General features: G+C 43.2%; 5 protein-coding genes and 10 non-coding genes across 21 annotated transcripts; 11 read left to right on the top strand and 4 right to left on the bottom strand.

Moving 5' to 3' along the window:
* The first annotated feature begins 3,049 nt into the window (after nucleotides 1–3,049).
* On the top strand, nucleotides 3,050–3,139 carry trnar-ucu. Its single transcript is given in 2 exon segments — nucleotides 3,050–3,086; nucleotides 3,104–3,139. It is a non-coding gene; the product is annotated as a tRNA-Arg (tRNA).
* A 7,714-nt stretch (nucleotides 3,140–10,853) lies between these two features.
* On the top strand, nucleotides 10,854–10,939 carry trnar-ucu. Its single transcript is given in 2 exon segments — nucleotides 10,854–10,890; nucleotides 10,904–10,939. It is a non-coding gene; the product is annotated as a tRNA-Arg (tRNA).
* An 8,702-nt stretch (nucleotides 10,940–19,641) lies between these two features.
* On the top strand, nucleotides 19,642–19,727 carry trnar-ucu. Its single transcript is given in 2 exon segments — nucleotides 19,642–19,678; nucleotides 19,692–19,727. It is a non-coding gene; the product is annotated as a tRNA-Arg (tRNA).
* Nucleotides 19,728–20,861: 1,134 nt separating this feature from the next.
* trnar-ucu lies at nucleotides 20,862–20,947 on the top strand. Its single transcript is given in 2 exon segments — nucleotides 20,862–20,898; nucleotides 20,912–20,947. It is a non-coding gene; the product is annotated as a tRNA-Arg (tRNA).
* Nucleotides 20,948–22,293: 1,346 nt separating this feature from the next.
* trnar-ucu lies at nucleotides 22,294–22,379 on the top strand. The gene is given in 2 exon segments: nucleotides 22,294–22,330; nucleotides 22,344–22,379. It is a non-coding gene; the product is annotated as a tRNA-Arg (tRNA).
* A 1,203-nt stretch (nucleotides 22,380–23,582) lies between these two features.
* Nucleotides 23,583–23,668, top strand: trnar-ucu. Its single transcript is given in 2 exon segments — nucleotides 23,583–23,619; nucleotides 23,633–23,668. It is a non-coding gene; the product is annotated as a tRNA-Arg (tRNA).
* A 1,353-nt stretch (nucleotides 23,669–25,021) lies between these two features.
* Nucleotides 25,022–25,107, top strand: trnar-ucu. Its single transcript is given in 2 exon segments — nucleotides 25,022–25,058; nucleotides 25,072–25,107. It is a non-coding gene; the product is annotated as a tRNA-Arg (tRNA).
* A 1,221-nt stretch (nucleotides 25,108–26,328) lies between these two features.
* trnar-ucu lies at nucleotides 26,329–26,414 on the top strand. Its single transcript is given in 2 exon segments — nucleotides 26,329–26,365; nucleotides 26,379–26,414. It is a non-coding gene; the product is annotated as a tRNA-Arg (tRNA).
* Nucleotides 26,415–27,635: 1,221 nt separating this feature from the next.
* trnar-ucu lies at nucleotides 27,636–27,721 on the top strand. Its single transcript is given in 2 exon segments — nucleotides 27,636–27,672; nucleotides 27,686–27,721. It is a non-coding gene; the product is annotated as a tRNA-Arg (tRNA).
* Nucleotides 27,722–32,164: 4,443 nt separating this feature from the next.
* trnar-ucu lies at nucleotides 32,165–32,250 on the bottom strand. Its single transcript is given in 2 exon segments — nucleotides 32,165–32,200; nucleotides 32,214–32,250. It is a non-coding gene; the product is annotated as a tRNA-Arg (tRNA).
* A 4,789-nt stretch (nucleotides 32,251–37,039) lies between these two features.
* Nucleotides 37,040–41,698, bottom strand: invs (inversin). The gene has a single exon (XM_002939590.5). The coding sequence runs from the start codon at nucleotides 41,501–41,503 to the stop codon at nucleotides 38,489–38,491; it is 3,015 nt and encodes a 1,004-aa protein (XP_002939636.1). The 5' UTR covers nucleotides 41,504–41,698; the 3' UTR covers nucleotides 37,040–38,488.
* Nucleotides 41,699–41,760: 62 nt separating this feature from the next.
* On the top strand, nucleotides 41,761–50,724 carry sephs3 (selenophosphate synthetase 3). The gene is given in 8 exon segments (NM_001079427.3): nucleotides 41,761–42,057; nucleotides 44,582–44,685; nucleotides 48,063–48,170; nucleotides 48,316–48,470; nucleotides 49,122–49,212; nucleotides 49,296–49,395; nucleotides 49,673–49,885; nucleotides 50,036–50,724. Coding segments are annotated over 8 exon segments (1,263 nt in total). The 5' UTR covers nucleotides 41,761–41,789; the 3' UTR covers nucleotides 50,260–50,724.
* A 1,002-nt stretch (nucleotides 50,725–51,726) lies between these two features.
* ikbkg (inhibitor of nuclear factor kappa B kinase subunit gamma) lies at nucleotides 51,727–65,313 on the bottom strand. 6 transcript variants are annotated; one of them, XM_012960605.3, is made up of 14 exons: nucleotides 65,113–65,311; nucleotides 60,574–60,786; nucleotides 58,917–59,215; nucleotides 57,828–57,941; nucleotides 57,524–57,585; nucleotides 57,389–57,442; nucleotides 56,773–56,896; nucleotides 56,073–56,191; nucleotides 55,331–55,471; nucleotides 54,007–54,103; nucleotides 52,955–53,104; nucleotides 52,751–52,869; nucleotides 52,611–52,672; nucleotides 51,727–52,533 (listed from the first exon to the last, which is right to left on the bottom strand). In XM_012960605.3, exons 2-14 carry the CDS (start codon nucleotides 60,752–60,754, stop codon nucleotides 52,394–52,396), a joined length of 1,662 nt encoding a protein of 553 aa, XP_012816059.1. In that variant the 5' UTR covers nucleotides 60,755–60,786; nucleotides 65,113–65,311; the 3' UTR covers nucleotides 51,727–52,393.
* A 105-nt stretch (nucleotides 65,314–65,418) lies between these two features.
* On the top strand, nucleotides 65,419–94,405 carry g6pd (glucose-6-phosphate dehydrogenase). 2 transcript variants are annotated; one of them, XM_012961198.3, is made up of 13 exons: nucleotides 65,419–65,515; nucleotides 71,729–71,865; nucleotides 84,704–84,741; nucleotides 87,422–87,530; nucleotides 87,926–88,143; nucleotides 90,088–90,246; nucleotides 90,361–90,486; nucleotides 90,578–90,671; nucleotides 91,285–91,471; nucleotides 91,928–92,163; nucleotides 92,295–92,371; nucleotides 92,570–92,662; nucleotides 93,386–93,823. In XM_012961198.3, exons 1-13 carry the CDS (start codon nucleotides 65,494–65,496, stop codon nucleotides 93,474–93,476), a joined length of 1,587 nt encoding a protein of 528 aa, XP_012816652.1. In that variant the 5' UTR covers nucleotides 65,419–65,493; the 3' UTR covers nucleotides 93,477–93,823.
* An 891-nt stretch (nucleotides 94,406–95,296) lies between these two features.
* Nucleotides 95,297–114,156, bottom strand: LOC779592 (ceramide kinase). Its single transcript, XM_002939597.5, has 13 exons — nucleotides 113,729–114,156; nucleotides 110,900–111,001; nucleotides 105,961–106,083; nucleotides 104,576–104,704; nucleotides 104,423–104,486; nucleotides 104,077–104,222; nucleotides 103,015–103,089; nucleotides 102,746–102,898; nucleotides 102,274–102,379; nucleotides 101,920–101,981; nucleotides 100,574–100,782; nucleotides 99,749–99,933; nucleotides 95,297–99,095 (listed from the first exon to the last, which is right to left on the bottom strand). The coding sequence occupies exons 1-13, from the start codon at nucleotides 113,847–113,849 to the stop codon at nucleotides 99,032–99,034; spliced, it is 1,539 nt and encodes a 512-aa protein (XP_002939643.1). The 5' UTR covers nucleotides 113,850–114,156; the 3' UTR covers nucleotides 95,297–99,031.
* Between the last annotated feature and the right edge of the window lie 4,218 nt (nucleotides 114,157–118,374).

The following is a 118,374-nucleotide window of genomic DNA, read 5'->3' as shown; positions in this document are numbered from 1 at the left end:
AATGTCTTCAGCTATCTGGTTGTTAGGGTCAATTTACCCTAGCAACCCGTCAGTGGTGAGAATGAGAATGCAAACATAAGGAATAAAAATAAATAGTAGTAAAATTGTAACCGCATTTTCTGTGCCACTTTCTACCAGCACACTTTACAGCAGCGGTTCTCAAGCTGTGGATCGGGACCCCTTTGGGGGTCAATTGACCCTTTCCCAGGGGTCACCTAAGACCATCGGAAAATACATATTTCTGATGGTTTTAGGAATAATTTTATGGTTGGGGGTCACCACAATATGAGGACTGTATTAAAGGCATACCGCCCAACTGTCCCGGTTTTGGTAGCGCATCCCGCTGTCCCGGATAGTTCCATGAATGTCCTGCATTTCCGTAATGCGGGACATTCATGGTACTATCCCTGACAGCGGGATGCGCTGGCTGTAGTCAGGCGTTCGGTTACTCTTCTTCGGTGGCTCCTCTTTATATGCGGCTCCTTGTTCGGCGGAGCCAGGCCTTTTTATAAGGTTGCGCCCGTGCGTATTGACGTCATGCACGCACGGGCGCAACCTTATAAAAGGGCCTGTCGCTGCCGAACAAGGAACCGCATATAGAGAGGAGACGCTGAAGAAGCAGCAGCCAGCAGCATCATCATCATGTATGCAGGCTCTGTTAATTGGGGGGGACACTGTGTGGGTTGGACACTGTGTGGGGGGGCTACTGTGTATGGGGGGGCTAATGTGTATGGGGGATACTGTGCGGGGGGGCTACTGTGTATGGGGGGGCTACTCTGTATGGGGGCACCTGTGTATGGGGGGGCTACTGTGTATGGGGGGCTCCTGTGTATGGGGGGGCACATGTGTATGGGGGGTACTGTGTATGGGGGGCAAAGCTGATACATAGTTATAACTCATGTATAACTGACTGCCTTCTCTCTATATTTGTATTTTAATGTAGGAGTTGCTATATTGTTTTCCTTAGGTAGTACAGTATGAGGGTATAGCACATTTGCGCCTGATCCCGCCATTACATCTATATAAAAAGAGTATTTTTTTAAAAATGGGGTGTGGTAATTGGGGCGTGGCCACAAAAGTGGGCGTGGTCACAAAATTTGGCGCACTGCGCGCGCCAAATCTTTTTATCCCTCTTTTCAGTTTTCAAATGTTGGGAGGTATGTTAAAGGGGAAGGTTGAGAACCACTGCTTTACAGCTAACCCTGGCCATAATTTAAACCCTGTAGGTGGATTTGGAGCAAATGCCCCCCTTAATCGGCATTGATTGCAGAAAAGAGAGGTAACCCCCCCCCCCCTTCAGCTGTGCTGGCAAATTAAGCTGCAAGTTGCAACAGGCTTGGTCTGGGGTTGGTTTACAGTGTTTGCTTTCTATCTTTCTAGTCACTCACAAAGCTTCCACCCTAGGTACAGGCATTTTAGGTGCAGCTGATGAGGAAGTGAAGTAACTGCAACTTTACTTCCTGCTGTTCTGATTGTCATGATGTCTGTCCAAACAAATGGAGCAATAGGAAGCCATGCCCTTGTATAATGCCTCATAAGCCCTACGTCTGCTCAGTTTACAATCTGGTTAGTGTACCATGTCAGCCCATGTATTGCTGCCTTTACACCAGGTAATTGAAGTGCAGGTTTTTGGAAAACCCCTAATAACTGCTTTATTCCCTTATAACACACAAGAGCCATGATATCCTGTTAATCCTATTCTTATAAAAGATGCTAAAATCTTGTAGGTGATCTAAATATCACACTCTGGCTTTAGGCTGGCTCTTGGCTGGTTTGCATGTGTCCCTGGTGTAAAGACCAAAGAAGATCACCCAGTGGTTCTCTTACAGATGAACCAAATTGGGGATTGTGCACCTAAAGTGGGTGCCTCTTAATATACTAACATTTTGGAGTTTGAGTTATTTATAAAATAGGTGGGAATGTGTGTGTGGGTAGTGAAGCAGTGCAGGTGCATGGCTCTGTGGTGCAATGAATAGTACATTGGTCTACTGGTTGACAAAGCCATGTTTCTTCAAAGGTTGTGTGTTTAAGTTCCACCAGATTCGGCTTTTTAGTATCTGGTAGAACTAATGCCCAACTTGGCAATCATTTATCCATATGTAAACCCCTTCCTGAGCCATTTGACAGGAGCGCACCATACATAGATTGCCAAGACTAAAAAGCATCCCAACTGATATTCTGGCTAGATTTGTGTATGTTATCCCTGACAGGCTTCCAGCTAGGGTGGCCGCCTCTGCCGGGCAGAGGGAGGAGGGAGGGCATTGACATCACAAGGGTTGGGCTATGACAATTGCCCAATCGCCGCGTTGATGTTAAGGAGTCCTGCCCGGTTTTTCTAATTTGGGAAACCGGGCACAAGGTTTTGACCCGCGCAGCCCTTTCAAAAACTGGGCAGGTGGCAACCCTACTTGCAGCTTTCCCCCACTTATTGCGGCTCTACTTTCCTCTGTGTATGGGCCCCTTTTCGTTAGTTATCAACCTGTGTTTTTAGTTGGCTGGTTTCAGTGAAGAGTTGAGTGAATCTTGCTAACTTGCTATACATTCCACAAACTGGGTGCAAACTGCCACCTCTTTAGCTTTATATGTGGTTAACCAACTGTGCTCATTATCTGCTTTGTTTAAAGGAGAAGAAAAGTTATAATTACTGATTATTAGCACTTATACGATGCCCCAGGCCAGTGCTTCTGTCTGCTAAAACTGCATCAGCCAGGGGTACTTCTGTAGGAGAACCATGAAGCGATCATCTTCATTCAACGGGCCCGGGCCTGGGCCTGGGCCTGTCCATGCTCAGTAGAGAGAAGAGGGCGGGGTTTGGCTGTATGTGTAGCTTTTCATTTTAATGCACTTGTCCCCCAGCGTGAAGAAAAACATAGCTGTGTGGTGTTCATACAGATGCGCAAGATTGGGGATTGTCTGCTCAAACTGGGTGGCACTTACTGACAATTGAAATTCAAGTTCTCTATTTTGTGAAAAATATTTGTATGTTAAAGTCCAATGTATTGTACAATCTCATAGTATGTGTGAGCGTAATGGTTGCTTGCAGGTGTCTGGCTCTGTGGCGCAATGGATAGCGCATTGGACTTCTAGTCGATCAAGATAAGATATTCAAAGGTTGTGGGTTCGAGTCCCACCAGAGTCAGGTTTTGATATTTCTGAAGTTCACTGGTCCTTAGGAAGCCCTTTCCAGAGCCATGTGACATGTATGCAGCAGTGCTAGTTTCACTGGTGCACTTTTTAGGGGGAAAAAAAATGAACCAGTCAAGGGAAATTTCTATAGCAGCATCTTGCTGCCATCTATTTAGGATTTTCACGTGACCTTGGCTAAGACATACAGTATATATCCCACTCCAGATACCTTGTGCAATGGTTATATACTAGACTTCAATAGAATGGAAAGTTCCACCAGCACACCCTTACCTCCTCCAATGTTTAGTACTTGGTGCATGGCCCAGAGAGTTGGCGCTCCCAACAAAGTCCATTAAGAAATTTTAGCCAGCACAACAAGTATGGTGCAAGCGGGGCTTAGCCCCCGCACATTCATTCAAGATAGCAATGTTTCGGGGGCGTACCCCTTCGTCAGGCATCGATGCCCGATGAAGGGGTACGCCCCCGAAACGTTGCTTTCTTGAATAAACACGCAGGCCGCTTGCACCATACTTATTGTGCTGGCTAAAATTTCTTATATACTAGACTTCCCAGATGAGATCTTATGGGATACAGGATAAATTTGCGTAAAAAAATTTGCGTCATAGAGCAAATACAAATTAACCCTCTGACGTGCTTCAATTTTAGACAATAATTAGTGGACACCACACCTAAAAAACTTCACAATATAGTCCACTCCAATGTGCTTATCAACTAAGTTTTCCTCCAAATAAAGTGAATTTGCATATTAATACTCTCAAATAATTTAATTGACTGTATCCTTAACCAATTGTGCATCTACTTACAGACCAAACTTTGGAGCGTTCAGCAAGATCTTTTGGGTAGAACTAAAACTCCCTGCTTCTCTGTCCTTACTTATTCCTGCTGCTGGACACATACACAACGGACATGTGTAAAATCCTAAACGTCATTCTAAAACCAATGATAAATTACACTCAAAAACAGCAAAAGTTTGCACACTCCCCTTGGTGTCTCTCTCCACCACTGACAAGTTTCGCTGACTGTCTTCCTCTGAGCGATGACATCCCTTCCCTTAGTCCATGTATATATTCTGTGTATTAGTAGCCATCGCCAGTGTGTCTGTGGCAGAGTTGTCAGACCATTTCACTTCAGGATGCAAGGCTTCCTATGGTTGTGGGTTTGATTCCTACCCAAGTCTTTGTGATCTGAGCAGTAGGTTTGAGTCCCCCCAGAGTCAGACTCTGGCCATGTTGTCTGGTTAGGCTAATACCATGCATAGCTTGTTCCATGCTTTCGGGTGCAGGCACAAGGTTGGGGGATTTTAAATTAGTGGGGCAAGTGTTTTTTGGCTTGCAGGGAATACACTAGGTACACACAAGGTAGGAGGATTTTACAGTAGCAGGGCGTAGCCCCGGGCCAGGAAAACTGCAGTAAAAAATTGGGGATTGTGCACCTTAAGTGGGTGCCACTTAGCATGCTAACATGTTGGAGCTCGAATTCTCTATTTATAAAAAAATGATTGTAGGTCGAATCCTGCGGGGGGTTATGGGGGCACGGTGGGGGACAGAGCAGGCGGGGGCACCCCCCAGTCCAACCCTGCCAGAACAAACCCCGCCCAGGTTCACTTTCCGCAGGCAGCATAGGGCAGGCAGAGTATGGCACACACAGGCAGCATAGGACAGGCAGAGTATGGCACACACAGGAAGCATAGGGCAGGCAGAATATGGCATTAACAGACAGCATAGGACAGGCAGATTATTGCACACATAGGCAGGGTAGGGCAGGGAGAGAATGGGGAGCAACACAAGGATGGAAAAAGTTCCTGGGGTGTGAATAAGAGCTATATTTGGTTCACTTTCCGCAGGCAGCATAGGACAGGCAGAGTATGGCACACACAGGAAGCATAGGGCAGGCAGAATATGGCATTAACAGACAGCATAGGGCAGACAGAGTATGGCACACCCAGGCAGCATAGGGCAGGCAGAGTATGGCACACCCAGGCAGCATAGGGCAGGCAGAGTATGGCACACACAGACAGAATAGGACAGGCAGATTATTGCACACATAGGCAGGGTAGGGCAGGGAGAGAATGGGGAGCAACACAAGGATGGAAAAAGTTCCTGGGGTGTGAATAAGAGCTATATTTGGTAGCCCTGTGTGGACTGGCAGCCTATAAAAGACTGTTTGGCTTTACACTGGGTTTTATGCAATGAACACTTGTCTCCAATCCAGAAATTCAAAAATGAGCACCTACTTTGAGGCCAATGGGAGCAACATCCAAGGGGCTGGGGAGCAACATGTTGCTCACAAACCACTGGTTGAAAAGCAAATTTATCATCACTGGGTGGTGTCAAATGTAGGGTACTCCCCCATGATAATAATCACTTACCTGGTACTGTGGCCTGTAGCTCCTGCTTAAACGGCTCCATCCCAGGGTACTTCTGTAAGAGCGCCACGGAGTGATCTTCTTCTTCATTCTTTGAAGGCCCTGGGCCAGCACATGTGCAATAGAGTAAAAAAGCTGGGGTTTTGCTTTGAGATCAGCTTGTCACTTTGCATGTGAGCCCTGAATGAAATCCAAAGAAGATTGCTCTGTGGTTCTTCACTCCCCCTTAGTGCGGCCTGCTTTTCTCTATGGATGGGCCTCTTTTTCCTAGTGTTCAGCTTGTATTCTGTGTTCTTAGGTGTCCAGTTTCAGTCAGGGGTTTTGTAAATCTGCGTACAAACTGGCAGAATTATCTCTCTTTAGCTTTATATGTTGCCGAATTTATTTTCAGTATGTATCTAGTTCAGTGCTGTCCAACTTCTACGGTGCCGAGGGCCGGAATTTCTCTAGCATACATGGTGGAGGGCCGCTAATGGAAGCCAGTTTTGACCACTCTCCTTTTTGAAACCACACCCACTTCAAACCACACCTATTTTATCACAATGGTGGTAGCACAGCAAAATCCCAAATGCTTGGTCCTTACTGTGGGGATATCAACCATCATTCATATGTGAAAGAATTATGTCATATTAAGATATACCCTTAAATTCCATATGCCTCCTCCTCCCCTGTGGATAGCAGAGTAACCCCCAGTACATAATTACACACCTTAGGGACCATTTAATGGCTATTTCCAACTGCTAACAAACTCCCACAACAAACCCCTGCCAGGTTCACCTCCCACAAGCAGCATAGGGCAAGCAGAGTATGGCACACACAGGCAGCACTCTGCCTGTCCTATGCTCTCTGTGTGTGCCATACTCTGCCTGTCCTACCCTGCCTGTGTGTGCCATACTCTGCCTTCTCTATGCTGCCTCTGTGTGCCATACTCTGCCTGCCCTACCCTGACTGTGTGTGCCATACTCTGCCTGCCCTACCCTTCCTGTGTGTGCCATACCCTCCCTGACCTATGCTGCCTGTGTGTGCCATACTCTACCTGCCCTATGCTGGCTGTATGTGCCATACTCTGCCTACAGTACCTATGTCTGAGGTGTGAAGAAGTGAACAATGGGAGTGATTACAGTCTGAGCCTGAGGTGTGAACACTGCAGGGGGTGAACAATGCAGGTATTAAAAGGTGTGAAAAACACAGGGGATTACATTTTTTTTTTTTTTTTTAAAGTATTTTTATTGATTTTGTTTTTTAACTAGAAAGGTTAGAAAGAGATAGGGAAGAGGGGAGGGAAAGGGAGCTGGACGGTCATTTCCTTCATTCCGCGGTTGTTGCTGTGGATTTGAGCCATGGGGACCAGACGCCTTCGAACTTGTTTATGCAGCCTCTGGCCAAGTAGGTGAGTTTGTACAACTGTAGCTGCGAGTTAATCAAGGCAATCCACTTGGCAAGTGTTGGTGGGGTTGCGCCCATCCAGTACATGGCTATGGTCTTTTTGGCATAGAAGAAAAGCAGTCTCATGAGGCATCTAGTATATGTTCTGGGCACCAGGGAGTCAAGTAAGCCTAGTAGGCATGTAGTTGGGTTATAGACTTGAGGGAGTGACAATTCTGTAGCCATAAAGTGTACAATTTGTCTCCAGAATTTCTGCGTATCAGGGCAGTCCCATATCAGGTGGAAGAAGTTAGCGGAGGGGGCCTTGCATCTCAAACAAGTGGGAGAGGCAAGTCTTCCAATGGTGTACAATTTATAGGGTGTAAAGTACGTTTGGTGAATAATTTTGAATTGTATGAGCTTGTCCCTAACACTCACTAGGGGTTGGTATAGGTTATCAATGATTTCGTCCCAGTCATCTGGGTCTAGGCGAATACCGCTTGATTCCCATTTATATTTTACTCTGGGCCGTGGGTCATACCTCTTGGATATCAGGTGTTTGTATGTGCTGGAAAGGAGTTTTCGTCTGGATGGTTGGGTTATTAATTCTTCCAGATCAGTGTGTTGTATTTGTGGCGGTGGTGTTGGGAATTGGGCTAAGCAAAGGTGTGAAATTTGGACATATCTGAATTCTGACAGGTCGGGTCGGGAGATAATTTGGCGTAATTGGAGTAAGGTGTTTAGGGCTCCGTTTGTATACAAGTGGTCTATACGTTTGAGTCCCAGTTTGGCCCAGGTTTCTGCTTCTGGGAAAGTTGCAAAGTGTTTGAGGTTGGTGTTGCCCCATATTGGTGCATCAGGGGATAGTAGCCCTGCTGCATTGGTGAGATGTGTCATGCTGTCCCACGCTCTTTTTGTGGCATCCAGGACAGGCGGTAAAGGGCTAATGTCTTTTCGGGTTCTATAGAGGGCGTTGTGTAGACTTTCAATGGAGGTGAAGTAAAGGGCTTCTAATAGTGATGCTGGGTTTTCGGTATCAAATGTTTTCCAATTGGCCACGTGGAAGGATTGGGAAGCTAAGTAGTATAGTTCGTAGTTGGGGGATGTTAGACCTAGTTGGTCTATGGGGGCGCTAAGTGTTGCTCTGGAAAGGGTAGGGGTTTTGTTTCCCCAGATGAATTCGGATTGTGTCCGGTCAATGTCTTGTAGGGCTTTCTTGGGTATGTGGGTGGGAGTATTACTGAAGATGTATAGATACTTTGGGAGAAAAATCATTTTACATATATTGATTCTTCCAATTAGTGTTAAAGGTAGTTTTGTCCAGAATTTAAGGGTGTCTTTAAATCGGTTATGGAGTGGATGGAGGTTATCTTGCAAGAAAAGGTTTGGGTCTTTATTAATATGTATACCTAGATATTTAAAGGAATTTGCGATTTTGAGGGTACATTCTGGTTCTGTCATTTGTGGTGTTTGTCCATCCAAGGGGAAGATTATGGATTTTTCAAAGTTAATTTGTAGCCCAGAGAATCTGCCAAAGCGTTTGACTATTTGGATCGCTGATGTGAATGAGTTGTGGGGTTCAGCAAGGTATAATAGTGTGTCATCCGCGTATAGTGAGATTTTTTCTTCAATTGTTTTATATACGAGGCCTTTGACTTGCTGGGAGTGCCTGATTGCAATTGCCATGGGTTCGATGGCGAGTGCGAAAAGGAGTGGGGAAAGGGGGCATCCCTGGCGGGTGCCTCGGGTGAGTGAGATTGTGGGGGATAGGATTCTGTTTACCCTGATAGTGGCTTTGGGTTCTTTGTACATAAGTTTAATCCATTTAATGAAGGTTGGGCCGAAGCTCATTCTAGCAAGGACTTCCCAAAGGTATGGCCACTCTATGGAGTCAAACGCCTTGGCAGTATCTAGGGACACCACCAATCTGGAACCCGGGTTCTCATGTGTGATTTGTAAGTTAAGAAAGAGTCTTCTAAGGTTGAAGCTGGTAGATTTGGATGGCATAAATCCTGTCTGGTCAGGTTCAACTAGAGTGGATATCACTTTTATGAGTCGTTTGGCTAAAATTTTGGCAAGGATTTTTATCTCCATATTGAGTAGGGATATTGGTCTGTATGAGGAGCAGAGTGTGGGGTCCTTTCCAGGCTTGGGTATGACTACTATGGTTGCATCATAGAATGATTTAGGGAGCGAGAAACTCTCAAGGGAGAACATTAGTGTTTCGTGCAGTTTAGGGACTATTTCCTTAACGTGTGCACGATACCATTCTATTATGAAACCGTCGGGTCCTGGGGATTTTCCTGGTGGAAGAGATAGTATGGCTTCTGCTATTTCAAATTGAGTGATCGGAGAATCAACATATTTTGTTTGTTGTCGTGCGAGTGCTGGTAGAGGGAGTGTGCTAAGGTAGTCATGGAGTTCTTGGTTAGAGTATTGTGCAGTCGATGTGTATAGTGAAGTGTAGTATTTACTAAACTCTGTGGCTATGTCAGTTGGTGAGATAAAGGTTTCTCCTGTGTTGGATATTATTTTGGGGACTGCTGTAGTGCTCTCTGGTGTTTTAGCTAGAAAAGCTAGGGGTTTGCCATTTTTGTCTCCATAGGCAAAGGTAGTGGCTGTGGCGTGTAACAGTTGTTTTTTAGTTAGTTCAAGTCGGTGTAGGTTGAGGTGTCTGAGGGCAGCGGCGAAGTCTCTGTAATTGTGTGGTGTAGGATCTGCTGTAAATATGGCTTCTGCGTTGTTTGTGGCTGTTTCAAGAGCTTGGAGGGTATCTTTTGTGTTGGATCGTGCTTTGGCGATAGCTGCTATCAAAGTCCCTCTAGCCACTGCCTTGAAGGCTTCCCATTCTATCTGAGGGGATACTGTAGGGGATTACATTTTTAAACAATACAGAGGGATTACAGCCTGAATCTGAGGTGAGAACCATGCAGGGGGCCAGTTAATCTCAGTACTGATACCATTTAATGCTTACTCAAAGGTAAGCCATCAAAGCAGCCAGACAGGTGGGGGGGTCACACAGATTGGGGTCGCGGGCCGCCAGTTGGACAGCACTGATCTAGTTCAACAATATTTGTAGCTGAAATGTTGCTATGACATTTTGTCATAGTATACTAAAAGCCAGTGGCGGTCTTGTGGCACTGTCGTTAGAGCGCTTCCTTTCAAGCTGTGAGTCTTTCTATGGTTGTGGGCTTGATTCCTACCCAAGTCTTTGTGCCCCTCTGTTCTGTTAAAGCCTGCTGTTAGACTCAGTGATCAAAGCATTCAGTTTGTACATTTGAGTCCCCCCCAGAGTCAAACTCTGACCATGTTGTCTGTTTAGGCTAATACCACACATAGCTTATTCTATGCTTTCAGGTGCAGGCACAAGGTAGCAGGACGTAACAGTAGTGGGGCAAGCGTTTTTCGGCTTGCAGGGAATACACTCTATGTGGCATTAGCCTTAGGCTAACTACATGTGCATGCAGTTTTAAGGAAAAAGAAGAAGAAAAGTTATAATCATTGGTTATGGTTCCCCCCCCCCCGTGCAGTTTGGAGGAAAAAGGAGAAGAAAAGTTATAATCACTGGTTATTATTCCCCCCCCCCCCCGTATTATAATCACTCAACTGATACTGTGAGCTGTAGCTCCTGTTGGCTAAAACAGCACCGGCCCAGGGTACTTCCAGGAGTGATCATTTTCTTACAATTTTTTTATTCTTTGTTTGCCCCAGTCCAGGAAACGTGCAGTAGAGTGGAAAAGCTGGGCTTTTGTTTTTAAATCGACTTTTCGTTTACTGAGAATGTGCCCCCTGTGTGAAGAACTAAGAATATTGCTCTGTGGTGCTCCTACAGATGTACAAAATTGGGGATTGTGCACCTAAAGTGGTAACATGTTGGATCTAGAGTTTTCTTTTTATAAAAAAAATATTGCAAGTCGAATTGCAATTTACTGTACAGTCTCACAGTATGTGTGGGTAGCATGTAATACAGGTGTCTGGCTCTGTGGCGCAATGGATAGCGCATTGGACTTCTAGATGAGGAAAGGTATTCAAAGGTTGTGGGTTCGAGTCCCACCAGAGTCGGCTTTTGTATGCAGGATAAAGTTCTTCTTGTTAATCATTGGTCTATATGTGAGCCCCTTTCTAAATCATTTCACAGGAGTGTATCACTGATATTTTCATTGGTGGGATACAAACTAAAAAGTATAGCGTTGTCTTGCCGCCACCAATTCTAGATTTTCCAGGTGTCCTTGGCTAATACTTACACTCTTGTCTGTGGGTTATAGGAAAAGTGGAAATATTTGCTCTGTTCCACATGCTTGAGTTTAAGTGTGCCGAGGGATTCCTTGGAAGGGAAAGAAAGATGGCAGCAAGGTGCTGCTATGGAAAAACTGATCAGTACAGGGAGCGCATTTGGTCTGCAAATGCGCTCCCTGTACTAAAAGAGACACATTTCCAGTTTAAAAAATGGAAATTCAGCTCTTAAGCGCATAGTAACTAGTTAAAAACTAGTCTGTTTGATCATCGGTGCATCAGCAGGGCCCCCCATCTGTGTTATAGGTAGGCATTTTGGGCGGGGGTAGGGAGGTGCTGCTACAATTGGGGACTGTGTTCAACTGCTAATGCTTTTTTTATCTAAACTCTGTGCCACATGGCAGATGGAATTACACTACAACACTACTCAGTTGTACTGTCCTTCTATACAGGGGCGCTTCTGCCATGAGGCGAGTTGAGAAACTCGCCTCAGGCGGCAGAAGCGCCCCAGTTACCAGGGGCGGCAAAAAGCCGCTCCTGGTAACTTTAAGAGACGAATTTCCGCGACAAATCTACCTGTTTGCGGGCGACTAATCTCCCCGAGTTGCCATCAGTTGCCATCCCACCGGCAAAAATGTAAGCCGGTGGGATGGCACACGCGGCGCCGCGATTTTGCCTCGCGAGGCAACTTCGGCGATTAGCTGAAATCGCCTGCGCAGCATGTACCATCCCACCGGCGACTTACATGTTTGCCAGTGGGATGGTAGTTCGGGGAGATTAGTCGCCCGTGACAAGGGAGATTTGTCACAGGCGACTAATCTCCCTGTGTGCCAGAGCCCTTATAGCAGTAGCCGGTAAGCTCTGTGGGCAGGGAGGCTGTTTAAATAGGCTTTTACGGTCCCAAACTAGGTACCACCTAGCATGAGGTACCAGTGAAATGTACTGGACGGTCTCACAGTGTGTATGGTTACAACTCACTTGTGGGCATGTGGCACAATGGATGGCACATTGATCAAGTTAAGTTATTTAAAGGTTGTGTGTTTGAGTTCCACCAGCGTTGGCTTTTAAATGCCTGGTACAGATTAAGCCCATCTTGTTGCTGTTGGCCCATATGTAAGTCCCTTCCAGAGCCATTTTATAGATAGATTTCCCAAACTAAAAAGCATTTCCAACTGATATCTTGACTAGACTCCTATATGATGTCTCTGACAGGGCTCCCACTTTTCTTTCCTTGTTGTGGTCCTGCTTTCCTCTGTGGTGGCCTAATTGGCTCTATGTTTTCTCTAATTGGCCTCTTTTTTACAAGTGTTCAGCTACTATTCTGTGTTCTTAGTTGGTGGGATTCAGTCATAAACTAAAGGTGGCCATACACGGGCCGACTATAGCTGCCGATATCGGTCCCTTGGACCGATTCGGCAGCTAATCGGCCCGTGTATGGGGAGAGCAGATCGGCCTGGCCGACCGATATCTGGCCTGAAATTGGCCAGATCTCGATCGGCCAGGTTAGAAAATCTGGTCGGATCGGGGACCGCATCGGCTCGTTGATGCGGTCCCTGATCCGACTGCCCCATTGCCGCCCACATAATCCGATCGTCTGGCCCCAGGGCCAAACGATCGGATTATTATTTTTTTTACCTAAATGGTCCCCGATATCGCCCACCCGTAGGTGGGGATATCGGGGGAAGATCCGCTCGCTTGGCGACATCGCCAAGCGAGCGGATCTGCTCGTGTATGGCCACCTTAAGGCTGTGAGTTTGATTGAAGACATTCTTTGTATCTAGCCATGCTTGTTTAATTGATCAGTATATTAGATAAAGTTAGAACAAGTTAAGCTAAATGTACCACATGATTTGGTTGTTTAAAGGCATTCTGTCATGATTTTTATGGTGTACTTTTTTTCTAAATGTCACTGTTTACATAGCAAATAATTCACCATTTACATTTTTTTATTCTTAAACCAGCAAATGTATTTTTGTTGGTTGTAATATTAGTGTGTAGGCACCATCTCTTGTGCCAGAGCTTGAGCTTTCAGAAGGAGCCAGTGCTACACATTAGAACTGCTTTCAGGTAACCTATTGTTTTTCCCAAGCCAAACTTGGATTTCTTACTATTGAGCGCTATTCTGATCTACCACTTTTAGCAATACAGATTTCAATGCAGGATTGTATTGTAAAAGCTCTATTAACTGGTGCGTTTTGAAAAAAAACATGTTTTCCCATGACAGCAAAGTTTCTGATCCGGCTATGTGTTGCAATGGCTAGTGTATTGGGCTTCTAGTTGATGATTGCAACACCTTCACATTTTGTGGGTTCGATTTACGCCAGAGTTAGTGTTTACAGCACAATCAATAGATCTTTGAGTTATAGAAGTAAATGTGGCCATACACAAGCAGATTTAAGCTGCTGATTTGAGTCCATTATATCGATTCGGCAGGTTATCTGCTCATGTAAGTTGGGTGACTGTATCGGGAAAAGGGTATTTGGCGAGCAAATCTTATAATGTATGGCCACCTTTAGATAGTTGAACCCAGCTGAGTGGATCTTTGTTTATGTTGGTCAGTTAAACTAACTACACATGCATCAACATTTCAATAATTTGTTGAAACTGGGAGCCTTATAATGTATTTATTGAATTTTCTAAAAAGGAGAAAATGTACGTAGTTAGTCACAGTTATTCTATTACAATGTTTCAAATTATGTAGATAGTTATAGAGACAAATAGATTGCAGAAATATAATTTAAATATAGTCATCAAACATATATAAACAGTCTAACAAAGTGACTCACATTGGGCCGAGCCCTGTTTCATAATCAGGAGAGATGAGTGTATGTTGATAACAACCTGGTTATTCTTTAACTTCTGTGGGGTTCAGTTTGTTGTGATCTCATATCTTGTAAAGGGTTCTGCATATAATTTTATGTTTTCATAATAGGCTGATTGTTCTGTAGAAGTTCTGTGTCATAACACGTGGTATTGTGTAGGGAATATATTGTTATATGTCTGATGTGCCTGGGAAGGGAAGTAATATAAACTGACCAGTGTGAAAAGAATTTAGTTGTGGTTTGATCCCTATGTTCCATTATCTCCAACCAATCCATATAAAAGATATAATGTAGTTTTTGCTTAGCCAGGTCTATGGTGGTTATTCTGGTATAAGCCAAAGATGTAGAATTGTCTTGCGTTTGGCTGCAGCTAATCGTTCTGCTAGGGCTAGTGGGGTGGGTCGGTGTAGTTTGTTAAAAAGGGCCCATTCAAAAGATAGGTGTACTGATTTGCCTGTTAAGTAAAGGCCCCCATACACGGGCCGACTGTAGCTGCCGATATCGGTCCCTTGGACCGATTCGGCAGCTAATCGGCCCGTGTATGGGGAGAGCAGAGCGGCCTGGCCGACCGATATCTGGCCTGAAATTGGCCAGATCTCGATCGGCCAGGTTAGAAAATCCGGTCGGATCGGGGACCGCATCGGCTCGTTGATGCGGTCCCCGATCCGACTGCCCCATTGCCACCCACATAATCCGATCGTTTGGCCCTAGGGCCAAACGATCGGATTATTTTTTTTTTTACCTAAATGCTCCCCGATATCGCCCACCCATAGGTGGATCTGCTCGTGTATGGCCACCTTAAGTCTAGTAAGTACTAATTTGTGTCCAGAAACTTGTCTCTGAACTTGTACCTTTTGGCACATTCAGAGCCAGTGCTCTAAGTCTGCACCTGGGGTGTAGAAGCGTAAACAATTACAGGTATGGGACCCCTTATCCGGAAACCCGTTATCCAGAAAGCTCCGAATTACAGAAAGCCTGTCTCCCATAGACTCCATTATAAGCAAATAATTCAGAATTTTAAAACTGATTTCCTTTCTCTCTGTAGTAATAAGACAGTACCTTGTAATTGATTTCAACTAAGATATACTGTACATAATCCTTATTGGATGCAAACCAATCCTGTTGGGTTTAATAAATGTTTTATTGATTTTTTAGTAGACTTAAGGTATGGAGATCCAAATTACGGAAAGACCCCTTATCCGGAATACACTTGGTCCCGAGCATTCTGGATAACGGGTCCTATACCTGTACTAGTGGAGAAGGATACATGAAGGATTAAGTTGTTTAGACCAATTAGCAAGGTGGGGTTACCAATCCACAATTAGTATATTGAATAGATGGGAGATAATTTTAATTTTTGTCAGATCGAATGCCATACCTTGTATGTATGTGTAAATAAAGGATGTTCTCGCATTTTAGGTGAGATCTTCATAAAAGGTATATGGAGGAGATTGTTTCTGGATAGTCTGGCTGCTGGGAATTGATCAGTTGTGGTGTATATGTCATTATGCCATAACCAGCCTCCTATGTATCTAGTGAGAGCCGCTTCATTATATTCATTAAGTAAACCTATCACTTTCGATTGTTGTCATTTGATAAAGCCAAATATATGATTTACTTGTATAAGGTCTGATCAGATATGGTAACATTTGAAGGACGTATAGCAATTTAGGTAAAAAAATGTATAGGTCCAAGGTTTGTAAAGAATCTATTTTGTGCCTCAGATTCAGTTTGTATAGATCTGTATGTTGTTTTGGAATTTTGATGCCTAGAAATTTTATATAAGCGTGGACCATTCTGTTTTAAGGATCTGATTAAGAAGTAATGCTTCTGATTTCTCTAAATTTATACAGAATCTTTTTTATAGCACTAAATCTATTTTATTATTTGTAGTAAGGTTGGGATATCTTGTTAGGGGTTATTATTAAACAGCATGATGTTGTCTGCGAATGCTACAAGTTTTTGAAGTGTTTGGCCTATTTGAATGCCAGAAAACTGTGGATGGGACAAAATGTTTCGGATAAGACGATCTATGGTTGGCATCTTTCTTCCAATTCCTAGGCATCCTATGCATAGGCCTATTTGCAAGACTGGACATTTCTACTCTCTTGCAAATGCTCGGGTCCAAGTGTGCCAATGGATGCCTGGAAAGGGTAAGAAAGATGGCAGCAAGGTGCTGCTATTGAAACTCTTAACCTGATTTCACCACGACCTGTGTTCGTTTTCCTCAATGCATAGCTGGTCTCCTGAGTTCTTTGTAGACAATTTTGGGGGTGCTAATGAAATTGCTAATGAAATTGGGGATTGTGCATGCAAACTAATTGGGGAGTTCTCTGTTTTATGAAAGGTTACTTCTAGGTGAAAGTGTAATGTTCTATATAATCTCACAGTGTGTGTGTGGGTACTGGTGCATTTTGTGTCTTATAGGTGGAAGTGTGAGGTAATTAACGGTCTCACAGTGCATGTGTGGGTACAGGTCACTTGTCGGTGTGTAGCTTGACCTATATAGCTCTGTAGCACAATGGATAGTGCGTTGGACTTCTAGTTAGGTAGTCTGAGGTATTCAAAGGCTCTGGTTTTGAGTCCCACCAGAGTCAGGTTTTGAAAGTCTGGTGTAGATAAAGCCTAACTTCAGCATTAGTTATAGATTCAATAACATTCAGGCATAGTACTGTCCACCTCTCAGATCACTGCATGCATCAATAGCTAATGTATAAGACTTCAAGGCTGTGAGTCTAGCTATACTGATACAGCCTGCTTATATTACACTTCAATATAGGTAGAGCATGTTATACAAATGTGTATGGGTTTGGAGTTAGTCCCTTCTCATGTCTTCTTGTTATAGCAACTGTACCAAATGATTTGGCAGGATAATAAAGTTAGGCACTGCCCTCCTGCTGTTTGATAAAAGTTCACCGGCCCAGGGTACTTCTGCAGGAGCACCATGGAGGGATCATCTTCTTTCATTTCTTCATCCTTCGATGGCCCCGGCCCAGGACACGTGCAGAAGATTTCAGCTTTTCACTTAACTGTGCCCTTAGTGTGAAGAACAAAGAAATTGAAGAAGATCCACTCTGTGGTGCTCCTACACATATACCAAATAGGGGATTGCATGCCCAAACTGGGTGCCACTTAGTATACTAAGTATACTAATACTTGTAGGTAAAAGTGTGATGTAATTTGCGGGTTGATGTTATATGCATATGGCTGGAACAATGGATAATGCATTTGACTTCTAGTTGATAGTGATAAGGAGTTCAAAGGTTGTGGGTTTCTGTCCCACCAAAGTCAGCTCTTGAATGCTAGGCGCAGATAAAGACCCCACTTATTAATCTATATGTGAGCCCTCGTCATGAGCTATTTGACATGAGTGCACCATTGATAATTGTCCCCCCACCACTCTGGGGGGGTGGGGGGATAAATAGTGAAAGGTTCCATAGCTTTGTCCTGCTGGTATCATTCTTAGATGTTCCAAGCGTCGTTGGCTAAAATTGATTTTGAGAAAGTTGATTTTTTCTTTATTCCACATATTTGAGCTTAAGTATGTAGAGGGATGCTGGTAAGGTAAGATGGATGGCAGAAACATGCTGCTATTGAAACTTTTTCTAAAAGTGAGAAAAAAAACATAATTCACTGGTGACTAATATTATGCCACACCCCTGTGAATAAGAGTTTTGTAGCAGTAGTAGGTACAGGTAAAATCATTGAGGTGCCTAAGAACTTTTAGCTATGATAATGTTGCCTGGCTAAGTTAGCTATACATGCACAGATTTTGTGCACAATTTTATTGGTTTAAACACGATCTGTTTGTGTGTTTTCCTCTGTGTATGGGACTCTTTTACCTAGTGATCATCTTGTATTCTGTGTTCTTAGCTGCCAGTTTCAATCAGGCATAGTGGTAACTCTCTATACTTTACCCAAACTGTTATCTCAATTTAACATTATATGTTGCCCAATTTATTTTCAGTATTTGGTTCAACAATATTATCTGAAATGTTGCTATAACATTTGGTCATAGTGTACTAGCTGCTAATGCCGGCCTTTCTCTGGCGCTATTGTTAGAGCACGTCTCTTCAAGATACAAAACTTCCTAAGGTTGTTAGTTTGTCTTCCAGGCAAGGCAGGTTTCTGTTAGGATCAGTGCATTAGACTTTAATGTAGTTTGAGCAAGTTATACAAACGTGGGTTTCAATCCCACAAGATTTATAAATCTCTATTTATAAAAAAATGCTTTTAGGTAGACTTGTGATTAACGTTAGGGCTCACAGTGTGTGTAGGTACAAATGCATGCATGTGTCTGGCTCTGTGGCGCAATGGATAGCGCATTGGACTTCTAGTTGATGCAAGATATTCAAAGGTTGTGGGTTCGAGTCCCTCCAGAGTCGGCTTTTAAATGTCTGGTGCAGGTTAAGGCCAACAGGTCTATACAGGGGTGTGTTTGATTCCCACCAGAGTTGGGTTTGCCTTAGTTGTAGATGAAATGTTGCAATAACTTTCAGGCATGATGCTGTCCACCTCACAGGTCACTCCATGCCTCAATAGCTAATGTGTAAGACTTTAAGGCTGTGAGTCTAGTTATACTGATACAGCCTACTTACGTTACACTTCAATATAGACAGAGCCAATCACAGCCCTTATTTGTAACTTTTTTCATGATGAGTCACACAAGCATGAAAAAAGTTCCAAATAAGGGCTTTGATTGGCTGTGTGATAGCCCCATGTGGACAGCTGGCCTGCAGGAGGCTCTGCTTGTGCTGTGATTGGTTATGTGATAGCCCCATGTGGACTGCTGGCCTGCAGGAGGCTCTGCTTGTGCTGTGATTGGCTATTTGGTAGCCCCGTGTGGACTACTGGCCTGCAGGAGGCTTTGCTTGGAGTAAAACTGTGTCTCTGTGCCTCCAAAACTTGCCTCCAAGCCAGAAATTCAAAAATGGGCACCTACTTTGAGGTTACTGAGAGCAACATCAAAGGGGGTGGTGAGCAACATGCTGCTAACGAGCCACTGGTTGGGGATCACTGAGCTAAGGTATTCAAAAGTTTTCGTTTGGAGTCCCAGAAGAGTTTTTAAATGCCACATGCAGATAAAGCCCAACTTCCCGAGCCATATCACAGGAGCGCTCCATAGATAGAGTCCCAAATTGAAAAAGCATTCCAACTGATTATACTTGTGTAAGACGTCCCTGAAAGGGCTCCCACTTTTTCTCCATTATTGCGGTTCTGTTTTCCTCTGTGTATGGGACTCTTTTACCTAGTGATCATCTTGTATTCTGTGTTCTTACTGCCGGTTCCAATCAGGCATAGTGTGAATCTTGGTAACTCTCTATACTTTACCCAAACTGTTATCTCTATTTAACATTATATGTTGCCCAATTTATTTTCAGTATTGTATTTGGTTCAACAATATTATCTGAAATGTTGCTATAACATTTGGTCATAGTGTGCCGGCCTTTCTGTGGCGCAATTGTTAGAGCACGTCTCTTCAAGATACAAAACTTCCTATGATTGTTAGTTTGTCTTCCAGGCAAGGCAGGTTTCTGTTAGGATCAGTGCATTAGACTTTAATGTAGTTTGAGCAAGTTATACAAACTTGTGGGTTTGAATCCCACAAGATTTATAAATTTTCTTTTATAAAAAAAATGCTTTTAGGTAGACTTGTGATTTATGTTACGGTCTCACAGTGTGTGTAGGTACAAAAGCATGTGTGTGTCTGGCTCTGTGGCGCAATGGATAGCGCATTGGACTTCTAGTTGATAAAAGATATTCAAAGGTTGTGGGTTCGAGTCCCACCAGAGTCGGCTTTTGAATGCCTGGTGCAGATAAAGGCCAACAGGTCTATACAGGGGTGGGTTCGATTCCCACCGGAGTCGGGTTTAGCATTAGTTGTAGATGAAATGTTGCAATAACATTCAGGCATGGTGCTATCCACCTCACAGGTCACTTCATGCCTCAATAGCTAATGTGTAAGACTTCAAGGATGTGAGTCTAGCTATACTGATACAGCCTACTTACATTACACTTCAATATAGATAGAGCCAATCACAGCCCTTATTTGGAACTTTTTTCATGATGAGTCACACAAGCATGAAAAAAGTTCCAAATAAGGGCTGCGATTGGCTGTTTGGTAGCCCCATGTGGACTGCTGGCCTGCAGGAGGCTCTGCTTGGAGTAAAACTGTGCCTCTGTGCCTCCAAAACTTGCCTCCAAGCCAGAAATTCAAAAATGGGCACCTACTTTGAGGTTACTGGAAGCAACATCAAAAGGGTGGTGGAGTCCCAGAAGAGTTTTTCAATGCCACATGCAGATAAAGCCCAACTTCTCAAGCCATATCACAGGAGCGCTCCATAGATAGAGTCCCAAATTGAAAAAGCATTCCAACTGATTATACTTGTGTAAGACGTCCCTGAAAGGGCTCCCACTTTTTCTCCATTATTGCGGTTCTGTTTTCCTCTGTGTATGGGACTCTTTTACTTAGTGATCATCTTGTCTTCTGTGTTCTTAGCTGCCCAGTTTCAATCAGGCATAGTGGTAACTCTCTATACTTTACCCAAACTGTTATCTCAATTTAACATTATATGTTGCCCAATTTATTTTCAGTATTTGGTTCAACAATATTATCTGAAATGTTGCTATAACATTTGGTCATAGTGTACTAGCTGCTAATGCCGGCCTTTCTCTGGCGCAATTGTTAGAGCACGTCTCTTCAAGATACAAAACTTCCTAAGGTTGTTAGTTTGTCTTCCAGGCAAGGCAGTTTTCTGTTAGGATCAGAGCATTAGACTTTAATGTAGTTTGAGCAAGTTATACAAACTTGTGGTTTGAATCCCACAAGATTTATAAATTTCTATTTATAAAAAAAATGCTTTTTGGTAGACTTGTGATTTATGTTACGGTCTCACAGTGTGTGTAGGTACAAAAGCATGTGTGTGTCTGGCTCTGTGGCGCAATGGATAGCGCATTGGACTTCTAGTTGATGTAAGATATTCAAAGGTTGTGGGTTCGAGTCCCACCAGAGTCAGCTTTTGAATGCCTGGTGCAGATAAAGGCCAACAGGTATATACAGGGGTCGGTTCAATTCCCACCACAGTCGGGTTTAGCATTAGTTGTAGATGAAATGTTGAAGTAACATTCAGGCATGGTGCTGTCTACTTCACAGGTCACTCCATGCCTCAATAGCTAATGTGTAAGACTTCAAGGCTGTGAGTCTAGCTATACTGATACAGCCTACTTACATTACACTTCAATATAGACAGAGCCAATCACAGCCCTTATTTGGAACTTTTTTCATGATGAGCCACACAAGCATGATAAAAGTTCCAAATAAGGGCTGTGATTGGCTTTGTGATAGCCCCATGTGGACAGCTGGCCTGCAGGAGGCTCTGCTTGTGCTGTGATTGGCTATTTGGTAGCCCCATGTGGACTGCTGGCCTGCAGGAGGCTCTGCTTGTGCTGTGATTGGCTATTTGGTAGCCCCATGTGGACTGCTGGCCTGCAGGAGGCTCTGCTTGGAGTAAAACTGTGTCTCTCTGCCTCCAAACCTTGCCTCCAAGCCAGAAATTCAAAAATGGGCACCTACCTTGAGGTTACTGGGATCAACATCAAAGGGGGTGGTGAGCAACATGCTGCTAACGAGCCACTGGTTGGGGGTCACTGAGCTAAGGTATTCAAAGGTTTTCGTTTGGAGTCCCAGAAGAGTTTTTAAATGCCACATGCAGATAAAGCCCAACTTCCCGAGCCATATCACAGGAGCGCTCCATAGATAGAGTCCCAAATTGAAAAAGCATTCCAACTGATTATACTTGTGTAAGACGTCCCTGAAAGGGCTCCCACTTTTTCTCCATTATTGCGGTTCTGTTTTCCTCTATGTATGGGACTCTATTACCTAGTGATCATCTTGTCTTCTGTGTTCTTAGCTGCCGGTTTCAATCAGGCATAGTGTGAATCTTGGTAACTCTCTATACTTTACCCAAACTGTTATCTCTATTTAACTTTATATATTGCCCAATTTATTTTCAGTATTTGGTTCAACAATATTATCTGAAATGTTGCTATAACATTTGGTCATAGTGTACTAGCTGCTAACGCCGGCCTTTCTCTGGCGCAATTGTTAGAGCACGTCTCTTCAAGATACAAAACTTCCTAAGGTTGTTAGTTTGTCTTCCAGGCAAGGCAGTCTCTATGGCAGGTTTCTGTTAGAATAAGTGCATTAGACTTTAATGAATTTTGAGCAAGTTATACAAACTTGTGGGTTTGAATCCCACAAGATTTATAAATTTCTATTTATAAAAAAAATGCTTTTTGGTAGACTTGTGATTTATGTTACGGTCTCACAGTGTGTATAGGTACAAAAGCATGTGTGTGTCTGGCTCTGTGGCGCAATGGATAGCGCATTGGACTTCTAGTTGATGCAAGATATTCAAAGGTTGTGGGTTCGAGTCCCACCAGAGTCGGCTTTTGAATGTCTGGTGCAGATAAAGGCCAACAGGTCTATACAGGGGTGGGTTTGATTCCCACCAGAGTCGGGTTTAGCATTAGTTGTAGATGAAATGTGGAAGTAACATTCAGGCATGGTGCTATCCACCTCACAGGTCACTCCATACCTCAATAGCTAATGTGTAAGACTTCAAGGCTGTGAGTCTAGCTATGCTGATACAGCCTACTTACATTACACTTCAATATAGATAGAGCCAATCACAGCCCTTATTTGGAACTTTTTTCATGATGAGTCACACAAGCATGAAAAAAGTTCCAAATAAGGGCTGTGATTGGCTATTTGGTAGCCCCATGTGGACTGCTGGCCTGCAGGAGGCTCTGCTTGGAGTAAAACTGTGTCTCTCTGCCTCCAAAACTTGCCTCCAAGCCAGAAATTCAAAAATGGGCACCTACTTTGAGGTTACTGGGAGCAACATCAAAGGGGGTGGTGAGCAACATGCTGCTAACGAGCCACTAGTTGGGGATCACTGAGCTAAGGTATTCAAAGGTTTTCCTTTGGAGTCCCAGAAGAGTTTTTAAATGCCACATGCAGATAAAGCCCAACTTCCCGAGCCATATCACAGGAGCGCTCCATAGATAGAGTCCCAAATTGAAAAAGCATTCCAACTGATTAGACTTGTGTAAGACGTCCCTGAAAGGGCTCCCACTTTTTCTCCATTATTGCGGTTCTGTTTTCCTCTATGTATGGGACTCTTTTACCTAGTGATCATCTTGTATTCTGTGTTCTTAGCTGCCCAGTTTCAATCAGGCATAGTGGTAACTCTGTATACTTTACCCAAACTGTTATTTCAATTTAACATTATATGTTGCCCAATTTATTTTCAGTATTTGGTTCAACAATATTATCTGAAATGTTGCTATAACATTTGGTCATAGTGTACTAGCTGCTAACGCCGGCCTTTCTCTGGCGCAATTGTTAGAGCACGTCTCTTCAAGATACAAAACTTCCTATGGTTGTTAGTTTGTCTTCCAGGCAAGGCAGTTTTCTGTTAGGATCAGAGCATTAGACTTTAATGTAGTTTGAGCAAGTTATACAAACTTGTGGTTTGAATCCCACAAGATTTATAAATTTCTATTTATAAAAAAAATGCTTTTTGGTAGACTTGTGATTTATGTTACGGTCTCACAGTGTGTGTAGGTACAAAAGCATGTGTTTGTCTGGCTCTGTGGCGCAATGGATAGCGCATTGGACTTCTAGTTGATGTAGGATATTCAAAGGTTGTGGGTTCGAGTCCCACCAGAGTCGGCTTTTGAATGCCTGGTGCAGATAAAGGCCAACAGGTCTATACAGGGGTCGGTTCAATTCCCACCACAGTCGGGTTTAGCATTAGTTGTAGATGAAATGTTGAAGTAACATTCAGGCATGATGCTGTCTACTTCACAGGTCACTTCATGCCTCAATAGCTAATGTGTAAGACTTCAAGGCTGTGAGTCTAGCTATACTGAAACAGCCTACTTACATTACACTTCAATATAGACAGAGCCAATCACAGCCCTTATTTGGAACTTTTTTCATGATGAGCCACACAAGCATGATAAAAGTTCCAAATAAGGGCTGTGATTGGCTATGTGATAGCCCCATGTGGACAGCTGGCCTGCAGGAGGCTCAGCTTGAGCTGTGATTGGCTATTTGGTAGCCCCATGTGGACTGCTGGCCTGCAGGAGGCTCTGCTTGTGCTGTGATTGGCTATTTGGTAGCCCCATGTGGACTGCTGGCCTGCAGGAGGCTCTGCTTGGAGTAAAACTGTGTCTCTCTGCCTCCAAACCTTGCCTCCAAGCCAGAAATTCAAAAATGGGCACCTACCTTGAGGTTACTGGGATCAACATCAAAGGGGGTGGTGAGCAACATGCTGCTAACGAGCCACTGGTTGGGGGTCACTGAGCTAAGGTATTCAAAGGTTTTCGTTTGGAGTCCCAGAAGAGTTTTTAAATGCCACATGCAGATAAAGCCCAACTTCCCGAGCCATATCACAGGAGCGCTCCATAGATAGAGTCCCAAATTGAAAAAGCATTCCAACTGATTATACTTGTGTAAGACGTCCCTGAAAGGGCTCCCACTTTTTCTCCATTATTGCGGTTCTGTTTTCCTCTATGTATGGGACTCTTTTACCTAGTGATCATCTTGTCTTCTGTGATCATCTTGTATTCTGTGTTCTTAGCTGCCCAGTTTCAATCAGGCATAGTGTGAATCTTGGTAACTCTCTATACTTTACCCAAACTGTTATCTCTATTTAACATTATATGTTGCCCAATTTATTTTCAGTATTTGGTTCAACAATATTATCTGAAATGTTGCTATAACATTTGGTCATAGTGTACTAGCTGCTAATGCCGGCCTTTCTGTGGCGCTATTGTTAGAGCACGTCTCTTCAAGATACAAAACTTCCTATGGTTGTTAGTTTGTTTTCCAGGCAAGGCAGTTTTCTGTTAGAATAAGTGCATTAGACTTTAATGTAGTTTGAGCAAGTTATATAAACTTGTGGGTTTGAATCCCACAAGATTTATAAATTTCTATTTATAAAAAAAATGCTTTTTGGTAGACTTGTGATTTATGTTACGGTCTCACAGTGTGTGTAGGTACAAAAGCATGTGTGTGTCTGGCTCTGTGGCGCAATGGATAGCGCATTGGACTTCTAGTTGATGTAAAATATTCAAAGGTTGTGGGTTCGAGTCCCACCAGAGTCGGCTTTTGAATGCCTGGTGCAGGTAAAGGCCAACAGGTCTATACAGGGGTGGGTTCGATTCCCACCGGAGTCGGGTTTAGCATTAGTTGTAGATGAAATGTTGCAATAACATTCAGGCATGGTGCTATCCACCTCACAGGTCACTCCATGCCTCAATAGCTAATGTGTAAGACTTCAAGGCTGTGAGTCTAGCTATACTGATACAGCCTACTTACATTACACTTCAATATAGATAGAGCCAATCACAGCCCTTATTTGGAACTTTTTTCATGATGAGTCACACAAGCATGAAAAAAGTTCCAAATAAGGGCTGTACTTGGCTATTTGGTAGCCCCATGTGGACTGCTGGCCTGCAGGAGGCTCTGCTTGGAGTAAAACTGTGTCTCTGTGCCTCCAAAACTTGCCTCCAAGCCAGAAATTCAAAAATGGGCACCTACTTTGAGGCTACTGGGAGCAACATCAAAGGGGGTGGTGAGCAAAATGCTGCTAATGAGCCACTGGTTGGGGATCACTGAGCTAAGGTATTCAAAGGTTGTTGTTTTCAGTCCCAGAAGAGTTTTTAAATGCCACATGCAGATAAAGCCCAACTTCCCGAGCCATATCACAGGAGCGCTCCATAGATAGAGTCCCAAATTGAAAAAGCATTCCAACTGATTATACTTGTGTAAGACGTCCCTGAAAGGGCTCCCACTTTTTCTCCATTATTGCGGTTCTGTTTTCCTCTATGTATGGGACTCTTTTAGTTAGTGATCATCTTGTATTCTGTGATCATCTTGTATTCTGTGTTCTTAGTTGCCCAGTTTCAATCAGGCATAGTGGTAACTCTGTATACTTTACCCAAACTGTTATTTCAATTTAACATTATATGTTGCCCAATTTATTTTCAGTATTTGGTTCAACAATATTATCTGAAATGTTGCTATAACATTTGGTCATAGTGTACTAGCTGCTAATGCCGGTCATTCTGTGACGCTATTGTTAGAGCACATCTCTTCAAGATGCAAAACTTCCTATGGTTGTTAGTTTGTTTTCCAGGCAAGGCAGTTTTCTGTTAGAATAAGTGCATTAGACTTTAATGTAGTTTGAGCAAGTTATATAAACTTGTGGGTTTGAATCCCACAAGATTTATAAATTTCTATTTATAAAAAAAATGCTTTTTGGTAGACTTGTGATTTATGTTACGGTCTCCAGTGTGTGTAGGTACAAAAGCATGTGTGTGGCTGGCTCTGTGGCGCAATGGATAGCGCATTGGACTTCTAGTTGATGTAAGATATTCAAAGGTTGTGGGTTCGAGTCCCACCAGAGTCGGCTTTTGAATGCCTGGTGCAGGTAAAGGCCAACAGGTCTATACAGGGGTGGGTTCGATTCCCACCGGAGTCGGGTTTAGCATTAGTTGTAGATGAAATGTTGCAATAACATTCAGGCATGGTGCTATCCACCTCACAGGTCACTCCATGCCTCAATAGCTAATGTGTAAGACTTCAAGGCTGTGAGTCTAGCTATACTGATACAGCCTACTTACATTACACTTCAATATAGATAGAGCCAATCACAGCCCTTATTTGGAACTTTTTTCATGATGAGTCACACAAGCATGAAAAAAGTTCCAAATAAGGGCTGTAATTGGCTATTTGGTAGCCCCATGTGGACTGCTGGCCTGCAGGAGGCTCTGCTTGGAGTAAAACTGTGTCTCTGTGCCTCCAAAACTTGCCTCCAAGCCAGAAATTCAAAAATGGGCACCTACTTTGAGGCTACTGGGAGCAACATCAAAGGGGGTGGTGAGCAAAATGCTGCTAATGAGCCACTGGTTGGGGATCACTGAGCTAAGGTATTCAAAGGTTGTTGTTTTCAGTCCCAGAAGAGTTTTTAAATGCCACATGCAGATAAAGCCCAACTTCCCGAGCCATATCACAGGAGCGCTCCATAGATAGTGTCCCAAATTGAAAAAGCATTCCAACTGATTATACTTGTGTAAGACGTCCCTGAAAGGGCTCCCACTTTTTCTCCATTATTGCAGTTCTGTTTTCCTCTATGTATGGGACTCTTTTAGTTAGTGATCATCTTGTCTTCTGTGATCATCTTGTATTCTGTGTTCTTAGTTGCCCAGTTTCAATCAGGCATAGTGGTAACTCTGTATACTTTACCCAAACTGTTATTTCAATTTAACATTATATGTTGCCCAATTTATTTTCAGTATTTGGTTCAACAATATTATCTGAAATGTTGCTATAACATTTGGTCATAGTGTACTAGCTGCTAATGCCGGCCATTCTGTGGCGCTATTGTTGGAGCACGTCTCTTCAAGATACAAAACTTCCTATGGTTGTTAGTGTGTCTTCCAGGCAAGGCAGTTTTCTGTTAGAATAAGTGCATTAGACTTTAATGTAGTTTGAGCAAGTTATATAAACTTGTGGGTTTGAATCCCACAATATTTATAAATTTCTATTTATAAAAAAATGCTTTTAGGTAGACTTGTGATTTACGTTACGGTCTCACAGTGTGTGTAGGTACAAAAGCAAGTGAGTGTCTGGCTCTGTGGCGCAATGGATAGCGCATTGGACTTCTAGTTGATACAAGATATTCAAAGGTTGTGGGTTCGAGTCCCACCAGAGTCGGCTTTTGAATGTCTGGTACAGATAAAGGCCGGCGGGTCTGTACAGGGGTCGGTTCAATTCCCACCAGAGTCGGCTTTAGCATTAGTTGTAGATGAAATGTTGAAGTAACATTCAGGCATGGTGCTGTCCACCTCACAGGTTACTCCATGCCTCAATAGCTAATGTGTAAGACTTCAAGGCTGTGAGTCTAGCTATACTGATACAGCCTACTTACATTACACTTTAATATAGATAGAGCCAATCACAGCCCTTATTTGGAACTTTATCATGATGAGCCACACAAGCATGAAAAAAGTTCCAAATAAGGGCTGTGATTGGCTATGTGATAGCCCCATGTGAACAGCTGGCCTGCAGGAGGCTCTGCTTGGAGTAAAACTGTGTCTCTGTGCCTCCAAAACTTGCCTCCAAGCCAGAAATTCAAAAATGGTCACCTACTTTGAGGTTACTGGAAGCAACATCAAAAGGGGTGGTGAGCAACATGCTGCTAACGAGCCACTGGTTGGGGATCACTGAGCTATGTTATTCAAAGGTTGTACATGTGTGTATCTGGCTCTGTGGCGCAATGGATAGCGCATTGGACTTCTAGTTGATTCAAGATATTTAAAGGTTGTGGGTTCGAGTCCCACCAGAGTCGGCTTTTCAATGCCTGGTACAGATAAAGGCCAACAGGTCTATACAGGGGTGGGTTTGATTCCCACCAGAGTCGGGTTTAGCATTAGTTGTAGATGAAATGTTGCAATAACATTCAGGCATGGTGCTATCCACCTCACAGGTCACTCCATGCCTCAATAGCTAATGTGTAAGACTTCAAGGCTTTGAGTCTAGCTATACTGATACAGAATGCTTAAATTACACTTCAATATAGATAGACCCAATCACAGCCCTTATTTGAAACTTTTTCCTGCCACACAAGCATGAAAAAAGTTCCAAATAAGGGCTGCGATTGGCTATGTGATAGCTCCATGTGGACTGCTGGCCTGCAGGAGGCTCTGCTTGGAGTAAAACTGTGTCTCTGTGCCTCCAAAACTTGCCTCCAAGCCAGAAATTAAAAAATGGGCACCTACTTTGAGGTTACTGGGAGCAACATCAAAAGGGGTGGTGAGCAACATGCTGCTAACGAGCCACTGGTTGCGGATCACTGAGCTAAGGTATTCAAAGGTTTTCAGTCCCGGAAGAGTTTTTAAATGCCACATGCAGATAAAGCCCAACTTCCCAAGTCCCAAATTGAAAAAGCATTCCAACTGATTATACTTGTGTAAGACGTCCCTGAAAGGGCTCCCACTTTTTCTCCATTATTGCGGTTCTGTTTTCCTCTATGTATGGGACTCTATTACCTAGTGATGATCTTGTCTTCTGTGTTCTTAGCTGCCGGTTTCAATCAGGCATAGTGTGAATCTTGGTAACTCTCTATGACCAAGAGAGTGTTTTTAGTTGGCTGTTTTCATTCAGGAAAATCTTGATAACTCGCTACACATTGGCCAAACTGAGAGCAAACTGACAGAATTATCTATTAGCTTTATAAGTTTCCCAATTTATTGCTATTGTTGCTATAACATTAAGTCATACTGAACTGCCCTGCACTGCTGAGTTCTCTGTGGTGCAATAGGTCAGGGTCGCCATCAGTGGGGGGAGAGAGGGTACAATTGTACTGGGCCCCGTGAAATCTTAAAAGGGGGCCAGGTCACGTCAGGAAAGTTACGCAAATTCTGTAAGTTATGCCGAAACAATTTTAGTAACTTCCGCATAAACTGCTTAGAAAGCTAGACTTGAGTAGCTTATATAGCAAGCAAAAGACAAGGCAGAGAAGCTTTACAAGGACAAATGCCACTGACCCCTAATGAATTAAACTTAAGGTAAATTCCATTGCCCCCAATGAACTGACTGACTTATTAGTACTTTCATTTTAACTGTTTGTATGTATTGCTTATTATGGAGTAACATCAGCTGTTTATATTGAGATCTATTTACTGAATTATATCAGTGTCTTCTACATGAACTTTCCAGCAGGGGAATGACTTGTTATTGGGCCCCACAGCAACATAATTAGGTCCCTACATTTAATCCTTCACAATCATGGGGGTTGTTTAATGCCTTCCTGTGATTTTACCTTTCCCTTAAGATTTAGTTGCCCTATAATAATTATCTATATTGTCATATTGCTTTCCTGTGCTTAAGACTTTGCTGGCTCTGTGGCACAATGGAGAGTGTGTTGGCCTTAAAGCAAGGTGTTCAAAGATTGTGGGCTTGAGTCCCACCAACAGAAAATTCTAACCAGTTATACAGCTTAAAATGCAACCCCAGCTCTCTCCTGAATTGGAAAATCCTCTTAATAATTCTGCACAAGTTTTCCGTGGGTTCCAGTTGTTGAACCATCCTGATGTGGGCAGTTGTTGAACCATCCTGATGTGTTGCACTTGCTGGTGGCCTTGCTTTACTAATAAAAAAGCAATGTGTAGCTCTGGAATAGGTGTTATATGTAGGGTTCATTTAAATATGTTTTATGCTAGGGCTGGAAATGTAGAGCCATAATAGCCATTGGCTTGGGGTAGTTTCTCCAGGGTGGGCTGCTGCCATCTTTACCCAGACATCCCCTGTGCCTTTTCAGACTTGGCACATACATAGTACAGAACTCATGGGAAAAGTTATGTGCAAGGGATGCCTGGAGCGCTGGGTAGAAGATGGCAGAGGCCCAACCTGGAAAAATCTACCCCAGGCTGAGCACCACCCAAACTTGTTCTTTTAAGAAGAACAAAACCCCACACTTAACCAACAAAGTGCTCCCTTTCCCAAACCACTGCAAACTTGCTCCCCAAAACAGCCCGGCGCCCCTGCACCAGTCAGTTCCTCTGGGATTGGTGGCTGCTTCATTTCTGCTCCTGCTCTATGTGGCAGATTGCTGAGCCGGATCATGCACACTGGAACACTCCAGCACCAAACCAACATCCTGGAGCCAGGAAATGGAAGTGAATCCGCTGGACACGGTGGCAAAAAATACCATGGTGTAACTATGCCTCAGGAAGACTAGAATGGGGGTGCTGAGTTACAATGGTTAAGAAGGGGCCCTATGTTGGCTCTGTAAGATCAAAATGTAGGTGTTTAACTGCACAGCCTTTCTGCTCCCAATCACGATGCATCAGTCCCCAAAGGCTCACCGCCTGGCCTTTTGGTATATTGTAAAGCAGTGCACCCCAACCAGTGGCTCGGGGGCAACATGTTGCTCACCAACCCCTTGGATGTTGCTCTCAGTGTCCCCAAACCAGGTAGTTATTTTTGAATTCCTGGCTTGGTGGCAAGTTTAGGTTGAATAAAAACAAGATTTACTACCAAATAAAGCCCCCTGTAAGCTGATGCATAGAGGCCCCTAATAGCCAATCTTAGCCCTTATTTGGCTCCTCCAAAAACTTTTATGGTGCTTGTGTTGCTCTCCAAGTCTTTTTACATTTGACTGTGGCTCTCGAGGAAGAAAGGTTGGGGATCCCTGTTGTAAAGGAAGAGGAGAGCACCTTCATGCAGATTCACTGCTTCAAAAATATTTTTATTTCAAGCCACTGCTCACAACATGTTTCGGGTTGCATAGTGCCCAGTTCTCCCAATTCCTACTGCCAATAACCATGAGCAGGATAAGTGAAGGGGCGCTGTGCTTTCCATTTATGTGGAAAAATACATACACATATGTATATAATGGTTATGCTACGTGTATCTGGAATGTTTAATGGCTGTTGTCAATTAGGGGTTTGCAAGTTGTAGTTCAACAAGAGCTGCAGGTTTGCATCTCTGATTTATGTAATCACTTTCTCAGTTTAGGGTCTCCTGATCTCAAACCAACAACATTTGCATTCCAGGGACCTTCACCTGCATATTCACTACAGAAAGAGAAAAGTGTGATTTGCAAAGCATAAAAGGACTGAGACTGGGTTTTGAAATGATTAAGGAGTTTTGAGGTGGGTCAGGGGGGTGATCACTCCTTTAAAGGTTTTTTGGGTTTTCATTGGTGACCCATGCTACTTGTTATGAGGGCCCACCACCCAGGGAACCCTGGTTAACAGCCCGGTAATTTGGCCCTGCTAACTTAGTAATATAGGGGCCCATGCATTTACTTTATCATTAGAAATCGAATTTGGGTATTAGTTACTCTTTGAATTTTGTGTCAGACAAAACCATGACACAAACAAAACTGCTGCAGAACTAGTTAGGTGCTTCCTTGTTCAAGATCCTAAAAGTTACATGTTGAGGCAAACTTTCCCTTTAAATAAGCCAGAATATTTTCCAAGTGCGTGTCTTGTTCCACATGTTTTCCCTGGTAAGTAGGATGATTGCCATGCACAACTGCTCGGGGAAATGACGCGGAATCAGCAACTGTTTGTTGAACTCACAATCACAGCACACTCTCTAAATTGCTTATGCAACTTTATAAACAGTTATTTGCAAACCCCTTTCAAAACGCGACTCTGGTGGGACTCGAACCCACAACCTTTGAATTCCTTCATTCATCTAGAAGTCCAATGCGCTATCCATTGCGCCACAGAGCCAGCTGGCTTTTGCTCTGTATTACAGCAGTCAGACTCTGTTCTGTAGTCGTGTCGTGCACTCTGCCGACTTCCCTAAATCCCACGTTATTTATTTCCCCAGCAGAGAGCACTTATTTGTCACTAGTTACTTGCAATAAAAAATGTACTTTTATTACATTTTTTATGTAGTCTTAATAACGCACTATACAATGCCCAGTTATCTCTCTGTAGCTTTATATTAGTGATATACGAGGTGGACAATACCGGTGATGTTGCTCATTGCAGCCAATCAGATGCTCTGCTTTGGTTTTCTAACTTTTGAAATCTAATTTCTGATTGGTTGCCCTGGGCAATATCACTGGTAATGCTTCCACTTTTTATACAGCATAATATATATACCCCTAAGATGCAAGGCTTTCTAAGATTGTGAGTCCGAATCCTACCCAAGGTAAACTTTGTATCTAGCCATGATGGTACACTTGGTTATTAGGCTCAATGATCAGCACATTAGAACAAATTGCACAGTTGTGGGCTAGATTCTGTTGTCTTTGGTGCTCCTACTTATTGGTGATTGGGTGCCACTTAGCTTACTTACGTTTTGTAGCTTAAATTCTTTATGTCATAAAGAAATACTTGTAAGGGTAAGTGTGATGTACTGTATAATCTCAGAGTGTGTTTTTCCATGCTAGTGACTGGCTCTGTGGCGCAATGGATAGCGCATTGGACTTCTAGTTGATCTTACTAAGTTATTCAAAGGTTGTGGTTTCGAATCCCACCAGAGTCAGCTTTTAAATGCTTTGCGCAGATAAAGTCCAACTTGTGAGTCATTGTTCTATATGTGATCCTCTTCCTGAGCCATTTGATAGTGTCACTGGGCAGTTACAAAGTGAGAGTCTTTTTCTGTGCTTCTGACCCTTCCAGTAAAAATGAACCAGCCCGGGGAAATTAATAAAGAAGCGTCTTGCCGCCATCTTATTTAGATTTTCCAGATGGTGCTGCTGTAACAGCAACTTTACTGGGATATGAATTTTTTCCCCAGAAAGCAGTAATGGCCTATGGAATAAACTTATGAATTCAGGTCAATGGGTTTTGATACATCTTGTCCTTTAAAAATAGCGATTTTCTGGTCGTCTGGCTCTATGGCGCGGTGGGTTGCATCTTGGGCTGCTAGGACATGCTATTCAATAGTTGAGAGTTCAAGTCCCACCAAGGTCTTCTTTAAAAACAGTAACCTTAGGTGACACATGCAATTTGGCCAGTTCAGATTGGTTCATATATGACCCTCCTTCTTGAGCTGTTTGATAACTCACTATACATTGCCCAGTGAGGAGCACCAGCCTGGGTACAGTTTGAAATGCAACCCCGGACGTCCCCTGAACTGGAAAATCCTGCTGGGCAAGGGCCACATCAAGATGGGAATTGATGCCCTCCTCATAATTCTGCACAAGGTTCCAGTTGTTGAACCAGCCTGATATGGGCAACGTTGCACTTGATGGCCTTGCTTTACTGATAGCAAGCAATGTGCCGCTCTGGAATTTGTGTTATATGTAGGGTTCCTATAACTATGTTTTATGCGAGAGATGGAAATGTAGATTCACAATAGCCATTGGCTTTGGGTAGTTTCTCCAGGGTGGGCTGCTGCCATCTTCCCAGACATTCCCTGTGCCTTTTTGGACTTGGCACAGAACTCATGGGAAAATTTATGTGGAAATAATGCCTAAGAAGCTGGGTAGAAGATGGCGGTGACCCCACCCCCCGAAGAAAGCTTTCACAGGCCTGGCACCACCTGGTAGCCATTTGATTTCTGTTCCCTTGCTCTTTGAGGCAGATTTGTGAGCCAATTCAAATGCCCTGGAACACACAGTGCTAAATCTGCATCTAATGGTAACCAGAGCCAGGGAACAGAAGTGAATCGGCTGAACGCAGTAGCCAAAAATGCTATAGCGTAACTCTGTTTCAGGAAGACTAGAAAGGTATAAAATTACATTTTTTTATTTGTAAAAATGTATTTTTTACACCAAAACTACTGTGAATAATATATTTATTTAGGGACACATAATCCCGTCTATTTTCCAAATAATGGGATTTAGGGAAGTCAGCAGAATGCAGTCATAACATGACTACAGAACAGAGTCTGACTGCTTTTAGTACAACACAGAAGCAGGCTCTGTGGCACAATGGATAGCACCTTGGGTTTCTTACTAAACGATGGTATTCAAAGGTTGTGGGTTTGAGCCTCACTGGAGTCCTGTTTTGAAAAGGGACTACTAAAATTAGCCCTGTTGCTTCAGCCATTTAGAGAGTTCAACAAACAGTTGCCGAGTTCGGGTCATTTCACTGACCAGTCGTGCGAAGCAATCGTCCCACTCACCGGGGAGAATATGAGGAACAAGAGACGCACTCGCTGGAACGTATTCTGGCTTATTTAAATGAAAAGTTTTCTTAGCATGTAACTTTTAGGATCTTATGTCTTGTCTGACATAAAATTCAAAGAGTAAGTAAAACCCAAAATAGAATTCTAATGATAGGGGAAATGCATACAGGGCTGCTACCAGTAATCATGGGCCCCCATATTACTAATTTATTATTAGATTGCACTTAACCTGGGTTTTCAGGGTGGTGGGCCCTCATAACAAGTAGCATCCCCTTCAAAGGTGTGCCCAGACCTACCTACACCACTCCATAATCATGCCAAAACCATGCCCATTCCCACACACACCCCACCCCTTTCACCATCTGCAAATCAAACATTTCTGTAGTGAATATGAAGGTGAAGCCCCCGGAAAGAACATGTTACTGGCATGTTTGGAGAAGAGAACAAGAGACCCCAATTTTTTCATGTAAATGGAAAGCACAGCGCACATGCTCTCTTGCTCATGGTTTTTGGCAGTAGGAAACTTTGTGGGAGGGCAGAATTTAGGGGGGCTACACTTCTCTGCTACCTCTGCTTAGAGCTGCTGTATTAAGGAAAAAGTAGGCAAGGGTAAAGGGGTGCTTTTATATATATATATATATACTGTATATATATATATATTATAATATATATCTTATATATATATATATATATATAATCTGTATCTCTGTGACTGCGCTCTGTCACATGTTCATGTGCATATGAGATAGAACAAAAGAGATGTTGTGTAAATGATTACTCTAGTGCACAATATTTATTTCCCAAATAACAATATTTTAATATTTTCCTTTTCCATAATTATCTGTATACCGCTGCCACCTAGTGGAAAATTCACCCAGTGGCAATATAGAAGCTGTTAGTGCAAGGTTATTCAAGGGCACTATAGACTTGGCAGTCCACAAAATATTGCAATTCGTGTGGCTGCGCGAGATTTTGTGGGATGAAAAGAAATAAAATAAAAAATCCGAATCCGTAGCTTTATGGCATATCTCTGTACAGGCTATGAGCAAATTTAGGGGCTGTTCCTGCTGAATTGTGCTTAGTACTTCCATCTTACTGTTTCCATCAGACAAACTGACAATAAAAAGTGAATGGAAAAATCAGATTTTATTTGTGGGGGTGAAACTGGAGTTCTGCGGATCCCAATTTTAGTCCATTTTCCAGAACATATTAAATAACCTTTTCTCTGCAACGAGCAAGTCTAGGTGGTTCCAGTGTGGAGCTGTACAGCTGCATCTCTCCATAGTCCCACAAGCCTCTGGGGCAGCTCCTGCACAAAACTGCTTTGGAGAATGGCACCTCAACAACAACCTCGACAATTTGGCAGCTCCTGTTTATATGTATGAATGTAAAAATAAAGATGCAAAGAACAGAAAGTTCTGATGATACAATAAGCTGCAGCACTAGGGTCCAAGGTTCAATCCTCCCACATTCCAAAACATACAGGTAGGTTTGGGGCCACCATTAGTAATCATACTATTTAGTTAACAGGGCGTAAACCATGTAAATTTAGGGGCCCAATGATCTTGCTGTGAGGCCCAATAATTAGTCAGTAATAGATCATAAAAATAGCAAAAATAATTAATGTGCTAACAAGTCAGTATTTTAATTGGGGGTCAGTAGAATTATATTAAGTCATGTAAGTTTCTTTAAAACATAACATTAATTTTTAATAAGTTGCGTAAATTGCGTAAGCGTAGGGGCCTAATAAAGTTGTTGTGCAGCCCAATAATCAGTGATTCCCCACCTGGAAGTTCATGTTGGAGTTGCTGATATAAATCAGTAAATACATCTCAATATAAACAGCTGATGTTACTCCATAATAAGCAGTTCATATAAATAGTTAAAATGAATAATTAATGTGCTCATTGGTGATCAGTGGACTTTGTCCCTGCAAAGCTTCGCTGCATTTTGCTTGATATGCAAGTTCCTTAAGTTTCTAGGCAAGTTATGTGGTTTTCTAGGCAGTTTTTGCGGAAGTTACATAAATTGCGTAGGATTTAGTGTAACTTTATATATAAGTTACAGGAGTGGGCCAAGCCAACCGGGGGCCCTAGGCCACCTCGCCCCTGCACTTTCCCTCCCCCTCGCGTGTCCTTTGGTGGCGTGCATATGCAGTTCATCAAATGCACACGGGGGGGGGGCTGGGTGCGCTGGGTCATCACCCCCACCACGTAAGCGGCGGGGGCAATGACAAAGGAGCGCGGACTAGGGGTAGGCAGGAGAGGCTCCTGCCTGGTGCCCCCCAATCGTTGCGCCCTAGGCAGCTGCCTCTTTTGCCTACCCCTAGTTCCGGCCCTGCCTGGCACAGCTGTGCCTCTCTTTCTGATGGCAGCCCTGGAACCATTCATTAACGTACTAAGTGCATATGTTTTCAACATGAGTCATTTATCAGGCTGATTTTTAAAGGCAAACTTCAACATATATAATACAATACAATTCTTGACATTCTGTATATACTGTACATTGGCTATATACATGTAAACAGATTATATAATACTGAACATATAGTATAGATATAGGTTTAATATAAATATAAATGTGAAATTGTGGCTGTCAAAATGTGAGACCTCTCTCTCTAAAGGTAAATAGATTTTTAGACTCTGAAAAGCTCCCAGTTCCAAAGTGTGGTTGATGCAGCATGTAAGGCTAATGTGCCACGGAGCGAGTTAGTTGCCCGCAATGCTCTCCTACTACCGTGGGTGACTCCACCGGCGACTTCTGTTATTGCTGGTGGAAAGGCATTTTAGAACGGTTAAAGGCCCAAGTATCGCTTCTCCTTTACAAAAACATGCAAAGTTGCCTGCAGGAGATATTTCGTGGTAGCAGAGATCTATCGCAGGCAACTAACTCACTCTGAGGGACATTAGCCTAAACCTACCTGCTTTGGGGGCAATCTGTGTTCTTAAGTAACAAAAGGATGCGGTGTCCAACCAGAATCTGCTGACCTGCATGTAAATTGCTGTAAGATACTATCAGACAATAGTAGGCTACCTTTGAAGGAGAAGGAAAAGTCGAATCAGTGAGGGAAGCCAAAATCTTAGGCACCCCCCAGTGACTGTAATTACTTACCCCATACCCCGGGCTGGTGCTCCTGTTAGGTGAAAACTTCCCCAGCCTGGGGATCTGCCAGTGAGCTCTTCTTCCTGCTTTTTCTTTGCTCGCTACCCTGAGGCCAATGCATACCCAGTGAAGTGGCTTTTCACTCTACTGTGTGGGCATAAAAAGGAGTGGTGCTCACTGGAGGAACCCCAGGCCGCCGTAGTTTTCTGCTAACAGGAGCAGTGGCTGGGGTATCAGATAAGTGAATACAATCACTGGGGTTGCCTAACTTTGCCCAACACAGTGATTGTGACTTTACTTCTCATTTAAACGCAGCCTTCAAAATGCCCGCAAATTGTCCCATGTACCATTGCCCTCTGCATCAGACACAGATGGCAAGTTTTGTACTCTGGCTACATCTGGCACAGTCTATTGCTTAGGTTATAGGATTTGCTGCCACGATTTGGAATGTGGAAACCCATCTGGGGCTGAAAGCAGCCTTGGGTGTGTACCTCTTGGCAACTGAGGGACTAAAATACGAGGCCACGTGTTTAGATTAATATTAAGGCACAGCGGTGTCAACATTTTACTGTGGCTATGGTGAGGTTAGCTAAGTGGCCAACCTCCTCAAGGATAACACTGTCTTCCTGATTGCCTTCTAAAACATGATGAAAAGAAAAGGAGCAGGAGTGCATTCATAGACAAGATTTGCCCTGGCAAGAAGATATTGTTTTAACAGAGTGAGACCAAAGGAGTAAACTTTGCCTACATCACAACACCAAATAGAGCAAATGTTCGTATCATTTAAACCATGGCTGAAGGATTGCTCTGTGCATGGCCATGTCTTGTTGTCCGATAGCTTTTACTAATCCAGTAAGTTCTCCATGCCTTCTGAATGACAGTGGCTGCATGGTTTTTGCGCTGAAAGAGCTGCTTCCTAGCTTTTTCCCTCTCCACCAGTTGTAGTCTTGCCTCTAAGGGGATGAGCTCAATATCTACATTTTGCCAGTTAGAAGTCAAATTCCCTTCCCTTAAAATGACCATAGGCGATAAGGGTTTTATGGATTCCCCAAATCCAACATAACTAGCCATAGAGTCTAAATATTTACTGTCACTGGTTGTTTGCCTGGTGTGCCTAGACATGGAGGATTTTAAGGCAGATGAACTCTGATATGCCATTCCTGGAGGCTTATGTGTTTCTGTTAAAGGTCTCTGTTCTTTTTTGGCAGAGCTACTTTTTTTTTCTCGACATACTCTGCTTGGGGTTTCACAGGGTTCGGGTGAAGTAATGCAGTCCGCCCTTCCTTGGATAACAACCCTTGATTCTTTTTCACTCTGTGACAATCTTACACCTTCGCTACAAGCTCCAGTTTTAGAGGTACCTGTGGCTATTCTTCTGCCTTTCTTTGTTCCTTTTTTCTTCCGTTCCTCCTCTGTTTGGATCACGGAGTTTGAAGTTTCTCTTTCACTGACACACAGCCTATTATCACTAGACTCTCTCTGTCTGTGACTTCCCTTTCTTTCTTCTCTGTGTGATTTTTTTCTGCTCTCCTTTTGGATGAGGTCCTCAATTCTGTGGACAACAACATCTGGAGATTCCATACGATGTCTGGAGATTCTCCTATTTTGCGTATGTTTATGGCTGGGGTTATCATCCCAATTCATCTCTATAGGTGTTTCATTTCCCAGTGATGATGACTGTGCATTAGATGTTCCACTGGGACTTATTCTTGTTTGTACGCTATTTATATTTTCATTTTCTGGGGGAGAGCTTTGTACACAAGCTGTTCTTCTTTGGTTCTTTCCAGTGGGTTTACTGTTCTGTTCTAAGTGTTTTAAATGCTTAGGTTCTATATTTTTATTGTCCACTTGGTGATCACATTCTCTATCCTCTGAGTTTCCAACTGCTTCACCATGCCATTCATGCACAATCTCATTTGTAATTTGTTGATTTGATTTATTTTGCCTCTCCATAAGATTTTCATCTCTTTGCTTGCACTCAGTTTGTCCCACTCGCACTTTATGCCTGTTATCACCCTCCCTTTTTTTGGCTGCTGCACCCTTCCTTAATTGCTCATGCTTCATTAACAGGTTCTTCCTTTCCTGAAAGGCCCTCCGTACTTTATGGCCTTTGTATACTGCCTGAATTTTGGACGCTGCAATGTCCTGAATGGCAGCGATAGAAAGGGCACCGTGTTCTAACATGAACTGTATCACTTCTTGGTGTCCACCAAGTAAAGCATAGTCTAGGGGTGTATATCTTTCTTCTGTGTTTTCCATTTGATTAGGAAAAGCACTGTAGCCTAGAAGAAGCTTTACAGCATCCAAATAGCCATTATTACATGACCAGTGCAAAGCTGTGCGGCCATTTTTGTCTTGGATGTTGGGATCCGCCTTGTTTTCCATTAGGACCTCCATACAGCCTATATAGCCACCATAAGCTGCACACTGCAAGGGTGTCCTGCCTTCATAGTCTTGAGCATCTGGGTTTATATTGTTTTCTATTAAAATTTGGCAGACATTAGCATTTCCTCCTAATGCTGCCCAATGGAGAGGAGAGCGCCCATCTTTGTCTACAAGGTGCACTTTTGCACCGCCTTTAACAAGGGTAGCGATCACCTCTCTGTGGCCCATTTCACAAGCTCTAAACAGTGGTGTATGTTTCATGACATCCACAGCATCAACTTGAGCTCCATTTTCTAGCAGAATGCGAACAGTGGTTATCTGCCCAGATAATGAGGCTGCATGCAGGGCAGTTCCTCCATATTTATCTGTTCTGTTGACCTCTAATTCATGGTCTAGCTCTAACATAGTTCTCACTACTTCATCACTGCCTTTGCCAGCAGCCCACATAAATGCAGTTCTACCTTCCAAATCCGCCTCATCCCTCACGGAAGGGTGAGATAACAGCACTCGTACTGTGTCTGGGCAATTTCCCTGAGCAGCATAATGCAGAGGAGTTGCGCCCTGGCTGTCAGAAGGAATATTAGGGGAGTTATTTCTTTCAAGAAGTAGGTGGGCGATGGGAGTGTGGCCTAGCAGTGCTGCCCAGTGTAAGGGAGTACGAAAGAGGTTATCATATGGCGCTACATTGCAACCCCTATAGGAAGTCAGAAGACGTACTACTTCTTGGTTACCATCTCCCACAGCAAGATGAAGAGGTGTGCGGCCTTCATAGTCCTGCCAGTTGAGGAGGGATTCCGTAGGGGCTGCTTCAAGCAAACAACGCACAGTTAAAGCTGCTTCTGGATCTTTGTGACCTGCTGCCCAATGAAGAGGAATCTTTCCTTCTGTGTCAGGAATGCCAATATTGGACCCGTGGCGCACTAACAGGCGGACATGTCGTGGCCTGTTGTAATAGGCACTCCAGTGAAGGGCTGTCTGTTTCCGCTGATCCTGAGCATCAACCTGACCAGGTGGCGTGTATTTTAGCAGCAGAGCCAGACATCTTGTATCTTGGTGGCGGGTAGAAAGATGCACCGCTGTAATATCACGCAAATCACGATGGGTGCAGTCAGCCTTTCGGGACAGAAGGAGCTTTAGCAAGCGATGGTTGCCAGTCTGGGCAGCTAGATGTAGCGCCGTCCTTCCACTCCTATCAGAGCGGTTTACTTGCGCGCCATGTTTGAGCAGGGCTTCCGCGCAGTTCCTCCTGTCGCCCAGGACACTGTACATCAAAGGTGTTCTTCCCAACTGGTCCTCTTGGTCAATAAGTTCTGGACTAGAACCAATAAGTTTCAACAATGTCGCCTTGTCCCCTGTCACAGCAGCTGCTTGCACAGGGGAGGCCAGGGAGGAACCCTGGGGTGGGTTACTCATAATAGAACTAGAACACTGCCCCAGAGTCTCTATGGTAAGTCCCAATCCTCGGAGTCTCTACAAGAACAGCCGCCAGGGCTTACTAAGTCTTTATGGTAGTGCGAGAAGACCTACCCGCTCTACTTTGATCGTTTCTATGGCAACGGGCGGTCTGTTCCCCAGCTCCCTTCTAGGATTCCCAGCTTGCGCATGCGCTCCTGAAACAGAGCGGCGGTAATCTCGCGAGAAGAGGCTGGGCTACTTTACACAGTGAGTCCGGAAGTCTCCTCACAGTCAATGTGTTGTCATGGCGGCGCCTGGAGCTTCGCATCTGTCCGCGGCATGTCCATTCTTCCCTGGTTACCGACCCTTCGACCCCGTGTCTGTGGGATTGGAAGCTAGCTTCCGCCTCACCTCCTTTTCGGACCTGAAGGGATGAGGCTGCAAAGTCCCGCGGGAGACACTGCTCAGGCTCCTGACGGGACTTACGGAGGAGGAGGCGGCGGTGTCCGGGGGTGCCATTCGGGACCCGGATGTGCCTTGTGCAGGACAGGACGGGGGACAGAACCGGCTAGGTAAGGCATGTTGCTATGTACTCCGTACCGGGGTTACCCCCTGCTGTTCCTATTGTGTTTCCTTCACTTCAGTAGGGGCTTCCTGCCAAAATACTATTTTCCACTAGAAATAAAATCTCGTTCTAAGCCATTTCCCATTATTCGTTCATAATGCCTATGGCCTTGTGTGTGTAACTGCTGTTCCTTGCGCCGCTGCGTCTGACTCTGGAACAAGTGCGACTCAGTCCAGCTGTGCAACAGACTTGGAGGAGAACTGACTGCCGCTCCAGTCTTGCCAAAGGGTAAATGACATTAACCCAGTGATCCCCAACCAGTGTGAGTAACATGTTGCTCCCCAACCCCTTGGATGTTGCTCCCAGTGGCCTCAAAGCAGGTGCTAATTTTTTTAATACTTGGTTGGAGGCAAGTTTTGGTTGCATAAAACCCAGTGTAATTGCCAAACAGAGCCTTCTGTAGGCTGCCAGTCCACATAGGGGCTACCAAATAGCCAATCATAGCCCTTATTTGGCACCCCAGGTACCTTTTTCATGCTTGTGTTGCTCCCCAACTCTTTTTAAATTCAGATGTTGCTCAAGAGTAAAAAAGGTTGGGGATCCCTGCATTAACCCATAGCTCTAAAACCATTGAAGAGGTGGAACTAATGGGTATTTGTAAGTGTTCTAGAGTGACTTTTTCCTTTCATTAGGTGCACATTCCCTGTATACGATCACAGTGGGGCTAAAGGTGGCCACACACGTTGCGATCTGGCGATGTTTCGGTCGCACGAAACATCGTCAGATCCGCCACACACCGTCAGGGCTGAAACAGTAGATAAGGAGGTAGAAACAATAGGATTTCTACCTCCTTCTGCCAATTCAGCCCTGACAGCAGATTTTGCTCAGGCGCCTTCAATGGCGCCCAATCAAAATTTTCTGACCTGGCAGATCTGCTAGTCGACTGATATCAGCAGCTTCCTGCAATACCGGTCGACTCACCGACTTGCCATACACGCACCAATATTATCGGTGCGTGTATGGCCAGCTTTAAGGTCCCCATACACTATAAGATCCGCTTGCTTGGCGATATCGGGTAGCAAGTTGCTTTTTATAAAAAATAATGGGCCAAACGATCGGATTACAGTTGCGGCCATGGGGCAGTCGGTTCGGGGACCGCATCAACGAGCCGATGCGGTTCCCGATCCGACTGGATTTTCTAACCTGGCCGATCGATATCTGGCCAATTTCAGGCCAGATATCTGTGGGCCAGGCCGCTCGTTTCTGCCCATACAGGGCCGATTAGCTGCCGAATCGGTCCAAGGGACCGATATCGGCAGCTTCTATCGGCCCGTGTATGGGGGCCTTTAGAGAATCTCAATTAAGACTTGTCTGATGTACAACATCTGCACTTGATCTGCACTGTACATGAAGGCTCCAGGATTTTCCTTGCTCTTGGCATGTAAAGGGGTTGTTCACCTTTAAATTAACTAGAGAGTGTTATTCTTAGACAATTTGCAGTTGGTCTTCATTTTTTATTTGCAGGTTTTGAGTTATTTAGCTTTTTGTTCAGCAGCTCTCCAGTTTGGAATTTCAGCAGCATACTGGTTGCTAGGGTCCAATTTAATCTAGCAACTAGGCAGTAGTTCAAAGAGAGAGCGTAATATAAATTGAGGAGGGCCTAAATAGAAAGATAAGTAATAAGCGTTACAAAAATAAAACTGGAGCCTCATAGAGCAATCGTTTTTAGCAATAGTAGTTTAGCAGCCAGATCCCTTTAACAAGCTGTGCTGCTCTGTGGAGCCCCCCAGAGGCTGCACATCACATTGCGTCAGCAGTGCTGATGTAAGATGAGATCAGCAAATCCTCTGCAAAGCAGAGAAATCCTCTCAATCCATGCACATGCTTCCTGAGTCAGTGAGTAGGGCCTAAACACAGCCCTGCATATTTTAAAAAAGATTAGATACTGAAAATACAATAGGTGCTTAGTGATAAACAGCGGCCATACGTCACCTGCGGCCCCACCTATCTATAGGATCAACACCTTTCTTATACAGAATAGTATCGCTTCTGTTTAAAGTACAATAAGAATTTATATTTAATATTTTCACTTATTTGGTGCTGCCTGCTCTGTAATCCAAATTAAATGATTACAATCGTTCTGCATCAGAATAATATTCAGCCCTAGAGCTTCCGTCTCTGACAGATGAACTTCATTTTCTGCTTGATGATTTCCAACAATCCCTAAGCTTAGCTTCACAACAGCAGTCCAAAGCACAATGAGCATGTGCAGTGCCACTGCCACTCAAAAGATGGCCTAACAGAATCCAAGTGGACAATATTAAAGGTCTGGATCATTACTGATAGATGGCTTATTCATTTAAGGCTTTAGTACTCCTGTAAAGAGAACAGGGAGGGGCATATTGTGTCTGTGAATGGTTTGGATGTGGAAGTGTTGGCTATATGGGTATATACTGCATATGAGGTGCATCTCTAGGTGTCTACACTATTCTGTTGCCCGCCAAGCTTCATCTCTAGTTTGCATCTTGCAGGTATTGGGTTGGACTCCTGCGTGATCCCACTCCGGCACAGAGGACTTTCCCTGGTTCAGACCACTGATTTTTTTTATCCATCTGTTGAGGATCCTTACATGCAGGTGAGCAGGCACCACATACACAGTGTAGTTTCTGTTGCTTGTCGTACATTTGCATATGACTGTGTATGGCATCAAAGCTGCAACTCCTTAGCAAGGGGAGGAGTGATCCCCCTTTATATTGCCCCATGTCCTCTGTCCCCATAGCATTGTGCAAGCCTTGTGCAAGTGCTGAGTCACTGTGCCCGTCCCTAGTGTGCCCTTTTTAACTTACAGAGAAATTGGACCCATGGCACTTAAAAACCTCATTAATCACCATGTTGGTTAAGAAGGACGCTAATAATTAGCCTAGCTTGATAAAGGTTCACATTAACCATTGCACTGCCATCAGGTTGCTATCCACAATTTTTGTAGGACTGTAGAACAGAAGCATCATCCCTGTTTAAAAAAAAAAAAACAAACTTGGTTTATATTTCCTGCATTTTTAATCCATGTAGGCAGTTTTCTGTTACTAAATAGAGCCAGTTTTGGTTAAAGGATTTATTTTCATAAATAAATATGTAGTGCTGCAAAGTTGTCATTTTGCTTAATTATAAACAAACAAGTGCAGAGTACAAAAGTCGGTTTTCAGTTTTTTATTTATTTTTCTCCCCTACAATTCCAGTGTAATTAGTCACAAGGGGAAAATGTACTAGGAGGGATGCAGCGAATCCACTATTTTAGGATCTGGCCAAACCCCAATTCCTTTGGATTTGGCCAAATATTGCGCTGAATCATAATTTGCGTATGGAAATTAGAATAAGGAAGAGTGAAAGACAATTGCCCGCAGTGAAAAATTTTCGACTTCTGTGTTTGTGACAGTTGCAGGTTTTAAAGGTTTTAGTTTAGCCAGAGGCCAAATCCTGGATTTGGTGCATCTCTAGATGCCAGTATTACCCTGTGAAGTATGTCCCACTGGAATTTGGGGCGATTTATTCAGGTTGATGTGGGAGCCCCGGAGCTACCACTAAAGGTAGCATTAGCTCCAGGTTTCCCTTGTGGCACTAGGCGCCCTGCACTCCGTTCAGAACAGGAGGTGGGATACAGGACTGGAATGGGATTCCAAGTACACAGAGGCCCAAACAGCCCCCCCACCAGCCCAATAAATAATGACTGTCTATGGCATCGTACAGCAGCCCCTCTGGCATTTTTCAGAACCCACAGATTGCCAGTCTGAACCTTGTGGGATAAACTGAACAGTGCCATATTCAGTGCCTTTTAATGAAAAAATTGGCACAGTGACTGGGCAGATTTGCACCTCCTCAACTGTTCCTTGTAAATTACTTTTAGAATCTAAAACCACTTTTTCGTGACTGCTTTGCTATAAAAATAGCTAGCCCTTCATCTATATCTCTTTTTATAAAATGTCTGTTCTGAGCCCAGATGTGCCCAAAGGCAGTGAAAACTATGGCTAATAACCGCAGCAGGATTGGTCATTGTGTGTACCTGTGACCTACTATTTGTTATTGTGCGCACACAACCTGAGGGCTATTCTTCATATATTTGCATCTGTCTTTTAACTGCAATAAAACTTTGACCTTGAAAAAAGTATTTCCAATAGTTCTGTTCTACTTCTACATGCAAAATATCTCCCCCAAAATAGCTATACCTTACTTAATATTATTGGGGTTATGTAATAAAAGGCACTAAGTTTGCCTAGGAGCAGTAACCCATAGCAACCAATCAGCAGGAAGCCTTTACTGGTCACCTGTTTAAAAACAAACCTCTGGTTATATGGGGCGGGGGGGTTATGTTTGTAGGCAAATATACAAACTTGAATTTTTCATGATCGTCTCCCTGTAAATAGTATGTGAATAAGATTTGCATTTTCCTAGTGCATATCTACCCACAAGCTTGTAGCCACAGATCCTCACACTTGTAGTTCAGCAACAGAGTGAGCTTTTCCTGTTGCCCATCCCAACCCAGTACAGAACATTTCTCTGCAGTAATGAGAACTCTACCCAATCTCCTGATTAATTCTCTAGGTTGCATTTGCGTTTTGTTCAGATGTTTTCTCAGACACCTCAAACTTATCCTCAGGGTAAACAGAAGTAGTGTTGGGTTACCATCTGCCTTGTGGCGCTGCAGTCCTGGGTTCGATTCCAGCGTGTGTGTGTGATAGGGACTTTAGACTGTAGGCTCCACTGGAGCAGGGACAGATGTAAATGAAGTATAATCAATGTAAAGCTCTGTGTTAAAGGAGATGTTCACTTTTGAGTTCACTTTTAGTATGATTTAGAGCAGTGACCCCAACCAGTGGCTTGTGAGCAACGTTGCTCACCACAACTTTTGATGTTGCTCCCAGTGGCCCCAAAGTAGGTGCCATTTTTAAATATCTGGCTTGGAGACAAGTTTTGGAAGCACAGAGACATTGTTTTACTCCAAGCAGAGCCTCCTGCAGGCCAGCAGTCCACATGGGGCCACCGAACAGCCAATCACGGCCCTTATTTGGCATCCCCATAGAACTTTTGTTTTTGCTTGTGTGGTTCACCAACACTTTTTCCAATTTGCCTTTATAACAAAGGGAGTGCTTTTAGAGAGTGACTGATATATGAATAGTACAGGGGCTTAATAGAAAGTAGGGCTGGGCGATATACCGTTTAATACCGAATACCGGTATTTTTTTTTTTAAACTATATTCATTTTTCAGATACCGCAATACCGGGGTGTCAGGGTACTCACGCGTGCGGCCCGGTCTCGCGCGCCTCCTTGTGTGCGCGCGCCTCCTTGTGTGCGCGCGCGGGACGGTGCACGTGCGTCAAAGTGCACGTACATGTCAAAGCGTGCACGTCCGTGACGCTCTGCCGGCGCATGCGTGGGGGGTATTTAAAGCTATCAAATGCCTCCTCCTGTGCTATGTTGTCTGCGGCCTTGCCTGGGAAACTAAGCCTGCCTGATTTACCTTACGACTTTCTGTTGCCGATCCTTCGCTTGCCTGACTCTGATTTTCAATACTGCAGTAATTATTCTCTAATTTATTAGGAAATGGGGTTAACACCTAATCATGCATGGAAAAAAAAATACCGTCAAATACCGTGACACCGATATAATTTTGAAAAATACCGTGATATAAATTTTTGGTCATACCGCCCAGCTCTAATAGAAAGATACAATAAAATTGTAGCCTCACAGAGCTATAGTTTTTGGTAGATGGGTCAATGACCCCCATTTGAAAGCTGAAAAGAGGCAGAAGAAGGCAAATAATTCAAAAACTAAAAAAGATGAAAAAATGAAGACCAGTTTGATAAGAATTGGCTATTCTGTAACCTATTAAACGTTAACTTAAAGGTGAACCACCCTTTTAATGTGTCTTCTGGATGGCAACAACCCAGTCCGTGGCTGTTTACATGCAATAATTTGCAAGTGCATACATTTTATACAGGTGTCTTTGTTCCTCGTAGGGCCGCATAGCCTGTGCCAACGTGCTGAGTGACTTGTATGCCATGGGAATCACCGAGTGTGACAACATGCTTATGCTGCTGAGTGTCAGCCAAAAGATGACCGAAGAGGTGAGTCCTTTGGGGGGGTCCTTTTAATTGCTCGGCAGTGACATTGTCAACCATGACGCGTCTTGCTGATCCAGTCAATGGCAGCAAAGGAGTGCCGATAAACTGTAATGCTTCGTCTCTCTGTTTCTGTCCTTGTGTACGCCAGGAGCGTGAGAAAGTGACCCCGTTGATGATAAAGGGGTTTCGTGATGCAGCAGAAGAGGGCGGCACATCTGTGACAGGGGGACAAACCGTGGTCAACCCGTGGATTATCATTGGAGGGGTGGCTACTGTTGTTTGCCAAGCAAATGAATTCATCATGTGAGTTATAATGCTTTTCCCAAAATGCAATAAAAGGTACTAACTTTGCCCAGTAGCAGTAGCCTATAGCAACCTGTAAGATGTTTGCTTTTAAACAGGTTACTTGTAAATTCTACTTGTTGATTGGTTGCTATGGGTTACTGCTCCTAAACAAACTTATTGAATTTTATTACATAATCCACTATATGTTCTAACCCTGTATTTCTATTCATAGCCTAGTGTGGCCAGTATGAATAAATAGGACAGTAGCCATAGACTGAAGTCTTGTAACACAGGCACAGAGCTAATTGCTACAGTTACTGGAAAGAGCATTTTAGCCACACAGGCATTTTGGGCTATTTCAACCTTACCCCCCTGACACGTGCATTCAGATTGGGACATAACATTGCACCTTGCGCTTCCAGTGCAGCCTTCAGAGAGCAGTGACTGCTGTGTGTGTCTGTACAGCTGACCAGCAGGGCAAAAGGCTAACCCCCCCGTAATAAAAGGTACTATATTTGCCCAGGAGCAGTAACCCATAGCAACTAATAAGCTGTTTTCTTTTAAACAGGTAACATAGTAAATGCTTATTGTTTGCTATGGGTTACTGCTCCTGGGCAAACTTAATGTCATTTATTACATAACTCCATAAAAGCCTTGTCTGGTCCTCAGGCCTCAGAATGCCGTCGCAGGAGATGTACTCGTTCTCACCAAGCCCTTAGGGACACAAGTCGCTGTCAATGCACACCAGTGGTTGGACAATGTAAGTGTTGATTCTTAACCCGGGGAAGAGATTTAAATGTCGGGGTGCCTTGTTTTACTCTGTTGTACTGTTGCTCCATGCAGCCAGAGCGATGGAATAAGATACGTTTGGTTGTGAGCAGAGAGGATGTGGAGTTGGCATATCAGGAAGCCATGTTCAATATGGCTACGCTAAACCGCACAGGTAAGACCAAATATAAAGTACAGGAGCTTTCTCTAAAAGGGGTAGTTCACATTTAGAATTACTGTTTAGTTCAGTAGTTCTCCAGTTTGGTATTTCAGCAGCCATCTAGTTGCTAGGGTCTTTCCCTAGGATATTCTATAACATACTAAAAGTTAGCAGTTAAAGGGGTGGTTAATCGGAATGGGCAAAAAATGTGCCGCATGACCTGCTCATCCCTAGTGGTTAACCTTTAACTTATGTAGGCTCCTAACTCTGTATACCCCTCACTCCACTCCAGCTGCAGCTCTGATGCACACCTTTAATGCTCACGCTGCCACAGACGTAACAGGCTTTGGGATTTTGGGTCACGCTCAGAACCTGGCCCAAGAACAACACAACGAGGTCAGCTTTGTGATCCACAACTTGCCTATCATTGCCAAGATGGCCGCTATCACTAAGGCATGTGGGAACCGTTTTGGACTACTGCAAGGGACATCGCCAGAAACATCAGGTAGAATTCCATTCAGCTGGCTGAAAGCCAATCTATGTTGCTTGGGGGTTCCTGTATTAGTAAGAGAACTATGTTGCTAGGGAAGTAAACTTGCTAAGAGATGGCCTACTCACCCTGTTTTATACCACTAATGCTATAATGTATGAACAGGTGGTCTATTGATCTGCCTCCCGCGGGAACAGGCAGCTCGCTTCTGTGCTGAAATCAAGTCCCCCAAGCACGGAGAGGGCCACCAAGCATGGATTATCGGCATAGTGGAGAAGGGCAACCGGTCAGCCCGCATCATTGAAAAGCCACGGATAATCGAGGTTACGCCAAGGGGAGCTGCTTCTAGCGATAACAGCAGCATGACCAGCTTAGATGGACCATGTTAGAAAAGACAGACCAGTGCCTGAAACATGACTTGAAGACTTACATATGGGGCAGCCGGTGCTGTGGGGCCCCAGAAGTAGATTATTTTATTTCAAATTGGGTTGGAAATTTGAATCAAATGGCTCTATTGCCTAATCATTGTTTTACTGACATGATGGGGATTGAAGACTTTTTTTTTTTTTTCTTAATAGAAAGTCCGTGGGGCAATGGACCTTTCTTTATCACCTCCACCCTTGGGCCAGAACTGAGCAGCTGGATCCTTGGAATTCTGGAGGTATAGGGTAGTAAGAGGGCAATTTGTATTCGCTCCTCCTTCTGTCTATGATGCTGCTTCCTGTTAAACCCTACAGGGCTGGAAGTGGTGGAAACAAAGTGAGAAAGGGGGATGTCTGAATGTGGCCACTGTACAACCTGGCGTTAAGACTTTCCTAAAGCATTCAATAAACCTCATGTTTGTTAGAAAACAATGTACCAATCATGTGTTTTGTCCCAGGTAGAATCTGCTAACAAACTGGTATTTTGGGGTTCATTGTCCTTTTAACTGCCAAGATAAGGAATTTTGTAACAGCACCACCTGGTCCTTTCCTGTAATTGTAGTAAAGAGAGATACACCTTCAGAAGAAGTCCATACCTCCCAGCATCTGAAAAATGTAAAGAGACAAAAAGAAGTGGAGTGCCCAGTATATTGAAAATTTTTGCAACCTGCCCATTTTTGCAACCACACCCCTTTAAATAGCACTCCTATTGTACAAAATTAGGCAGGTTGTTTACACATTTCTGGGGGTTTTGGGGTCTTGTTTTATGTGTTATCACAGTTTTGTTAAAAAAATGTGAAATTGTGGAAGTGCAGGTGTTGCCTTTTAAGTATCCTGGGCTCTCTGCCAAAAGCTACTTATCTAATTAAGTTTGAGAAACTTTGTATCTTTTTTGGCATTGCAGGAGATCAATGGGAAACGAGGGACTTTTTAATAAGAATCTGGGACTGCGGGATGAGCTGTTAAGATCAGGACTGTCCCTGGGAAAATTGGGACAGGTGGGAGGTATGTAAGTGTTCTGATGCTGCTGTGCTCAGGGGCTTCTGATCTCTTTCCTGGGCAGAGCAACATCAGAAAACATCTGTTTCTTTGGAAGGTTTATCTCTAGGACTGTACAATTACAGGAACTGACCAGCAGGTGGTGCTGTTTCTGGCAGTTCATAAAAATTTTAAAATAGCTCAAACTGAATACATATTAATGTTAAATACCAAAAGTGCTTAAAAAACGCCCTACCTACATTTATTTTAATGTTTATTTATCCTTTGATGGCTTTCCTAGAGCTTACCAGTAACACTTCAGGAGCCTTGATCATGCAAGGTTGAAACTGCAAGTCACCTTCCCAAAGGCTGAAGTAAACAAAGCAAAGATTTTACAAACTAAAATGTATTCTAGCTGTTGACCCTTCAAATCATGGGAAACATCGGTTCTGGAACTTTGAGAAACAGGAAGCACTGTCCAGTTACAGTTATTCAGATTTATTGTTTATAAAAAAGGACATTGGCTGAAGACTTTGTCTTCTCTAACATTAGCAGCACTGAAATGATATTTACAATAAAAGGCACAATAATATCGGTGTTACTAACAACGTGACACTTCAATGCAGACAGTGCAAAAGAGCATATGTTTTGGGCTGACGGCGAAAAATGGTCAAGATGGTTTGCTTTTGGTTCTGCTAGACCGATCAACCAACTTCAGAACTACTGGATCAACTTGTTAAGAGATTAGCAGAGAGAAATGAATGAGCTGGTTTGACCAACTTGTTGATGAGAGGGGGCAATATATTTAAACATTAATTGCTCACGTCACACCATAAAAGGCAAAAAATTACACCAAGGAAGAAAAACCATGGCATGCCGTGGGCTTTTATCTCTCCAATCTTGTTCTCCTGCAGTGGCCAATCCCTGACCTAGAAAAATCAATTATATACAGAAGCAACCTTTTAATTGCTTGTTCTTACAAGTGGTTAATATAACAGATGTCAGTAGGATTCTGTTTTCATTTACAACAGAGTGGGAGACAAATAGCACAAAGAATAGTATCAACCAAAATGTACTCCCCCAAGAATCTTAGGGTCTATGTGCAGTCCACAGTTTTCACAAGTTACTGTATACAATCCATAACGTGTATCTGTAGGGTGTCCATATCTGGTGCTTTATAAAAGCACTTGGGGCAGCTGAAGTCTGGCGGTTCGACCTCCGGTTGGAAAGGCATTGCGGGCTGAAGGGGGTACAGGGATGGGCCTAGAGAAACACAGCATGTTAGCAGTCATTGGACTGTGGGCAGGGAGTATACAGTGTTGCCAGTTTGCAAGACTTACCATGGGGCAAGGTGGGGCGAAGGGTATCAGAGTGCCTGTTCCTCATCTCATCAATCATTGCCCTGGCACACAAACACCAGTTAGAGAATAAAAAAAAAAAATAAAGACCCCCCACATTGGCCTTGTCATAAGCCACATACCTATTGCTCAGCCTCTCTTGCAGTAGAACATTCAGTTGTTCCTGCAACCTCTCCTTCTCTGCATGCAGCTCCTCGCGTGCTTTTCGCTCTGCCAGAAAGTCAGCCCGGTATATCTCCACCTATTTTGGGACACAGCACCCCTTAGCAGTGTCTCGATACATCAATTTGCCAGAAGCATGGTCTCCCCATGTGTATAATTCTCACCTGTGCTTTCAGCACTGGCACAGTGTCTAATTCAGTCCTCTGTTTCTCTGCCTCATCCTTTAATTTATCAATCAGTGCTTGTTTGGCAACCAGAGCTTCCTCTGCCTCTTGCAGCTGCTGCTTCAGCTCCTGGATCTGCAGGTCCACCCCCTGCAGATAAAGGGCAACTGTCACTGATGCATCCAAACTATGGTGAATGCTTACAAGAATGTGATTCAGGCTACCATTTAGTATGTTATACAATGGCCTATTCTTAACTTTTCAATTGGCCGTCTTTTTTTTTTTTTTTAGTTTTTGAACAGTCTTCCTCTTCTGACTACTTCCAGCTTTCAAATAGGAAGGGGAGTCAATGACCCCAACAGCCAAACAATATTGCTCTGCAAAGCTATAATTGTCTTTTTTTTTTTACTTTTTATTTCTAATTAGGCCCTCCACTATTCATTAAACCACTGCCTGGTTGCTAGATTAAATTGGGCCCTAGCAACCAGACAGCTGCTGAAATTCCAGAGCTGCTGTACAAAAAGCTAAATAATTCAAACAATGCAAATAATAAAAAAAAGGCCAATTGCAAAACATCTCAGTATAGCACCCTTACATCATACTAAGTTAATTTTAAGGAGAACAACACCTTTAATTGTTCTGAGTTATTAACCATTGACTACAGTTAGTTATAATTCCCCTTTAAGATCTGCTGTTTTAATTTCCTTTGCATTCTTTACACCATGAGCTGCTGCTGGGCTCATAGGGGTTTTGTGACACATAGCAGAACTTTACTCAGTAACATTAAGTTACCTGGGGATTGGTTTACACATATAGCAGAAGCAGAGACCCATACAGCCCCCTACAGGTTCAATGAATATTGACTGCCTGAGGCTTCTTCCAGCAGAAATTTTCCATCTCTTGTGTACCTAAATATTTCCTTCTCCAGGCAAGAATCTGTCTATGGAGTATAACTAGTGGCAATGATGGTTATATGGTAGTATCTAAGTAATAACCTCTATTAACTTTTTCAGTCTATGCATGGTGCTAGCCAGGCCTGCAGTGCAACCTACCTTGGTGTGCTTGGCTTGCTGCATGCTGACCTTGATATGTGTGTCATATTCCTGGAAGAGCGTGTGATATGCAACCTGAAGCTGTGCCAGTTTCCTCCTGTTGGGAGAGTAAAGTTAGGAGGATGCCCACCCACCCAGGCAGCTGCTGAGCAGCCAAATGAAACAAACTAGGTTGGCCTCTAAGTTCCCAGCATGCTTATAATGGGGCCAGCTTATAACTAAACCAGCTCCTAGGCATAACTAGGCCAGCTTGTGATAGCAGTATCCTTTGAACCAGGCCAGGCAAAATCCTCTGTGCACCCATATCTAAGCCAGATTATGACTACTGAGCGCTTAGGAGGATCGCTCACTCGCAGGTACTCCAGTTCAGTGCAGTTTTCTGCTAAAAGCGCATCGGCCAGGCATATCAGGTAAGTGATTACAATCATTTTTGAAAGAAAAACAGCCCCCTATGAAGCAGTCTACAGTTGGCCTTAGAAGAGGGATAAATTCTTAAACCTGACTCAAACAGCAACTGGACCAATCCCCGTCTACTTTTAGTACTATACTTTTAGTATATTATAGAAAGGCCTATTCATTAGCCAAAAAACAACTACTCTGTGAGACTACAATTTTATTATTTTTTTACTTTTTATTACTTATCTTTCTATGTAGACCCTCTATCATATTCATGCCTTCCTTTCAAACCACTGCCTGGTTGCTAGGTTAAATTTGACCCTAGCAACCAGAAAGCGGCTGAACAAAAGGTGTTAATTCAAAAACTGCTAAATAAAAAATTAAGATCAAATGCAAATCGTTTGAGAATATCACTCTAAACGACAGGGGTCCCCAACCTTTCTTACTCGTGAGCGAAAGTCAAATGTAAAAAGATTGAGAGCAATACAAGCATCATAAAAGTTAATGGACATGCCAAAAAGGGCTAAGATTGGCTATTAGGTAGTCTCTATGCACACCCTGAGCTTATAGGAGGCTTTATTTGGTAGAAAGTCTTGTTTTTATTCAACCAAAACTTGCCACCTGGTTTGGGGGCACTCGGAGCAACATCCAGGGGGTTGGTGAGCAACATGTTGCTCACGAGCCACTGGTTGGGGATTATTGCACTACACCATACTAAATGTTAATTCAAAAGGTGAACAACCCCTTTAATATGTAGCGCTGCATTTTTTCACTTGCTAAAAAGGCAGCAACCCAGGCCAGGGTAGCTTAAGATCCCCAGTTAGTTGAACCCCTAATGACCCCCATGGGATCTTATAACCAGGACAGCTACTAACCCTCCATGCTAGCTGATAACCCTGAAGCAATAGCTAACAATCCTGACTCTTACTTCTCGTCTGTGGCATTTTGTCTTTCCATTTTTAACGCTGTTTCCAAATTCTGTACTTGCATCATTCGCTGATCAAGCTGCACAACCTGTTGCTTCACTTGGGCTTCCCAGCCCTTTTTCTCCTCCAGGGCACTACGGAGGCTGCAAAGAGAAATCAAACACTTGGCACACACAAGCTGTTTCCAAGAGTATAGACCAATCACATCTCCTATGGAGCAAACCATTCTCACATTATGCACCAGGGTAACCTGCACAGCACTGCTAAATTTAAAGGGACAGTGACACCTTTTTCTGGTTACAGTGCCTTCTCAGCATGAGACAGAAATGGCACCATAGAGAGGGCCAACCAAGAGGCATGAATGGTCAGTGCCACAGGGTTGAATCAAGTCCGGCTCAAGTACGCATGAGCAACAGTTTAACGGATAAGTAAACCTTTTAAATAAGTTGATGTAAATTTGATGAGAATGCTATTCTAAGCACTAAAACTACTTCATGTTTGGAAAGTGACCAGCAGGTGGTGCTGTTTAAAAACTGCATTCATATTAACAGTACTTTTAACCCTCAATATATTGGGAAAAAAATAACATGTAAATTACAAAATTCATCTCATCATTTTTACATCAACTAATTTTAAAAGTTTTACTTATACTTTCAAAAGACATTGCCCTAGATTTTTTGACCCATCCTCTTCTCCTGGGTGACCAACGCAGGCATCCATCACTGTTTCCCATGGGGTACTAACCTGTCCTCTACCTTTCTCTTTTCCTGCAGGCAGATCTCCAGACTTGTCTGACTCTCTTTCAGCTCCCCCAATAGAGAGGTCACCTGGGCTTTTACTGAATTCCTCTCCTCAGACAGTTGCTGCAAGATCAAAACCAAGATATTGTTAATTCTGCTTAATATGACATTTACCTATAACATAATTATATCAATCCTAATACTGTATATAGAGCAGAGGATCTGATACTGATGTTTATGAGGCTGGGGGGCAAAAAATACCTTGGAAACTTGCAGCTGGCCCATGGAATGCCAGCTGGACAACCATATATAAAAACAAATTATTTTTTTTCATCATTCTGGCTGCAGATCATGTCCCTAAACCAGTGTTTCTTATTCTTTTTCTCAGGGGACCCAAATTAGGTTCAAACAAAAATAAATTAATCATTTACAGTTGTAATAGTTTCATCGTAACATCTTTGAAACAGTATAACCCATTATATTATTCTCACATGGTACCTGTACATATATCATGACTGTAATACCACCAGGCCCAGACTGGGGTTCAAAATAGGCCCTGGAATTTAAAGTACACAGAGACCCAAACAGCCCCCCCAGGCCCAATAAATAGTGAATGTCTATGGCATCTTACAGCAGCCCCTCTGGCATTTGCCTGAATCCACAGATTGCCTGTTTAGGCCTGAATAACACTGTAGAATTCTCACCTCCATCTGCAGTTGCAAACTTTGCAGTTGCTTTTGAGATTCCTCTCCTTTTTCAACCACCTGGCGCCTAAGCTTAGATACTTCCTCTTGTAGATCTGCAATCTGACGCAGAAACTGAGTATTCCTGCATTGGGAAGATATATTTACAGTGCAGCCTGTGAGCAAACCAGTGTACGATGTCCCTTATATTATACATGGAAAAAGGCGCTTGCGAGGGGATATGATTACTCTGTACAAGTACATTAGAGGGGATTACAGGCAGATAGGTAATGTTCTTTTTCCCATAAAAACCATCAGTGCACCAGAGGCACAGTAGGTGGTTTTTCATGCTGAGGGCAGTGAGGTTGGGGAATGCCCTTCCTACAGATGTGGTAATGGCAGATTCTGTTAATGCTTTTAAGAGGGGCCTGGATGAGTTCTTGGACAAGCATAGTACCCAAGGCTATTGTGATACTAATATCTACAGTTAGTATTTATGTTGGTATATATGGTTTATGTATGCGAGTATAAAGACAGGTCAGTATGGGTTTGTGTGTTGCTGGGTTTACTTAGAAGGGTTGAACTTGATGGACCCTGGTCTTTTTTCAACCCTATGTAACTACATGTAGCTACCCACCTGGCTTCAGCGTCCTGCAGTTTCTTCTGGAATTCCTGCTCAGTTCTAGAGTTCCTGGAATAAACACACAATTTATAAACTGCTTTGCCAGTTCATACACATAGCAACTTGTTACATTTTTTACGTCAGGCTCACCGGTCCACAGTTCCTTGCATGATTTCATTTTCCATACAAACTTCCTTGTTGCCATTTTCTTTCTGTAGAAAGTGAAAGAGAATAATGATAAACCATGGGACCAGGTCTCTGGAAAGTTGTTAAACAATGATGGGGCTCTTATAAAAAAAAAATGTGTTTTCATGATTTTAACTGCAGGACACCAATTAAATCAAAGTACAACAGGCCTCTACTTGTCAACCAATCAGGACCATCACCTTAATCCCTGTACTTGAACAAATGCAGGGCGGGAAAATAGAAGTGATCAGAGGTCTGTGTATCTCACCTGCTTGTTTCGGGATGGCCCCTCTTCATCTGGCACAGTCTGCCTGATTGTTTCACAGATACTGTGGGTCAGTGTTTCACATGAGGACAAAGAGCTCCCTGGGGTGGCGTAATCCTAACGACAGACACAGCGGAGCAGTCACACAGGGGCCAAGCCGAGGAGTCAGGCAGAGCAAACTTTCTAACTGGGCAGAGTATGTGATGAGCCTAGCTGTCTCGGATGGATCCAAATGCAAAGGGAGAAATCCTATAGATCGGGGTCCCCAACTTTTTTCACCAGTGAGCAACATTCTAATGTTACAAAAGCTGGAGAGCAACACATGCAAGCAAAAAGTTCCAGGGGTACCAAACATGGGTTGTGATTGTCTAGTGGTATCCCCTATGCAAACTGGCAGCCTACAGGAGGCTCTGTTTGGCGGTTTTGTTGCTTGTGAGCCACTGGTTGGGAAATCACTGCTATAGAAAGTAACAAGAGAATGCCCAATAGATAAAAAGGGTGTGGGGGGGGGGGGGGTGGTTGGTGCCTGATGACTAAAGTCTCTTCCTTTCTACCCCAGGCCAGTGCTCCACTTCTTAAAAAAAAAAAAAAAAAAAAAAAAAAACACACTAGCCCAGGGAACTTTCCATCAGAGTACTGTTATGCAATCTTCCTTCACTCTCCCAGTGCATTATGAGTCTAGCTGGCATGAGAATCTATGGGTCTAGCAGGACAAGGTAATGCAGCGGTGTAACTAGAAATTTCTGAGTATTTCTCTCTGTGGCAACTTTATGTTGCTAGGGAAACTTCTAACCCCCGGGCGGGGGCAGCTGTGCACATAGAAAAGGCCAACCCTATATTGCACCATAAAAGATTTTAATGTGCAACCCAGGCCATCGGCAGGGTAGCCAGGAAGTTACTGGCCAGTCTACTGCCTGCCTTCAGCGGCTGCTATACTGTAGCTTGATCCTCCTCCATACATTCTGCCACTTTAGCCCTAGATCGAAGCTTCAGGAAAAAGTATAATAAATGGTGTATGGGTTTCAGTGTACTCCATAGAAATGTAAGAGTTAGATTAATAGATATTCAGTTACCAGTGAGAGCAGTAAGTACCTGTTCCTCATACGCTTTCCTTGGGGATCTTCGGTCAGTCAGAATGGTATCCTCCAGCCGCCCCTGCTCATTCTCTGTGCTCCCTCGACTCTTCTCTTCTCTCACCTCTGCCAGCTGCTTCATGGCTTCCTCCAGCTGCGCCTGCAGGGAGTTTCGCTCATTGGTAAGCCTCAGCACCAGGTCCCGCGCCTCACCAAACTTGTATGTGATGAACTCTCTCTCCTTTCTCTGCGAATCCTGAAACTCCAGCATGTCGCCATGTCCTTTGCGTAACATCATGTTGCTCTGTTCTAGAGCAGCTGTCGTGAAGGCGGGGGGACAAATGATAAAGAAATTCACTTAAAGGGGTTGTTCACCTTTAAAATTAACTTTAAACATGATGTAGACGTTGATATTCTGAGGCAATTTGCAATTGGTTTTTCCTTTTTTTGTTGTTTGTGGTTTTCCAGTTATTTAGCTTTTTGTTCTGCAGCTCTCGAGTTTGACAATTCAGCAGCTATCTGGTTGCTATGGTCTTGTTTACCTTAGCAACCAGGCAGTGGTTTTAATGAGAGAACCAGCCATTTAAGGCACATAAGAACTATGATTACTTACTTACCCTAGCAGTGACAACATAAAGGGACAGTAGTGCCAATAATTTAATTCTGTATGCATTTAAATGCATGATACAGTTACCTTACCTTCCATTGGTAACAACTGTGTGTTTGCATCATATAGGCCACTGCTGTCCAGTTTATTACATGTAGTGGGTCAGTCATATCTCCTACAGCATGTTGGGGGGAGGGGGCAGGTTAAATTAAAATGATGATGTCATTAAGTAGTGCCTGTGGGGCCATAAAAATCCTTTGGAGAGTTACATCTAGCCTGTGATCCTCAAGTTGAACAGCACTGATATAGATTATACAGATAAATATACCCCTAAGTGTATTGGCCTATCATGCTGTGTAAAAAGTGGAGTGAAGCATTACCGGTGATGTTGCCCAGGGCAACCATTAAGCAATTAGATTTTAACAGTAGCAAAGCATCTGATTGGCTGCTATGAGCAACATCACCTGTAATGTCTTACTCTACTTTTTACACAACATGATAAATATACCCCTTAGCCACGAGGGCTGCCATTCAAGTTCTAGTAGGGCTTTAACAACCACATTTGCATAGAGCCTTGTTCCCTAACTTCAGGCCCCCTGATCCTGCTGGGCTACCCCCCCCAGCATTAGAGCTTGGCATATATCAGTGCTATATACATATAGAATACTATTACTACTTATCTTTTCTCATGTTTGAAGGGGTTGTTCCCCTTAAAATAAACATGTAGTATGAAGTAGAGCTTGATATTCTGAGACAATTCACAATTGGTCTTCACTTTTTCCCTGCAGTTTTTGAATTATTTAGCTTTTTGTTCAGCAGCTCTGCAGTGTGGAATTTCAACAGCAATCTAGTTGCTATGGTTCAAATAACCTTAGCAACCAGGCAGGCATCTTACATATATATACATATATATATATATATACATATATATATATATATATATATATATATATATATATATATATATATATATATATATATCAGACTGGAAGTTCTGAAGGACACCATATCCCAGAATTTGATTACACTTACCAGTACACTCAAAGCAGGGAAGTCCTTGGCTACTAACCTCTCAGGTCATGGTTTTCTGCCCATATACGTTGAAAGGCTTCGTTACTGGTCAGTTCAGGAGGAAGAACTTCAGGCTTCCCCAGGGATGTGTCCCCTGGGCCCCCCTCACATGGGTTGTATTCAGCGGCAGAGCTCTCTTTGGGCTGCACCATTTCCGCTGTCTGCGTTCGCACGTTCATTCACTGCGGCCCGGGCTTGTCAGTCTATTTACCTGAGGGAGAGAGGTACATCAAACTTTGATTAGCCAAATGGACGTCACAGGACAATGGGCAGGTTCTGCAAACTGGGGAACATGCTCTGGTCCCTAATTTCTCAGTATAAAGTCTTTTTAATATTTAAGGACAGCCAAAAGAAAATATATATATAACTTTGAACAACTGCTTTTCTTCACTGCAATACCAGAGTGCCTGCCTTCTCTCAACGTTTGTGCTTTATCCATAATGGCTTTCCCTAGCTGAAGGTCTGGGGCATGAGCACCTGGGCTCATCTATACTATGGGTGAGAATTTTCTGAAACACTTTGAGCATATGTTCTGTTCTTTGTATCTTTGGTATACCTGATAAGAACCAAGAACAAGAGCTGCCTGCTGGTCAAACAGGTATGGCATACACAGTATGGTTACCTTTCTATTGTTCCATTCTGTTTGGGGTCTACCACAACCCCTGTAACGTAACCTAATTACTCTTACTCGTAGGGAGGAAATACCCTTTCATATATATGAACCAACAGCACCCATTACAATTCTACATCATGGGGAGGGGGTCCAACAGACATCTCAAGTGGGCAATGTTCTAATGCTGAGTCACCAGCGCTGGTAGACCATGACCTACTTTTTCACAACCACTGGCCTTTCTCATACCTGTCGGAATAATAAAAAATCTTCTCTCAAGTATCTATAGTGGCCTGCTATAGACAAAGTTTATATTAGTGATGCATGGTCTGGCGGGTTCGGTGGATCCAGGCTAAAAGGGCAACCACTTCTAGAGCAGGTTGGTATTTCCAAGGGCAGGGCACAGAATGCTTCATATGTGCTCAGCATCAAATCACTGACATTGGCAGAATGGTTCAGGTTTTTTTATTTCCCTTCTCAATCTTGGGCTGGATTGGGTCCAGAAGGGATGGGTTAGGGTGGACCCAACTCGGAAAAAAATTTAGACCCAGGCATAACAGGTCCAACAAAGGCATTTTAAGATATAACGTCAGTGTGTGGTGCCCTATATCTGCTCTTTTGACACTGGAAATGGTGGTCATAGAAGTGCATCTCATTATTTATATCTCTGATGGGTGCCTACTGCTGAACTGAGTGGAGTACCCAAAGGAAAGCCACACAGACACAGAAAGAACATACAAACTCCCTGCACATTGTATCCTGGCTGGAATTGAACCATTGCACTTCAGTGCTGCCAGCACTGATTTCATCTGAGCTTTTAATATTACATACTGATGGACTGGACCCAAGAACTCACAAATTGAAAGCAAAAGTATTTCTGCATAAAGCTACAGTATCATGCATTCCAGAAATGATGCAGAATTATCGGAAACACAGGCACAGTGTGAATTATTTCTAATTTGAATTAGATTATTAATGAAGGAAATTTACAATCACTGATGGGTGACAATACCCGTGGGTCAGGTGGGTTCAGGCAGACCTCGGCACATCACTTGTGCTTAATGGGCGGGTTAAGCTCTTCCACCTGCTTTACCTGTCCAGGACCGCAACACTGGAATCCTGCGTCTTACGAATTTATAGGTGCATGCCTGCCACACCCGCCCCTTTTGTGATGGTGGGGCAGGGCGGGCATGGGTCTATATATGCACCCCCCAGTAATTGTAGCTTTCCTTCTCTTTTTTTATCTCCAGAGGAACAAATGTACTCATTACAGGGGTTAAATTCCTGACCCCCATGCCATGCAGCATCAAGTTGCTATGGTCTATTTACCCTAGAAACCTGGCAGTGGTTTGAATAAAAGACTGGAATAAGAGGAGTCTGAGTAGAAAGATAAGGAATAAAAAGTAAAAAAATAACAATAAAATTGTAGCCTCACAGAGCAATTGTTTTTGGCTGCCACAGTCAGTGACCCCCATTTAAAAGCTGTAAAGAGGCAGAAGGAGGGCAAATAATTCAAACATTAAGAGAAATAAATAATGGAGACCAACTGCAAAGTTGCTAGGAATGGGACATTCTATAACATACTAAAAATCCACATAAAGGTGAACAACCTCTTTAAAAGTAGCTTTTCATTTATAGCCTACAAAGGCATTTAGGGAACCTGAGTTTCAGAGACTACACTGAATATACAGGGGTGGAAATTCCCCATGACACATGGGAAAATCCATAGGGCCAGTAAAAATGTTTACCCCACCCCAAAGGCTAGTTATTTGGTAAAACCAGACTGTAAACCATAGTTACCTCTACTAATAGAAAAAAAGAACATAAAAACATAAAACATTATAAACAGATATAGACATCCAACCATAAAGCAAAAGTAAATAGGAAACGGTTTAATAGAAACCAATGACCAGTTCTGAATACCAGAGAAAAAGGGAAAGTCCTGATGACATCACATAGTATATTGGCCAATTATATCTCTCCCATGTTATCAGAAGGAATAAGGAAGTAGTTGTGAATGTTATTGGAGAGACAGCGATAAGAAGGAAGCAAAGAGGAATGCAGCCCAGGTGATCAGTGTCTGCTGTTTGGGATCAGAGCAAAATTACATAATTACAATATGGGATTAAAGGACAATTAACACCAACATTTAATTATTACCTTTCTTACTTTTTATAGTGTCTGCATATTCTGGAGCACTTAAAGAGATTATACATCATTTCCATTAGTTCCTGCCCCAGTGGAGTTTACAATCTAAGGTCCATTTCATATTCCAATCAGCCCCTGCCCAGTGAGCTTGCAATCTAAGGTCCCTATCACATTCTCATCAGTCCCTGCACAGTGAGTTTACAATCTAATGTCCCTATCATATTCCCATCAGTCCCTGCCCCAATAAGCTTACAATCTCAAGTTCCCATCAGTCATTGCCCAGTGAGCTTACAATCTCAAGTTCCCATCAGTCATTGCCCAGTGAGCTTGCAATCTAAGGTCCCTATCACATTCCCATCAGTCCCTGCCCCAGTGAGCTTACAATCTAAGGTCCCTATCTTATTCACACACATTAGAGTCAATTCTATCAGAAGCCAATAAACCTGCCTGTATGTTTTTGAATGAGGGAGGAAAGCAGTGCAGAAAACAGAGAAACTCCTTGCCGACAGTGCCACCTGCACCCTAGGGCACAGCACTGCCCATAATTCCCTTGTTGCTGTGTGCATGTATATATGCCCCTTTATATAGTTTACCATAAAATTATTTGGACTGCTTTGTATTGCAATTGCAGTCTGCCAGACTATCCTCTGACCCCAATATAATGCAGCTGGTATCTCCATTGCCAATGTGCAAGTGGGCAAAAGGGGCAGATGTTGCACCCCTGTAAATCCAGCCATTCACAACACTGCCTATGCAAGCCGACTAACATAACCTGACCACCAGTGTCCACATGACAGGCAGGCTTAAGGTGGCCGATTGTAGCTGCCGATATCGGTCCCTTAGACTGATTCGGCAGCTTATCGGCCCAAGTAGGGGCACAAACGACAGGCCTGCCCGACCGACATCTGGCCTGAAATCGGTAGATATCAATCAGGCAGGTTAAAAATTTTAGTCAGATCGGGGACCGCATCGGCTTGTTGATGCGGTCCCCGACTGAATTAGCCTGAATTCACCCGATATTGCCCACCCGTAGGTGGGGGATATCGGGAGAAGATCCGCTCACTTGGCGATCTCGCCAGGCACTTTTAGAAAATATGCACTGCATCTGCGCCACACACACGCAGTTGGGTCTATTTTTGGCAAACCTAACGCAACTGTAGTAGATGAGTTGCAATTGTGTCAAGAGAATCATCAATTTGTGATTGCAATGACCCCGTAATTCTGGAAAAAAACAGTGCACTGTGGGTAAATTCCACTTTATGCCCTGCGTTTAGGTAAGTGAATGTGACCTATGGTGTATACAAATGCTGCTACTGACAGCTTGCTGTCTAAGCTCTCCTCCATTCCAAATCTCCCTGATTCCCCCTACACTTCACATCATCAGGTACAATTGGTTTTTTAGAGGTCTTTTCATTAAAATAGAGCACAATCAGCTGACTGTCCGACATACCCTATTGCTATTCTCTACACTGCTGGTTCTGACAACTGAAACCTGCATGAGCAATGACTATACACAGGAAGGGATACATACAGCTACCGAGTGCATTTACAAATAGCTGTAAAATCAGTGAAAACGTTGAATGCATGTATGGGTTAGCTGCTTGTGATGTTCTGCTATGGGTGCTGGATCCGACACCCATTCTATTAGTATAAAACCACTTTTAATTACCTACTGTGCAGTAACGCTTAGAGTCTCCACTCACTGTCTCAGGGTCGGCTTCCTCCACCCATTCCTTGAACAAAATGAAACTGAAGTCCAGGTTCTGTCAAGACACTTACCAAAGTGTTTTTGTATCGCTTCCGGGTTCGCTTTCCGTAGATGGTCCAACCCCAGGAAATGAGGCTCACGCTGTTTGACAGTATTGTCGGAAGTGGGGCAGGAGTCCTAAACCGGAAATGAAGCATGGCATGACTGCATTGGATTAGAAAAAAATGTAAGCGGTAAAATGTGCCAATACTCTCCTGATGGCGACCTTCGGCAACATCCCCTCCTTTGATTGGCTGTTTGCCGCTTTTCTCTGTTTTCATTGGGGAACCGTGCTCATGCGGCGCACCTCATGGCGGTGAATGACGCAAGCCACGCCCATGTGGTGGCTAAACCATTCTCTGATTGGTGGAGCGGCGCCGGGGCTGGGTGTAACGCTACAGAAGTAGGCAGAGATGGGGAGCAGTCCCAGTGTGGGTGAGTGAGGGGGTGGATCTCTCACCTGGTGTCAGTGTTCCAGCACTAGAAAAATGTGTGGAAACCTGTTCTCTGTGTGTGTGTTAGTTATAGCGTGTGGGGGGTAGCGGCTACACGAGTAGCACACAGCCTGCTTACACGCTCCGCAGCATGCTTCTTTCAATGGAGAAATTACTGCCATAGAACTGCCACACGCGTCTCAATTAGAAAACCAAATCTGTTAGTGTTCTAGAGCGATGAATCCAGCTGCTAAAGCATTAGGTTTCATATACACCTGTATATATGCATGTCAGGAACCCTGAGCTATATTCTACTATAATGGGATTTTACCAGGGGCCACATTATTCTATATAAGTATCAGTGGGTGGTGCTGTGAATGACATCACTAAGTGCTGATTATAAACAATGACATCACTAGGTGCCATATCTGTATATGAATATTTTTACAGGTTAATCATTGCTCTTGTATGTGTTTAATGTGTGCGCACGTAACTCTGAAATTCATATTGGATCTATGTATATTATATGTATGTATAAGTGATCCATAGTTGGGAACTGTTCCTAATGACCAGGCACTGTGCCAGTTGCTGACCAATTGCAGCATTTTGTTATTCCAGTGATAATAAAGCAATTTTTATGGTTTTCTCTTTCATTTCCCTGCAGAGTCCTCCCTCCTGACCCAAAAACACCTATGTACCCCAATAGGCAGAGGAAGTCATATATATGGCAGCTGCCAACCCTGCTGCTCTACTCTGCCTTAAATCCTGATGTACGAGGAAGCATAAGGCTGGAACTAGGGCTAGGCAGCAGGGGCATGTGACTCAATCACAGTTGGGGGGCACAGGCTGGACTGGCATTCAGGGCCAGAACTAGGGGTAGGCAGAAGAGGCAGCTGCCTAGGGGGCAACGATTGAAGGGCGCCAGGCAGGAGCCTCTCTTGCCTACCCCTAGTTAGTGCTCCATTTTCATTACCCCTGCCGCGGTGGGGGCAATGAACTTTCACATCGCACCCCCCCGCCAAAACACACGGGGGGTGCAATGCAATAGTGCAGGGACTAGGTGGCCACCCGGGTTGCCTTGGGTGGCCGGTTGGCTCAGTCCACCCCTGCTGGCATTCCAAGTACACAGAGGCCCAAACAGCCCCCACCAGCCCAATAAATAGTGACTGGAAGAGCGGGAGCAAGCAGTGGGTGGCTGACCTGTAAATTGAACTGAAGTGGGGGATTGGTCCAGTTAGACAAGGGGGCACATTTACTAATCCACGAACGTCCGGAAAGCGTCCGAATGCGGTTTTTTCGTAATGATCGGTATTTTGCGACTTTTTTCGCGAATTTTTAGAGCGCTCAATACGAAAAAGTCGCGAAAATTTGCGAAAGTCGTAATGGCTATGCAAAAGTCGCGACAATTCAAGAAAGTCATAATGGCTATGAAAAAGTCGCAACAATTCACGAAAGTTATATTGGCTATGCAAAAGTCGCGACAATTCACGAAAGTCATAATGGCTATGCAAAAGTCGCGACAATTCACGAAAGTCATAATGGCTATGAAAAAGTTGCGACAATTCGCGCAAGTCGTAACGGCTACGAAAAAGTCGCTACGGTGACGAACAAATCGCAAAAAATACGAAAAAGTCGCAAAATGTTCGTTTCCAATCCAATTTTTTCCGATTCGGGATTCGGATTCGTGGATTAGTAAATCAGCCCCAAGGAGTCATGGGCCCTTCAGTGCCAATTATACTTGGCCTGGCTCTAGGGAAACATACTGTATTTGGGTGCTTGGTTTGGGATAGAGGTGTAAGGATTCTGCAGGGAACCAAAGAGGTATGAAGTGGTTTATTTCTCCTATAATACTATTTTGTCCCAATATAAATAATCCTTTCCATTTTTACCCTTGTCCCTTGTTGAATATTTGTGTTTCGCCGCACAACAATGCAATTAATTTAGTGATCTAAGTTTGCTTTATGGATATGAACCTAAAGTAGGAGATATAAATATTGTAAGATTGTAAGCTCTACTGGGGAAGGGATTGATGTGTAATTACTGCTTTAAAATCCAGTGCCAGAGAGTACTCTGGGATGTACAAGAGTGATGTGGGGAGAAAGGTGCATGGAGTAGAGCAGTGGAATGCTCAGTTTGGGAGGGATTTGATGAAGGGGAGTGGTGAAACATGCATAGTAGGCTGGGAGTCCCTAGACGGGAGCCTGCCTCTATGTCCCGCCCTATCAGACAAACACAACGCTCCTGGCATCTCTAGGGCACACACACAGCACTGACATCTCGAAGCACAAGCTAAACTTGATTCCCCTGAGTCGGCACAGCATCCCCTCAGTGAGTAACCAAACCCTATTGCAGTAATATGGGGGTCTCAAACTGGGTAGGGCACAGCTTGTTTAAGTTTACTCAATGGAAGCCTCTTTCACTTTCTAAAGGAAGGCTATATGTTTATCCTAGTCTGGGAATTTAGAGAGAACTGTCTGTCCTGTTTACTGGAATGTTATTGAGTCCTAGGAAAAGAATGGAAAATTGCAAGATGTAAACAGCTTGAGCTTTCTACGTTCAATTTATATTGTAGTGGGTTCCTCCCAAAATCCACTGAAGCTAAATGAAAGCAAGCAAATATGCTGGCACCAGGGCATCATGGTGAACACCTTAAGGCAGGGTATCGCTCCTTTTAAAGCCAAACACTTAACACTTATAAAATCACTTCTAAAATTCACGTGCTGAGTTATTATGCATTCTGCAGGGCTGCACAGTAGCCAGCACAGCACGCAGCATGTGTCTAAATACAGTTCTACTTAGCCATGAAGGATGTTGGTTAATTATGTGTCTGGTTTTAAATGGAGTGAGGTGTAACAACTGTCACTTGGATTTTAAACCTGTTTTTTCATTATAACACCCAGAAGCCAACATTAGGTAACTGGGCATGCTGGGGTTTGTAGGTTAGAAACAGCACTCCTCATCCTCGTGTTTGTGATGTGGTCACTTTAAAATTTGTTGCTCGTTTGCAAACTTTCCAGATCATTACCATGTGTATTACTTTGTGATTTTGCTTCCTGATGCAGGGGGTCATTCACAAACATATGAACATTTTTTCTCCTTCTTAGCAACCCATAGCAACAGAATTGGCACATTTCCCAGTAATTGTATTTCTCAGGCACTGGCACCTGGAACAAAGGCATCTTCAGTTTTGCTGGGGTCATCAGGCAGGTGATACTGACATTAGCTGGTGAAGAGAATGGTCTGTTCTTTAGATGTTGCTGAACTACCAAGCTGCATTGAATTAAGAGGACACTGTCCATGTCCAGAATAAAAATTAGAATCACTAAAGAAAATTCAATCCGACTTCCCAGTATACATTAAATAAATACAATGCCTTAAAAATTATCTTTGATTTAAAGCAGTACTTTATCTGTCACTTTCTACACTGCTGGTTCTGACTCTTGAAACAGTGCAGCAGCAGAAATCTGCCACAACGATCCCGTTAATCAGGTGGCTTCTGCTACATTGTTTCAGAAGTCAGATTCAGGTCAGAAAACAGCAAGGGACTTCTTTCAGTAGAATTTACAAATAACTAAATACGTTGAACTAAATACGTTGAATGTGTTTAAAGGGGTTGTTTAGCTTTGAGTTAACTTTTGGTATGATGTAGAGAGTAATATTTTGAGACAATTTGCAATTAGTCTTCATTCTTTATTATTTGTCGTTTTGTAATTATTTCACTTTTTGTTTAGAAATTCTCCAGTTTGAAATTTCAGCAGTTATCTGGTTGCTAGGGTCCAAATTACCTTAGTGACCGGACATTGGTTTGAATGAAAGAATCATATATTAATAGGAGAGGACCTAAGCAGAAAGAAAAGTAACAAAAAGTTACACTAACAATAAAATTGTAGCCTCACAGAACAATAGTTTTTGGCTGCTGGGGTCAGTGACCCCCATTTGAAAGTTGTAAAGAGTCAGAAGAAGAAGTCAAGTAATTTAAAAATTATAAAAAATAAATGATGAAGACCAATTGCTTAGAATTGGCCATTCTATGACATACTAAAAGTTAACTGAAATAAATGCATATTGGAAACCTGCTTACAATGACATTTGATTTCATTAGACTTTTTTGGCTTAAGATCCCCTTTAAGCCTTGTTACAGATCAGGAAGTAATGCAATATACTGAGAAGCAGCAATTGCTTGGTGAGCAACCCTTGCATAATTGGATCCGTCCCAGGAATAGGGATGGATTATCCTGGGCGTTCTGTTTATCTGGTGGAACAGGCAGTAACATTGTAACCTACTATTCTCCTGTATCAGTCTGCTGCAGGTGGGGACGGGAGGCATAACTTGCTAGTTTGTACTTATTACACTGTGGGGTGTTGGACACGTCTCCAAATTACGGAAGAGAAGACAATAGTTATGTAATGTTATGCAACAAGGGAAGCCTCCTCTGTAGCATTGCCAGTGTCGGGTCCATGGTCTTGCTCATCAGGCTCTGCCAGGTTCCAGCAGGGAAGGGGTTACAGTCAGATTATCAGTAGGCATTAAACAGTGATTTACTGCTGAATTCCAGCTAGGAAGTGGTGGTACATTTGCTGTATCATGCTGACTGTACCTCACCCTTTGTATTCATGTGCATGGATTTTTGGCATTCTCACTCTCCTCTTCTCTCTTCTGCTCACCTGACAAGCTCCTCCACCTATCCTAGCCCGGTGCCCACCCACCCTGTGCTGCTTCAGCATGCCCCGAGCTTGCATAACTGCCCCAGTGTATTAATTGCTCTTTAACCCATGAGGTATATGAAGAAAATAAGAGTTTCTTAACCCTTTTTGTGCCTATTTTGCACTGGAGCCAGTCGATCAATAAACTGAGGGTATAGCTTGCTGTTTGCATTGGATATACTTTCTGAGTACTTGCATTTATATATATGATGGTTTGGAGATGCCATGTTGCTTATCTATGTTCAAGCATTTTTTTTTTAGACTGCAGCATAAAACATAACCATTTAGGGCAGTGGTCCCCAACCAGTGACTTAAGGGCAACATGTTGCTCCCAGTGGCCTCAAAGCAGGTGCTTATTTTTGAATTCCTAGCTTAAAGGCAAGTTTTGGTTGCATAAAAAACAGATGTACTGCCAAGCAAAGACATCTGTAGGCTGCCATTCCATATAGGGGCTGCAGAACAACCAATCACAGCTCCTATTTTGAACCCCCAGGAACTTTTTGCATGCTTGTGTTGCTCCCCAACTCTTTTTACATTTGATTGTGGCTCACTGGTAAAAAAGGTTGGGGACCCCTGTTTTAGAGGGAAGACAGACAAGACAATTAGTCTACGTAATTTAAAAAAACATTGGAGATATGCGGTGTGGGAACTGCTATTCTCACCATGGCGATTAGTTTTTAAAAATCCTATTGTGGCAACTAAGCACCTCGTCTGTCCCTCAATGACTATTTCCTTGCAGCAGCTCCTCATATGTATGGTACAGGTCTACAGAGGCAGAACATTCTATGCCCATAAAATGCTTTAACCCATACTGTACTGTACTTTTTTGTTCAGCCGCTCTCCAGTTTGACATTTTTGGCAGCTATCTGGTTGATAGGGTCCAAATTACCCTATCATGCAGACAGTGCTGTGAAATAGAGACTGGAAGATGAATAAGAGAGGGCCTGAATAAAAGGACAAATAATAAAAAATAACAATAAAAAATAGTTTTTGGTTGCCAGGGTCAGTGACACCAATTTGAAAGTTGGAGAGAGTCAGAAGAAGATGGCAAATAATTAAAAAAAACTATATAAAAAATAAGGACCAACTGAAAAGTTGCTAAGGATTGGCCATTCTACAGCATACTAAATATTAACTACCCCTGCTGTATAATAATCTGTGCCTTTATACCTAGTGTTAGCTGAACATGGGAAAACCCAGTTTTTAGCCCTTATCACTTACTGACTAAATATTTTGTTTTATATAGTTTTAGAGTTAACCTTTAAATGCACCAAGTCCTTTATTCAAACACCAGGATCACTGCAGGACAGACTCTTTGGGCTATGACTATATGGAGGGCTAATAAAAGTTTCTCAGTAGTGATACTTTCTTTTATTGTTTTTTTATGTTGTGGGGTGCCTGAACTTCCTGTATCGTGCACACCCTTCTGCAATCCCTTGTGTGCTCCTTCCATACTTGGCTTTGCAAATAATTATCAGGATTGCCTAGTTACCGCTGTGTCCCTCTGCAGAGAGCAAGATGAGTGCAGCCCACGAGCAGGTACATCTCAGTCGGTCGGAGGTGTGTGGGATGATGAGGGAGGAACTTTTCAGCGAGCAAGAGTTCCACCAGTCTCAGACGCACATATTTATCGTGGTTGGAGCGTCGGTAAGTAAAATCTGCTCCTTAAGTTTGTGTTTTTCCCATATTGACTATATGTGCACTGTAGAGCACTCTACAGAGCTATGCATTATCTTTTTGGGGGCCTTTTATTCTCATGGAGCCATTTTCCTACTGGGAATTCAACTATCCTGGCATCTCATCAGACCAGTTTATTAGGGTCCTGTTAACCCAGCACCCTCTATTTTGTCATATTCTGTGGTACCTGAACTTTAGAAGTAAATGCATCTGGGATGCTTAATGGAATTTGTCTTGTCTTGTGCAACCCATACCCTTCCAAAATAACATCTCCCAGAATCCCACCAAAAGCTGAATGACAGTAAATCTGGGTGGGAGTATAAATGACCACCGCCTTGATAGCAAAGATCTCACATGTGTAAAGCTTGGAAATTACAACTACTAAATACCCAGTTATTGCCGTTGCTCAGCTGAATTGGTGCTTAATACTTAGAGTACAGCATGGACTTGGAAGAGCAGACACACTGACTGAAGGAGAATGGAAGGTAAGTACCAGCCAGGATATTACAATAGCAGTGCCAGGGATTAAGCAAAGGGAGAGCTGTTAGCCAAGTTGAGTCGAACACTAGTGATATGCTATAGTTACTGCCCCCAGGGCAATGTTTTTGAGGCTCCTCTATCTCTAAAGCCTGATCTCGTTTCTTCCTGCAGACATTGAATCTGCATCAGTTACCTACCTTATATTTTTGCCTTCTAGCAGTGTGGGGACCATGGTGGGGGGTCCCTTAGGGGGTGCAGGGCCCCTGCGGTGGCAGCCCTGGTGGGCACTGCACCCGCCCTAGTCCGACCCTAAGGGTGAAAACACATAGAGCTACTTAGTAGCAGCTACTTGTCATGGCTACTAAATGCCAGAAAATACCCGGCCATGGGCAATACTGAGGATTGCCTCTGCTAAAATACACATAGAGACAATTATCAGTAAATTATCAGCATTGTCTATTTTTGTTGCCGTGACAAGTGGCTGCTACTAGTAGCTCTGTGTGTCTTTACCCTAAGGGCTCTGGCACACGGGGAGACTAGTCGCCAGCAACAAATCTTCCTTTGTCACGGGTGACTAATCTCCCCGAGATGCCATCCCACCGGCAAGAATGTAAATCGCCAGTGGGATGGCATACGCGGCGCCGCGATTTCCCCGAAATTGCGGAAGTTTCCTCTCAAGGCAACTCGCATTTCGGGGAGATTAGTCACCCGTGACAAGGGAGATTTGTCGCGGGCGACTAATCTCCCCGTGTGCCAGAGCCCTAAAAGTACTGGAACACATTCATGTAAATATCCCCGGACAAAGCCTGTTCCCTCTGCTTTGCAGCACTGTACTAATCTTATAACAGTATTTCTCCACACCAAGTGTTGTGTCACAGACTGTGTGAATTGTGTAACTTCAGATGAAGAAAATTCCTTACTTAATCCCAATGAAGCAATGGGCCTGCTAGCTGTGCAATTTCCCCATTATTTACTCTTCTCTTGCCATGCATATTATCAGACCTGATGCATTCTGTCAGATGCCAGTTTATACTAGGTCTAAGACCCATACTGGCCACCACAAAGGAGATGGCATGTAATGGGTTAATTATATCACCATGAATAGGCTGATTGAAAGGCTCGCTAATGAATGTAATATATATCCACTAATTGTTTTAAGATGAGGCTCTAACAGGTTCCGTATATACCCACCTATATAGAATATACACAATTCTAATACGTTAGTATATACTCATTTATAGTCTGTTAGTATATACTTATCTATAGCCCATTAGTATATACTTATCTATTGTCCATTAGTATATATCCACCTTTAGTATATATTTATCTAAAGTCCATTGGTATGTGCTTATTTATAGTCCGTTGGCATATACCCTCCTACAGTCCGTTAGTATATACCCATCTACAGTCTGCTAGTATACACCCACCTACAGCCCACTAGTATATACCCACCTATAGCCTGTTAGCATATACTTATAGTCCATTAGCATATACTGATTTATAGCCCATTAGTATAAGTATATACCCACCCATAGCCCTTTAGTATAAACCCACCTATATTCCATTAGTATATACTCTATAACAGGGGTCAGGAACCTTTTTGGCTGAGAGAGCCATAAACACCACATATTTTAAAATGTAATTCCGTGAGAGCCATACAATATTTTTGTCCGTGGATGCTGAGGGGCAAGGCAGGGTGGGTGCCAAGGATGTCGGATGCGGAGGAGGGCATGGCCTGTGCTCGGCGGATAGAAGACGTGTTCTAAGGCTTAGAACATGTCTTCTATCGCTGAGCGCAGGCCACACCCCTGTTATTTTTTTTATTAAAGATTTGGCAGCGAGCCAGATGCAGCCATCAAAAGAGCCACATCTGGCTCCCGAGCCATAGGTTCCCTACCCCTGCTCTATAATATAGTCTGTTAGTGTATACCAACCTATGGTCCATTAGTATATACCCACCATCGGACCATAGTCTGATATTATTCACAAGACTCAGTTTCCTTCTTGATAGTGATAGTCCTCCCCTGGTGATGTTATTAGCTTTTTATCATTTGGCATGGAAGGAATGCCAATAAATTGAATTTATGGGTTTATGATTGTTTGCGCTCAGGTTATTAAATCATCTGTACACAAACTGGAGCACTAACAAAAACCAACAAAGATTGTTTACCCCATCATTATCAAGCAGTTATTATCTGGGCATCCAACAGTTATTATGTGTATATTCAAGAGTCATAGAGTGTAAACTCTTGTCTATTAGAAGCCAGGACTACACTGGCAACAAAGTCACTCAGCATGGCGCTAATGTATCTGGTATACAGGGTCTGATTAGGCGCAAGTTTGTTTGGCGAGGTCACCAACATCATGCCCACCTTAAGTTGGGCTTTATCTGATGTACTCAGTCATTTTGCCCGAGGGCCAAATCACATTGACATTGATACAGGCCATTGGGATGAAGATCACATCAACTCCTTTTCAATGCACTCCTTGTCCTGATGGAATTTTTAATCCTGCTGAATTGACATCTGGACTATTTTCAGCAAGATATTGGTTGGGTAGGCCCCCCCAGAGGGCCCCATACACAGCCTGATAAACTGCCGGCTGCCAGCAGCTTTTATTGGACAGTCTATGGCCACCTTGAGAAAGCTAATTGTCTCTATCATTCAAGTCCTTCAGACTGGTTCGTCTGCCCATGTATGGAGATCCCTGAATGGGCCTACCAAAAATTGCCCAGGTATCAATCAAGCAGGTTTGATTTAGCCATTGGATTGGGGACAGCATTGGGTCATTAATGCGGTCCTCGCTCCGATGTCCCTTTATGCCCAGGGTCTAAACAATCGCCCACCTTAGTGGGCCATATCAGGAAAAGATCCGCTCATTTGGTAAACTCAACAAATGAGCAAATCTTACAGTGTATGGCCACCTTGAGTAGTGCATACTATGGCTAGCTTAACAAGGTAGCCTTTCACCTCTAAACTTTTTTTACATCTAAATTCAGTAGACTGATGGACTAGAGATGGCCCCCTTTCATTCAAGATGATATGGAAGCTCTTGTGGGGGTGTCTTGACTTCATAATTCAGTGTCCAGCTCTGCAGTCTGTATAACAAAGGCATGATTAATGTAACTGCTTGCACTGCTCGATTCATTGTGACTAGGCCCTGCCACATACTGAATTGTGTTGTACTCAGAGCAGATAACTGTTCCATGGACAAGCCATGATAATGCTTTAAATAGGCACAAAACAGTCATTCATTCCCCCCTGCCCCACAAATTACATAGGCTGGCAGGCTTTATATATGTGTCGCTTCAGCTAGATCTAGAAATTTTAAGTTCTATATGTGGTTAGTTCAGTTCTATTCTGAGACAGTTTGAATTAATTAGGTTTTTGTTCAGCAGCTTTTACAGTTTGAAATCTCAGCCGTAATCTGGTTGCTAGGGTCCAATTTAACCTAGCAACCAGGCAGTGGCTTAAAAGAAAGATAGGGATATAAATAGAGGAGGCCTATATAGAAAGATTAGCAATAAAAAGTAACAATAACAGTAGAGCAAGAGTTTTTTTGGATGCTGGGTTTAGTGACCCTTATTTGAAAGTTGAAAAGCTAGAGAGTCTAAAGAGGATGGCAAATTTACTACTTTAGAGGTGTGAGGGCTGTCCTGAAAACCTGCTTTCAGCATAAAGCTACTCACTGGTTGCTAAGGGTTACTGCCCAGGAGCAAAGTTGCCCAGAGTTTATAAATGACCCCCTCTGTGGCATAAAAACTGATGTCATTATACTCCAGATAAAATCTGATCTGTCAACTGCAATTAGACTAAAGGTGGCCATACACGGGCCGACTATAGCTGCCGATATCGGTCCCTTGGACCAATTCGGCAGCTAATCGGCCCGTGTATGGGGAGAGCAGAGCGGCCTGGCCGACCGATATCTGGCCTGAAATTGGCCAGATCTCGATCGGCCAGGTTAGAAAATCTGGTCGGATCGGGGACCGCATCGGCTCGTTGATGCGGTCCCCGATCCGACTGCCCCATTGCCGCCCACATAATCCGATCGTTTGGCCCCAGGGCCAAACGATCGGATTATTATTTTTTTTACCTAAATGGTCCCCGATATCGCCCACCCGTAGGTGGGGATATCGGGGGAAGATCCGCTCGCTTGGCGACATCGCCAAGCGAGCGGATCTGCTCGTGTATGGCCACCTTAAGAAGTGTAACATTATGCTAAATTTAAAGGATAAGTAAGCCTTTTATTTTCAGATCCCCTAAAATTACTCTGTACAGCCCCCAGAATAACAAAACTTTCTCCCTGCATTCAGAATTTTTGGTTTCACTATTACAGCCAGTTCTTTTGTTGACTTCATTATCTAGCATGAAGCCCTCCCCTTTTTGCTTTCTGAGCACTCCTCCCCTCTCCAACTATGAAGACCTCATAGAGGTGCCTACTGCGCATGCCTGAATGATTTTAATTGGAGCAGAGGTAGTAAGCATGCCCAGAAGGCACCTCTTTGAGGTAATCCTAATTGGAGAGAGGAGGAGTGCACGGAAAGCAAAAGGGGGTGGAGCTTCATGTTAGACAAGGAAGTCCATGCTGCTTATAGTAGAGAAACAATATAAATCTGCATGCGTGTAAATTTAGGAGATTTTAAAATGAAAGTCGTTCTTTTCCTAAATGTTGGTAACCTGTAGCAAAATGATGCATTTCTTATACACAGAAAGATTTGCTAGTTTGGTGAGGTTGCCAAACAAGCAAACCTTTGCCCCAATATGCCAACCTTGGGTGCTAATACGATCTGTCAGCTGCATTCAGACTAAAGCTGGCCATACACGTGGCGATCTGACGATGTTTCGTGCGACCATCGGTCGCACGAAACATCGTCAGATCCGCCACACACCATTCAGGGCTGAATCGGCAGGTAAGGAGGTAGAAACAATAGGATTTCTACCTCCTTCTGCTGATTCAGCTCTGAAGGGAGAATTTTGGTCAGGCGCCTTCTATGGCACCCGATCAAAATTTTCAAACTGGTCCGATCGGCGAGTCGGCCGATATCAGCAGCTTCCTGCGATATCGTCGACTCGCCGACATACCATACACGCACCGAGTATCGTACGAAACGAGGTTTCGTACGATATTATCGGTGCGTGTATGGCCACCTTAAAGGTGACGGACTTGGCAGCTTATCTGCCTGTGTATGGGGCCCTTCAACAGACCTCCATGACCAATATCTGGACAAAAATTGGCCAGATGTCGATTGGACAGGCTTAATTTTGTTGAATTGGTGACTGCATTGGCTCATTAATGCAGTCCTTACTCTGACTTTCCTAGGGCCAAATTAAAAGTCAGTGTGAGGACTGCATCAATGAGCCAATGCGGTCCCCAATCCAACAAAATTAAGCCTGTCCGATCAGCATCTGGCCAATTTTTAAAATTAAAAGATTTTGATCGGGTGCCATGAAAGGAGGGTGGGAACAATCTTTATTGCTACATGTATAGTCACCATTAGTCTTATTGCAGTTGACAGGTCAAAGCTAATTAGTTTATCTAGAGTATAATTACACCCCCCCCCCCAATTATAACTTTACACTTACTGTACATTAGCATGCTGTCCCAGTGGTATTAAAGCTTCAGCTTTTTCTCTCCCTGCACAGGTACTGTGAGACTCATTAGACCTACTCAGAGTTACTCAGCAAATTATCCTGATATAACCTTGTCTGGAGACCAATAGTAAATCACAATAACCTGTTAACCTGCCACTCCCAGCCTCCTTTATGTATTGCCTTAGCCAAGCCTCTGGATATGCAGCTTCTAATCTCCACAATACAAACAATGCCATGTAACACTCAATTCTTTATTATACACACAAAAAATGCACAGTCACTGAGGGTTTGCATGAATTCCTGCACTTTGCTGTTTATCTGATCTTCATTGGCTGTTACAGCAGTATCGTGGTTTAAGGGCCGTGACAGACGGGGAGATTAGCTGTGCAACAAATCTCCCCGAAATGCCGTCCCAGCGGCTAGAACGTAAATCGGCGGTGGGATGGCATACGCGCCGCGGCAATTTGGCGAAATCACTGAAGTTGCCTTGAGAGGAAACTTTGGAGATTTCAGCGCCGCGTATGCCATCCCACCAGCGATTTACACTCTAGCCGGTGGGATGGCATTTCGGGGAGATTAGTCGCCCGCGACAAGGGAGATTTGTCGCGCGGTGACTAATCTCCCCATCTGTCACAGCCCTAAAGGAACAGTAACATCAAAAAATGGTGTGTTTGCTTCAGTAACAAAAACAAGCTGCTGTGTAGCCATGAGAGGCAGCCATTCAGTCTGAAAAAAGGAGAAAAGGCAAAGGTCACATAACAGATAAGCAGATAGAATCCCATTGAATTCTACAGAACTTTTCTGTTATCTACTAAGTTACCTGTGCATTTTCTCTTTTTTTCCAGGTTAAATGGCTGCCCCCATGGCTACACAGCAGCTTGTTTACCTAAATTATAGTAGTATTACTGAAGCAAACACACAAGTTGTACCAGTGCATAACTTTAAAAACATTCATATTTTGGTGTTATTATTCCTTTAACAACGCTGAGTCACAGTTATATGGTCTGAATTCTGAAAGACTGTAGCAGAAGCTGGCTGATTAACAGAGGAGGCATGCTGATTTCTGCTACATTGTTTCAAGAGGCAGAACTAGCAGTGCAGAAAGGGATAAACAAACACTGTTTTCATTTGCAATTTCATTTACACATACCATTGACATTTTGTAGTAAATGTATAATTAAAGTTGCTTAGAATGATATTTTACATCATGTTCCAGTCACAATGCAGTTTCTGTACACACACATAATCTTTCTCCTCCATTAACTTCAGTTTAAATTAAATTAATTTATAAAAATTATGCTATTGACCCTGGAATATAGATACCATCAGAACACAAAGCAAGAAGAACCACATTTTTCTGTGTTGTTACTGTTCTACCCTTTGTCTGACCTTTTTTTTAGCTGCTATTTGCCTTTCCTCTGGCCCCTGTCCCATTAAGTTCTCCTGTTGTCTTCAGGCTTTGCATTTGGCTCTTCTCTTTATCCTTTTTTCCTTCCTCCCGTTCTCTTATTCCTTCCATTTTGCCTTCAGTTTGGCAGCACTCTGTCATACTTCATTAAAATTAAAATGCGGGCAGCAGCAACGTTTTGAGCCTAATTGGCTCTTTATCAAGCTACTTTTTCTAGATACTCACAAAATACCTGCAAAGCAGTTGGGTTTCAGATGTAAACTCCCTGTTTTTATGACAGGGGGGGTTGGGGGTCTGTAGGTTGCCATGCCTGGGTACCTGGCAGGCCCAGACTGGCAATCTCTGGCAGATGCCAGAGGGGCTGCTGTAAGTTGCCAGTGACTATTTATTGGGCCTTCAGGGGGCTTTTTGGGTCAGGCCCAGGGTCTATTTTGAAGCCTAGTCAATACCTGGTATCCAGATAAACTGAAGGTTGTTTAAAGGGGACCTGTCACCCTAAGAAATATTTCCAAATCCTTTTCTGTCACGTTGGTTAAACTTAATTTAATTTTTTTCCCCTTCAGTCTTGGAATTTACAGTCACAGCAAACAGACCAGCGGCATTATCTGGGCACTATTATTAAGGCAAGCTTTGTATATCCCCAAAATCTTAAGCATTTGCCATGTAGGTGATATCTAGGAAGTGCTCAATGGAAAGTTAAAGTAACTGTAATTAAAAATCCGAGCTGTTGATGATTTAATTAAAAAAAGGATTTGGGTTTCATGTTTAATTTTTAAAGGACTTTTTTTATTATACAGCTTTTTATGATTGGGAGACAGGTCCCCTTTATGTGGGGGTTTTGGCAGAGGCATAGTGAGTCAGTAAGTCTGGATTGAAACAGTCCTCCTCCAACAGGTCTCTGTAGGCCCCAGTGTATGATTCCTAGGGCCTGATGTAACTTAGTACACAAGTAGCCATATTAGGCCCAGATCATGGACAATTGTGGACAATTTACCATTGGTCTTGTATGGTCATCGTACAGTTTACAATTGGTCTTTGATTTTTAGGCTATTTAAATCTTATTCACCTTTTTTTCCAGCAGCTTTCTGGTTTGGAATTTTAGCAGCTATCTAGCTAGGGTCAAATTTACCCTAGAGACCAAACAGTAGTGTGAAAGATGAATAAGAGATGTTTGAATAGAAAGATACAGAATAAAAAGTAACTATAAAATAAAATTGCAGCCTCAGAGTAATAGCTGCTGTGGTCAGTGAACCCATCTGAAAGCTGGAAAGCAGAAAAGAAAGAGAAATTCATAAAAAAAAACATTAAAAAATGAAGACCAATTGAAAATTGCTAAGAATAGTCCATTTGCAAGGTGACCTAAGTTAACCTAAAGGTGAAAAACTTCTATTCTGGTTCACTAGACTGACCTTAGGTTGTATTTATTAGATGTTATCTAGGGCCTCTTCGTCATCTATTCTTTACTTGTCTCCGCTCTCCTGGCTTCTATCCTTTATGGCCATTCCTCTGCCCAATGCCTTTCTATATTTTCTTTTTCCTCTTGCTGTTCTTTCCTGTCCTCCATTCCCTCTAATCCATCACTCTGTTCCTTTGGTCTGTCTTCTTCACTTCTAACCTCTCCCGTTCAGGATGGACAGTCTGATACACTGGCGAGAGAATGGGGCACAGAGATGTGGGGTACTGTGCCAGGTGTTGACCAGAGAAATCTGACCCATTGGGGATATCAGGTTGGCTGTGCATCTGAGTGGCCAATGGAGCATAATGCGGACTAATGCAGCAGAGCTTCTAACAGAGACTGGTGTAATATATCATTGTGCTTGTGTGTGATACTTTGATTACGGCATCATCTTCTCATTTTAAAATGGTTTTAATTTGCTTGTCTTCAGCTCCTGTCTGGTTGGTAGACTAACTGGCCGTAGCAACCAGGCATTTGTTAGAGGCATAAGCTGGCCATATGCCAGACAAGCAGATCATTCCCTGATATGCCCACCTTGAGGTGGGCTGTCGAGGCAATCCTGATGGAATTTTTAAATCTGCCTAGTCAACATCTGATCAGACAGGTCCATCTGAGGCCCCATACAATGGCCAACAGCTGACATGTCCAACAGCAGCTTTAGCATAGGAGTGTGTCTGAAGGAAACTTGGTAAAAAAAATAAATAAATAAATAAATAATACAGATTGCTGGGGTAAGTGAGCCTAGCAACTAGATGCAAAGCAGAAAGGCACAGGTTTTCAGGAATAGTCAAAACAAAGGAAGGCAAACAGTCCCTTCAAAGGAGAAGGAAAGGTAAAAAATAAGTAAGCTCTATCAGAAAGGTAAATACAGCCATAAGCACTCACAGAAACGCTGCACTGTTTTCCTGTGCCAGAGACACACAACTCTCTCCTTTCTCCCCTCTCTTGCTCCCCCGTCCCTCAAGAATGCTAAGAACTCCCTCCCCCCCACCTTAGGAATGTGTGATCTGAGCCAATCAGCAGGAAGCTCCCTTATAGTCTTACACATGTACACCGGTCTTGGTCTTGGTGCAGGAGCAAGGCATTATGGGAATTTTCTTTACAGAGCTCAGGATTTTTCTTTTCGTATCAGGCTTCTGATCATCTGAACGGGAGAAATATGGGGAGACTTAAGGGCACTATTGAGAGAACTGAAGGTATGCCTGAAGCTTGAGATTAACTCTTTATTAGCCTTTCCTTCTCCTTTAAACATTCTCAAAATATACAAAACCATATAAAGAATCCAGATAAAGGATTTAAACATCTGTACCAAGCCTTGATGAAAGTACCAAATATGTTTGTTTAACTGAAAGTTTTCTGTTCTTTCTTTTCTTTTTGTTTTTGTAAAATGAAACCAAAAACCTAAAAAAAAAAAGAATCCAAAAAAAGAATCATATAAGGACTTGTTTAAAAACACATTCATTAGAACACAGTTCAGAAAGGTACTTGCATCATTATGTTGCTCCACTGTATCTGCGCCTTGTACCTTATATACTCGAGTATAAGCCGATCCGAATATAAGCCGAGGTACCTAATTTTACCTAAGAAAACTGGAAAAACGTATTGACTCGAGTATAAGCCTAGGGTGGGAAATGCAGCAGCTACTGCTAAGTTTTAATAATCAAAATAAATACCAATAAAATTACATTAATTGAGGCATCAGTGGGGTATATGTTTTTCAATATTTATTTCAAAGAAAAACAGTAAACTAGCTCTGTAAGCGGAGAAGAGGGTCAACAAAAACAATATGAGTACTACCCCACGCTCATTGCACATTGGCAAACTGGCAGCAGACCCAGTCCCGGAGGAGATGTAAGGGGAAATAAGTATTGCTAGTGGGAGCCTAGGCCAGGGCACTGGAGGGTCTGGTTGCGGGGGGCCTAATTTGCACACAAAGGAGAGAGGGTGCTAGTCTAGAGGGACCCATGGCACCCGACTCGAGTATAAGCCGAGGGTGACTTTTTCAGCATATTTTGGGTGCTGAAAAACTAGCCTTATACTCAAGTATATACAGTAATTTAAAATAGGCCCTGGCTTTCAAAGTGCTCAGAATCCCAAACAGCCCCCCAGGCCCAATAAACAGTTACCATCTATGGCATCTTACTGCAGCCCCTCTAGCATATCATTTAAGTCCATCACTAGAACCCCAGGACCCCCCAGCAACCTCAGGGTCTGCTGTCTGTTCTCCGTTCTGTTATTTTAGTTCTTCCTTTTGCTCTATATGAATCAAGTGCCAATGTCCTATTAAGTTGTGGTCATTTCCATAATCATAGGGGAGGCAGCAGATTTTTGCCTGGGGCATTTTACATTAGGTGGCATCATGTGTTCACATAGAACCACTGTATAAAGGGAATATTTCAATAGTACTTCCTATAATTCCTTGTGCAGGCAGGTAGTTTGCCCATGGTGTATACAGATAACAGTGGCTGAGCAAGAACTCCTGGCAGAATAATTGGCAATGGTCATGTATTATCAAAAAGACCCTGGCCAAAGTCCCAATGCATCCCCAGGGCCCAGCCCAACTCAGCGTGTTGTAATGCATGCATTGCATGTAATGATTTGGCAGCCAGCTTAAGCAATTCTTCTTCCTTTTTCCTTCCTTGTTATAAAGAAGGGGAAGTACAGCAATAATGATTATTTCCTAAAGGGGAAGGGATCTTGCTCTGTTGTTGCTGTCCTGCACTGTTATATCAGCTGTCCCTCTATGGCCGACTCCATTTTAAGGGGGTCAAAATGCATTGGGCAATGTGCTAATTTGGCCTGATAAAACTTTTTAATGTGTGCCCTGAGCATATTTATTTTGGGTGTTTCTCAGGTGACACCCATACAGAGCACCTACTTAGTTTGTATTTTATAGGATTTTTTTGCTGTGTGCCACTCTCTGCAGCCCTCTCCTGTTATAACCATGAGGCAACTTAGGAACCTTTTCTCCATCGGCACGTTACCTGGGACAGCAATAAGGCACCCCCCGATGAATTTAAGAGCCAAATCATTTTGTGTTTTTTTTATAGAGCAGAAAGATCAGTGGTGCCTAACCCACTCCTACACAAGAGAGTGAAGCAGGTCTGGGCTGGGCTTCAAAATAGGCCCTGGCATATACAGAGGCCCAAACAGCCTTCCACCAGCCCAATAAATTGTGACTGTCTATGGCATCTTACAGCAGTCCCTCTGGCATTTGCCAGTCTAGTCCTGGATAAGTGGCATCAGATGGCCCACTGGAAGTTTAAATCTTGGCTACCATGGTCAACTGTTCCCAAAAATACCTTCCCTCCATCAATAAAATGAATCTCTGATGGAAAGTAGTATGCGTTGCTTTGTTTTGCAAAGCAACGTCTATGCATTTCCAAAGATTTGGATTGGGTGCCGTTAAGGGCTCTGGCACACGGGGAGATTAGTCGCCCGCGGCAAAACTCCCTGTTCGCGGGCGACTAATCTCCCCGAGTTGCCTACCCCTGCCATCCCACCGGCGAACATGTAAGTCGCCGGCGGGATGGTAGACGCGGCGGGGCGATTTTAGGAAATCGCAGAAAAAGACTTGCGAGTCTTTTTCGTCGATTTGTGCGAAATCGCGCTGCCGCGTCTGCCATCCCGCCGGCGACTTACATTTATTATTCATATTTACTATTCATATGAACTGGGCATTGAATGGAACAGCCCTGTTCATTGGTCGTACCGTAGAAACAAAGTGATATGACTCCTAGGATGCAGCTTTGCTTGAAGTGTGATACCCATAAAGGAGTGAGTTGCTTGCGCTACAGTGTTGCTGCTAAAAAAAAAAACTCTGTGTGAATGGGGGAAACAGAGACTAACATCTTTTTCTTTTTACCCCTTTAGGGAGACCTGGCCAAAAAGAAAATCTACCCAACTTTGTGGTAAGTGATTGGCTAGTCAGTACACTATTGGTACAAGTATGGGACCTGTTATTCAAAATGCTCTGGACCTGGGGTCTTTCTGTAATTTGGATCTCCTTACTTTTAAAGGGGTGGTTCACCTTTAAGTAAACTTTTAATATGTTATAGAATGGCTAATTTTAAGCAACTTTTCAATTATTCTTCATTTTTTATAGTTTTAAATTTTTTGCCTTTTCTGCCTCTTTCCAGCTTTTAAATGGGGGTCACTGACCCCAGTAGCCAAAAATGATTGCTCTCTGAGGCTACAGTTTTATTGTTATTTTTATTATTACTTATCTTTCTTTCCAGCCCCTCTACTATTCATATATCTGTCACTCCCTTAATTTACTCCCTGTTTACTAAGGTAAATTGAACCCTAGCAACCAGATAACTGCTGAAATTCCAAACCGGAGAGCTGCAGAACGAAAAGCAAAAAAATGAAGACCAGTTGCAAATTGTTTCAGAATACCACTCTCTACATCATACTAAAAGTTAATTTAAAGTTGAACAGCCCCTTTAAGCCTTCTAAAAAATAATTTAACCATGCAATAAAGCCAATAGGATTGTTTTGCCTCAAAAAAAGACTATATCTTAGTCCTTAAGTACTGTCTTATTGTTACAGAGGAAATTAAAAAAAAAGTTGTAAAAATTACAATGGAGTTTATGGGAGAAGGCCTTCCAGTAATTTGGTACTTTTTGGATAACGGGTTTCCAGGTAACGGATCCCATATCTGTGTAGAACGTCAGTTTATTATAAGCTTTCTCCACAATTAAGTAGTGACCAGCCAGTAAGCTTGACCCAGAAACAGGAAAGCATCACATGTTAATACATTATGATATTACATTACATACTATTACATTACTAGAGCCTGTAAAATAGTAATCTTTTTAAGAAGAAACTCCTGTAGGAACAATAAGAAGGAGGAAAATTCACTGTATTGGGAAGGCAAGGCGCTATCTCTCATTCCTCACATGTTGGCCATGAGACTTTACTGACATGTCTGAACATAGGAAGCCAGAATTAGCTGATATATAACAAAATAAAGGGACACTGTCCTCCTCCTCTACATTCTTAGCTTATAGTACTAGTATTTGTTATTTGTTATTATACATTAGCAGTCTATACTTTTTGGCCATTTCCAAACTTTCTTACCTCCCCTAGCTGTGCCATTCTCGGGCATCTACATCCAGCAGTGCTGTATAAGTAAAATAAAACTCATAGTCCCTGCCACAAATCAAGACAGGGCTGCCACAAATGGAGGCAATTCTAACCCATGACCCGCTCTGAGGCAGCTCTTGCAATGCCACCCTCACCCCCTAGTACTTACATTTCCTGTGCCGGAGTGGGTCCAGGAGGGCCACATTGAACCACCATTGCACTCTGCACTAGAAGAGCCGGATTTTCCAGTTAATGACTGGAAATCAGCTCTTAAAGTTACCAGGAGTGTTCTCACCTTGCTTCATGGCGGGACCACCCCTGCAGTGGTATAACCACAGGACCAGGGCTCCTGGAACAAAAATAGGAACCGGCCCCACCCACAGTCTGGTCCCCTTTTGCAAGATGTTCCATGTGCGCGATCACACCTTCGGACGTCGGTGGGCGTACATAGTGACTCCAGCAGGGAAGTGCAGTGATTTTGGCTGGCCCAACCGGGGGGCGGGCCCAGGTGCAGTGGCACCTGGAGCTCCCACCGTTAGTTGCGGCACTGCACCTCTGGCTACAATTTTTGGCCAGACAGAAGCATTCATATAAGTAGGTACCCTAGTGTCTAAAACATTGGCTCTGTAAGTACTTTCATTGCACACATACAATTTTGTTTTAATCCTGTCCCTGACAATAGTCTCTATACCCTATATCAGGGGTACCCAAATTTGTCACCCTGTGATCTACTCTTGCCACCTGGCCTCCATCATGAGATCTACTTTGATAAAAAATAGTTGATGTTTAATACCTAAATACACATAGCAAAATATATATATACAGAATATATATATATTTAATGCCCACATAACATTATCCAAGTGTCAGCATAGCTGTATGGCTGTAGTCAAAAGCTCTGTTATGTTGGGGGGGAAAAAGAAGTGGTGGGATGGCATCCCACCTTGTGGTCTACCAAAAACCTTAAAATGATCTACTGGTAGACCGCAATGTATCTCTTGGGCACCCCTGCCCTATATAGTCTCTGGCTGGCTACTTCAGATAATTCCACCCCTAGTGCTGTGCTATTGTATGTGCTATTATATATGTGTACAGAATGGATATACTGCCAGTGCTGTGCTATTATATATATATATAGTTGTGTACAGAATGGATATACTGCCAGTGCTGTGCTATTATATATATATATATATATAGTTGTGTACAGAATGGATATACTGCCAGTGCTGTGCTATTATATATATTTGTGTAAACAATGGATATACTGCCAGTGCTGTGCTATTATATATATATAGTTGTGTACAGAATGGATATACTGCCAGTGCTGTGCTATTATATATATATATATATATATATATAGTTGTGTACAGAATGGATATACTGCCAGTGCTGTGCTATTATATATATATATATATATAGTTGTGTACAGAATGAATATACTGCCAGTGCTGTGCTATTATATATATTTGTGTAAACAATGGATATACTGCTTTTGTCTTGCAGGTGGCTTTACAACGATGGTTTGCTCCCAGAAGATACCTACATCGTAGGCTTTGCCCGTTCAAAGCTGACAGTTCAGGATATCAGAAAACAGAGCGAGCAGTATTTCAAGGTAATACAGTATTTAAAATACACCGTTTTTTAAACTCTTTTCTATGCATTTTATTTTTCCTTAATACCCATTATTGAAGCAGCTTCAAAATGGTGGGGCTAGCCATCTTATGGGCACACTGTAGAAGGAGGGGCATGGCCTGTAGTCCAATTAGGGTGAAATTAGACCGTTAAAATAGAATTTTTATAACAGTAGTTTGCTCATTGCTGGAACCATAAACAATGTTTCAGCAGCAGCGAGACTCTAAGCATGTGAAACCACACGGTAAGAAAACCCTTGAATGGCGCAGACCCATCTATCTTCATTGTCTCCCTACACCAGACCCACTACCTGACACGACCCACAGGTGGCAAATATTATACCTTTTCTTGATTATGCAAAATTTTGTACTGCAGGTATCCACAGAGGATGCTGAGAAACTAGACTCATTTTTCAAGCGCAACTCTTACATTTCTGGACAGTACTCCGATGCAGCCTCTTTTCAAAACCTCAACCAGCACCTGAACTCATTGCCTAATGGGGCAAAAGCCAACCGCCTCTTCTACCTAGCAGTACCCCCCAGCGTGTATCATGACGTTACCCGCAACATCAAGGAGACCTGCATGAGCTCTGTGTAAGTGGTGGCAAACAGTTGTTTATCACATTCTCTCTTTGCTTATCCATGTTTTCCCCTCCACTCCTTAAATATAATTTGTGCTGGACATACTTTTCGTTTTTATTATTATGTTTGGTCCTTGTAAGGTAGATATTTAGATTACCAGTTCACAGATAATCTCCCCTGCATAATGGACTCCTGCTAACAAAATAATCGCAACAGAGGGTAAATTATCTACCTTGCAAGGACCAAAAAAGGAGGAGCTTCGGTCTTTCTGTTTGGATTTTTCATGATTAATACAATACATAAACATTATGTTGAGTACAAGCCCTATTTTTGCACTCATGTTAAACAAGGAGGTATACTGCCCTTTTAAGAAGAGGTAGGTGGGGCCATATTCTTTGTGGTAGACAGAGGCCCCCTTTATCTCACTGATTTCTTTGGTGACAGCTGAAGGGTAAAAGGTTGGTAGATACCAACCCTAACCTAACCCTTGTCCCACCAACCTTACCCAACCCTAGGCTGACCCAGCCCCCCTCACCACAATATTTTATATACCCATGTCCAACCTATCTGGTTTTCCCATTTTCTCCTACTGTTAGCTACTCTTTCTACCCAAAACTTGTGATTTGCAGAGTCACACTATTTGCTGCCCCCTAAAGGCCTTTGGTATAGAAATAATCTAAATTATATTCAGGACTCTCTGCTACAAATGGTCTCCTGAAGGAATAAATGTGACAGCATTAGCCTGTATGTGGGTCCAGAAGGATCCCATTACCCATTTGAAATCCATTATTTTTCTAAGGCATGGTGGAAAATCATAACAACTGATGCATATGGTTATCTGCCGCTAAGGCTGCCTATACCCTCATATAATGTGACTGCCATCTAGTGGCAATTTTTTTATTCCTAATATAAAATGAGCAATACATATTTGGGATGGTTTACATCAGTGCCGTCCAACTTCTGTTGTACCGAGGGCCGGAATTTTTCCGACCTACGTGGTGGAGGGCCGATAATGGAAGCCAGTTTTGACCACTCCCCTTTTGGAAACCGCACCCACTTGAAACTACACCCATGTTATCACATGACCGTACCCATATTAATGGTTGTAGTACAGCAAAAACCTGCCATACTCTGCCTGCCCTACCCTGCCTGTGTGTGCCATACTCTGCCTTCCCTACCCTGCCTGTGTGTGCCATACTCTGCCTTCCCTACCCTGCCTGCGTGTGCCATACTTTCACTGTGTTTGCCATTCTTGGCTGGTTTGTGCCATACTTGGCCTGTGCGTGCCATACTTGGCCTGTGTGTGCCATACTTGGCCTGTGTGTGCCATACTTGGCCTGTGTGTGCCATACTCTGCCTTCCCTACCCTGCCTGTGTGTGCCATACTCTGCTTGCCCTATGATGCCTGTGTGTATGGCACACACAGGCAGCCTACAGTGACACAATGCTGGCACTGCTCCTACAGTCTGCACAATAACTATATATTAAAAAACTTTTTAATAGCAGTACCACCTCAGTATATGTTCTTTTTGTAGTGTGCAGGGATTATTTTTGGGTTTCTGCTGCTCCTGAGGTGTGAACAGGGGAACAATGGGGGTGATTACAGTCTGAGCCTGAGGTGTGAACACTGCAGGGGGTGAACAATGCAGAGATTAAAAGGTGGAACAACACAGGGGATTACATATTTAAACAATACAGCCTGAATCTGAGGTGAGAACCATGCAGGGGGGGCAGTTAATCTCAGTACTGATACCATTTAAAGCTTACACAAGAGTAAGCCATCAAAGCAGCCAGACAGGTGGGGGGCCACACAGAGGGGGGTCGCGGGCCGCCAGTTGGACAGCACTGGTCTACATAAAAGAAAGCCAAGACTATAACAGCTTGGTAGTGTTTGTTGATTCATGCTTTGCTATTCTCCATGCACTGCTGTTTAGTTACTCCCTTTTCTGTTGGCAGGGGCTGGAACCGTGTTATCGTGGAGAAACCTTTCGGCAAAGACCTGGAGAGTTCCAATCGTTTGTCGGAACACATCTCTGCCTTGTACAAGGAAAACCAGATCTACCGTATCGACCATTACCTGGGCAAAGAGATGGTACAGAACCTTATGATCTTAAGGTAAGAACACACAGTTACCTTTCTATTGCATATCCAACTCCCAATATCTTGTCTTTTTCTTACCTTACTTTTTAGTATGGATAATCCTAAATCTTTGTATTTTCTATTACCTAGGTTTGGTAACAGGATATTCAGCCCCCTCTGGTCCAGGGATCATATAAGTGCAGTGGTTCTGACATTCAAAGAGCCATTTGGTACACAGGGGCGTGGAGGATACTTTGATGAATTTGGTATAATCCGGTAAATACTTTTTATTTTTGACTGCACCCTCTCTCTATATGCACTAGCCTGCTTTTCTGATGTCTGTATCTCTGGCTTGTCTTTTCTCTAGGGACGTCATGCAAAATCACTTGCTCCAAATGATGTGTTTGATGGCTATGGAGAAGCCAGTTTCCACTAGCTCGGATGATGTTAGAGATGAAAAGGTATTAAGCATATTTTTATATGCAAGTTACCTTTACAGGGGTGCTAGCTAGGATAACTATCCTGGGCCATGCTTTTCTTGGGGGCCTCAGTGTAACAATTGTATGCAGTTGGACAGTAAAGAAATTCTAAACAGCACGGTTGTTACGGAAGGGGTTCAATTTATGCTATACCAAGGCAACACCTGAAATTTCCCCCGACCACTTCCAATTGCTCAGAGTGAGAAACCCATAAAAACACCAGAACTTTTCACATACATTGATATGTATGTATGAGTTGGAGCTGCCATAGCTTATGCATTATACATAAGCATAAGAACACCAATGGGGTTATGTTATAAAAGGCTCTAAAGTTGCCCAGGAGCAGTAACCCAAAGCAACCAATCAGAATATAGCATTTATTGGTCAGCTGTTTAAAAGCAAACATCTTACTGCTTCTGGGCAAACTGAGATACTGACTCCAGAAATCTATTAATCACTATTAACAATTGAAGCTACAGAAACCCACCTGAGAACTCATTAACTAGAAAAAAAATTGGGCAGCTCCTCACATACATGACAAATTAAGCCTGATTGTTTTCTGAATCATGTGATTAATATTACTTTTTTTTGTCAGGTGAAAGTCTTAAAATCAGTCAGTCCCCTTACATTAGATAACCTGGTGGTGGGGCAGTATGTTGGGAATGCTGAAGGGCAAGGAGAGGCACAACTAGGATATCTGGATGACCGCACTGTTCCAAAAGGATCTTTGACCCCCACATTTGCCACTGCAGTGTTGTATGTGCAGAATGAGCGTTGGGATGGTAAGTGGCCAGTCCATATGTGCCAGCTTTCATGTTGCTGTCTTCCCTTTTATGTATATTCAGTTCCAAGCCATTCACTTTTTGCCTGCTCTACTTCTTTGCGTTGGACCTGGCCACATATTATTTTTCACCCTATACACCAGGGATCCCTAATCTTTTTTACCTGTGAGCCACACTCAAATGTAAGAAGAGTTGCGGATCAACACAAGCATGAAAAATGTTCATGATGGTGCCAAATATGGACTGTAATTGGCTATTGGTAGCTCCTATATGGACTGGCAGCCTAAATGAGGCTCTGTGGTTTTTATGCAACCAAAACTTGCCTCCAATCCAGCAATTAAAAAATAAGCACCTGCTTTGTGGCCACTGGGATCAACATCCAAGGGGTTGGGGAGCAACATGTTACTCATGAACCACTGGTTTGGGATCATGGCTCTTTCTGTTCTTCAATTCCAGGTGTCCCTTTCATTATGCGCTGCGGCAAGGCCTTGAATGAGAGGAAGGCAGAGGCACGACTGCAGTTCCGTGATGTACCAGGAGATATTTTCCAAGGTCATTGCAAGAGGAATGAACTGGTGATCCGAGTGCAGCCAAATGAAGCCGTATACACCAAGATGATGACTAAGAAACCAGGAATGTTCTTTAACCCTGAGGAATCGGAGCTTGACTTAACATATGGGAACAGATACAAGGTAACTAGCGGTACCTGAAAACTTTTCTTCCTCAAATTTACTGGAATGTGTAAATTTAGGAGCATATCTGAAAGCAAAGTTGGAATGGTATAACTCCATGCATAACTCCTTAATGGTCTCTCCCTGCACAGGATGTAAAGTTGCCAGATGCGTATGAGCGGCTTATTTTGGATGTGTTCTGCGGGAATCAAATGCACTTCGTACGCAGGTTTGTGCATATTAACTGTGAGTTTTGGCAAATGCCAGTCATTATTTATTGGGCTGGTGGGGGCTGTTTGGGCCTCTGTGTACTTGAAATGCTAGGACCTTTTTTGAAACCCAGTCTGGGCCTGCCTGTATGGTTTATGTGTTGGAGCTTTTTAGGGTGGATGTTTTATTTATCTTGTACCTGTTTCCTTTCTGGCAGTGATGAACTGAGGGAAGCTTGGAGGATCTTCACCCCTGTTCTTCATCAACTGGAAAGAGAAAAGATCAAACCCCACCCCTATAAATATGGAAGGTAAGCAGTGAGCAACGCCGTAATTAGTGTATCTAGTGTTCCTTGATTAAAGTCTTCAAATCTAGAACCCAGAAATAACTGCCTTGTGCTACAAAACTCTTTGGCCACGTACCAACTATGATGGTAGCAATCACCTATTGATCCTAAAACAAACTGGCAAAGCTTAGCCCTGTAACCCCTGGAAACCAGCAGTCATCTTCACTGATTTATGCACTTGGAATAGTAAGCACAGTTAGGGCTCTGGCACACGGAGCGATTAGTCGCCTGCGACAGATCTCCCTATTCGCGGGTGACTAATCTCCCCGAGTTGCCATCCCACCGGCGAAAATGTAAGTCGCCGGTGGGATGGCATACGCGGCGGCGTGATTTCGACAAATCGCCGAAAATGCCTCGCGAGTGTGTGCCATCCCACCAGCGACTTACATTTTCGCCGGTGGGGTGGCAATTTAGGGAGATTAGTTGCCCGCGAACAGGGAGATTTCTCTCGGGCGACTAATCTCCCCGTGTGCCAGAGCCCTTAACATGGGAGGTCAGATTTTACTGTGTTTATGCTAATCCCTCATAAGGATATAAATCATCCAATGAACAAAGGTGGGTGGGATTGGACAGCTGGCACAGGTTAATTTTCCTGCACAGACACAGGACCCCCTATCCATCCTGTACCACTATCTTAAGAGACCTAAGGGTGACTGATCCTTCTGTAATGACCTTTATTCGTTTCAGCCGCGGACCCGCAGAAAGCGACGAGCTAATGCAGAAGGTCGGCTTCCATTATGCAGGAACCTACAAATGGGTGAACCCCAACAAACTCTGACACTTTGACCTCTGCCTCGCCCTCTCCTCCCCATGGACGTCCTGTTTTGTATCCCCTGAAACTTTACAGGTTTCCTGTCCATATAAACCGCACTGTGGGAAATCACAGGGGACCAAAATGCACCTTGTCTTGTTACACGTAGTGGCTGCCTGTAGGTGTCACTATCGGTACTTTTTGTCTTGAAGCCTGTCTTAGTTGCTTCTCATTCCTACTTGTTTAAGGTCTAAATGTGGCCAAACTATGGCCAACCTTATTGTATCAGAGCCATTCAAATTAACTTATACTGTACAATGTGGCCATGCACATGTATGGCCATATTAATTTGTTCTTATTTGAGTGGATGGCCCAAATGATCAAATCTCACAGGAAGTGATAAGGAGCAATAATTCCTCTCGCTTCCTCACTTACTGATGGACCATACTCACAAACATATGGTGTTCAAGGTATGGTCTGTCGAGACTGCTGCCAAGGTGACTTACATTCTCATGAGTGCAGTATGGTCAAAATTGGTCTCACTGCCCGACCAAGCCTAACCATGTATAACCAGCAGTTGTTCAACTTTGAGTTATCTTTTAGTACAATGAAAAGAGTAATATTTTGAGACAGTTTTCAGTAGGTCTTCATTTTTTATTATTTGTTGGTTTTTAATTATTTTAATTTTTGTTCAGCAGCTCTCCAGCTTGGACTTTAAGCAGCTTTCTGGTTGCTAGAGTCCAAATTATCTTAGCAACTAGGTAGCGGTTTAAATGAGAGAATTATATAGAAGTAGAAGAGGACCTGAATAGGTAAATAAGTAATAAAAATGATCAATAACAGTCAAACTCACAGAGCCTCACAGAGCAACAGTTTTTTGGTTGCTGTGGTCAGTGACCCCTATTTGAAAGATTTGGAAGAAGAAAATAATTCAAAAACTATAAAAAAAAAAAAAATAAATAATGAAGACCAAAGTTGCTTAGAATTTGCCATTCTTTAACATAACTAGAAGTTAACATAAGGTGAACCGCCCCTCTTTAAAGGGTGTCACTATTTTAACAAATCTCTGAACTGTAGTAGGTGCTTAATTATTCTTTCTAGCAAATAAGTCAAGCTGTTTGTCAGTAGCGTTTGGCATATTGCTGCCTCATGATGAAACCAGCCATTTAAAACATGTGACATTTGTCAGTGGGAGTTGGCCACAGCCAGGAGAACAAATGTTAAGTCGAACTCACAAATAAATCAATAAACTATATGAAAAATAATGAAAACATGTTTTGAGATGGATTTATTAAACACCCACTACAGTTTAATGAATATTTAAAGGAACAGTAACACCCTGCACTGGTAAAATTGGTGTGTTTGCTACAGTAACACTACTATAATTTATATAATAAGCTGCTGTGTAGCCACGGGGGCAGCCATTCAAGCTGGAAAAAAGCAGAAAAGGCACAGGTTACATAGCAGATAACAGATAAGTTCTGTAGAATACAATAGTGTTTTACCTGTTATCTGCTATGTGCCTGTGCCTTTTCTCCTTTGAATGGCTGCCCCCATGGCTGCACAGCAGCTTATTTATATAAATTATAGTAGACTTTCTGAAGTAAACACACAACTTTTACCAGTGCAGGGCAGCAGCACATTATATTTTAGTTAGTTTTATACACTTTCATTTTTTGGTGTTACTGTTCCTTTAAAACAGCGACGGTTCCCCTGACTTAGTCTAACGAAGAAGCATTTTGCACCGCGAGCAGTGACAATGTCCTGAAGAGAGGGAACTTACAGAATTGCACTTAACAGGAAAAAGGATCTGCAGTTTATATTTTGCAGTCATTTTTTTTCCCCCGTTTCCCCTTTTCTCACCCCTCCCTACTTGCTTTTGCTAATCTGCTGTAGGTGCCAATGTTACAGTTGGGCAGAAGGGCACTTGCAGATGCTTTTGTATTTAAGGGGTTTACACATGTATTGTAGAAAGAAGTACAAAGGAGTCCCAGTTTTTTTCCTGCTTTATTTTAATATCATTGGATTAGTAAATAAGTTTGTGCACATTGCTGTGTCTTTTTTTTTTAATTCCAAGATTAAGGTGCCCATCAACTGAAAGATCCACTCGTTTGGCAGGTCACTAAAAAACGGGAAACCTTCCTCCATATGCCCACCTTGAGGTGGGTGATTTTGGATCACATTGATGAAATACAGGCCATCAAGACAAAGACCACCTAAACAGGATTTATAACCCTTCCCGATAGACATTTGCCTGATTTTAGCCAGATATCGGTCGGTTAGGCCTGTGTGGAGTTCCCATAGATGGCCAATAAGCTTGGACCATTGGCAGCTTTTATCAACCTCTCTATGGCCGATTTGTGAAGTTGATGCAACCAAATGCTAGGTGAGCTATGCAATGATGGTTGTTATCCAGGTGAATTGAGTCCAGGGTCCAAAGGTGCAACTGTCCCATGTCAGATGCCCTGATATGATCATGACCAACCTATAACACCATTATGTGGCTGTACCCAGGGATGTATTTTCTATATAGGCCCCCTCATAGGGCTCTCAGGTGACTTAAAAACATGCCTAACACCAAACATCTGTGGCTAACTTTGTTAGGTGGGCTGATGGGGAGTACACTTTTCCTACAAGATTGGAGCATGGACCAGTCGCATAGGTAAGAAGACAGGATAGCCGCCATGTCTAGGGCTCAGTATAAATATATACGGTGTTGGCTGTACCATGACCTGATCCAAGCCCAATGCCTTATTTGTGTTTGGGACAGGCCTTGACTGGGATTCAAAGTAGGCCCTGTCTTTTAAAGAACACAGAGCCCCAAATAGCCCCCCACCAGTCCAATAAATAGTGACTGTCTATGACATCTTACAGCAGCGCCTCCATGGTGCCATAGCTTGCTGAGTACTGAGTTGGAGTACAGTTTTATGGTTTATTCTTCCTACTCATGGGCCCTTTATTCCATCCTGCATTTAAAAAAGGGAAGAAGGTAGCGGCTAAATGGATATAGTGAAAGTTGTATTTGATGACATCTGTTTGGACAGACAGCTTGACATCCTACAACGTGAACCCTAGCTGTAACTCAACCGCCTGCCATGGCCGCACACAATTTAGCTTCTGCTACTGTAACTTTGTATGACCATTTGATATTACAACCCTTTAATGCAGTTGTTGTTGGGCTGTTTTTTCCATTCAAGTGTCCCTTGCAGATTTCAACCTTTTGGTCAGGGTCCCTTTTAACTCATTACAAGATTACAGATAAAAGAGAAAAATGGTGTATTAGTCATTTGGTTATAAAAAAAATCTATGACAAAAAATAGGTTTTAACACAGATTTTACTCTGATTTTCAAACTGAGTTTCAGGTGTATCTAAGAGAGCAAATAGGCATTCTTCTGAAATGTCACCTGAAATGGGAATCCTTGGAAATCCTTTGAATGCCCTTATGAGAGCCTTGGGTTAAGGATGCCTATCTTGTCCAAAATGAGAAATAGGCCCTGCAATTTCCAGTACACAGAGGCCCAAACAGGCCCAATAAATAGTGACTGTCTATGGCAGAGGTCCCCAACCTTTTTTACCTGTCAAATGTAAAATAACTTGGGGAGCAACCCGAGCATTACAAAAGTTAGCCAGAATCCACACATTGCCAATCCAGACCTGAATTTTGCCTAGCCCTGGCCTAATCAACTGCACATTCAAATTAAAAGTAATGAAAGGTGTGTTGTGTTCCCATTCTCAGTTTTCATTTTGGGTGGCATTGACACAGGGTGGAGTTACTTTATGGCAGCATTCAGCAACAATATATTTGTTTGGGCTTCTTTCAGTTTCCTCTGTAAGGAATTGCCAAATCACTTTGACTAAACAAATGTATGCACCAGATGTTATTGTTAGCACCAACCTTTTTACACCAAGGCCTATGTGTATATTATTAGGGGTTACTACCTTACCCCTTTAAAAGTGAGCACCTGTATAATTATAGATGCACACTGTATGGCTGCACAGAAACCAGTGCAGTCTATAACATGCATGTAAATCAACTACTAAATAGGAGCATATTATCCCTCTGAATGGGGTGAGGAGCAGAGTGTCAGAAAGTGCAAGCAAACCCTGTCCTTACTGCCTGCTATTGGGCAGGAATTAAGAACAGGGCCCAGTTCCAACCTTTGCCTTCTGCTTCTCCATAACTTGTTCTTCTAACTGACGTACACAGTGTCGGACTGGCGTGTACTGGGTCCACTGGGGGTGCAACCTTAAGGGCTCAATACTATCACCACCCCCATCACTAATTCCCACCCACATTAGCCAGCATATCCCCTCCTGGCACAGTGTACCTTTTACTTTTTTTCTCCTTACACATGGGCACTATCTGGGGTAGTACCTGCAGATCTTGATGAAGAGCAGACTTTTTTTCCCAGTGTCCCGCCAGCCCTCAGAGCACAAGTAGGAGTGGGTGCCTATGTGTCTCCCTCAGCCCGCCCTCTTGGATAGAGCAATACCTAACGCAAGAAATGCTTTATTCAAGGGGCTAGCCTCAGGTCTCTGTGCTCTGAAATCAACCACAGAAGCCCACAGCCATACAATAGTAGATTGTGGCCTTTTTTGCTCTTTGCAAAATGCCATATCTGCATTCGGTGGTTTACAATGGTGCTGTGGGCATGAGGACATTCGAACTTGTGTTCCCAAGCGGTAGAGCGCATAAACAAGCGACCAAAAGGAAATGCAAGGGTTAACACCTGTGCATGTACGGGCTGATAAGCAGAAGCAACCAGTACGATCCAAATTAGATAGAAAATGGGGGGGGGGGGGTTGCACTCACAGCAATTATTCTGACATTGTGACCCAACTTGCACAGCCTGGGCAAATCCTTGGAACCCAATTTAGATCCTGCTAGAACAAGTTTCTTTTTACACATGGCCAGCTTAAACATGAACAAAATTACAAAAACAAAAATTTAATAAAAACTAATGATCATGTCTGCAACTAGATGTACTATCAATGCATTATTGAGTGAGCTTCTTGTCCAGCAAGCTGAATTGATTCTGGCATGTTTTGAAATGGAATAGTGGAACAGTCCCATATAATAAGTTCATATATCTGTATAGCTGAAACCATCCATCTGGACATCTCTTAGAGATGGGATCTTTTCTGTACCACTTGAATTTGGTAACAGAACTTTCTCTAAACAATTTAAATGTCTTGAGAAATGTTTTTTTAGGTGAGGTACTCGGAACTGTTGAGGTACTTGATGAACTTCTCTGCAGTTCACAGTTATGGATGGAATTTACTAGTTGCAAAATACATAAAAGTTTATAATAAACTCCTTATGGAACCTTTCACCTTGAAAGTAATTTTCCTTAATGTCTTCAAGTGCATAAATCTTTGAAAGTGGCAGTATTGTGCTGATCTTGGACTGTGCCCATAATGACGATGGTGCGGAAGTGTCAGTCTCTGCCGTTCCAGCAGCAGTTAGCATGGATCTGTAATCATCTATTAGGGACCAAGCACCATGTCAATAAATATCCATGTGGTTTTATTCTTCCAAGCACTGAGGGTGGAATGAAGAAATAGCAGCGGTAAAGGATTCTCATCGGCTACATGAGGTGCCTTCAATTCCTCGTGCAAAAAGTTGGATAAGTTGGTGGTGCACCCTGTAGAAACAGACATTGGTCAGTGAACTGAGCTTTCAGTCTTCCCACCTTATATACATGAAATGTGTCTCTAGTGCAGGGATCCCCAACTTTTTTATCCATGAGCCACATTCAAATTCAAAAAGTTGGGGAGCAACACAAGCATGAAAAAAGTTCTGGGGGTACCAAATAAGGGCTATGATTAGCTTTGCGGTAGTCTCTATATAGACTGGCAACCTACAAGAGGCTCTGTTTGGCAGTACACCTGTTTTTTTTATGCAACCAAACCTTGGTTTTTATGCAACCAAAAATAGCACCTGCTTTGAGGCCACTGGGGGCAACATCCATGGGGTTGGTGAGCGTCATGTTGCCCCGCAAGCCACTGGTTGGGAGTCAATGCTCTAGTAGGTGCCCTGGGCCAAATCGACTTGTTTGTTGACCTTATACAAACAGCAGATCTATAAGAGTATGGACAACTTTAATCTCCTCTACAATTTGACACAGACTTTTAGTTGTACTTTGTTTTCTAAGGAACTAAAAGAGAATTTTATCCAGCCACCACTGGCTGAGAAAAAAATAGTGTAGATCAGTGCTAACTGCCAATTTATTCCCTCATATTAGCATGTGTCTTCGTTATAAGTCAATGGGACATCCGGTTCCACATTTCCTCTCACCTGACGCTGAGCTGTGCACAGTCTAGGATCTCCCCATCACAATTCCAGCTGCTGGTTTCAGGGGGCATGCCACAAATCGATGAAAAGAAGTCCTTACGCCGGCAGGTGGCTTTCTCCTCGTCCAGCTTCTCAGGGGTAAAGCGCATGGCACGAATACGATGCACTTCCACGTATGGTAATGCGAACTGTGGATAAATAGTGGGATTAAATCTTCTACTGAGCATCACTCAGCTGGCAAGTAGCAAATTACAGTACTCCAAATATGTAAGCTATAACTACAAAACCTTATACCAAAGTGTCAGGTGGACATTTGCCTTGTTAATATCCCATAGCAACTATACAATATTAAAGACATATTGCACCAAGGCCCAGAGTGAAATTCAACATAGGTCCTGGCACTGAGGACTGAAACAGGCCCAATAAATAATGACTTAGCTGCTGCATATATAAACATGGAGTAGCTTCAGTGTTTGCCTTGCTTCGCTCAAGAAATAACAAAACCATAAAGCTTTGTTATTTAAAATAATAGGTTAAAAGTATCTTTAAAACAAGTCCTATTCACTATGTTGGGTGGGCAACATTGTGCTAATGCAATTGTTTGGCCATAGGGGATAGAAAAAATCACGGCGAGGACCACATCAATGAGCCAATGCAGTCCTTTATCTGACAGAAAAATCAAGCCTGTGCGACCAACATATCGGTTGGGGAGGCCTGTCGGAGGGACCCATACACTGGCAAATAAGCTGCCGAATCCATCTGAAGGGCTCAAATCAGCAGCTTAAATCTGTCCATGTATGGCCGCCTTTAGTCATGTCTCTGTCTCACCTGATCCTTTTTGTTGGTGTGTCTCTTGAGATGCCTCAGAAACTGGAACATGTTGCACTCTCGCACCAAAATGAGATCAGCAGTGCCGTCGGCCAAGTGCGCTGTTGGAGAAAGACCATCCTGGCTTTTCGGACATGCACTGGACATGCCAGTGACATTGATAGCCACAAAGGAGCCAGAAATTTTTTGCCATATTTCTGAGTCACAGCCTGAGAAAAAAAAGACAATTTGGTTGAGGATTGAAATTTCCAGCAACATCCAGCCCTCAGCAGTAATTTATCAATGGGGATTAAACACATGCAGCTTGATGAGCTTGGAATCTTGGGTTACAACAGAAGTTCTGCAGTGCCAACCCATGTGTTTTTGACTGCCCACCCCTTGCTAAGCTTAAAGGAACAGTAACACCAAAAAATGAAAGTGTATAAATGTAACTAAAATATAATGTCCTGCTGCCCTGCACTGGTAAAAGTTGTGTGTTTACTTCAGAAAGTCTACTATAATTTATATAAATAAGCTGCTATGTAGCCATGGAGGCAGCCATTCAAAGGAGAAAAGGCACAGGCACATAGCAGATAACAGATATAACACCATTGTATTCTACAGAACTTACCTGTGCCTTTTCTCCTTTTTTCCAGCTTGAATGGCTGCCCCCGTGGCTACACAGCAGCTTATTTATATAAATTATAGTAGGGTTACTGTAGCAAACACACCAGTTTTACCAGTGCAGGGCAACAGTGCATTATATATTTATTACTTTAAAGCTCTTTCATTTTTTAGTGTTACTGTTTCTTTAAAGCTTGCTGAGCAAGATGATTCAGGTCAAAAGGGAAGACTACATTGCATGCAGGATAGTAGCCTGATTGATCACAAAGGGGCCGATTTACTAATCCACGAACGGATCGAAAGCGTCCAAATGCGTTTTATTCGTAATGATCGGTATTTTGTGTTTTTTTCGTCGCCGTCGCGACTTTTTCGTGAATTGTCACAACTTTTTCGTAGCCGTTACGACTTGCGCGAATTGCCGCGACTTTTTCGTAGCCGTCGCGAAAAAATCGGAAAGGTTTGCCCGCCGTTTACTAGCGCTCAATACGGAAAAGTCGCGACAATTCATGCAACGGCTAAGAAAAAGTCGCGACGGCGACAAAAAAATCGCAAAAAATACGAAAAAGTCGCAAAATGTTCGTTTCCAATCCAATTTTTTTCCCATTCGGGATTCGGATTCGTGGATTAGTAAATCAGCCCCAAAGACATCTTGACAGAAGTGGGCAGAACCATGTTAAGTATTACTCTTGGCAATAGTGTAATAGATACAAAGCAAAGCATTGAGGATAAGAATAGGGTCTTACAGTGGGATTCCGCATCACTCTCCTCTTTCCGTCTTTCCGAGGATTCAGAGCAGACCTGGCACCTGCAAAGAAAATAGAAATAAGAAATCTGCAAGGAATCCAATGATATTTTAAACCATCCCTACAACTCCCAGTATGCTCATTCAGAAGGAAAGTGTATCAGCAATGGGTTGACTTTAGCAGGTTTTATAAAAGGTGGTCAGATAATTCGGACAAGAGAGGCCTAATGAGCAGCCAAGAGCTTGCTGGGACTGGGCATGTCAATATATGACAAGTGCAAAGGTTAAAAGTCAAGGACAGAGCTGTAAAAACAAAGAATGACAAGACAAGCTCGGTTGGGCTTTGGAATTATACCCAGTTCTGCAGCGAGTGTTGTCCCTTGGACTGGATCGATCGTCATCTGCCTCCAGGAATTCCACTGTCCCGCTGTACGACCGGTTGCTGAGCACCATCTTAAAACCTATAAAAAAAAGGCTCTGTGTTAGTAAGAAACAACCCAAGTGGACAAAGAGGCAAGGGAAAGAGATGTAGGAAAGGCTACCGTGGGCATCTCAGAGCTGCATTCAGACAAATGCCAGAGGGGCTTCTGTAAGATGCCATAGACAGTGAATATTTATTGGGCCTGTGGGGGCTGTTTGGGGCTCTTTGTACTTGAAATGCCAGGGTCTATTTTAAGTCTCAGTCTGGGTCTTTTTGGACCTCATTTTGTCCTAGGCCAGCAACCCATGGCAACCAATCAACAATTAATTATCATTGTTCTAACTGCACAAGTTGCAGCATTTTCCTGATGGGTTGCCTTTGTATGCCATAGAGTAGTTTGTCTCACCTGACAAGTCATATCGAAACGGTCCTAAAAAGCGCATGGTCTCACTCTCTCGCAAAACATCCCCAAAGAATCCATATCCGATTAGAGACACGGAGTATCTCATAAGCTCTCCAGAGTGGTACGATGCACAGACATCCATGGGTTGGGTGTCCCCTAAACACATATATTCATAGTTAAATGTCTTTATAAGGACTTGATTCAGGCCTTCTCTGCCACTCAATCCTCCCAGGGCACACAGTCCCATACATACACATTCCCGGGAGACTTACCAATGATAATATGAAGTGCAGAAGTAACCGGGTCATTGATTCCAACAGTGGCAAAACAAACACAGTCGGTGGAGCCTGTAACACAAAAACATGGGAGTGAGAATAATGACACACTTATACGGAACAGTTCTATTACAAAACCTTCTATGGTTTGTTTTGCTTAGCCTGCCTTTCCTAGCCTTAATATTAAAGGCAGCCATATATGGGTCAGTGTTCATGTTACCCCACCGAGACGTCTGTGTCCTTTATCAACATCCATATAACTGGCCATATAGCAGGAATTTGGTCATTTAGCCTGTTGCCATAACAACTTTGCATGAATGGAAGCGGAAGGGAGACTTGGTCTCCATTGTTTCTCAGGCACACTGAGAACTGAGAACACTGGTGTGCTTGTAAAGCTATAAACTGCTCATTTATAAAGGAAAAGCCCACTTGTGCAAGCTCAACAATAATTGTAGCTGTAGCTGGGCCTTTTTTGGAGTAAAGCTGTAAAACAACATTGTTTCAGCAAGAACAATGACCTTCAGCTCTGCATTGACCTAGTTTCACATGTGACTGGGTGTTTGGCCACCTGTTTGGTGGGTGCTAACTGCACTGTAGAAAAAGCCCATCTAGGAGTTTACACGATCTGCCAACCGAGGCAGGAATTGGAGGGTTCAAGGATGCCCTATTATTGCTGTGGCCTTAAGGTGGTCATACACATTTAGATTTTAGTCATCTTACAACGAACATTCAGGTATCGATTATACGTCTTAATGCAGCCATCATTCTGATTTGAATTGTAGGATTGGGCAATGTTCTGACCATTAATAACTGGCAGACAACAATCGTATGAAGGTTGTTTTGGTCATTATCCAACCAAAATTTTATAACCTGCCTGAATGACTAAACAACTGATCACTGGTCAAAAGTTGTCAGGATTATTCGGCCAGCTTTATAAAAAGTGTATATTATTTCACAGAATAGGGGCCCTGGAGATCAGGACAATAGCCTGATCTGGACCAATCAGGGCACTATACACATGTTACGCAGAAGACACTCTGGGAATTCCTAAACACTTACCTGCAGGAATGATACCAATGCGAAGCTTGCAAGGTGTCAGCGTTGCCCCCTCTTTCTTCTCACACACTTTGCTCTCCATCTGCGCCCGTCTGACCACTCCATGTAGCAACTCACTAAACATGCCGTCACCCCCAACACACACTACCCTGCAGAAATAGGGAGATGATTAGTACAGTGTTCAAGTGAGGTGCAATAGATGGTGCCAAGGTAGAAAGTGACTAGGGATATACAGTTACAACGAAGCTTCCAAGTTGTGGCAAGAAAGGACTTATGGAGAACCACTGGTATTGCTAAATCAGATACATGGCTATGGGTAAGGTTGTAGCAAGTTAAAACACTTCATTACCCGTCATATTTCCATAGATCTGTTTCCATAATGTAATCTCTAGCATGATTTGCCCTTTTCGTCTCTGCAATGAAGAGAGAGAAGTGTTAATGGGGTAAGAGTTATGTACTGGAAACTTAACTGGCAGGAATAGGCCTCATATTGTGGACTTACCAATCACATCCTGCTCGATTCCTGCCAGCTGGAAGAGGGGGCATATTTTTTTGCTATAAATTCTTGCTGCTTTGCCACGGCCTCCATATGGGTTTATAAATATGAGCAGCTTCCGTGGCCTTTCTGCTCCTGTTGGGGAAAAAAATCAGTATAAGGCAGGCGAGGGTGCAGTTGTACAAATACACACATTGGTATTACAAGTCCAGCCTCAGGTCCTAGTCGTACTTCCACATGACAGCTGCAGCCACAGTTGACAGTGTACATATAACCATAGAGAATCATAAAACCTAATTCTTTTCATTTTAAGTCACTGGTTAATCCATCCATACATACATGGGCAGATTTAAGCTGCCAATTTGGGTCCTTCAGACTGATATCTGGCCTAAAATTGGGGCAGGTTTGATCAGGGACCGCATCAGCTCTTTGATGTGGTCCTTGCTCCAATTGGGTCCTATTCCAGTTGCTGTAATTAGACCTTCATGCAATTGCACGCCAAACGCCAATCTTATAGTGTATGGCAACCTTAAGTTTGATTTGTATTGTGGGATTTTTAATCATCGATGCCCCCCTATTGCTATAAGTGGGTATGAATCGGTGAGCCTATTTACCAGTGGTTGCTTCCCACTCAATGTGACTAATTTAAAATAGTTGCTTACACAGTTATTAACATTATCAACTTCTTTACGCTTTGATTACTGTTTTGCAATGCCTCTCAATGCACTGATAGTGAGTTAGGTTGCTGAACAATGAGTAACAAGACTGATAAGACCTAGATTGCAGGTCTTGCCCACGATTGTGGCTCTGTTTGTAAAATGGTTAACAGACTGGAGAGGTTTCACTGCTGTCCAATATAATAAATGAGACTGTGTCACAACTAGTTAGACTGCTTTGGATTAAAAAGAATTGCATATCCAGCTTCCAGTCACCTTTAGTATCCTGTCAATAAGCTTGCTCCACAAATAGTCATTCTCTTTGTAATAAGTGAACTTGTGGTCTATCCACTAGGCCAGTTTGCCCAACACATAATCTTATCTCACAGTGAATCAACCTGTTAATCATAGAGTATTTCATGTTACTAATCTTGTATTGTGCTGACCAATCCCACATTAATTGGCATAGTTCTTCTTAAAAGACTCGGTGCCCAATGAATGATGCTATAATAAAACCAGGTGATAAACATCCCATTAAAGTTGCCACTTACAATCACACATTGGCTTACTATAGCACTTGTCTTTTAGTCATACATTCCAATAAATGAGTCAGCTTCTCAGTAAGTGTGCCCTCTAAGCTGCCAGTGTGTGGCAAACACGTTCAACTGACTGCAAGCCCTCTACAAATTGAAGAACTCCGTTGGCACATAGTAATGCCAAGTATCACTCCTTTACCGTTGCTGTGAATCCTGTCCTGCAGAACCGTCACCCAGTCGTACGCTTCCTGGCAACTGTGCGCTGTGAAAGTGGAGACTTCTAGAATCCATTGCTGAGCTGACTTGCGAGAGATGTGGTAAACTGGAAAACACAGAGACAGAGGGGCAGAGTGTGAGAGGGTCATTGAGATTAAACTATAAATTCTGGCCTCTCTTTACCGATGCACAGCGAACCAGCTGCTGAACAAAAAGCAAAATAACCGGAAAAACCACAAAAATTGAAAACCAATTGCAAATTTTTCAGAATATCAGTGCCTAAATCATATTAAAAGATAATTTAAAGATGGCCATACACAGGCAGATGAAAGCTGCCAATTCGGCCCCTTCAGACCTCAAACAGGACTGCCCAACCAATATCTGGCAGGTTTAGAAATTTCAGCGAAGTGAGGACTGCATCAGCTAATTGATGTAGCCCTCAACAATATGACCTTCAATCCCATACCACCGCAAATGCCGTTGTGGGGCTTCTACCACATCAAATAAGTTAGAGAGACATAACTAAAAGACTATACAGGAACTTATCTAAAAGTCTATTACAATATTATTTTCACCAACATTTATTAATACATATTCCAGAGTCAGCCAACAGATGTCATACATTGTGTTGATTCCAGTTGAAGGTGTCCTGCCATCAAGTGTCAATGCCTCAATATACAATTAGTTCCTCTGTGGTACCTCCCATGAACAGACAATTAGCATGTGGATTCCCTATTGTGTGCAAATACCTTCTAGCTAGGCCTCCTGGCCCTCCCCCACCCACCACTGGGGGTTGGAAACGGTGATGTCAATGGAAGTGTACATATAAATAGACGTCAGCGGAGAAAGAAAAAAACAATGATCTGCCTGCCGGCTGATGAACTACATGACAAGCACTTTGCACACATGAGAACAGAAAAAAACGAACATAAAGGATTTGCCTATCAACGTATATTGTGTCAACATTAAGGGTCATGTCACACAGTAAGATTTTTCCCACTGTAATTTATACTTGTCTATAGAACAAACAAAACTCTCTATATTACATGTGCGTGCCAAGACTAAGCATCCAGCGGAACCCCACACTCTACATAGCAATACTTGGTGCATGGCAAGATCTGCTCATTTGGTCACACGGTCAACAATCAAATCATAATAAAGGCCTGTGCAGGTCCATTGGGGCAGGCTGCATCAACATGTGATCCTAGCCTGATGGTAGGTTTTTACCAGTCCAGGGGTCAGGCTGTCAGGAATGCCCCATACACAGGTCAATAAAGGTGGCCGATTCTAGCTGCCGATATCGGTACCCTAGACTGTTTCGGCAGCTTATCGGCCCATGTATGGGCACTAACGACAGGCCTGCCCAACCGATATCTGGGCTGAAATAGGCCAGATATCGATCGAGCAGGTTTAAAAATTTAGTCAAACCGCATCAACGAGCCGATTTAATTTTTAAACCTGTTGGTTAAATTCCTCAGGGCCAAACAACAAAATTAGCCTGAATTAGCCCGATATCGCCCACCGGGAGAAGATCTGCTCGCTTGACAACCTCGCCAAGCAAGCAGGCCCGGATTTGTGGCGAGGCCACAAAGGCCCGGGCCTAGGGCGGCAGAAATTTAGGGGCGGCATGCCACCCCGCGGCAACAATATTGTGACATTTCGCTTACATACGGAGCAATGGGGACTTCTCCCCACTGCTCCGTATGGGAGTTTAAATGCCCGCGCATGCGCGATTGCGTCGGCGCGACACGGGGGAGGTGGGTTTGTTTGCGCAAGCGTGGGAGGCGGGCGCAAATGGGGGGTGGCCTAGGGGCGCCCGGATTTGAAATCCGGCGCTGCAAGCAAGTGGATCTCAGCGTGTATGCCCACTTTAAAGGAACAGTAACACCAAAAAATGAAAGTGTATAAAAATAATTAATATATTATGTACTATTGCTCTGCACTGGTAAAAGTTGTGTGTTTTCTTCATAAACACTACTGCAGTTTATATAAATACCCTGCTGTGTAGCCATGGGGGCAGCCATTTAAATTGAAAAAAGGAGAAAAGGCACAGGTTACTGAGCAGATAACAGATAAGTAGCAGATTCCCATTGTATTTTACACAGTTTATCTGGTATCTTCTTAGGGCTCTGGCACACGGGGAAGATTAGTCGCCCGCGATTAACTCCGTGTTCGCGGGCGACTAATCTCCCCGAGTTGCCTAGCCCTGCCATCCCACCGGCGAACATGTAAGTCGCCGGCGGGATGGCAGACTCGCGAGTCTTTTTCGGCGACTTCTGGAAATCGCCCCGCCGCGTCTGCCATCCCGCCGGCGACTTACATGTTCGCCGGTGGGATGGCAGGGCTAGGCAACTCGGGGAGATTAGTCGCCCGCGAACAGGGAGTTAATCGCGGGCGACTAATCTTCCCCGTGTGCCAGAGCCCTTATGTAACCTGTGCATTTTCTCCCTTTTTCAATTTAAATGGCTGCCCCCATGGCTACACAGCAGCTATTTCTATTAACTATAGTAGTCTTTCTGAAGCAAACACGCAACTTTTACCAGTGCAGGGCAACAGTACATTATATTTTAATTATTTTAAAACATTTTTATTTTTTAGTGTTACTGTTCCTTTAAGCTACTAACTTGCTTCAGAGAAGCTTTTTCTCAGTTACTGGGAAGCAGCAGTAAGGACACTTTGGATAGTGGGGGAATGAGCTTAAATAGGATTAGGCAATCTTTTACATGCAGTAGGCCAATTAGTTGACATTATTAATTAGTACAGTGATGGACTGGGGTCACGCTTGGACTTGAATACAAATCATTTTGATGCTGACCTTGACAAGCACATGTACATTGTTTTGAGGTAAAAACAAACAATTTTTATTTCCCTTTTCAGGTTGTTATTCTCCATTCAAGTCGATGGCATTGTATCCCTGGTTAGATTAACATGTGTGTTTAATGGGAGCTGGACTAAAGAGGATAACCTTTAAGCCCTGGATAATGACCCAGCTGGATAAATTCAGTCCACCCTCTACTAAAAATAAATGCAACTATATCTATAAAAGGAATATTTTGTGAATAAATGTGTTACCTAGCAATGATGGATTCTAATAATTATGTGTCACTGTGGCGCATGTCTGCACGGCTGCCAAACCAGTATTTTATGACAAGTATAAAGTGCATTTAATTAGAGACATTAAAGTAGCTGCACGGATACCAGTGACTTTACGTGGCAGGCCATTGAAATATATTATAAAAAAATATAGGGAGAATGAAATGACTGGTGTGTTCCTTTGTTACCTACGCTTATTATTATATGTTATTATGACTAATACATATAAGAAGAATAAGAACACATTCAAATCTATATCCGGCTGGAATTTAATGTTCCATGTGGTTTCATTTTGTGCTTGCCAGTCACTTTTTAAAATTGTGGTTACATTGGCACAGTTAAAACCAGATCTGAATTAGCATGTTCCTGTGTGATAGATGACTGTTACTGCACCACTCCCCATTGGCCCTTAGTGGTCCCTATGTCCCCAGTGGTGCGGTTTTGTTAAGGGGAGGAGGGAGGACACTAAACTATAAAGCAGCATTTCGTCAAATTAAGACCAGAGGATGTTAACAAAGACTAGAAAGGGCCAAGTTAAGCCTACCATGACTTAAATGGACACCATTTTGTATTGGCTGGATACCATTTGTATTGGCCTTGCTTGGTCTTTGCCAATGGTTTCTTAGTGTCCAAGACCAAAAGGGTGGAACTAGAGGTAGGCAGAAGAGGCACCTGCCTGCCTAGGGCGCAATAATGGGGTAGGGGGGGCTAGGCAGGTACCTCTTCTGCCAACCCCAAGCCTGGGATCGCTTACCCAATTCAACAGAATTAGCACCAGTTCAGCCCGTGCATGTGTGGCTTTCCCTCGGGTACTCCAGTTTTCTCCCACACTCTAAACACATACAGGCAGGTTCATTGGCTCCTGATAAAACTGCACCTACTGTGTGTGTGACTGTGATAGGTACATTAGATTGTAAGCTCCACTAGGGCAGGGACTGATGGGAATGTGATAGGGCCCTTAGATTGTAAGCTCCACTGGGGCAGGGACTGATGGGAATGTGTTAGGAACCTTAGATTGTAACATCCACTGGGGCAGGGACTGATGGGAATGTGATAGGGTCCTTAGATTGTAAGCTCACTGGGGCAGGGACTAATGGGAATGTGATAGGGTCCTTAGATTGTAAGCTCCACTGGGGCAGGGACTGATGGGAATGTGATAGGAATTTGAGATTGTAAGCTTATTGGGGCAGGGACTGATGGGAATGTGATAGGAATTTGAGATTGTAAGCTTATTGGGGCAGGGACTGATGGGAATGTGATAGGGACCTTAGATTGTAAGCTCACTGGGGCAGGGACTGATGGGAATGTGATAGGGACCTTAGATTGTAAGCTCCACTGGGGCATTAATGTATATATTAATGAAGGAATGGGAATGATGTATAATGTGCTGTGGAAATGTGTCGGTGCAATATAAATAATAGATAACAATAATCTGGCCTTCAGACAAAACTTGACGGGGACTGATCATGAGTACCACACCTTTGCAATACAAAACAAAAGTTAACGGCAATATGGGAACCTCTGTTTTGGATACAGAAATCTGCAATATGAAATTACAGATTGACAATAAAACTGAAGCCTCTGCAAAAAGTTTATTCCTATTGCCCTAGGTGGTACCAAGTAGTGTATGCACAATCCGCCATGACCAGTTTCATGGTCCTAATATTCGCTCTTTAAGGTCTGTAGACCTCCAGTGTTTTAGCTTTGTATCAACCACAAAAGATCTTAAGTACAAATCTGCAACTGTTTTTGTGTTGCGCCTCCTCAAGGAATGGGCCAACACCACCAGTAATATGTCTGCCCTGATGAGATCAGACTTGCATTATTACCTGTGAAGCGGTTGCTAGGAGCATCAATTGTTTTGCTTTGTTCTTTCCTGTCTCCCTGATGCACCGCAACAATTTCATTCACCGGAATGGAGACAGAAGGCCCTGCGGGGGAGAAAGCCCATGTTTATTATTATTACAGACCAAGAACAAGCACAGTGCCACTATGGTTCTGAACAATTTCCCTTGAGAAGGGCAGATCACGCTCACCCTACAAATAGCAGTAGGGTCACTGGACATACACAAGTTCTGGGATCAGTATAGTTGTATTAGTATTAAATAGGGATGCACTGACCCACTATTTTGGGATACCGAACTGAATCCGAATCCTAATTCGAATACGCAAACCAACATACAGAAGGCATAAAAAGGACCGTGCGTGCAGCCGAATCCCAAACTGAATCCTGGATTAGGTACATTCCTAGTATTAAACACTTTCATTTAGAGCTTCTTTATACTCAATGGTACACTCATGAGAATATATTTAATTGCCTCACTGGAACATGATGTGCAAGGAAAATTAAATAGTAATACATTCTTGCTGTAATCTAACATAATCAATAAACATATCTCTTCTCCTTTTTCACATAAATAATATAATAATAATTATAATAATTATAATTATATAATGCACGTTAGGAGCAATCCAGCCCAATACAGGGGACATGGCTGTCTAACTAACTAACTGTCCATGGGGTGGAGATGGCCTTTTCTGGCCCCCTGCTTGCCAACTGGGTCGAAGAATGTCTTTGTCTGACATAAATGTTGTATTATAAGCCATCTAGATTTTTTCACTGTTATCATGTTAATATAAAGCCAGTTAGAAGGAATCCAGCCCAATATAGTGGAGAAATCTCTAGGACAGGGATCCCCATCCTTTTTTACTTACTAGCCACACTCAGATGTAAAAAGTGTTAATGAGCCACATTAGAATGAAAAAAGTTCTCTGGGGATGCCAAATAAAGACTGTGATTGGCTATTTGGTAGCCCCATGTGGACTGCTAGCCTACAAAAGGCTCTGCGTGTAAAACTGTGTCTCTGTGCTTCCAAAATTTGCCTCCAAGCCAGAGATTTAAAAATGGGCACCTACTTTGAGGAAACTGGGTGAAACATATAGGTGTGGTGAGAAACATGGTGCTCACAAAGCACTGGTTGGGGATCATTACTCTAGGACAGGGATCCCCAACCTTATATACCCGTGAGCCACATCCAAATGGAAAAAGTGTTGGGGAGCAACACAAGCATGGAAAAAGTTCCTGGGGGTGCCAACAAAAGCTATAGTTGGCTATTTGGTAGACCCTATGTTGACTGGCAGCCTACAGAAGGCTGTGTTTGACATTATACTTGGTTTTTGTGCAACCAAAACTTGCCTCTAAGCCAGCAATTTAAAAAAGAGCACTTGCTCTGAGGCCATGGAGAGCAACGTTCAAGGGGTTGGTGAGCAACATGTTGCTCCCAAACCACTGGCTGGGGATCACTGCTCTAGGACATAACTGTCTAACTGGAAGTCCATGGGCTGGAGATCACCTTGTAAGGGATTTTCATAGCCCCCAGCCTACTCATTTGGGGACATAATCATTGTATTATAAGCCATCTGACAGAAAACATGCAGTATTGGAATTATCAGCCTTTGTGAAGCTGGACAGCATGGCTCTAGAATATTATGCCTTCTAAATTTAGATTACAGGTGCCTTACATATACAACATTAAATTGTACTTGTGCTAAATCAAGTAATTACCCCTGCTCTCATTTCTCATTAGTCCACGAAACCAGCTACAGATAAAAATGAAGCTTGGGATTCAGTAAAATGTTGTTAACAATGGGTTAAACTAAACCTCTGTACAATGGCCCATAATATAGAAACTTCATGCTACATAATAGGTTTAGAAAACCTCAATGGAGCACGGTAGGAGGGTTAGAGGCAATCAGCCATTCTCTGGATTTCTTTGGGTGTTTTTGTGGAGCTTCTTCGAGTGTTTGGAGTAATCCTAGTTAGCCATGTCAGAAGGTTTCTAGGTTAAACCTCCCATTCCACGTATGAGTTTGCAGCAAGTATATTTTAGTCTTTGGGCCGGGGAGCCGGTTAGAAGAGGAAGTGTCTGTTTATTTAGATCTTTCATTTACATTATGCTTGGGGCAATAAGTCTTTCTCAATCATTTCCCCAGTGGCACTGGGGAAATAAAAGGTGTAGTACAAGAATTCCCCAATCAGAGGGCTCTACTCGCTGATTAGAAGTTGATTAGAAGTTGGGGGTATATCATGTGGACAGTGTCTATCGAAGCAGCAACCCCAAGACATGGCAGAACCCTCATTCTAATCCGCTGCTACAATATACAATTAAATATTGTATATTGATTGTAAAATATTGTAAGCTCTATGGGGCAGGGACCTCCATCCTTTTGTGTCTTTGACTCTTAACTTATTGCAACTGTATTTATTTTGTATCTATCTGTATTTATTGTTGTACTTTGTATTTATCTATTATTAACTTAATAATCCCCTGTTTGTATTAATGTATTCTACTGTACAGTGCTGCGTACAAAGTAGTGCTTTATAAATAAAGATATACATACAGTACATACATACAAATATGTTAATAGGAGGTAATGCTTTGGGTTTTAACTGTCCCATGACTGATGAAGGCACACAACTGCAGTGAGACCACTCTCATTGAAGAAATTAAATCTCTGCAGTCCATAACTCCCTGTAACAGATCCATTTAGCTGCAAGCATGTGAAGCCACTGTGATGTGTAGGGTGAGCCAAGCACTAATTTATGGCAGTTTATAATGACAAAATTATATTCATGATAAATGTTTCCTCTCACTTACCCTCTCTGCCCCAGCAGAACCTTCTCTTCTGAAATGTCCAGCTTAGATTACTGCCAGATAATGTGAGCTGAACCTCACAGCTCCTCAGCTGCAGAAGGGACTCCAGCCTGTTCTGACCCATTATAATGGCAGAATTCTGTTCTTAGCCCAGGATTCTGTCTGTGTCCAGGTAGAGTTAGAGTGTAAGCTTCTTACAGTGCCAATTTTCTGTACTTAGTAGGAAAATCTTCTTCTCAGTCTATCTGTGCCTGCACAGACTATCTATGCCTTATGTGTCTTCCCTATAAGCCTAGGTGCCTGACTGTACAACACCCCACTTTGCCTTGCAGGGTCTCTGAAAATCCAAGTTTTCTTAGAAAGCAGTCCCTGCAAGGGATGTCCCTTCATTTCTTAGGTCTAAAGTAGCACTGAATACTTTTTTACTCTGCCCTCCCTGTGCTTTCCCTTGTCATTATCTCCAGTGGCCCAACCGGTTATAAGCCCTCCCCATTCTCCTCCCCAGCCTGTCTGCTTCCTTGTGAATAGTGAGTCTTCCCCTCTGTCTCAGTGGCTGCAATGAGTACATGACTATGCTACAGTAGGCACTCAATCCGTTTGTTTACCCTAAATGTGGTGGTATGGAGATAGAGTGGGAAAGTAGGTGCTGGGTAACCGCCATTCTACATATAGAATCTGCAGAGTGTATAAACAAACCCCTGCAGCAAAAACTCACTGTATATGTTTATGGTGCCTTGTTTACCCACAATGCAGAATTTCCCCCAGAATTCCAGCATCATTGGGGCATAGTCTCCCAGACTGTGTTGTGCTCTCCAGGACTGCTCTGGGATTTAAAATAGGCCCTTTTATTAGTACACAGTGCACAGAGGCCCAAACAGTCCCCAGCCCAATAAATAGTGACAGTCTATGGCATCGTACAGTGGCCCCTCTGGCATTTGCCAGAACCCACAGACATTCAGTCTGGGCATGGTGCCTGCCACAATAGCATCCAATATGTTAAAAAGAACGCAATTACGCATGCAGGGACTCACAAATCAAATGAAAGTTGAAGCTAACATTTTTTAGAATGGGAATTGCAGCATTCTGGCCTGAATGTGTTTCCTTTGCCACAAGGACTTAGGGAATCAGCCCCATGTGGCATCAGCCTAAAAGTTGCCATACATGGGTTGATTTAAGCTGTGAATTCTGCATCTTATTTGTCCATGAATGGGTCCCTCCGATGGGCCTACTGTTAATTCTGCAGCTTATTTGCCCATGTATAGGTCCCTCCGGGCCGAGGATCAGCCAGACTTCGATTGGGCAGGTTTGATTTCCCCATACGATTGAGGACCACAACTGCACATTGATGCAGTCCTCAATCCAACTGCATGCATAGCAGCAATTATGATCTGATTGGTGACCCGAGGGACAAATGATTGGATCAGCCCCATATTGCCCACCTCAAGATGAACAATCCGCACATTTGGCCACCTCGCAAAAAAGCAGATCTTCAAGTGTATGGCCAACTTTTCAACTTTAGAGCTCACTCTCACATAATTTAATATAGATAATGCCAAATAGTATAGGTTTTTATATGGGATAATAGTGAAAATAATGATAGGCTAATGAGAATTTTCATAGGCTGGGGCCAACAAAGACTTGGTAGTCTGGTAGGCCTGTGCCAGGAACTCCAGTTATCACTGTTTATTGCCTCCCTGTCACACTGCCTGTAACTGAACCTAATATGCAGTCTAAGATAAGTTAATGTTTAATTAAATAAGCAGGTAGAACAAAAGGTATCAGGTTCCACTTTGGGTGTCCACTCTAGCGCTAGGCTAACAAACACATTCAAGTTAAATTAAAGCTGGCCATACACGCACCAATAATATTGTACGAAACCTCGTTTCGTACGATATTTGGTGCGTGTATGGCAAGTCGGTGAGTCGACCAATATCGCAGGAGGCTGCTGATATCGGCCGACTCGCCGATCGGGCAGGTTAAAAGATTTTGATCGGGCCCCATAGAAGGCCCCTGAGCAAAATCTGCCTTCAGGGCTGAATCGGCAGAAGGAGGTAGAAATCCTGTTGTTTCTACCTCCTTATCTGCCGTTTCAGCCCTGAACGTTAGTGGCCGATTGAACGAAAGATCACAATCGCCACGTGTGTGGCTACCTTTAGGGCTCTGGCACACGGGGGAGATTAGTCGCCCGCGATTAACTCCCTGTTCGCGGGCGACTAATCTCCCCGAGTTGCCTACCCCGGCCATCCCACCGGCGAACATGTAAGTCGCCGGCGGGATGGCACATGCGGCGGCGCGATTTCGCGCAAATCGCCGAAAAAGACTCACAAGTCTTTTTCGGCGATTTCCGGAAATCGTCCCGCCGCGTCTGCCATCCCGCCGGCGACTTACATGTTCGCCGGTGGGATGGCAGGGGTAGGCAACTCGGGGAGATTAGTCGCCCGCGAACAGGGAGTTAATCGCGGGCGACTAATCTCCCCCGTGTGCCAGAGCCCTTAAGAGAGAGCAAGATTTATTAGATAGTGTTAAAGTGATAAGTATTTGATATAGAGAGATGAATTGTTAATATGGTTTATATGACATAGGTAGCTGTGTGTCCCGAAGGAAACAATGGAGCCTGTTTGTAGCCAGAAGTAGAAACAGTGGATCTTTGCTCCTGTGCGATTAGTCACTGCACTGACTGAAATTGTTCTGAAGGGCCAATAAAAAACTTAAATAAGCAGTTTGTTGGCAAACACCTAGAATTCTAATGGTTGGTAGTGATTATTTAAATGGGCGAGGCTTGGTGATGCCTATTAAAGGGGTTGTTCACCTTAAAATTAACTTTAATATGATGTAGACACTGATATTTAGAGACAATTTGCAAATGGTTTTCATTTTTATTGTTTCTTAGTTATTTAGCTTTTTGTTTATCTGCTCTTTAGTTTGTAATTTCAACAGCTATCTGGTCTTGTTTTCCAGGCAACCAGGCAGTGTGGGTTAAATGTTACAATTATGATCAGTACAATTATGATCATTCCTGCGACCATTGGTCACAGGAAAGAAAGTTCCTACCTTCCATTGACGTTTAGGGCTGAATCGTCAGATATAGAGGTAGAAACAATAGGAATTCTACACCTATCTGACAATTCAGCCCTAAATGCAGATTTTGCTGGGGTGCATACACGCACCAAATATCATATGAGTCCTTGTTTCTTACGATAATATCAGTGTGTGTATGGCCAGCTTTAGAAGGATGCCATTGTCCTTAGAGACTGGCTGTCTGGACTGGGATTCAAAGTAGGCCCTTGCAATTCAAGTACACAGAGGCCCAAAAAGCCCCCACAGGCCCAATAAATAGTGATAAATAGTGACTCTATTTAGTGGAATCTTACAGCAGCCCCTCTGGCATTTGTCCCAATCCCAGTCTGTGCCTGACTACAGGCAATGGTGGTACAGGTATAGGACCCGTTATCCAGAATGCTCGGGACCAAGGGTATTCCAGATAAGGGGTCTTTCCGTAATTTGGATCTCCATACCTTAACTCTGCTAAAAAATCAATAAAACATTAATTAAACCCAATAGGATTGTTTTGCATCCAATAAGGATTATTTATATCTTAGTTGGGATCAAGTACAAGGTACTGTTTATTATTACAGAGAAAAGGGAATCAGTTTTAAAATTCTGAATTATTTGATTAAAATGGAGTCTATGGGAGACGGCCTTTCCGTAATTCGGAGCTTTCTGGATAACGGGTTTCCGGATAAGGGATCCCATACCTGTATCAGGTATGTATGGGCAGCTGAACAGCTTTTTATTCCTTTCAGATCTGCTGCCAGTTACAGGGCAAGATCTTTTGTCCTTTTGTCTCCACTATGGATTGTTGGTGTATGATGTGAATTAGCTAGTACTGTAGTCCTGCCCTATGTGGAATGCTGATATTCAGGCCCAAAACTATAATTCAAGTGTCACAAATGACCTTTAGAGGTGATCAGTGACGTGAGATCATTAGGGTGATGACACAGGGACATGTGTCTCTGCACCTATGAACATGTCACAGCAGCTTGGCAACTCCAGTCATCTATGGGAAAGGGATAGTACTGTCAATTCTTATTTTACAGCAGTGATCCCCAACCAGTGGCTCAGGGGAAACATGTTGCTCACCATCCCCTTGGAAAGTAGGTGCTTATTTTTTTAATTTCTGGCTTGGAGGCACATTTTGGTTGCATAAAACCCAGTGTAAAACCAAACAGAGCCTTCTGTAGGCTGCTAGTCCACATAGGGGCTACCAAATAGCCAATTATAGCCCTTATTTCCACCCCAGGAACTGTTTCATGTTTGTGTTGCTCCCAACACTTTTTCCATTTGAATGTGGCTCACGGGTATAAAAGGTTGGGGATCCCTTTTCTTCATACCCACAAACCAGGTCCTCCCCAATCTCAGCCCACTTGCCTATGTGTGTCTCACTTATTATCCCCCAAAGTTTTAGGGCTCTGGCACACGGGGAGATTAGTCGCCCGTGACAAATCTCCCTGTTCGCGGGTGACTAATCTCCCTAAATTGCCATCCCACCGGCAACAATGTAAGTCGCCGGTGGGATGGCACACGCTGTGCAGGCGATTTTGGCAAATCGGCGAAGTTGCCTCGCGAGGCATTTTCGTCGATTTGCCGAA

The sequence above is a fragment of the Xenopus tropicalis genome, chromosome 8 (assembly GCF_000004195.4).
Source record: "Xenopus tropicalis strain Nigerian chromosome 8, UCB_Xtro_10.0, whole genome shotgun sequence".
Lineage (NCBI taxonomy): Eukaryota > Metazoa > Chordata > Amphibia > Anura > Pipidae > Xenopus > Xenopus tropicalis.
Note: the sequence above shows the minus strand (reverse complement) of the source record. Positions and strands in the feature narration are given on the sequence as shown.

Bases quoted from the DNA above. Each gene is read 5' to 3' on its own strand.
- invs (XM_002939590.5), bottom strand. From the start codon at position 41,503: ATGAGTAACCCACCCCAGGGTTCCTCCCTGGCCTCCCCTGTGCAAGCA.
- ikbkg (XM_012960605.3), bottom strand. From the start codon at position 60,754: ATGAACGTGCGAACGCAGACAGCGGAAATGGTGCAGCCCAAAGAGAGC. The intron at 57,942-58,916 runs GTACTTACTGCT...GTCTGTCGTTAG, and splicing joins GGAAAGCGTATGAGGAACAG to GATTACGCCACCCCAGGGAG. The intron at 53,105-54,006 runs GTAGGTTGCACT...CTTTATCTGCAG, and splicing joins AGCAAGCCAAGCACACCAAG to GGGGTGGACCTGCAGATCCA.
- g6pd (XM_012961198.3), top strand. From the start codon at position 65,494: ATGGGGAGCAGTCCCAGTGTGG. The intron at 65,516-71,728 runs GTGAGTGAGGGG...GTCCCTCTGCAG, and splicing joins GGGGAGCAGTCCCAGTGTGG to AGAGCAAGATGAGTGCAGCC. The intron at 87,531-87,925 runs GTAATACAGTAT...TTTGTACTGCAG, and splicing joins AGAGCGAGCAGTATTTCAAG to GTATCCACAGAGGATGCTGA.
- LOC779592 (XM_002939597.5), bottom strand. From the start codon at position 113,849: ATGGGTCAGAACAGGCTGGAGTCCCTTCTGCAGCTGAGGAGCTGTGAG. The intron at 102,899-103,014 runs GTAAGTCTCCCG...ATATGTGTTTAG, and splicing joins TGCACTTCATATTATCATTG to GGGACACCCAACCCATGGAT. The intron at 99,934-100,573 runs GTGAGACAGAGA...ATTTATCCACAG, and splicing joins ACACCAACAAAAAGGATCAG to TTCGCATTACCATACGTGGA.